The sequence below is a fragment of the Colletes latitarsis genome, chromosome 4, assembly GCF_051014445.1.
Source record: "Colletes latitarsis isolate SP2378_abdomen chromosome 4, iyColLati1, whole genome shotgun sequence".
Classification (NCBI taxonomy): Eukaryota; Metazoa; Arthropoda; class Insecta; order Hymenoptera; family Colletidae; genus Colletes; species Colletes latitarsis.
In genome coordinates this window covers 21,745,860-21,890,038 of record NC_135137.1, presented here as the reverse complement: position 1 = coordinate 21,890,038, position 144,179 = coordinate 21,745,860, and the positions used below count along the sequence as shown (strand labels likewise).

The 144,179-nt window shown below is 45.2% G+C and overlaps 1 protein-coding gene across 2 annotated transcripts; it reads right to left on the bottom strand.

The window, feature by feature from the left end:
• Window positions 1-87,318: 87,318 nt before the first annotated feature.
• LOC143341216 (uncharacterized) lies at window positions 87,319-88,894 on the bottom strand. 2 transcript variants are annotated; one of them, XM_076763949.1, is made up of 4 exons: window positions 88,728-88,894; window positions 88,320-88,491; window positions 88,176-88,257; window positions 87,319-87,495 (listed from the first exon to the last, which is right to left on the bottom strand). In XM_076763949.1, exons 2-4 carry the CDS (start codon window positions 88,386-88,388, stop codon window positions 87,371-87,373), a joined length of 276 nt encoding a protein of 91 aa, XP_076620064.1. In that variant the 5' UTR covers window positions 88,389-88,491; window positions 88,728-88,894; the 3' UTR covers window positions 87,319-87,370. The 2 variants fall into 2 exon arrangements, with proteins under 2 accessions (XP_076620064.1, XP_076620063.1); XM_076763948.1 differs by lacking the exon at window positions 88,176-88,257.
• Window positions 88,895-144,179: the final 55,285 nt, after the last annotated feature.

Sequence of the window (144,179 nt, the reverse complement as noted above, 5' to 3'; positions counted from 1 at the left end):
AGGTCTGGGTTATGCCCGCATCTGGCTCATGATTTTGCCATTGTCGCATACTTGCTGGCCAGATCCTGGGTTTTTTCAGGTTTGAATCACGTAGTAATGTGGTACCACACTGAAGCAGTCAATTAAACCTGGTTTCGATCAATATTTTATAGGGCAAAACCGGTTAGGTCTGGGTTAGGTCTGAGTTATGCCCGCATCTGGCTTATGATTTTGCCATTTTTGCATGCTTACTGGACAGATCCCGTGTTTTTTCTGGTTTGAATCACGTAGTAATGTGGTGCCACACAGTAACAGTCCATTAAACCTGGAATCGGTCAGTATTTCAGAGGATAACACCGGTTAGGTCTGGGTTATGGCCGCATCTGGCTCATGATTTTGGCTTCTTCGCATACTTGCTGGCCAGATCCTGGGTTTTTTCGGGTTTGAATCACGTAGAAATGTGGTACCACACTGAAACTGTCAATTAAACCTGGTTTCAATCAATATTCTAGAGGATATCACCGGTTAGGTATGGGTTAGGGGTGGGGTATGCCCGCTTCTGGCGCATGATTTTGTATTCTTCGCATACTTGTTGGCCAGATCCTCAATTCTTTCGGGTTTGAATCGCGTTGTAATGTGGTACCACACCGAAACAGTCAATTAAACCTGGTTCCGATCAATATTTTGTAGGATAACGCCGGTTAGGTCTGGGTTAGTTCTGGGTTATGTCCGCATCTGGCTTATGATTTTGCCATTTTCGCATGCTTCTTGGCCAGATCCCGGGTTTTTTCTGGTTTGAATCACGTATTAATGTGGTACCACACAGTAAATGTCCATTAAACCTGGTATCAGTCAGTATTTTCGAGGATAACACCGGTTAGGACTGGGTTATGCCCGCATCTGGCTAGTGATTTTGCCCTCTTCGCATACTTTGTTGGCCAGATCCTGGGATTTTTCGTGTTTGAATCACGTAGTAATGTGGTACCACACATTAACAGTCCATTAAACCTGGAATCGGTCAGTAATGTCGAGGATAACACCGGTTAGGTCTGGGTTAGGTCTGGGTTATTCCCGCATCTGGTTCATGATTTTGCCATTTCCGCATGCTGGTTGGCCAGATCCTGGGTTTCAGTGGTTTTGAATCACGCAGTAACGTGGTACCACGCTGAAACGGACAATTAAACCTGGTTTCGATAAATATTTTATAGGATAACACCGGTCAGGTCTGGGTTAGTTCTGGGTTAAGTCCGCATCTGGCTTATGATTTTGCCTTCTTCGCATGCTTGTTGCCCAGATCCTGGGTTTTTTCGGGTTTGAATCACGTAGTAATGTGGTACCACACCGTAGCAGTCCATTAAACCTGGAATTGGTCAGTATTTTAGAGGATAACACTGGTTAGGTAATGCCCGCATCTGGCTCATGATTTTGCCTTCTTCGCATACTTGATGGCCAGTCCTGTGTTTTTTCTGGTTCGTATCACATACTCATATGGTACCACGCTGAGACAGGCAATTATACCTGGTTTCGTTCAATATTTCATAGTATAACACCGGTTAGGTCTGGATTACGTCTGGGTTACGCCCGCGTCTGGCTCATGGTTTTGCCTTCTTCGCATGCTTGTTGTCCAGATCCCTAGTTTTTTCTGGTTTGAATCGCGTAGTAATGTGGTACCACACAGTAACAGTCCATGAAACCTGGTATCGGTCAGTATTTTAGAGGATAACACCGGTTAGGTCTGGGTAATGCCCGCATATGGCTCATGATTTTGCCTTCTTCGCATACTTGTTGGCCAGATCCTGGGTTTTTTCTGGTTTGAATCACGTAGTCATATGGTAGCACGCTGAAACAGACAATTATACCTGGTTTCGTTCAATATTTTATGGGATAACACAGGTTAGGTCCGGATTACGTCTGGGTTATGCCCGCATCTGGCTCATGATTTTGCCATTTTCGCATGCTTGTTGGCCAGATCCTGGGTTTCATCGGTTTTGAATCACGCAGTAACGTGGTACCACGCTGAAATAGACTATTAAACCTGGTTTCGATGAATATTTTAGAAGCTAACACCGGAGGGGTCTGGGTTATGTCAGGGTTATGCCAGCATCTGGCACATGATTTTGGCTTTTTCACATACTTGTTGGCCAGATCCTGGTTTTCTTCTGGTTTTAATCACGTAGTTATGTAGTACCACTCTGAAACAGTCAATTAAACCTGGTTTCGATGAATATTTTAGAGGATAGCACCTGTTAGGTCCGGGTTAGGTCTGGGATATGCCACTATTTGACTCATGAGTTTGACTTTTTTGGATTCTTGTTGGCCAGATCCTGGGTTTTTTCTGGTTTCAATCACGTAATAATATGGTACCACACTGAACCAGTCAGGTAAACCTGGTTCCGATGAATATTTTAGATGCTAACACCGGTTAGGTCTGGGATTGGTCACGGTTATGCCAGCATCTGGCTCATGAGTTTGCCTTTTTGGTATACTCGTTGGCCAGATCCAGGGCTTTTTCGGGTTTGAATCACGTAGCAATATGGTACCACACTGAAACAGTAAATTAAACCTGGTTTCAATGAATATTTTAGAGGCTAACACCGGTTAGGTCTGGGATAGGTCAGGGTTATGCCACCATCTGGCTCATGATTTTGCCTTTTTCGCATGCTTGCTGGCCAGATACAGGGCCTTTTCGGGTTTGAATCACGTAGTAATGTGGTACCACACTGATACAGTCAATAGAACCTGGTTTCGATGAATATTTTGGAGGATAACACCGGCTATGACGGGGATAGGTCGGGGATATGCCACAACCTGGCTCATGAGTTTGCCTTTTTCGGATTCTTGTTGGCCAGATCCTTGGTTTTTTCTGAATTGAATCACGTAGTAATGTGGTACTACACAGGAACAGTCCATTAAACCTGGAATCGGTCAGTATTTTAGTGGATAACACCGGTAAGGTCTGGGTTATGCCCGCATCTGGCTCATGATTTTGCCTCCTTCGCATACTTGTTGGCCAGATCCTCCGTTCTTTCGGGTTTGAATCACGTTGTAATGTGGCACCACACTGAAACAGTCAATTAAACCTGGTTCCGATGAATATCTTAGAGGATAGCACCTGTTAGGTCTGGTTTAGGTCTGGGATATGCCAGCATCTCGCGCATGAGTTTGACTTTTTGGCATACTCGTTGGCCAGATCCTGGGTTTCTTCTGGTTTGAATCGCGTAGTAATGTGGTACCACACTGAAACAGTCAATTAAACCTGGTTCCGATGAATATCTTAGAGGATAGCACCTGTTAGGTCTGGTTTAGGTCTGGGATATGCCAGCATCTGGCTCATGAGATTGTCTTTTTGGCATACTCGTTGGCCAGATCCTGGGTTTCTTCTGGTTTGAATCGCGTAGCAATGTGGTACCACACTGAAACAGTCAATTAAACCTGGTTCCGATGAATATCTTAGAGGATAGCACCTGTTAGGTCTGGTTTAGGTCTGGGATATGCCAGCATCTCGCGCATGAGTTTGACTTTTTGGCATACTCGTAGGACAGATCCTGGGTTTCTTCTGGTTTGAATCGCGTAGTAATGTAGTACCACACTGAAACAGTGAACTAAAACTGGTTTCGATGAATATTTTAGAGGATAGCACAGTTTAGGTCTGGGTTAGGTATGGGATATGCCACTTTCTGGCTCATGAGCTTGCCTTTTTCACATACTCGTTGGCCAGATCCGGGGATTCTCCTGGTTTGACTCACGTAGTTATGTGGTACTACACTGAAACAGTCCATTCATCTTGGTTTCGATGAATATTTTAGAGGATATCACCGGTTAGGTCTGGGTAATGCCCGCATCTGGCTCATGATTATGCCTTTTCCGCATACTTGTTGGCCAGATCCTTGTTTTTCTCTGGTTTGAATCAGATAGTACTGTGGCGCCACACTGAAACAGACAATTAAGCCTGGTTTCGATCAATATTTTTGTCGGTAACACCGGTTAGGTCTGGGTTAGGTCTGGGTTATGCCCGCAGGTGGCTCATGATATTGCCTTTTTCGCATACTTGTTGGCCAGATCCTGCGTTTTTTCGTGTTTGAATAAGATAGTAATGTGGAAAGACACTGAAACAGTCAATTAAACCTGGTTTCGATCAATATTTGGTAGGATAACACCGGTTAGGTCTGGGTTAGGTCTGGGTTATGCCCGCATCTGGCTTATGATTTTGCCATTTTTGCATGCTTGTTGGCCAGATCCCGGGTTTTTTCTGGTTTGAATCACGTAGTAATGTGGTACCACACGGTAAAAGGCAATTAAACGTGGATTCGGTCAATATTTTAGGGGATAACACCGGTTACGTCTGTGTTAGGTCTGGGTTATGCCCGCATCTGGCTTATGATTTTCCATTTTCGCATGCTTGTTGGCCAGATCCCGGGTTTTATCTGGTTTGAATCACGTAGTAATGTGGTACCACACCGTAGCAGTCCATTAAACCTGGAATTGGTCAGTATTTTAGAGGATAACACTGGTTAGGTCTGGGTTATGCCCGCATCTGGCTCATGATTTTGCCATTGTCGCATACTTGCTGGCCAGATCCTGGGTTTTTTCAGGTTTGAATCATGTAGTAATGTGGTACCACACTGAAGCAGTCAATTAAACCTGGTTTCGATCAATATTTTATAGGGCAAAACCGGTTAGGTCTGGGTTAGGTCTGAGTTATGCCCGCATCTGGCTTATGATTTTGCCATTTTTGCATGCTTACTGGACAGATCCCGGGTTTTTTCTGGTTTGAATCACGTAGTAATGTGGTGCCACACAGTAACAGTCCATTAAACCTGGAATCGGTCAGTATTTCAGAGGATAACACCGGTTAGGTCTGGGTTATGGCTGCATCTGGCTCATGATTTTGGCTTCTTCGCATACTTGTTGGCCAGATCCTCAGTTCTTTCGGGTTTGAATCGCGTTGTAATGTGGTACCACACCGAAACAGTCAATTAAACCTGGTTCCGATCAATATTTTGTAGGATAACGCCGGTTAGGTCTGGGTTAGGTCTGGGTTATGTCCGCATCTGGCTTATGATTTTGCCATTTTCGCATGCTTCTTGGCCAGATCCCGGGTTTTTTCTGGTTTGAATCACGTATTAATGTGGTACCACACAGTAAATGTCCATTAAACCTGGTATCAGTCAGTATTTTCGAGGATAACACCGGTTAGGACTGGGTTATGCCCGCATCTGGCTAGTGATTTTGCCCTCTTCGCATACTTTGTTGGCCAGATCCTGGGATTTTTCGTGTTTGAATCACGTAGTAATGTGGTACCACACATTAACAGTCCATTAAACCTGGAATCGGTCAGTAATGTCGAGGATAACACCGGTTAGGTCTGGGTTAGGTCTGGGTTATTCCCGCATCTGGTTCATGATTTTGCCATTTCCGCATGCTGGTTGGCCAGATCCTGGGTTTCAGTGGTTTTGAATCACGCAGTAACGTGGTACCACGCTGAAACGGACAATTAAACCTGGTTTCGATAAATATTTTATAGGATAACACCGGTCAGGTCTGGGTTAGTTCTGGGTTAAGTCCGCATCTGGCTTATGATTTTGCCTTCTTCGCATGCTTGTTGCCCAGATCCTGGGTTTTTTCGGGTTTGAATCACGTAGTAATGTGGTACCACACCGTAGCAGTCCATTAAACCTGGAATTGGTCAGTATTTTAGAGGATAACACTGGTTAGGTAATGCCCGCATCTGGCTCATGATTTTGCCTTCTTCGCATACTTGATGGCCAGTCCTGTGTTTTTTCTGGTTCGTATCACATACTCATATGGTACCACGCTGAGACAGGCAATTATACCTGGTTTCGTTCAATATTTCATAGTATAACACCGGTTAGGTCTGGATTACGTCTGGGTTACGCCCGCGTCTGGCTCATCGTTTTGCCTTCTTCGCATGCTTGTTGTCCAGATCCCTAGTTTTTTCTGGTTTGAATCGCGTAGTAATGTGGTACCACACAGTAACAGTCCATGAAACCTGGTATCGGTCAGTATTTTAGAGGATAACACCGGTTAGGTCTGGGTAATGCCCGCATATGGCTCATGATTTTGCCTTCTTCGCATACTTGTTGGCCAGATCCTGGGTTTTTTCTGGTTTGAATCACGTAGTCATATGGTAGCACGCTGAAACAGACAATTATACCTGGTTTCGTTCAATATTTTATGGGATAACACAGGTTAGGTCCGGATTACGTCTGGGTTATGCCCGCATCTGGCTCATGATTTTGCCATTTTCGCATGCTTGTTGGCCAGATCCTGGGTTTCATCGGTTTTGAATCACGCAGTAACGTGGTACCACGCTGAAATAGACTATTAAACCTGGTTTCGATGAATATTTTAGAAGCTAACACCGGAGGGGTCTGGGTTATGTCAGGGTTATGCCAGCATCTGGCACATGATTTTGGCTTTTTCACATACTTGTTGGCCAGATCCTGGTTTTCTTCTGGTTTTAATCACGTAGTTATGTAGTACCACACTGAAACAGTCAATTAAACCTGGTTCCGATGAATATCTTAGAGGATAGCACCTGTTAGGTCTGGTTTAGGTCTGGGATATGCCAGCATCTCGCGCATGAGTTTGACTTTTTGGCATACTCGTAGGACAGATCCTGGGTTTCTTCTGGTTTGAATCGCGTAGTAATGTAGTACCACACTGAAACAGTGAACTAAAACTGGTTTCGATGAATATTTTAGAGGATAGCACCGGTTAGCACTGGCTTATGCCCGCATCTGGCTCATGATTTTGCCTAATTCGCATACTTGTTGGCCAGATCCTCCGTTCTTTCGTGTTTGAATCACGTAGTAATGTGGAACCACACTGAAACAGTCAATTAAACCTGGAATCGGTCAGTAATTCAGAGGATAACACCGGTTAGGTCTGGGTTATGGCCGCATCTGGCTCATGATTTTGGCTTCTTCGCATACTTGCTGGCCAGATCCTGGGTTTTTTCGGGTTTGAATCACTTAGTAATGTGGTACCACACTGAAACTGTCAATTAAACCTGGTTTCGATCAATATTCTAGAGGATATCACCGGTTAGGTATGGGTTAGGGGTGGGGTATGCCCGCTTCTGGCTCATGATTTTGTCTTCTTCGCATGCTTGTTGGCCAGATCCCTGGTTTTTTCTGGTCTCAATCACGTAATAATGTGGTACCACACTGAAGCAGTCAATTAAACCTGGAATCGCTCAGTAATTTAGAGGATAACACCGGTTATGTCTGGGTTAGGTCTGGGTTATGCCCGCATCTGGCTCATGATTATGCCTATATCGCATACTTGTTGCCCAGATCCCGGGTTTTTTCGGGTTCGAATCACGTAGTAATGTGGTACCACACAGTAAAAGTCAATTAAACCTGGATTCGGTCAATATTTTAGTGGATAACTGCGGTTACGTCTGTGTTAGGTCTGGGTTATGCCTGCATCCGGCTTATGATTTTGCCATTTTCGCATGCTTGTTGGCCAGATCACGGGTTTTTTCTGGTTTGAATCACGTAGTAATGTGGTGCCTCACAGTAACAGTCCATTAAACCTGGAATCGGTCAGTATTTTAGAGGAGAACACCGGTTAGGTCTGGGTAATGCCCGCATCTGGCTCATGATTTTGCCATTTCCGCATACTTGTTGGCCAGATCCTTGTTTTTCTCTGGTTTGAATCAGGTAGTAATGTGGCGCCACACTGAAACAGTCATTTAAACCTAGTTTCAATCAATATTTTAGAGGATAACACCGATTAGGTCTGGGTTAGGTCTGGGTAATGCCCGCATCTGGCTCATGATTTTGCCTTCTTCGCATACTTGATGGCCTGATCCTGTGTTTTTTCTGGTTCGTATCACGTACTCATATGGTACCACGCTGAGACAGGCAATTATACCTGGTTTCGTTCAATATTTTATAAGATAACACCGGGTATGTCTGGGATAGGTCGGGGATATGCCACCATCTGGCTCATGATTTTGCCTTTTTCGCATGCTTGCTGGCCAGATACAGGGCCTTTTCGGGTTTGAATCACGTAGTAATGTGGTACCACACTGATACAGTTAATAGAACCTGGTTTCGATGAATATTTTAGAGGATAACACCGGCTATGACGGGGATAGGTCGGGGATATGCCACAACCTGGCTCATGAGTTTGCCTGTTTCGGATTCTTGTTGGCCGGAGGCTGGGTTTCTCCTGGTTTGTATCGCGTAGTAATGTGGTACCACACTGAAACAGTGAACTAAACCTGGTTTCAATCACACTGAAACAGTCCATTAAACCTGGTTCCGATGAATATCTTAGAGGATAGCACCTGTTAGGTCTGGGTTAGGTCTGGGATATGCCACCATCTCGCTCATGAGATTGCCTTTTTTGCATACCCGTTGGCCAGATCCTGGGTTTCTTCTGGTTTGAATCGCGTAGTAATGTGATACCGCACTGAAACAGTGAACTAAACCTGGTTTTGATCGGCATTTTTGAGGATAGCACCGGTTAGGTCTGGGATATGCCACCAGCTGGCTCATGAGCTTGCCTTTTTCACATACTTCTTGGCCTGATCCGGGGATTCTTCTGGTTTGACTCACGTAGTTATGTAGTACCACTCTGAAACAGTCAATTAAACCTGATTTCGATGAATACTTTAGAGGATAGCACCTATTAGGTCCGGGTTAGGTCTGGGATATGCCACTACCTGGATCATGAGTTTGTCTGTTTCGGATTCTAGTTGGACAGATCCTGGGTTTTTTCTGGTTTCAATCACGTAGTAATGTGGTACCCCACTGAAACAGTCGATTAAACCTGGTTTCGAACAATATTTTAGGCGCCAACACCGGGTATGCCTGGGATCGGTCGGGGATATGCCACTATCTGGCTCATGAGTTTGGCTTTTTGGCATACTCGTTGGCCAGATCCAGGGCTCTTTCGGAAGTGAATCACGTAGCAATGTGGTACCCCACTGAAACAGTCAATTAAACCTGGTTCCGATCAATATTTTGTAGGATAACGCCGGTTAGGTCTGGGTTAGGTCTGGGTTATGTCCGCATCTGGCTTATGATTTTGCCATTTTCGCATGCTTCTTGGCCAGATCCCGGGTTTTTTCTGGTTTGAATCACGTAGTAATGTGGTACCACTCTGAAGCAGTCAATTAAACCTGGTCTCGATCAATATTTTAGTAGGTAACACCGGTTTGGTCGGGGTTAGGTCTGGGTTATGCCCGCATCTGGCTTATGATTTTGCCTTCTTCGCATAATTGTTGGCCAGATCCCAGGTTTTTTCTGGTTTGGATCACGTAGTCATATGGTACCACGCTGAAACACACAATTAAACCTGGTCTCGTTCAACATTTTATAGGATAACACCGGCTAGGTCTGGGTTACGTTTGGGATATTCCTGCATCTGGCTCATGATTTTGTCTTCTTCGCATACTTGTTGGCCAGATCCTCGGTTCTTTCGGGTGTGAATCACGTTGTAATGTGGTACCACACTGACACAGTCAATTAAACCTGGTTCCGAACAATATGTTGTAGGATAACGCCGGTTAGGTCTGGGTTAGGTCTGGGTTATGTCCGCATCTGGCTTATGATTTTGCCATTTTCGCATGCTTCTTGGCCAGATCCCGGGTTTTTTCTGGTTTGAATCACGTAGTAATGTGGTAACACACGGTAAAAGGCAATTAAACCTGGATTCGGTCAATATTTTAGGGGATAACACCGGTTACGTCTGTGTTACGTCTGTGTTAGGTCTGGGTTATGCCCGCATCTGGCTTATGATTTTCCATTTTCGCATGCTTGTTGGCCAGATCCTTGTTTTTCTCTGGTTTGAATCAGGTAGTAATGTGGCGCCACACTGAAACAGTCATTTAAACCTAGTTTCAATGAATATTTTAGAGGATAACACCGATTAGGTCTGGGTAAGGTCTGGGTAATGCCCGCATCTGGCTCATGATTTTGCCTTTTTCGCATACTTGATGGCCAGATCCTGTGTTTTTTCTGGTTCGTATCACGTACTCATATGGTACCACGCTGAAACGGACAATTAAACCTGGTTTCGATAAATATTTTATAGGATAATACCGGTCAGGTCTGGGTTAGGCTTGGGTTATGCCCGCATCTGGCTCATGATTTTGCATTTTCCGCATACTTGTTGGCCAGATCCTTGTTTCTCCCTGGTTTGAATCACGTATTAATGTGGTACTACACTGAAACAGTCCATTCATCTTGGTTTCGATGAATATTTTAGAGGATATCACCGGTTAGGTCTGAGTAATGCCCGCATCTGGCTCATGATTATGCCTTTCCCGCATACTTGTTGGCCAGATCCTTGTTTTTCTCTGGTTTGAATCAGATAGTACTGTGGCGCCACACTGAAACAGACAATTAAGCCTGGTTTCGATCAATATTTTTGTCGGTAACACCGGTTAGGTCTGGGTTAGGTCTGGGTTATGCCCGCAGCTGGCTCATGATTTTGCCTTTTTCGCATACTTGTTGGCCAGATCCTGCGTTTTTTCGTGTTTGAATAAGATAGTAATGTGGAAAGACACTGAAACAGTCAATTAAACCTGGTTTCGATCAATATTTGGTAGGATAACACCGGTTAGGTCTGGGTTAGGTCTGGGTTATGCCCGCATCTGGCTTATGATTTTGCCATTTTTGCATGCTTGTTGGCCAGATCCTGTGTTTTTTCTGGTTCGTATCACGTACTCATATGGTACCACGCTGAAACGGACAATTAAACCTGGTTCCGATCAATATTTTGTAGGATAACACCGGTTAGGTCTGGGTTAGGTCTGGGTTATTCCCGCATCTGGTTCATGATTTTGCCATTTCCGCATGCTGGTTGGCCAGATCCTGGGTTTCAGTGGTTTTGAATCACGCAGTAACGTGGTACCACGCTGAAACGGACAATTAAACCTGGTTTCGATAAATATTTTATAGGATAACACCGGTCAGGTCTGGGTTAGTTCTGGGTTAAGTCCGCATCTGGCTTATGATTTTGCCTTCTTCGCATGCTTGTTGCCCAGATCCTGGGTTTTTTCGGGTTTGAATCACGTAGTAATGTGGTACCACACCGTAGCAGTCCATTAAACCTGGAATTGCTCAGTATTTTAGAGGATAACACTGGTTAGGTAATGCCCGCATCTGGCTCATGATTTTGCCTTCTTCGCATACTTGTTGGCCAGATCCCGGGTTTTTTCTGGTTTGAATCACGTAGTTATATGGTACCACGCTGAAACAGACAACTAAACCTGGTTTCGTACAACATTCTATAGGATAACACCGGCTAGGTCTGGGTTACGTTTGGGATATGCTTGCATCTGTGTCATGATTTTGCCATGTTCGCATGCTTGTTGGCCAGATCCTGGGTTTTTTCGGGTTTGAATCACGTAGTAATGTGGTACCACACAGTAACAGTCCATTAAACCTGGATTCGGCCAGTATTTTAGAGGATAACACCGGTTAGGTATGGGTTAGGTGTGGGGTATGCCCGCATCTGGCTCATGATTTTGTCTTCTTCGTATGCTTGTTGGCCAGATCCCGGGTTTTATCTGGTTTGAATCACGGTGTGGTACCACACCGTAGCAGTACATTAAGCCTGGAATTGGTCAGTATTTTAGAGGATAACACTGGTTAGGTCTGGGTTATGCCCGCATCTGGCTCATGATTTTGCCATTGTCGCATGCTTGCTGGCCAGATCCTGGGTTTTTTCGGGTTTGAATCACGTAGTAATGTGGTACCACACTGAAGCAGTCAATTAAACCTGGTTTCGATCAATATTTTATAGGACAAAACCGGTTAGGTCTGGGTTAGGTCTGAGTTATGCCCGCATCTGGCTTATGATTTTGCCATTTTTGCATGCTTACTGGCCAAATCCCGGGTTTCTTCTGGTTTGAATCACGTAGTAATGTGGTGCCGCACTGAAACTGTCAATTAAACCTGGTTTCGATCAATATTCTAGAGGATATCACCGGATAGGTATGGGTTAGGGGTGGGGTATGCCCGCTTCTGGCTCATGATTTTGTCTTCTTCGCATGCTTGTTGGCCAGATCCCGGGTTTTTTCTGGTCTCAATCACGTAATAATGTGGTACCACACTGAAGCAGTCAATTAAACCTGGTTTCGATCAATATTTTATAGGACAACACCGGTTAGGTCTGGGTTAGGTCTGGGTTGTGCCCGCATCTGGCTTATGATTTTGCCATTTTTGCATGCTTGTTGGCCAGATTCCGGGTTTTTTCTGGTTTGAATCAAGTAGTAATGTGGTGCCGCACAGTAACAGACCATTAAACCTGGAATCGGTCAGTATTTCAGAGGATAACACCGGTTAGGTCTGGGTTATGGCCGTATCTGGCTCATGATTTTGGCTTCTTCGCATACTTGTTGGCCAGATCCTGGGTTTTTTCTGGGTTGAATCACGTAGTAATGTGGTACCACACAGTAACAGTCAATAAAAGCTGGATTCGGTCAGCAATTTAGAGGATAACACCGGTTTGGTCGGGGTAGGTCTGGGTAATGCCCGCATCTGGCTTATGATTTTGCCTTCTTCGCATACTTGTTGGCCAGATCCCGGGTTTTTTCTGGTTTGAATCACGTAGTCATATGGTACCACGCTGAAACACACAATTAAACCTGGTTTCGTACAACATTTTATAGGATAACACCGGCTAGGTCTGTGTTACGTTTGGGATATGCTTGCATCTGTGTCATGATTTTGCCATGTTCGCATGCTTGTTGGCCAGATCCCGGGTTGTTTCGGGTTTGAATCACGTAGTAATGTGGTACCACACAGTAACAGTCCATTAAACCTGGATTCGGCCAGTATTTTAGAGGATAACACCGGTTAGGTATGGGTTAGGTCTGGGGTATGCCCGCATCTGGCTCATGATTTTGTCTTCTTCGCATGCTTGTTGGCCAGATCCCGGGTTTTATCTGGTTTGAATCACGTATTAATGTGGTACCACACAGTAAATGTCCATTAAACCTGGTATCAGTCAGTATTTCAGAGGATAACACCGGTTAGGTCTGGGTTATGCCCGCATCTGGCTAGTGATTTTGCCTCTTTCGCATACTTGTTGGCCAGATCCTGCGTTTTTTCGTGTTTGAATAAGATAGTAATGTGGAAAGACACTGAAACAGTCAATTAAACCTGGTTTCGATCAATATTTGGTAGGATAACACCGGTTAGGTCTGGGTTAGGTCTGGGTTATGCCCGCATCTGGCTTATGATATTGCCTTCTTCGCATACTTGATGGCCAGATCCTGTGTTTTTTCTGGTTTGAATCACGTAGTAATGTGGTACCACACAGTAAAAGGCAATTAAACCTGGATTCGGTCAATATTTTAGGGGATAACACCGGTTACGTCTGTGTTAGGTCTGGGTTATGCCCGCATCTGGCTCATGATTTTGGCTTCTTCGCATACTTGTTGGCCAGATCCTGGGTTGTTTCGGGTTTGAATCACGTAGTAATGTGGTACCACACAGTAACAGTCCATTAAACCTGGATTCGGTCAATATTTTATAGGACAAAACCGGTTAGGTCTGGGTTAGGTCTGAGTTATGCCCGCATCTGGCTTATGATTTTGCCATTTTTGCATGCTAACTGGCCAGATCCCGGGTTTTTTCTGGTTTGAATCACGTAGTAATGTGGTGCCGCACAGTAACAGACCATTAAACCTGGAATCGGTCAGTATTTCAGAGGATAACACCGGTTAGGTCTGGGTTATGTCCGTATCTGGCTCATGATTTTGGCTTCTTCGCATACTTGTTGGCCAGATCCTGGGTTGTTTCGGGTTTGAATCACGTAGTAATGTGGTACCACACAGTAACAGTCCATTAAACCTGGATGCGGCCAGTATTTTAGAGGATAACACCGGTTAGGTATGGGTTAGGTCTGGGTTATGCCCGCGTCTGGCTCATGATTTTGCCTTCTTCGCATACTTGATGGCCAGATCCTGTGTTTTTTCTGGTTCGTATCACATACTCATATGGTACCACGCTGAGACAGGCAATTATACCTGGTTTCGTTCAATATTTTATAGTATAACACCGGTTAGGTCTGGATTACGTCTGGGTTACGCCCGCGTCTGGCTCATGGTTTTGCCTTCTTCGCATGCTTGTTGGCCAAATCCCGGGTTTTATCTGGTTTGAATCACGTATTAATGTGGTACCACACAGTAAATGTCCATTAAACCTGGTATCAGTCAGTATTTCAGAGGATAACACCGGTTAGGTCTGGGTTATGCCCGCATCTGGCTAGTGATTTTGCCTCTTTCGCATACTTGTTGGCCAGATCCTGCGTTTTTTCGTGTTTGAATAAGATAGTAATGTGGAAAGACACTGAAACAGTCAATTAAACCTGGTTTCGATCAATATTTGGTAGGATAACACCGGTTAGGTCTGGGTTAGGTCTGGGTTATGCCCGCATCTGGCTTATGATATTGCCATTTTTGCATGCTTGTTGGCCAGATCCCGGGTTTTTTCTGGTTTGAATCACGTAGTAATGTGGTACCACACAGTAAAAGGCAATTAAACCTGGATTCGGTCAATATTTTAGGGGATAACACCGGTTACGTCTGTGTTAGGTCTGGGTTATGCCCGCATCTGGCTTATGATTTTCCATTTTCGCATGGTTGTTGGCCAGATCCCGGGTTTTATCTGGTTTGAATCACGTAGTAATGTGGTACCACACCGTAGCAGTCCATTAAACCTGGAATTGGTCAGTATTTTAGAGGATAACACTGGTTAGGTCTGGGTTATGCCCGCATCTGGCTCAAGATTTTGCCATTGTCGCATGCTTGCTGGCCAGATCCTGGGTTTTTTCAGGTTTGAATCACGTAGTAATGTGGTACCACACTGAAGCAGTCAATTAAACCTGGTTTCGATCAATATTTTATAGGACAAAACCGGTTAGGTCTGGGTTAGGTCTGAGTTATGCCCGCATCTGGCTTATGATTTTACCATTTTTGCATGCTTACCGGCCAGATCCCGGGTTTTTTCTGGTTTGAATCACGTAGTAATGTGGTGCCACACAGTAACAGTCCATTAAACCTGGAATCGGTCAGTATTTCAGAGGATAACACCGGTTAGGTCTGGGTTATGACCGCATCTGGCTCATGATTTTGGCTTCTTCGCATACTTGCTGGCCAGATCCTGGGTTTTTTCGGGTTTGAATCACGTAGTAATGTGGTACCACACCGAAACTGTCAATTAAACGTGGTTTCAATCAATATTCTAGAGGATATCACCGGTTAGGTATGGGTTAGGGGTGGGGTATGCCCGCTTCTGGCGCATGATTTTGTCTTCTTCGCATGCTTGTTGGCCAGATCCCGGGTTTTTTCTGGTCTCAATCACGTAATAATGTGGTACCACACTGAAGCAGTCAATTAAACCTGGAATCGGTAGAAGTAATTTAGACGATAACACCGGTTATGTCTGGGTTAGGTCTGGGTTATGCCCGCATTTGGCTCATGATTATGCCTATATCGCATAGTTGTTGCCCAGATCCCGGGTTTTTTCAGTTTCGAATCACGTAGTAATGTGGTACCACACACTAAAAGTCAATTAAACCTGGATTCGGGCAATATTTTAGTGGATAACAGCGGTTACGTCTGTGTTAGGTCTGGGTTATGCCTGCATCCGGCTTATGATCATGCCATTTCCGCATGCTTGTTGGCCAGATCACGGGTTTTTTCTGGTTTGAATCACGTTGTAATGTGGTACCACACAGTAAAAGTCAATTAAACCTGGATACGGTCAATATTTTAGAGGATAACACCGGTTACGTCTGTGTTAGGTCTAGGTAATGCCCGCATCTGGCTTATGATTTTGCCATTTTCGCATGCTTCTTGGCCAGGTCCCGTGTTTTTTCTGGTTTGAATCACGTATTAATGTGGTACCACAAAGTAAATGTCCATTAAACCTGGAATCAGTCAGTATTTTAGAGAATAACACCGTTTAGGTCTGGGTAATGCCCGCATCTGGCTCATGATTATGCCTTCATCGCATACTTGATGGCCAGATCCTGTGTTTTTTCTGGTTCGTATCAGGTACTCATATGGTACCACGCTGAGACAGGCAATTATACCTGGTTTCGTTCAATATTTTACAGCATAACACCGGTTAGGTATGGGTTAGGTGGGGGGTATGCCCGCATCTGGCTCACGATTTTGTCTTCCCCGCATGCTTGTTGGCCAGATCCTGGGATTTTTCGGGTTTGAATCACGTAGTAATGTGGTACCACACTGAAGCAGTCAATTAAACCTGGTTTCAATTGCCATTTTAGTCGGTAACACCGGTTAGGTCTGGGTTAGGTCTGGGTTATGCCCGCATCTGGCTCATGATTTTGCCTTTTTCGCATACTTGTTGGACAGATCCTGCGTTTTTTCGTGTTTGAATAAGATAGTAATGTGGAAAGACACTGAAACAGTCAATTAAACCTGGTTTCGATCAATATTTGGTAGGATAACACCGGTTAGGTCTGGGTTAGGTCTGGGTTATGCCCGCATCTGGCTTATGATTTTGCCATTTTTGCATGCTTGTTGGCCAGATCCCGGGTTTTTTCTGGTTTGAATCACGTAGTAATGTGGTACCACACGGTAAAAGGCAATTAAACCTGGATTCGGTCAATATTTTAGGGGATAACACCGGTTACGTCTGTGTTAGGTCTGGGTTATGCCCGCATCTGGCTTATGATTTTCCATTTTCGCATGGTTGTTGGCCAGATCCCGGGTTTTCTCTGGTTTGAATCACGTAGTAATGTGGTACCACACTGAAGCAGTCAATTAAACCTGGTTTCGATCAATATTTTATAGGACAAAAACGGTTAGGTCTGGGTTAGGTCTGAGTTATGCCCGCATCTGGCTTATGATTTTGCCATTTTTGCATGCTTACTGGCCAGATCCCGGGTTTTTTCTGGTTTGAATCACGTAGTAATGTGGTGCCTCACAGTAACAGTCCATTAAACCTGGAATCGGTCAGTATTTCAGAGGATAACACCGGTTAGGTCTGGGTTATGGCCGCATCTGGCTCATGATTTTGGCTTCTTCGCATACTTGCTGGCCAGATCCTCGGTTTTTTCGGGTTTGAATCACGTAGTAATGTGGTACCACACTGAAACTGTCAATTAAACCTGGTTTCAATCAATATTCTAGAGGATATCACCGGTTAGGTATGGGTTAGGGGTGGGGTATGCCCGCTTCTGGCGCATGATTTTGTCTTCTTCGCATGCTTGTTGGCCAGATCCCGGGTTTTTCCTGGTCTCAATCACGTAATAATGTGGTACCACACTGAAGCAGCCAATTAAACCTGGAATCGGTCAGTAATTTACTGGATAACAGCGGTTACGTCTGTGTTAGGTCTGGGTTATGCCTGCATCCGGCTTATGATCTTGCCATTTTCGCATGCTTGTTGGCCAGATCACGGGTTTTTTCTGGTTTGAATCACGTAGTAATGTGGTGCCTCACAGTAACAGTCCATTAAACCTGGAATCGGTCAGTATTTTAGAGGATAACACCGGTTAGGTCTGGGTAATGCCCGCATCTGGCCCATGATTTTGCCATTTCCGCATACTTGTTGGCCAGATCCTTGTTTTTCTCTGGTTTGAATCAGGTAGTAATGTGGCGCCACACTGAAACAGTCATTTAAACCTAGTTTCAATCAATATTTTAGAGGATAACACCGGTTAGGTCTGGGTTAGTTCTGGGTTAAGTCCGCATCTGGCTTATGATTTTGCCTTCTTCGCATGCTTGTTGCCCAGATCCTGGGTTTTTTCGGGTTTGAATCACGTAGTAATGTGGTGCCTCACAGTAACAGTCAATAAAAGCTGGATTCGGTCAGCAATTTAGAGGATAACACCGGTTTGGTCGGGGTTAGTCTGGGTAATGCCCGCATCTGGCTTATGATTTTACCTTCTTCGCATACTTGTTGGCCAGATCCCGGGATTTTCTGGTTTGAATCACGTAGTAATGTGGTACTACACCGAAACGGACAATTAAACCTGGTTTCGATCAATATTTTAGTCGGTGCACGTCGGTTAGGTCTGGGCTAGGTCTGGATTATGCCCGCATCTGGCTCATGATTTTGCCATTCTCGCATGCTTGCTGGCCAGATCCTGGGTTTTTTCGGGTCTGAATCACGTTGTAATGTGGCACCACACAGTAAAAGTCAATTAAACCTGGATTCGGTCAGTATTTTAGAGAATAACACCGGTTAGGTCTGGGTAATGCCCGCATCTGGCTCATGATTTTGTAGTCTTTGTATACTTGTTGGCCAGATCCTCAGTTCTTTCGGGTTTGAATCGCGTTGTAATGTGGTACCACACCGAAACAGTCAATTTAACCTGGTTCCGATCAATATTTTGTAGGATAACACCGGTTAGGTCTGGGTTATGCCCGCATCTGGCTTATGATTTTGCCATTTTTGCATGCTTGTTGGCCAGATCCCGGGTTTTTTCTGGTTTGGATCACGTAGTAATGTGGTACCACACCGTAGCAGTCCATTAAACCTGGAATTGGTCAGTATTTTAGAGGATAACACTGGTTAGGTAATGCCCGCATCTGGCTCATGATTTTGCCTTCTTCGTATACTTGTTGGCCAGATCCCGGGTTTTTTCTGGGTTGAATCACGTAGTAATGTGGTACCACACCGTAGCAGTCCATTAAACCTGGAATTGGTCAGTATTTTAGAGGATAACACTGGTTAGGTAATGCCCGCATCTGGCTCATGATTTTGCCTTCTTCGCATACTTGATGGCCTGATCCTGCGTTTTTTCGTGGTTGAATATGATAGTAATGTGGAAAGACACTGAAACAGTCAATTAAACCTGGTTTCGATCAATATTTGGTAGGATAACAGCGGTTAGGTCTGGGTTATGCCCGCATCTGGCTTATGATTTTGCCATTTTTGCATGCTTGTTGGCCAGATCCCGGGTTTTTTCTGGTTTGGATCACGTAGTAATGTGGTACCACACCGTAGCAGTCCATTAAACCTGGAATTGGTCAGTATTTTAGAGGATAACACTGGTTAGGTAATGCCCGCATCTGGCTCATGATTTTGCCTTCTTCGCATACTTGATGGCCAGTCCTGTGTTTTTTCTGGTTCGTATCACATACTCATATGGTACCACGCTGAGACAGGCAATTATACCTGGTTTCGTTCAATATTTTATAGTATAACACCGGTTAGGTCTGGATTACGTCTGGGTTACGCCCGCGTCTGGCTCATGGTTTTGCCTTCTTCGCATACTTGTTGGCCAGATCCCGGGTTTTTTCTGGGTTGAATCACGTAGTAATGTGGTACCACACAGTAACAGTCAATAAAAGCTGGATTCGGTCAGCAATTTAGAGGATAACACCGGTTTGGTTGGGGTTAGGTCTGGGTAATGCCCGCATCTGGCTTATGATTTTACCTTCTTCGCATACTTGTTGGCCAGATCCCGGGTTTTTTCTGGTCTGAATCACGTAGTCATATGGTACCACGCTGAAACAGACAATTAAACCTGGTTTCGTACAACATTTTATAGGATAACACCGGCTAGGTCTGGGTTACGTTTGGGATATGCTTGCATCTGTGTCATGATTTTGCCATGTTCGCATGCTTGTTGGCCAGATCCTGGGTTTTTTCGGGTTTGAATCACGTAGTAATGTGGTACCACACAGTAACAGTCCATTAAACCTGGATTCGGCCAGTATTTTAGAGGATAACACCGGTTAGGTATGGGTTAGGTGTGGGGTATGCCCGCATCTGGCTCATGATTTTGTCTTCTTCGCATGCTTGTTGGCCAGATCCCGGGTTTTATCTGGTTTGAATCACGGTGTGGTACCACACCGTAGCAGTACATTAAGCCTGGAATTTGTCAGTATTTTAGAGGATAACACTGGTTAGGTCTGGGTTATGCCCGCATCTGGCTCATGATTTTGACATTGTCGCATGCTTGCTGGCCAGATCCTGGGGTTTTTCGGGTTTGAATCACGTAGTAATGTGGTACCACACTGAAGCAGTCAATTAAACCTGGTTTCGATCAATATTTTATAGGACAAAACCGGTTAGGTCTGGGTTAGGTCTGAGTTATGCCCGCATCTGGCTTATGATTTTGCCATTTTTGCATGCTAACTGGCCAGATCCCGGGTTTTTTCTGGTTTGAATCACGTAGTAATGTGGTGCCGCACAGTAACAGACCATTAAACCTGGAATCGGTCAGTATTTCAGAGGATAACACCGGTTAGGTCTGGGTTATGGCCGTATCTGGCTCATGATTTTGGCTTCTTCGCATACTTGCTGGCCAGATCCTGGGTTTTTTCGGGTTTGAATCACGTAGTAATGTGGTACCACACTGAAACTTTCAATTAAACCTGGTTTCGATCAATATTCTAGAGGATATCACCGGATAGGTATGGGTTAGGGGTGGGGTATGCCCGCTTCTGGCTCATGATTTTGTCTTCTTCGCATGCTTGTTGGCCAGATCCCGGGTTTTTTCTGGTCTCAATCACGTAATAATGTGGTACCACACTGAAGCAGTCAATTAAACCTGGTTTCGATCAATATTTTATAGGACAACACCGGTTAGGTCTGGGTTAGGTCTGGGTTGTGCCCGCATCTGGCTTATGATTTTGCCATTTTTGCATGCTTGTTGGCCAGATTCCGGGTTTTTTCTGGTTTGAATCACGTAGTAATGTGGTGCCGCACAGTAACAGACCATTAAACCTGGAATCGGTCAGTATTTCAGAGGATAACACCGGTTAGGTCTGGGTTATGGCCGTATCTGGCTCATGATTTTGGCTTCTTCGCATACTTGTTGGCCAGATCCTGGGTTTTTTCTGGGTTGAATCACGTAGTAATGTGGTACCACACAGTAACAGTCAATAAAAGCTGGATTCGGTCAGCAATTTAGAGGATAACACCGGTTTGGTCGGGGTTAGGTCTGGGTAATGCCCGCATCTGGCTTATGATTTTGCCTTCTTCGCATACTTGTTGGCCAGATCCCGGGTTTTTTCTGGTTTGAATCACGTAGTCATATGGTACCACGCTGAAACACACAATTAAACCTGGTTTCGTACAACATTTTATAGGATAACACCGGCTAGGTCTGGGTTACGTTTGGGATATGCTTGCATCTGTGTCATGATTTTGCCATGTTCGCATGCTTGTTGGCCAGATCCTGGGTTGTTTCGGGTTTGACTCACGTAGTAATGTGGTACCGCACAGTAACAGTCCATTAAACCTGGATTCGGCCAGTATTTTAGAGGATAACACCGGTTAGGTATGGGTTAGGTGTGGGGTATGCCCGCATCTGGCTCATGATTTTGTCTTCTTCGCATGCTTGTTGGCCAGATCCCGGGTTTTTTCTGGTTTGAATCACGTAGTAATGTGGTACCACACTGAAACAGACAATTAAACCTGGTTTCGATCAATATTTTAGTCGGTAACGTCGGTTAGGTCTGGGTTAGGTCTGGGTTATGCCCGCGTCTGGCTCATGACTTTGCCTTCTTCGCATACTTGATGGCCAGATCCTGTGTTTTTTCTGGTTCGTATCACGTACTCATATGGTACCACGCTGAGACAGGCAATAATACCTGGTTTCGTTCAATATTTTATAGTATAACACCGGTTAGGTCTGGATTACGTCTGGGTTACGCCCGCGTCTGGCTCATGGTTTTGCCTTCTTCGCATGCTTGTTGGCCAAATCCCGGGTTTTATCTGGTTTGAATCACGTAGTAATGTGATACCACACCGTAGCAGTCCATTAAGCCTGGAATTGGTCAGTATTTTAGAGGATAACACTGGTTAGGTCTGCGTTATGCCCGCATCTGGCTCATGATTTTGCCATTGTCGCATGCTTGCTGGCCAGATCCTGGGTTTTCTCGGGTTTGAATCACGTAGCAACGTGGTACCACACTGAAGCAGTCAATTAAACCTGGTTTCGATCAATATTTTATAGGACAAAACCGGTTAGGTCTGGGTTAGGTCTGAGTTATGCCCGCATCTGGCTTATGATTTTGCCATTTTTGCATGCTTACTGCCCAAATCCCGGGTTTTTTCTGGTTTGAATCACGTAGTAATGTGGTGCCGCACAGTAGCAGACCATTAAACCTGGAATCGGTCAGCATTTCAGAGGATAACACCGGTTAGTTCTGGGTTATGGCCGTATCTGGCTCATGATTTTGGCTTCTTCGCATACTTGCTGGCCAGATCCTGGGTTTTTTCTGGTCTCAATCACGTAATAATGTGGTACCACACTGAAGCAGTCAATTAAACCTGGTTTCGATCAATATTTTATAGGACAACACCGGTTAGGTCTGGGTTAGGTCTGGGTTGTGCCCGCATCTGGCTTATGATTTTGCCATTTTTGCATGCTTGTTGGCCAGATTCCGGGTTTTTTCTGGTTTGAATCACGTAGTAATGTGGTGCCACACAGTAACAGTCCATTAAACCTGGAATCGGTCAGTATTTCAGAGGATATCACCGGTTAGGCATTGTTATGGCCGCATCTGGCTCATGATTTTGCCTTCTTCGCATACTTGTTGGCCATATCCTGGGTTTTGTCGGGTTTGAATCACGTAGTAATGTGGTACCACACAGTAACGGTCCATTAAACCTGGAATCAGTCAGTATTTTAGAGAATAACACCGGTTAGGTCTGGGTAGTGCCCGCATCTGGCTCATGATTTTGCCTTCTTCGCATACTCATGCCCAGATCCTGTGTTTTTTCTGGTTCGTATCACATACTCATATGGTACCACGCTGAGACAGGCAATTATACCTGGTTTCGTTCAATATTTTATAGTATAACACCGGTTAGGTCTGGATTACGTCTGGGTTACGCCCGCGTCTGGCTCATGGTTTTGCCTTCTTCGCATACTTGTTGGCCAGATCCTGGGTTTTTTCTGGGTTGAATCACGTAGTAATGTGGTACCACACAGTAACAGTCCATTAAACCTGGATTCGGCCAGTATTTTAGAGGATAACACCGGTTAGGTATGGGTTAGGTGTGGGGTATGCCCGCATCTGGCTCATGATTTTGTCTCCATCGCATGCTTGTTGGCTAGATCCCGGGTTTTTTCTGGTTTGAATAACGTAGTAATGTGATACCACACTGAAACAGACAATTAAACCTGGTTTCGATCAATATTTTAGTCGGTAACGTTGGTTAGGTCTGGGTTAGGTCTGGGTTATGCCCGCGTCTGGCTCATGATTTTGCCTTCTTCGCATACTTGTTGGCCAGATCCTGGGGTTTTTCGTGGTTGAATCACGTAGTAATGTGGTACCACACAGTAACAGTCAATAAAACCTTGATTCGGCCAGTATTTTAGAGGATAACACCGGTTAGGTATGGGTTAGGTGTGGGGTATGCCCGCATCTGGCTCATGATTTTGTCTTCTTCGCATGCTTGTTGGCCAGATCCCGAGCTTTTCTCGTTTGAATCACGTAGTAATGTGGTACCACACTGAAACAGACAATTAAACCTGGTTTGGATCAATATTTTAGTCGGTAACGTCGGTTAGGTCTGGGTTAGGTCTGGATTATGCCCGCATCTGGCTCATGATTTTGCCATTGTCGCATGCTTGCTGGCCAGATCCTGGGTTTTTTCTGGTTCGTATCACATACTCATATGGTACCACGCTGAGACAGGCAATTATACCTGGTTTCGTTCAATATTTTATAGTATAACACCGGTTAGGTCAGGATTAAGTCTGGGTTACGCCCGCGTCTGGCTCATGGTTTTGCCTTCTTCGCATACTTGTTGGCCAGATCCCGGGTTTTTTCTGGTTTGAATCACGTAGTCATATGGTACCACGCTGAAACACACAATTAAACCTGGTTTCGTACAACATTTTATAGGATAACACCGGCTAGGTCTGGGTTACGTTTGGGATATGCTTGCATCTGTGTCATGATTTTGCCATGTTCGCATGCTTGTTGGCCAGATCCTGGGTTTTTTCGGGTTTGAATCACGTAGTAATGTGGTACCACACAGTAACAGTCCATTAAACCTGGATTCGGCCAGTATTTTAGAGGGTAACACCGGTTAGGTCTGGGTTAGGTCTGGGTTATGCCCGCGTCTGGCTCATGATTTTGCCTTCTTCGCATACTTGTTGGCCAGATCCTGGGTTTTTTCGTGGTTGAATCACGTAGTAATGTGGTACCACACAGTAAGAGTCAATAAAACCTTGATTCGGCCAGTATTTTAGAGGATAACACCGGTTAGGTATGGGTTAGGTGTGGGGTATGCCCGCATCTGGCTCATGATTTTGTCTTCTTCGCATGCTTGTTGGCCAGATCCCGAGTTTTTTCTCGTTTGAATCACGTAGTAATGTGGTACCACACTGAAACAGACAATTAAACCTGGTTTCGATCAATATTTTAGTCGATAACGTCGGTTAGGTCTGGGTTAGGTCTGGATTATGCCCGCATCTGCCTCATGATTTTGTCATTGTCGCATGCTTGCTGGCCAGATCCTGGGTTTTTTCTGGTTCGTATCACATACTCATATGGTACCACGCTGAGACAGGCAATTATACCTGGTTTCGTTCAATATTTTATAGTATAACACCGGTTAGGTCTGGATTACGTCTGGGTTACGCCCGCGTCTGGCTCATGGTTTTGCCTTCTTCGCATGCTTGTTGGCCAGATCGCGGGTTTTATCTGGTTTGAATCACGTAGTAATGTGGTACCACACCGTAGCAGTCCATTAAGCCTGGAATTGGTCAGTATTTTAGAGGATAACACTGGTTAGGTCTGGGTTATGCCCGCATCTGGCTCATGATTTTGCCATTGTCGCATGCTTGCTGGCCAGATCCTGGGTTTTTTCGGGTTTGAATCACGTAGTAACGTGGTACCACACTGAAGCAGTCAATTAAACCTGGTTTCGATCAATATTTTGTAGGACAAAACCGGTTAGGTCTGGGTTAGGTCTGAGTTATGCCCGCATCTGGCTTATGATTTTGCCATTTTTGCATGCTTACTGGCCAGACCCCTGGTTTTTTCTGGTTTGAATCACGTAGTAATGTGGTGCCGCACAGTAACAGACCATTAAACCTGGAATCGGTCAGTATTTCAGAGGATAACACCGGTTAGGTCTGGGTTATGGCCGTATCTGGCTCATGATTTTGGCTTCTTCGCATACTTGCTGGCCAGATCCTGGGTTTTTTCGGGTTTGAATCACGTAGTAATGTGGTACCACACTGAAACTGTCAATTAAACCTGGTTTCGATCAATATTCTAGAGGATATCACCGGATAGGTATGGGTTAGGGGTGGGGTATGCCCGCTTCTGGCTCATGATTTTGTCTTCTTCGCATGCTTGTTGGCCAGATCCCGGGTTTTTTCTGGTCTCAATCACGTAATAATGTGGTACCACACAGAAGCAGTCAATTAAACCTTGTTTCGATCAATATTTTATAGAAGAACACCGGTTAGGTCTGGGTTAGGTCTGGGTTGTGCCCGCATCTGGCTTATGATTTTGCCATTTTTGCATGCTTTTTGGCCAGATTCCGGGTTTTTTCTGGTTTGAATCACGTAGTAATGTGGTGCCACACAGTAACAGTCCATTGATCCTGGAATCGGTCAGTATTTCAGAGGATATCACCGGTTAGGCATTGTTATGGCCGCATCTGGCTCATGATTTTGCCTTCTTCGCATACTTGTTGGCCATATCCTGGGTTTTGTCGGGTTTGAATCACGTAGTAATGTGGTACCACACAGTAACAGTCCATTAAACCTGGTTTCGTACAACATTTTATAGGATAACACCGGCTAGGTCTGGGTTACGTTTGGGATATACTTGCATCTGTGTCATGATTTTGCCATGTTCGCATGCTTGTTGGCCAGATCCTGGGTTGTTTCGGGTTTGAATCACGTAGTAATGTGGTACCACACAGTAACAGTCCATTAAACCTGGATTCGGCCAGTATTTTAGAGGATAACACCGGTTAGGTATGGGTTAGGTGTGGGGTATGCCCGCATCTGGCTCATGATTTTGTCTTCTTCGCATGCTTGTTGGCCAGATCCCGAGTTTTTTCTGGTTTGAATCACGTAGTAATGTGGTACCACACTGAAACAGACAATTAAACCTGGTTTCGATCAATATTTTAGTCGGTAACGTCGGTTAGGTCTGGGTTAGGCATTGTTATGGCCGCATCTGGCTCATGATTTTGCCTTCTTCGCATACTTGCTGGCCAGGTCCTGGGTTTTTTCGGGTTTGAATCACGTAGTAATGTGGTACCACACTGAAACTGTCAATTAAACCTGGTTTCGATCAATATTCTAGAGGATATCACCGGATAGGTATGGGTTAGGGGTGGGGTATGCCCGCTTCTGGCTCATGATTTTGTCTTCTTCGCATGCTTGTTGGCCAGATCCCGGGTTTTTTCTGGTCTCAATCACGTAATAATGTGGTACCACACTGAAGTAGTCAATTAAACCTGGTTTCGATCAATATTTTATAGGACAATACCGGTTAGGTCTGGGTTAGGTCTGGGTTGTGCCCGCATCTGGCGTATGATTTTGCCATTTTTGCATGCTTGTTGGCCAGATTCCGGGTTTTTTCTGGTTTGAATCACGTAGTAATGTGGTGCCACACAGTAACAGTCCATTAAACCTGGAATCGGTCAGTATTTCAGAGGATATCACCGGTTAGGCATTGGTATGGCCGCATCTGGCTCATGATTTTGCCTTCTTCGCATACTTGTTGGCCATATCCTGGGTTTTTTCTGGTTCGTATCACATACTCATATGGTACCACGCTGAGACAGGCAATTATACCTGGTTTCGTTCAATATTTTATAGTATAACACCGGTTAGGTCTGGATTACGTCTGGGTTACGCCCGCGTCTGGCTCATGGTTTTGCCTTCTTCGCATACTTGTTGGCCAGATCCTGGGTTTTTTCTGGGTTGAATCACGTAGTAATGTGGTACCACACAGTAACAGTCAATAAAAGCTGGATTCGGTCAGCAATTTAGAGGATAACACCGGTTTGGTCGGGGTTAGTTCTGGGTAATGCCCGCATCTGGCTTATGTTTTTGCCTTCTTCGCATACTTGTTGGCCAGATCCCGGGTTTTTTCTGGTTTGAATCACGTAGTCATATGGTACCACGCTGAAACACACAATTAAACCTGGTTTCGTACAACATTTTATAGGATAGCACCGGCTAGGTCTGGGTTACGTTTGGGATATGCTTGCATCTGTGTCATGATTTTGCCATGTTCGCATGCTTGTTGGCCAGATCCTGGGTTTTTTCGGACTTGAATCACGTAGTAATGTGGTACCACACTGAAACAGACAATTAAACCTGGTTTCGATCAATATTTTAGTCGGTAACGTCGGTTAGGTCTGGGTTAGGTCTGGATTATGCCCGCATCTGGCTCATGATTTTGCCATTGTCGCATGCTTGCTGGCCAGATCTTGGGTTTTTTCTGGTTCGTATCACATACTCATATGGTACCACGCTGAGACAGGCAATTATACCTGGTTTCGTTCAATATTTTATAGTATAACACCGGTTAGGTCTGGATTACGTCTGGGTTACGCCCGCGTCTGGCTCATGGTTTTGTCTTCTTCGCATGCTTGTTGGCCAGATCCAGGGTTTTTTCTGGGTTGAATCACGTAGTAATGTGGTACCACACAGTAACAGTCAATAAAAGCTGGATTCGGTCAGCAATTTAGAGGATAACACCGGTTTGGTCGGGGTTAGGTCTGGGTAATGCCCGCATCTGGCTTATGATTTTGCCTTCTTCGCATACTTGTTGGCCAGATCCCGGGTTTTTTCTGGTTTGAATCACGTAGTCATATGGTACCACGCTGAAACACACAATTAAACCTGGTTACGTACAACATTTTATAGGATAACACCGGCTAGGTCTGGGTTAGGTCTGGGTTATGCCCGCGTCTGGCTCATGATTTTGCCTTCTTCGCATACTTGTTGGCCAGATCCTGGGTTTTTTCGTGGTTGAATCACGTAGTAATGTGGTACCACACAGTAACAGTCAATAAAACCTTGATTCGGCCAGTATTTTAGAGGATAACACCGGTTAGGTATGGGTTAGGTGTGGGGTATGCCCGCATCTGGCTCATGATTTTGTCTTCTTTGCATGCTTGTTGGCCAGATCCCGAGTTTTTTCTGGTTTGAATCACGTAGTAATGTGGTACCACACTGAAACAGACAATTAAACCTGGTTTCGATCAATATTTTAGTCGGTAACACCGGTTAGGTCTGGGTTAGGTCTGGGTTATGTCCCCCTCCCGTGGCTGCTTCCTTGGCGTGGTAGGGGGGCTTGTGTGTCCTGATGATCTCCGGAGCTATGCCGGCTGGGTTCAATGACCCCTGGCAGGTTCTACCATGCCGGACAGGTTCGGGATGAAGGGTCAGACAAAAGTAGCCAACACTACACTACACACACACACATTCGCACGGACATACACTCTCACAGATATACGCACGCTCATACAGGCACATACACTCAGCCACACGAGTACACTACACTCCGTATTTACCTCGGACACATACAGTATACTTACCTACGGAGATATACATAGCCATACACACCACTGGGCCTGGCCGACCCAGTGGGTTAGGTGGCCAAACTGAACCAACATGGACATGGACAATAGAAAGGACAAAGTTACTGGACCAGGGGTGCTCGGAGCCCCAGGTCCCGGCTCGAGTGTTGGTGCGCGGGCAGGCCACACCGGGTCGTCAACCGACGACTGTCTAGCGTCCCTGGCGGATACCGGGTCAGGGCGCGGAAGGAAGCTACCGGAGGATACATGGATAGAGAAAGGGAATGACAGGCGACGTACTCTAGACACGGAAAGGGAAAAGGATAAGAGCGGATATACAAGTGGTAGGGAAGGTAGTGACTCTGTGGAAGAGCGGGATATATTCGTCACCCCACAGAGTAGGAGGCGTAAAAGTGTGGAGGTAATGGATCCCTTTGTAGTTCGTAGTAGGGTGACGAGGTCACCGGCACGCAAAAGTAGTGGAACGGGCCACCCTGTACAGATGACGGCGACGTCTAAACTAACCCGGGGACTTGCATATGACACGGAAACCAAGGGGGAGTCGGAAGTGGAGGATTACAGGGAGGATTCTGGAGGGAAGAAAATTAAAAGAACAGTATCCAAAGTATACGCAGGGGTTAAAAGGGTCGGTAAGTACATGGCAATGGGAGAGAACATCAGACCCGAGATGCAACAGGCAATCCTAGATACTTACCTGGAACTGAAGAACCTGGAAACATACCTAGAGGAGAACACTAACAGGAAGAATAGGATGAGAGAGGAGATAACGGAGATGAGAGAGGAACTAGGAAGGATGAGACGAAGAGAGATAGAAAGAGAAAAGGAAATAGGCGAGATTAAGAAAAGAGAGGAAGATAGGGAAAAGGAACTTGAGGGGATGAAGAAGAGAGAGAAGGAACAGGAAAAGGAAAAGATAGAAATGAAGAGGAGTGAGGGGGAAAGGGAAAAGGAACTTGAATCTAGGATGGAGGAAGATAAGAAGAGAGAAAGGGAAAATAGGGAGGAAATGGAGAAAATAATGGAGAGAGAGCGAGACAGGGACAGGGAGATCCAGGAGTTGAGAGGAATACTGGGGGCGGGACCCAGGGGGATACGGGTACACCGGCACCCAGCAAGCGGAAAATACGGTCACCTCCGGTGGACAGCGACATGCAGGATGCGGAAAGAAGAGTTAGACGGAAGGGAATGGAAAAGGTGGGGCTCAGGGAAGGAGAAAGAGGGGACAACGGTCCCAGGGAAGATGGAAAGGAACAAGAAGGAACAGCCAAGGTCAAGGAGGCACCGGGGAGGAATGAAGGGGCTTCCACTGGCAATGAGGGCGAGTGGGTCTCTGTAACGAGGAGGGGGAGGACGAGGATAGGAAGCACAGGAGTGGGGGTGGCACGGAAGGAGGCAGTGGTCCAAGGAGGAGATTGGACCAAGCCGACAACAGAGACGGGGGCAAGGAAGAGGCCCGGAGGGAAAGCGGATGCACCGAGGATCACGGGACCAAGGACGGAGGCAATCTGTGTGACTGCGGGGGCGAAGACGTACGCCGAAGTCTTCAAGGAAATAGCGGGGAAGGCCAAAACGTGTTTGGAAAATATTAAAGGAGTGAGGAAATCGAGAAAGGGGGAATTAATAGTAGAGTTTACGAAGGCTGGGTCGGCGGCAAGAAGTAAGGACGTGATTCTGCGGAACCTAGGGGAGGAGTACTCGGTGAGGGCGATGGTCCCGAGAACAGAAGTGGAGATTAGGGACTTGGATCCGATCTGTGAAGCCACCGAAGTGTTGGAGGGATTTTGTAGTGTCTTCGGGATTGAGGAGAAGGCCGGAGTAAGGGTCAAGACACTCCGATATACCTACCTGGGGACCCAAATTGCCGTGTTGGAGTTGCCCACGGCGCTCGCCGCCAAGGTGGACAACAGGAAGGTTAAAATCGGCTATACGGTGGTAAGGATTAGCGTAGTACCAAGGGTCCTGAGGTGTTGCAGGTGCCACGCTTTTGGACATATAAGCTATGGGTGCGGAAGGAAGGATATCGGAAGATGTAGGAAATGTGGTGAGGAGGGGCTCGAAATGCGGGACTGCACAAAGGATCCTAGCTGTGTATTGTGCAGAGAAAAGGGGATGCCAGCAGATAGGACTCGGCATGTGGCAGGGGCAGTTAGCTGCCCGCAATTTCGGGAAGCCCTAAGCAGGAATAGGGCAGCCTGCAGTGGTTGATACTTACCTTCTTGCGGATCCTGAAAATCAACTCAAACCATTGCAGGTTGGCCCAAGACCTGCTTCTGAGGGCAGCGGAGGTACTGCGAGTTGATCTCGTCGCCATCGCAGAACCCTACCTAGTAAGGGCCGACTGGGTAGCGGATATCTCAGGAAGGGCGGCGATATGAGACACAGGGTTCAACGGAAGAAGGTGCAAGGAAGAGAAGATGGACAAAGGGAACGGATACGTCGCTGTTGAGGTGGAAGCGGTGACGGTGGCTAGTTGCTACTACCCACCTCGCCTCAGCGGTGACGAGTTTGCGGAGATGCTAGGGGAGCTTGAGGAGAGTAGGGGGAACTGGAAGAGGGACCTCGTGGTGGCGGGTGATTTCAATGCGAAATCTCCGGCCTGGGGGTCAAGGACATTGGACGTGAAGGGAGGAATTTTAATGGAGGTGCTGGCCAGGATGGGTCTGGAGGTCGCGGACACACGAGGAGAGTACACCTACGAGAAGGCTGGAAGGACGTCCAAAATAGATGTGATGGCCTGTAACAAAGAAAAGCTAGAAATACTTACCTCCAGTGATGTTCTTGCAAGATACACGGCGTCCGATCACCTGTACCTACTGCACGTGTTCGCGGGCCGTTGCCGGGTACAACCTGCAGACCCTGGTGGGTGGAGGGTGGACACACTGGATGCCCCTCGGATGTTACAAGTGTTGGATGACGAAACAACGGAATTGGACATCACGCGACCGATGGATCTTAGGACTATCGAAAGGGCCCTTGACGTCCTAGTTACTGCCTGCAATGCCAGTATGGAGCCTAGAAGGGCAGCTCCCTTCTATAGGGCCACCAAAATATGGTGGACGAGGGAGATCGCGGAACTAAGGGCAAGTACAAACAAGTGTAGGAGAAGGTACCAACGGGCTGCGAGGAGGGGGCGTCCCGATACACCAGACCTCGCAGCAGCTTACAAGGAACATAGGAAACTGCTCAATAAGGAGATAGTTAGGAGCAAAATTAGGGCATGGCGGGAGCTTTGCGGAGCTGTGGAGGGCGACGTATGGGGATGCCCATATAAAGCAGTTGTTACGAACCAGGGCCGTGCAGCGCGCGTGGCCTGCGAGTGCGAGAGAGAGTATGGAATATGGTATCAATTTGTTAGTTAGGTACACGGACGAACCCGATGCGAAATCGGGGAGCCGCTAGGATAGTTGATAACGAGGACGAACCTGGTGCGAAATCAGGGAGCCTCTGGGATGGAGTCACGTACGGACGAACCTGGTGCGAAACCAGGGAGCCGTAGGAGGGTGAAACGTCGTGAACGAACCCGATGCGAAATCGGGGAGTCACTAGGATTGTTGATAACGACGCAGACGAACCCAATGCGAAATCGGGGAGCTGCTAGGAGGTTGGAAGAAACGCAGACGAACTCGATGCGTAATCGAGGAGCTGCTGGGAGGTTGGATAAATCACAGACGAACCTGATGCGAAGTCAGGGAGCTGTAGGATGCGGACGAACCTGATGCGTAATCAGGGAGCCGCTAGGATGGTAATAGATTGCGTGGACGAACTCGATGCGTAATCGAGGAGCCACTAGGTTGTAAGCGGTTGTATTTGGATTTGGGGATGTGTTGATTGAACTCGTAACTATGAATTATTAAATATAATATAACCCGAGCGGTAAGGTTATATTATTATGGGAACGTTTAACTAATGATAACCGCTTTATATAATTATGGGTTAAAGAAGTTGGGTAACTCTGATTTGATAATAAAAGTAGATATATTCTTAAATCAACAAATAAAATACAATTGTTTCGTGTATCTTGTGTCGCGATCAAAGAATGATTATATTTACCTAAAAAGATCTTGCGCGGTGTTGACGCACTGGCGATGCGGGGGTATGTCAGTTGAAAGTAATGGTCGCAATAGAATTTATGCCGGTTCACGGATTCTATATGGTATAATATTGATACGACAGGGAACTGTAGCCCGATCTCACAAATACAACTGACTAACAAAAATCGTATACGCGTAACGAGAGTCGTAGAGTTGACACTAAGCGTGACGGTACGATTATGATCCCACGAGTAATGAAATCACGGGGTTTATATACCAAAAAATCTGAGTGGGGCGGATTAAAAAGTACGTTAGAAATCACCGTGTGCACTATTCTCCGAATTGTATTAATTAACGGGCTGCTGCATCGCGACGGAAGTGACCCCCATTTCAAAGGTTAGATAAGTAGCAGGGCGATTTCATAATGCACGCAAGTGGCAAGAAAAATTTGAGGAACGAAACGTTCGACATACGTAACGCAGTCATGAAGGCTGTCAGGCCCAGGAAGACCCCTCTTGAACTGACCGAGGAGAAGATCCACCAAATTCTAGAAGAACTGTTCCCTGCGGGGTGGGGGGGGGGCCCTAGGACACGAGGGATTAACTTAGCATTGATGCTAAGGGCTGGCATGAGGATGGTGTCAGAGGAGGAGATCCGAGATGCTGCTAAGAACGTAAAGTTCCATAAGGCACCCGGCCGTGACCTTATCCCGGGGGTGACGGTTAGGGTGGTGGTGGAAAACAGGATAAGGCTAGTCAAAAGCATATTTGACGGGTGCATCCAGCAGGGGAAGATTCCAGGAAGATGGAAGGAACAAAGGTTGGTATTGCTCCATAAGGAGGGCAGGGACCCGAACCTGGCCTCGGCATATAGGCCGTTATGCCTGATTAGTCACTGGGCAAAGCTCTTTGAATGCGTGTTGAGAGGGCGTATTCAAGAGGCCCTAGGCCCTACAGGGTTGTGCTGCAGACAATTTGGGTTCCACAAGGGATGCAGCACCCTGGAGGCACTTACTGAGGTCCATAAGATGGCGGAAGAAGCTAAGAAGAAACGAAAGTACTGTGTTTTACTTACCTTTGACGTGAAAAATGCCTTTAATTCGGTGCCCTTTAAGGTAATAATTGCGGAAATGACCAGGAGGGGATTCCTACCCTACCTGGTCAACTTAATTGACGAATATCTGAAGGAAAGGAGGATTTTCTATAAAATTAACAACAACTGGCGATGGAAAGACATGAATAGGGGTGTCCTGCAAGGCTCTGTCATTGGACCACTCCTATGGAATATAGCCTACGACGGTGTCCTCAGGGTGAAGCTCCCTAGGGGCTGCGAAAGCTTTGGTTTCGCCGATGAACTGGCGTTGGTAGCCACAAGTACGGAAGAGTCCAACCTGAAAGAAAGAATAGAAAAAAGTACAAAAGAAATACTTACCTGGTTGGATCGAAACGGGCTGCGGATAGCGCCTGAGAAGACGTAGTTAATCTTCCTGAATAAGAAGAGACTCAGAGATCCGGAGTTCGGTGTCGATGTCCTGCAACAAAGGATCCGTGCAGGTACGGAGATTAAATATTTGGGCCTCACGTTCGACAAGAGTCAAATTTTTAAGAGGCATATCGAGAAGGTAACCTGCAAGGGAATCAAGGTTATGTCGGCACTGGGAAGGATCATGCCGAACGTGGGAGGACCTGGCCGTAAGACCAGTCTCCTGTATTATCATGTCTTGGAGTCGATTCTCTTGTATGCTGCACTGATTTGGGCACGCTGGGTTGGTGTGGAAGCCAACATGAGAAGATTGGAAAAGGCGCAGAGTTTAGTCTTGATAAGAGTGACCAAGGCGTACTGCACGGTGGCACGAATAGTACTTCCTGTAATTGCGGGTACCGTTCCGATAACGCTCAAGGTCAAGGAAAGGGAACGGATTCAGAGGGCAGAGGAAGAGGTGAAGGAGCTACTGGGGGTGGATCACCTGGACCTACGGGCCACCATATTGGCGGAAAGGAAAAGGATAAGGGAGGAAATCATAGAGGAATGGCAAAGGAATTGGGACCATGACGGGAGTGACAAGTTCACTCATAGATGGATTCCGAGTATAGTAGGATGGATGAAAAGACCTGGTGGACAGGTCAATTATCATATAACGCAGGCTCTAACCGGACATGGTTCGTTCGCTGTATTTAGGAAGAGGATAGGAAAATCGCGAAGCGACTTATGCTGGTATGGATGTGAGGTGCCGGACACTGCAGAACACACTCTTATCAGCTGCAAGAAATGGGCGGACCTGCGACATAGACTGCGGGAAGAATTACATTTGGAAGAGGAAGAGGACATTAGCATCGAGGGATTGGGCACGCGGATGATCCTTGGCCATGACCATTGGAATGTGATTCAAACTTATATTACGGAGGTCATGGTCGGGAAGGCTGCAACTGAGAGAAATATGGATAGAGAGGCCAGAAGCAGGCGAGCTAGGAATTAGGAATCAATATATACAGCGAGTGAACATTACAAGTGTTCATTTTATCAAGCCAGAATTTACTTACGTATTTACCTGACCTTTTTATTTATTTAATTTATTTATTTATTTATTTATTTATTTACTTATTTATTTATTGCTTTTTTGTTACACACTTAGTATGTATCTGTAATCATTTTTTGTTATTTTATTCATTGTTATTTTACTGATGGGATGGTGACTTTACACGCCTCTCATATTTTATTTTATTTTATTAGTTTGATAGTTATGTTATCTTAGTTTGAATATTTTATACTACTTTGTTTTATCTTATTTTACCTCATCTGACCGCGCCACATATTATTATCATTATTACTATTTTTATACACTGTTTTATGTTATTCTATCATCACATATTTCTTTTCTTTCCATCATCTATATTGGCCTATATAATAGCACCTTTACTTTTATTATGTTCATTGTACTACAATACTAAGTACACTTTCATTATTTTCATTGCTTAGTATTAGTATTATTTATTTATTATTGTTTATTTATTATTATTTATTTACTATACTTATTTCTAGAATTATTTCCTATTATTATTAATTTGTATTATTATTATTTCTTTCTTTATTTTTATTCTTTCTTTATGTTAACGTTTACGTCACGGTACGTCTTATCCTAGAAGTTCGGTTATACTTTGTGTATATATATGTACAAGTGTTAGGGTAATTGTGATTCCCCACCCTCGGGCTTCTCCTGACGGTGGGAAGTTTGTGTGCCCATTTGTCACCAGGACTGTCCTGGTGACCTCCGCGGGGCGAAGTAATGCGGAAAGCAATTCTGCCCTGCGGTATGGGGGTCACTGGAGGGTTCAAAAAAAAAAAAAAAAAAAAAAAAGGTCTGGGTTATGCCCGCATCTGGCTCATGATTTTGCCTTGTTCGCATACTTGTTGGCCAGATCATGGTTTCCTTCGGGTTTGAATCACGTTGTAGTGTGGTACCACACTGAAACAGTCCATTAAACTTGGATGCGATCAATATTTTAGAAGATAACGCCCGTTAGGTATGGGTTCGGTCTGAATTATGCCCCCATTTGGCTTATGATTTTGCCATTTTCGCATACTTGTTGGCCAGATCCTGGGTTTTTTCAGGTTTGAATCACGTAGTAATGTGACACCACACTGAAACAGTCATTTAAACCTGGTTTCGATCAATATTTTATAGGATAACACCGGATAGGTCTGGGTTAGGCCTGGGTTATGCCGACTCTGGCTCATGAATTTGTCTTCTTCGCATACATGTTGGCCAGATCCTGGATTTTTTCGGGTTCGAATCACGTAGTAATGTGGTACCACACCGAAGCAGTCAATTAAAATTGGTTTCGATCAATATTTTAGCCGGTAACGTCGGTTAGGTCTGGGTTATGCCCGCTGAAACAGACAACTAAAACCTGGCTTCGATCAATATTTTATAGGATAACACCCGTCAGGACTGGGTTAGGTCTGGGATATGCCCGCATCTGGCTCATGATTTTGCCTTTTTCGCATACTTGTTGGCCAGATCCTGGGTTTTTTCGGGTTTGAATCACGTAGTAATGTGACACCACACTGAAACAGTCATTTAAACCTGGTTTCGATCAATATTTTATAGGATAACACCGGATAGGTCTGGGTTAGGCCTGGGTTATGCCGACTCTGGCTCATGATTTTGTCTTCTTCGCATACTTGTTGGCCAGATCCTGGGTATTTTCGGGTTTGAATCACGTAGTAATTTGGTACCACACTGATACAGTCAATTAAATCTGGTTTCGATCACTATTTTATAGGATAACACCGGTTAGGTCTGGGATATGCCCGCATCTGGCTCATGATTTTGCCCTCTTCGCATACTTGTTGGCCAGATCCTGGGTTTTTTCTGGTTTGGATCACGTAGTAATGTGGCACCACACTGAACCAGTCATTTAAACCTGGTTTCGATCAATATCTTGGAGGATAATACCGGTTAGGTCTGGGATAGGTCTCGGTTATGCCAGCATCTGGCTCATGATTTTGCGTTCTTCGCATGCTTGTTGGCCAGATCCTGGATTTTTTCTGGTTTGGATCACGTACTAATGTGGCACCATACTGAAACAGTCATTTAAACCTGGTTTCGATCAATATTTTGGAGGATAACACCGGTTAGGTCTGGGTTAGGTCTGGGTTATGTGTGCATCTGGCCCATGATTTTGCCATTTACGCATGCTTGTTGGCCAGATCCCGGGTTTTTTCTGGTTAGAATCACGTAGTAATTCGGTAACACACTGAAGCATTCAATTAAAACTGGTTTTGATCAATATTTTAGTCGGTAACACCGGTTAGGTATAGGTTAGGTCTGGGTTATGCCCGCATCTGCCTCATGATTTTGCCTTCTTCGCATGCTTGTTGGCCAGAGCCTGGTTTTTTTCTGGTTTGAATCACGCAGTAATGTGGTACCACACTGATACAGTCAATTAAACCTGGTTTCGATCAATATTCTAGTCGGTAACACCGGTTAGGTCTGGGGTATACCCGCATCTGGCTTATGATTTCGCCATTTTCGCATGCTTGTTGGCCAGATTCTGGGTTTTTTCGGGTTTGAATCACGTAGTAATGTGGTACCACACAGTAACAGTCAATTAAACCTGGATTCGGACAGTATTTTAGAGGATAACACCGGTTAGGTCTAGGTTATGTCTGCGATATGCCCGCATCTCGCTCATGATTTTGCCTTCTTCGCATACTTGTTGGCCAGAACCTGGGTTCTTTCTGGTTTGAATCACGCAGAAGTGTGGCACCACACAGAAACAGTCCGTTAAACCTGGATTCGGTCAGTATTTTAGAGGAAATCACCGGTTAGGTCTGGGTTAGGTCTGGGTTATGCCCGCATCTGGCTCATGATTTTGCCTTCTTCGCATACTTGTTGGCCAGATCCCGGGTTTTTTTCTGGTTTTAATCTCGTAGTCATATGGTACCACGCTGAGACAGACAATTATACCTGGTTCCGATCAATATTTTATAGGATAACACCGGTTAGGCCTGGGTTAGGCCTGGGATATGCCCGCACCGGGCTCATGATTTTGCCTTCTTCGCATACTTGTTGGCCAGAGCCTGGTTTTTTTCTGGTTTGAATCACGTAGTAATGTGGCACCACACTGAAGCATTCAATTAAACCTGGTTTCGATCACTATTTTATAGGATAACACCGGTTAGGTCTGGGATATGCCCGCATCTGGCTCATGATTTTGCCTTCTTCGCATACTTGTTGGCCAGATCCTGGGTTTTTTCTGGTTTGGATCACTTAGTAATGTGGCACCACACTGAAACAGTCATTTAAACCTGGTTCCGATCAATATTTTGGAGGATAACACCGGTTAGGTCTGGGTTAGGTCTGGGTTATGCCCGCATCTGGCTCATGATTTTGCATTCATCGCATGCTTGTTGGCCAGACCCTGGGTTTATTTCCGGTTTGAATCACGTAGTAATGTGGTACCACACTGAAACAGACCATTTGTCTTGGTTTCGATGAATATTTTAGAGGATAACACCGGTTAAAACTGGGATATGCCCGCACCTGGCTCATGATTTTGCCTTCTTCGCATACTTGTTGGCCAGATCCTGGGTTTTTTCTGGTTTGGATCACGTAGTAATATGGCACCATACTGAAACAGTCATTTAATCCTGGTTTCGATCAATATTTTGGGGGATAACACCGGTTAGGTCTGGGTTATGCTTGCATCTGGCACATGATTTTGCCATTTACGCATGCTTGTTGGCCAGATCCCGGGTTTTTTCTGGTTTGAATCACGTAGTAATGCGGTAACACACTGAAGCATTCAATTAAAACTGGTTTCGATCAATATTTTAGTCGGTAACACCGGTTAGGTCTGCGTTAGGTCTGGGTTATGCCCGCATCTGGTCATGAGTTTGCCTTCTTCGCATCCTTGTTGGCCAGATCCTGGTTTTTTTCCTGGTTTGAATCACGTAGTAATGTGGTACCACACTGAAGCAGACAATTAAACCTGGTTTCGATCATTATTTTAGTCGGTGACACCGGTTAGGTCTGCGTTAGGTCTGGGTTATGCACGCATCTGGCTCATGATTTTGACTTCTTCGCATGCTTGTTGGCCAGAGCCTGGGTTTTTTCTGGTTTGGATCACGTAGTAATATGGCACCAAACAGTCATTTAAACCTGGTTCCGCTCAATATTTTGGAGGGTAACCCCGGTTAGGTCTGCGTTAGGTCTGGGTTATGCCCGCATCTGGCTCATGATTTTGCATTCATCGCATGCTTGTTGGCCAGATCCTGGGTTTTTCTCCGGTTTGAATCACGTAGTAATTTGGTACCACACTGATACAGTCAATTAAATCAGGTTTCGATCAATATTTTAGTCGGTAACACCGGATAGGTCTGGGTTAGGTCTGCGTTATGCCCGCATCTGGCTCATGATTTTGCCTTCTTCGCATGCTTGTTGACCAGAGCCTGGTTTTTTTCGTGTTTGAATAATGTAGTAATGTGGTACCACACTGAAACATTCAATTAAAACTGGTTTCGATCAATATTTTATAGGGTAACATCGGTTAGGTCCGGGATATACCCGCATCTGGCTCATGATTTTGCCTTCTTCGCATACTTGTTGGCCAGATCCTGGGTTTTTTCGGGTTTTAATAACGTAGTAATGTGGTACCACAAAGAAACAGACAATTATACCTGGTTTCGTTCAATATTTTACAGGATAACACCGGATAGGTCTGGGTTAGGTCTGGGTTATGGCCGCATCAGGCTCATGATTTTGCCTTCTTCGCATGCTTGTTGGCCAGAGCCCGGGTTTTTTCTGGTTTGGAACACGTAGTAATATGGCACCATACTGAAACAGTCATTTAAACCTGGTTTCGATCAATATTTTGGAGGATAACACCGGTTAGGTCTGGGTTAGGTTTGGGTTATGCTTGCATCTAGCACATGATTTTGCCATTTACGCATGCTTGTTGGCCAGATTCTGGGTTTTTTCGGGTTTGAATCACGTAGTAACGTGGTACCACACAGTAACAGTCAATTAAACCTGGATTCGGACAGTATTTTAGAGGATAACACCGGTTAGGCCTGGGTTAGGCCTGGGATATGCCCGCACCGGGCTCATGATTTTGCCTTCTTCGCATACTTGTTGGCCAGAGCCTGGTTTTTTTCTGGTTTGAATCACGTAGTAATGTGGCACCACACTGAAGCATTCAATTAAACCTGGTTTCGATCACTATTTTATAGGATAACACCGGTTAGGTCTGGGATATGCCCGCATCTGGCTCATGATTTTGCCTTCTTCGCATACTTGTTGGCCAGATCCTGGGATTTTTCTGGTTTGGATCACTTAGTAATGTGGCACCACACTGAAACAGTCATTTAAACCTGGTTCCGATCAATATTTTGGAGGATAACACCGGTTAGGTCTGGGTTAGGTCTGGGTTATGCCCGCATCTGGCTCATGATTTTGCATTCATCGCATGCTTGTTGGCCAGACCCTGGGTTTTTTTTCCGGTTTGAATCACGTAGTAATGTGGTACCATACTGAAACAGTCATTTAATCCTGGTTTCGATCAATATTTTGGGGGATAACACCGGTTAGGTCTGGGTTATGCTTGCATCTGGCACATGATTTTGCCATTTACGCATGCTTGTTGGCCAGATCCCGGGTTTTTTCTGGTTTGAATCACGTAGTAATGCGGTAACACACTGAAGCATTCAATTAAAACTGGTTTCGATCAATATTTTAGTCGGTAACACCGGTTAGGTCTAGGTTAGGTCTGGGTTATGCCCGCATCTGGCACATGATTTTGCCATTTATGCATGCTTGTTGGCCAGATCCCGGGTTTTTTCTGGTTTGAATCACGTAGTAATGCGGTAACACACTGAAACTGACAATTAAACCTGGTTTCGATCAATATTTTAGTCGGTAACACCGGTTAGGTCTAGGTTATGTCTGCGATATGCCCGCATCTCGCTCATGATTTTGCCTTCTTCGCATACTTGTTGGCCAGAACCTGGGTTCTTTCTGGTTTGAATCACGCAGAAATGTGGCACCACACAGAAACAGTCCGTTAAACCTGGATTCGGTCAGTATTTTAGAGGAAATCACCGGTTAGGTCTGGGTTAGGTCTGGGTTATGCCCGCATCTGGCTCATGATTTTGCCTTCTTCGCATACTTGTTGGCCAGATCCCGGGTTTTTTTCTGGTGTTAATCACGTAGTCATATGGTACCACGCTGAAACAGACAATTATACCTGGTTCCGTTCAATATTTTATAGGATAACACCGGTTAGGCCTGGGTTAGGTCTGGGATATGCCCGCACCTGGCTCATGATTTTGCCTTCTTCGCATACTTGTGGCCGGATCCTGGGTTTTTTTTGGTTTGGATCACGTAGTAATATGGCACCATACTGAAACAGTCATTTAAACCTGGTTTCGATCAATATTTTGGGGGATAACACCGGTTAGGTCTGGGTTATGCTTGCATCTGGCACATGATTTTGCCATTTACGCATGCTTGTTGGCCAGATCCCGGGTTTTTTCTGGTTTGAATCACGTAGTAATGCGGTAACACACTGAAGCATCCAATTAAAACTGGTTTCGATCAATATTATAGTCGGTAACACCGGTTAGGTCTAGGTTAGGTCTGGGTTATGCCCGCATCTGGCACATGATTTTGCCATTTATGCATGCTTGTTGGCCAGATCCCGGGTTTTTTCTGGTTTGAATCACGTAGTAATGCGGTAACACACTGAAACTGACAATTACACCTGGTTTCGATCAATATTTCAGAGGATAACACCGGTTAGGTCTGGGTTGGGTCTGCGTTATGCCCGCATCTGGCTCATGATTTTGCGTTCTTCGCATGCTTGTTGGCCAGATCCTGGGTTTTTTCGTGTTTGAATCATGTAGTAAAGTGGTACCACACTGAAGCATTCAATCAAAATTGGTTTCGATCAATATTTTAGTCGGTAACATCGGTTAGGTCTGCGTTAGGTCTGGGTTATGCCCGCATCTGGGCATGAGTTTGCCTTCTTCGCATCCTTGTTGGCCAGATCCTGGTTTTTTTTCTGGTTTGAATCACGTAGTAATGTGGTACCACACTGAAACAGACAATTAAACCTGGTTTCGATCAATATTCTAGTCGGTAACACCGGTTAGGTCTGGGGTATACCCGCATCTGGCTTATGATTTCGCCATTTTCGCATGCTTGATGGCCAGATTCTGGGTTTTTTCGGGTTTGAATCACGTAGTAATGTGATACCACACAGTAACAGTCAATTAAACCTGGATTCGGACAGTATTTTAGAGGATAACACCGGTTAGGTCTGGGTTATGTCTGCGATATGCCCGCAACTCGCTCATGATTTTGCCTTCTTCGCATACTTGTTGGCCAGAACCAGGGTTCTTTCTGGTTTGAATCACGCAGAAGTGTGGCACCACACAGAAACAGTCCGTTAAACCTGGATTCGGTCAGTATTTTAGAGGAAATCACCGGTTAGGTCTGGGTTAGGTCTGGGTTATGCCCGCATCTGGCTCATGATCTTGCCTTCTTCGCATACTTGTTGACCAGATCCCGGGTTTTTTTCTGGTTTTAATCTCGTAGTCATATGGTACCACGCTGAAACAGACAATTATACCTGGTTCCGATCAATATTTTATAGGATAACACCGGTTAGGTCTGGGTTAGGTCTGGGTTATGCCCGCATCTGGCTCATGATTTTGCATTCATCGCATGCTTGTTGGCCAGACCCTGGGTTTTTTTCCGGTTTGAATCACGTAGTAATGTGGTACCACACTGAAACAGACCATTTGTCTTGGTTTCGATGTTCTTTTTTTTAAGGATAACACCGGTTAAAACTGGGATATGCCCGCACCTGGCTCATGATTTTGCCTTCTTCGCATACTTGTTGGCCAGATCCTGGGTTTTTTCTGGTTTGGATCACGTAGTAATATGGCACCATACTGAAACAGTCATTTAATCCTGGTTTCGATCAATATTTTGGGGGATAACACCGGTTAGGTCTGGGTTATGCTTGCATCTGGCACATGATTTTGCCATTTACGCATGCTTGTTGGCCAGATCCCGGGTTTTTTCTGGTTTGAATCACGTAGTAATGCCGTAACACACTGAAGCATTCAATTAAAACTGGTTTCGATCACTATTTTATAGGATAACACCGGTTAGGTCTGGGATATGCCCGCATCTGGCTCATGATTTTGCCTTCTTCGCATACTTGTTGGCCAGATCCTGGGTTTTTTCTGGTTTGGATCACTTAGTAATGTGGCACCACACTGAAACAGTCATTTAAACCTGGTTCCGATCAATATTTTGGAGGATAACACCGGTTAGGTCTGGGTTAGGTCTGGGTTATGCCCGCATCTGGCTCATGATTTTGCATTCATCGCATGCTTGTTGGCCAGACCCTGGGTTTTTTTCCGGTTTGAATCACGTAGTAATGTGGTACCACACTGAAACAGACCATTTGTCTTGGTTTCGATGAATATTTTAGAGGATAACACCGGTTAAAACTGGGATATGCCCGCACCTGGCTCATGATTTTGCCTTCTTCGCATACTTGTTGGCCAGAGCCTGGTTTTTTTCTGGTTTGAATCACGTAGTAATGTGGCACCACACTGAAGCATTCAATTAAACCTGGTTTCGATCACTATTTTATAGGATAACACCGGTTAGGTCTGGGATATGCCCGCATCTGGCTCATGATTTTGCCTTCCTCGCATACTTGTTGGCCAGATCCTGGGTTTTTTCTGGTTTGGATCACTTAGTAATGTGGCACCACACTGAAACAGTCATTTAAACCTGGTTCCGATCAATATTTTGGAGGATAACACCGGTTAGGTCTGGGTTAGGTCTGGGTTATGCCCGCATCTGGCTCATGATTTTGCATTCATCGCATGCTTGTTGGCCAGACCCTGGTTTTTTTCCGGTTTGAATCACGTAGTAATGTGGTACCACACTGAAACAGACCATTTGTCTTGGTTTCGATGAATATTTTAGAGGATAACACCGGTTAAAACTGGGATATGCCCGCACCTGGCTCATGATTTTGCCTTCTTCGCATACTTGTTGGCCAGATCCTGGGTTTTTTCTGGTTTGGATCACGTAGTAATATGGCACCATACTGAAACAGTCATTTAATCCTGGTTTCGATCAATATTTTGGGGGATAACACCGGTTAGGTCTGGGTTATGCTTGCATCTGGCACATGATTTTGCCATTTACGCATGCTTGTTGGCCAGATCCCGGGTTTTTTCTGGTTTGAATCACGTAGTAATGCCGTAACACACTGAAGCATTCAATTAAAACTGGTTTCGATCAATATTTTAGTCGGTAACACCGGTTAGGTCTAGGTTAGGTCTGGGTTATGCCCGCATCTGGCACATGATTTTGCCATTTATGCATGCTTGTTGGCCAGATCCCGGGTTTTTTCTGGTTTGAATCACGTAGTAATGCGGTAACACACTGAAACTGACAATTAAACCTGGTTTCGATCAATATTTTAGTCGGTAACACCGGTTAGGTCTGCGTTAGGTCTGGGTTATGCCCGCATCTGGTCATGAGTTTGCCTTCTTCGCATCCTTGTTGGCCAGATCCTGGTTTTTTTCCTGGTTTGAATCACGTAGTAATGTGGTACCACACTGAAGCAGACAATTAAACCTGGTTTCGATCATTATTTTAGTCGGTGACACCGGTTAGGTCTGCGTTAGGTCTGGGTTATGCACGCATCTGGCTCATGATTTTGACTTCTTCGCATGCTTGTTGGCCAGAGCCTGGGTTTTTTCTGGTTTGGATCACGTAGTAATATGGCACCAAACAGTCATTTAAACCTGGTTCCGCTCAATATTTTGGAGGGTAACCCCGGTTAGGTCTGCGTTAGGTCTGGGTTATGCCCGCATCTGGCTCATGATTTTGCATTCATCGCATGCTTGTTGGCCAGATCCTGGGTTATTCTCCGGTTTGAATCACGTAGTAATTTGGTACCACACTGATACAGTCAATTAAATCAGGTTTCGATCAATATTTTAGTCGGTAACACCGGATAGGTCTGGGTTAGGTCTGCGTTATGCCCGCATCTGGCTCATGATTTTGCCTTCTTCGCATGCTTGTTGACCAGAGCCTGGTTTTTTTCGTGTTTGAATCATGTAGTAATGTGGTACCACACTGAAACATTCAATTAAAACTGGTTTCGATCAATATTTTATAGGGTAACATCGGTTAGGTCCGGGATATGCCCGCATCTGGCTCATGATTTTGCCTTCTTCGCATACTTGTTGGCCAGATCCTGGGTTTTTTCGGGTTTTAATAACGTAGTAATGTGGTACCACAAAGAAACAGACAATTATACCTGGTTTCGTTCAATATTTTACAGGATAACACCGGATAGGTCTGGGTTAGGTCTGGGTTATGGCCGCATCAGGCTCATGATTTTGCCTTCTTCGCATGCTTGTTGGCCAGAGCCCGGGTTTTTTCTGGTTTGGATCACGTAGTAATATGGCACCATACTGAAACAGTCATTTAAACCTGGTTTCGATCAATATTTTGGAGGATAACACCGGTTAGGTCTGGGTTAGGTCTGGGTTATGCTTGCATCTAGCACATGATTTTGCCATTTACGCATGCTTGTTGGCCAGATTCTGGGTTTTTTCGGGTTTGAATCACGTAGTAATGTGGTACCACACAGTAACAGTCAATTAAACCTGGATTCGGACAGTATTTTAGAGGATAACACCGGTTAGGTCTAGGTTATGTCTGCGATATGCCCGCATCTCGCTCATGATTTTGCCTTCTTCGCATACTTGTTGGCCAGAATCTGGGTTCTTTCTGGTTTGAATCACGCAGAAATGTGGCACCACACAGAAACAGTCCGTTAAACCTGGATTCGGTCAGTATTTTAGAGGAAATCACCGGTTAGGTCTGGGTTAGGTCTGGGTCATGCCCGCATCTGGCTCATGATTTTGCCTTCTTCGCATACTTGTTGGCCAGATCCCGGGTTTTTTTCTGGTTTTAATCACGTAGTCATATGGTACCACGCTGAAACAGACAATTATACCTGGTTCCGTTCAATATTTTATAGGATAACACCGGTTAGGCCTGGGTTAGGTCTGGGATATGCCCGCACCTGGCTCATGATTTTGCCTTCTTCGCATACTTGTGGCCGGATCCTGGGTTTTTTCTGGTTTGGATCACGTAGTAATATGGCACCATACTGAAACAGTCATTTAAACCTGGTTTCGATCAATATTTTGGGGGATAACACCGGTTAGGTCTGGGTTATGCTTGCATCTGGCACATGATTTTGCCATTTACGCATGCTTGTTGGCCAGATCCCGGGTTTTTCCTGGTTTGAATCACGTAGTAATGCGGTAACACACTGAAGCATTCAATTAAAACTGGTTTCGATCAATATTTTAGTCGGTAACACCGGTTAGGTCTAGGTTAGGTCTGGGTTATGCCCGCATCTGGCACATGATTTTGCCATTTATGCATGCTTGTTGGCCAGATCCCGGGTTTTTTCTGGTTTGAATCACGTAGTAATGCGGTAACACACTGAAACTGACAATTACACCTGGTTTCGATCAATATTTCAGAGGATAACACCGGTTAGGTCTGGGTTGGGTCTGCGTTATGCCCGCATCTGGCTCATGATTTTGCGTTCTTCGCATGCTTGTTGGCCAGATCCTGGGTTTTTTCGTGTTTGAATCATGTAGTAAAGTGGTACCACACTGAAGCATTCAATCAAAATTGGTTTCGATCAATATTTTAGTCGGTAACATCGGTTAGGTCTGCGTTAGGTCTGGGTTATGCCCGCATCTGGGCATGAGTTTGCCTTCTTCGCATCCTTGTTGGCCAGATCCTGGTTTTTTTTCTGGTTTGAATCACGTAGTAATGTGGTACCACACTGAAACAGACAACTAAACCTGGTTTCGATCAATATTCTAGTCGGTAACACCGGTTAGGTCTGGGGTATACCCGCATCTGGCTTATGATTTCGCCATTTTCGCATGCTTGATGGCCAGATTCTGGGTTTTTTCGGGTTTGAATCACGTAGTAATGTGATACCACACAGTAACAGTCAATTAAACCTGGATTCGGACAGTATTTTAGAGGATAACACCGGTTAGGTCTGGGTTATGCCTGCGATATGCCCGCAACTCGCTCATGATTTTGCCTTCTTCGCATACTTGTTGGCCAGAACCAGGGTTCTTTCTGGTTTGAATCACGCAGAAATGTGGCACCACACAGAAACAGTCCGTTAAACCTGGATTCGGTCAGTATTTTAGAGGATATCACCGGTTAGGTCTGGGTTAGGTCTGGGCTATGCCCGCATCTGGCTCATGATTTTGCCTTCTTCGCATACTTGTTGGCCAGATCCCGGGTTTTTTCTGGTTTTAATCACGTAGTCTTTTGGTACCACACTGAAACAGACAATTGTACCTGGTTTCGTTCAATATTTTATAGGATAACACCGGTTAGGCCTGGGTTAGGTCTGGGATATGCCCGCACCTGGCTCGTGATTTTGCCGTCTTCGCATGCTTGTTGGCCAGAGCCTGGTTTTTTTCGTGTTTGAATCATGTAGTAATGTGGTACCACACTGAAACATTCAATTAAAACTGGTTTCGATCAATATTTTAGTCAGTAACACCGGTTAGGTCTGGGTTAGGTCTGGGTTATGCCCACATCTGGCACATGATTTTGCCATTTATGCATGCTTGTTGGCCAGATCCCGGGTTTTTTCTGTTTTGAATCACGTAGTAATGCGGTAACACACTGAAGCATTCAATTAAAACTGGTTTCGATCAATATTTTAGTCAGTAACACCGGTTAGGTCTAGGTTAGGTCTGGGTTATGCCCGCATCTGGCACATGATTTTGCCATTTATGCATGCTTGTTGGCCAGATCCCGGGTTTTTTCTGGCTTGAATCACGCAGTAATGCGGTGACACACTGAAGCATTCAATTAAACATGGTTTCGATCAATATTTTATAGGATGACACCGGTTAGGTCTGGGTTAGGTCTGGGTTATGCCCGCATCTGGCTCATGATTATGCCTTTTTCGCATACTTGTTGGCCAGATCCTGGGTTTTTTCCTGTTTGAATCGTGTAGTAATGTGGTACCACTCTGAAGCATTCAATTAAAACTGGTTTCGATCAATATTTTATAGGATAACACCGGTTAGGTCTGGGATATGCCGGCATCTGGCTCATGATTTTGCCTTCTACGCATACTTGTTGGCCAGAACCTGGGTCCTTTCTGGCTTGAATCACGTAGAAATGTGGCTCCACACAGAAACAGTCCGTTAAACCTTGATTCGGTCAGTATTTTAGAGGATATCACCGGTGAGGTCTGGGTTAGGTCTGGGTTATGCCCGCATCTGGCTCATGATTTTGCCTACATCGCAAACTTGTTGGCCAGATCCCGGGTTCTTTCTGGTTTTAATCACGTAGTAATGTGGTACCACAAAGAAACAGACAATTATACCTGGTGTCGTTCAATATTTTACAGGATAACACCGGATAGGTCTGGGTTAGGTCTGGGTTATGGCCGCATCAGGCTCATGATTTTGCCTTCTTCGCATGCTTGTTGGCCAGAGCCCGGGTGTTTTCTGGTTTGGATCACTTAGTAATGTGGCACCACTCTGAAACTGTCATTTAAACCTGGTTTCGATCAATATTTTGGAGGATAACACCGGTTAGGTCTGGGTTAGGTCTGGGTTATGCTTGCATCTGGCACATGATTTTGCATTCATCGCATGCTTGTTGGCCAGATCCTGGGTTTTTTCGGGTTTTAATAACGTAGTAATCTGGTACCACGAAGAAACAGACAATTATACCTGGTTTCGTTCAATATTTTATAGCATAACACCGGTTAGGTCTGGGTTAGGTCTGGGTTATGCCCGCATCTGACTCATGATTTTGCCTTCTTCGCATACTTGTTGGCCAGATCCCGGGTTTTTTCTGGTTTGAATCAAGTAGTAATGCGGTAACACACTGAAACTGACTATTAAACCTGGTTTCGATCAATATTTTAGACGGTAACACCGGTTAGGTCTAGGTTAGGTCTGGGTTATGCCCGCATCTGGCTCATGATTTCGTCATTTTCGCATGCATGTTGGCCAGATTCTGGGTTTTTTCGGGTTTGAATCACGTAGTAATGTGGTACCACACAGTAACAGTCAATTAAACCTGGATTCGGACAGTATTTTAGAGGATAACACCGGTTAGGTCTGGGTTAGGTCTGGGTTATGCCCGCATCTGGCACATGATTTTGCCATTTTCGCATGCTTGTTGGCCAGATCCTGGGTTTTTTCGTGTTTGAATCAGGTAGTAATGTGGTACCACACTGATACAGTCCATTAAACTTGGTTTCCATCAATATTTTAGAAGGTAACACCGGTTAGGAATGGGTTAGGTGTGGGGTATTCCCGCATCTGGCTCATGATTTTGCCTTCTACGCATGCTTGTTGGCCAGATCCCGGGTTTTCTTTGGTTTGAATCACGTAGTAATGCGGTAACACACTGAAACACTCTATCAAACCTGGTTTCGATCAATATTTTATAGGATAACATAGGTTAGGTCTGGGTGAGGTCTGGGTTATGCCCGCATCTGGCTCATGATTTTGCCCTTTTCGCATACATGTTGGCCAGATCCTGGGTTTTTTCCGGTTTGAATCACGTAGGAATGTGGTACCACACTGAAACAGTCATTTAAACCTGGTTTCGATCAATATTTTACAGGATAACACCGGTTAGGTCTGGGTTAGGTCCGGGTTATGTCTGCATCGGGCTCATGATTTTGCCTTTTTCGCATACTTGTTGGCCAGATCCTGGGTGTTCTCGTGTTTGAATCACGTGGTAATGTGGCACCACTCTGAAGTATTCAATTAAACCTGGTTTCGATCAATAATTTATAGGATAACACCGGTTAGGTCTGGGTTATGCCCTCATCTGGCTCATGATTTTGCTTTCTTCGCGTGCTTGTTGGCCAGATCCTGGTTTTTTTTCTGGTTTGAATCACGTAGTAATGTGGTACCACACTGAAACAGTCCATTTGTCTTGGTTTCGATGAATATTTTAGAGGATAACACCGGTTAAAACTGGGATATGCCCGCACCTGGCTCATGATTTTGCCTTCTTCGCATACTTGTTGGCCAGATCCTGGGTTTTTTCTGGTTTGCATCAGGTAGTAATGTGGCACCACACTGAAACAGTCATTTAAACTTGGTTTCGATCAATATTTTAGAGGATAACACCGGTTAGGTCTGGGTTAGGTCTGCGTTATACCCGCATCTGGCTCATGATTTCGCGTTCTTCGCATGCTTGTTGGCCAGATCCTGGGTTTTTTCGTGTTTGAATCATGTAGTAAAGTGGTACCACACTGAAGCATTCAATTAAAATTGGTTTCGATCAATATTTTAGTCGGTATCATCGGTTAGGTCTGCGTTAGGTCTGGGTTATGCCCGCATCTGGTCATGAGTTTGCCTTCTTCGCATCCTTGTTGGCCAGATCCTGGTTTTTTTCCTGGTTTGAATCGCGTAGTAATGTGGTACCACAATGATGCAGACAATTAAACCTGGTTTCGATCATTATTTTAGTCGGTGACACCGGTTAGGTCTGCGTTAGGTCTGGGTTATGCACGCATCTGGCTCATTATTTTGCCTTCTTCGCATACTTGTTGGCCAGATCCCGGGTTTTTTCTGGTTTTAATCACGTAGTCAAATGGTACCACACTGAAACAGACAATTATACCTGGTTTCGTTCAATATTTTATAGGATAACACCGGTTAGGCCTGGGTTAGGTCTGGGATATGCCCGCACCTGGCTCATGATTTTGCCGTCTTCGCATGCTTGTTGGCCAGAGCCTGGTTTTTTTCGTGTTTGAATCATGTAGTAATGTGGTACCACACTGAAGCATTCAATTAAAACTGGTTTCGATCAATATTTTATAGGATAACACCGGTTAGGTGTGGGATATGCCCGCATCTGGCTCATGATTTTGCCTTCTTCGCATACTTGTGGCCAGATCCTGGGTTTTTTCTGGTTTGGATCACGTAGTAATATGGCACCAAACAGTCATTTAAACCTGGTTCCGCTCAATATTTTGGAGGGTAAGCCCGGTTAGGTCTGCGTTAGGTCTGGGTTATGCCCGCATCTGGCTCATGATTTTGCATTCATCGCATGCTTGTTGGCCAGATCCTGGGTTTTTCTCCGGTTTGAATCACGTAGTAATTTGGTACCACACTGATACAGTCAATTAAATCAGGTTTCGATCAATATTTTAGTCGGTAACACCGGATAGGTCTGGGTTAGGTCTGCGTTATGCCCGCATCTGGCTCATGATTTTGCCTTCTTCGCATGCTTGTTGACCAGAGCCTGGTTTTTTTCGTGTTTGAATCATGTAGTAATGTGGTACCACACTGAAGCATTCAATTAAAACTGGTTTCGATCAATATTTTATAGGGTAACATCGGTTAGGTCCGGGATATGCCCGCATCTGGCTCATGATTTTGCCTTCTTCGCATACTTGTTGGCCAGATCCTGGGTTTTTTCGGGTTTTAATAACGTAGTAATGTGATACCACAAAGAAACAGACAATTATACCTGGTTTCGTTCAATATTTTACAGGATAACACCGGATAGGTCTGGGTTAGGTCTGGGTTATGGCCGCATCAGGCTCATGATTTTGCCTTCTTCGCATGCTTGTTGGCCAGAGCCCGGGTTTTTTCTGGTTTGGATCACGTAGTAATATGGCACCATACTGAAACAGTCATTTAAACCTGGTTTCGATCAATATTTTGGAGGATAACACCGGTTAGGTCTGGGTTAGGTCTGGGTTATGCTTGCATCTAGCACATGATTTTGCCATTTACGCATGCTTGTTGGCCAGATTCTGGGTTTTTTCTGGTTTGAATCACGTAGTAATGCGGTAACACACTGAAACTGACAATTACACCTGGTTTCGATCAATATTTCAGAGGATAACACCGGTTAGGTCTGGGTTGGGTCTGCGTTATGCCCGCATCTGGCTCATGATTTTGCGTTCTTCGCATGCTTGTTGGCCAGATCCTGGGTTTTTTCGTGTTTGAATCATGTAGTAAAGTGGTACCACACTGAAGCATTCAATCAAAATTGGTTTCGATCAATATTTTAGTCGGTAACATCGGTTAGGTCTGCGTTAGGTCTGGGTTATGCCCGCATCTGGGCATGAGTTTGCTTTCTTCGCATCCTTGTTGGCCAGATCCTGGTTTTTTTTCTGATTTGAATCACGTAGTAATGTGGTACCACACTGAAACAGACAATTAAACCTGGTTTCGATCAATATTCTAGTCGGTAACACCGGTTAGGTCTGGGGTATACCCGCATCTGGCTTATGATTTCGCCATTTTCGCATGCTTGATGGCCAGATTCTGGGTTTTTTCGGGTTTGAATCACGTAGTAATGTGATACCACACAGTAACAGTCAATTAAACCTGGATTCGGACAGTATTTTAGAGGATAACACCGGTTAGGTCTGGGTTATGCCTGCGATATGCCCGCAACTCGCTCATGATTTTGCCTTCTTCGCATACTTGTTGGCCAGAACCAGGGTTCTTTCTGGTTTGAATCACGCAGAAATGTGGCACCACACAGAAACAGTCCGTTAAACCTGGATTCGGTCAGTATTTTAGAGGATATCACCGGTTAGGTCTGGGTTAGGTCTGGGCTATGCCCGCATCTGGCTCATGATTTTGCCTTCTTCGCATACTTGTTGGCCAGATCCCGGGTTTTTTCTGGTTTTAATCACGTAGTCTTTTGGTACCACACTGAAACAGACAATTGTACCTGGTTTCGTTCAATATTTTATAGGATAACACCGGTTAGGCCTGGGTTAGGTCTGGGATATGCCCGCACCTGGCTCGTGATTTTGCCGTCTTCGCATGCTTGTTGGCCAGAGCCTGGTTTTTTTCGTGTTTGAATCATGTAGTAATGTGGTACCACACTGAAGCATTCAATTAAAATTGGTTTCGATCAATATTTTAGTCAGTAACACCGGTTAGGTCTGGGTTAGGTCTGGGTTATGCCCGCATCTGGCACATGATTATGCCATTTATGCATGCTTGTTGGCCAGATCCCGGGTTTTTTCTGTTTTGAATCACGTAGTAATGCGGTAACACACTGAAGCATTCAATTAAAACTGGTTTCGATCAATATTTTAGTCAGTAACACCGGTTAGGTCTAGGTTAGATCTGGGTTATGCCCGCATCTGGCACATGATTTTGCCATTTATGCATGCTTGTTGGCCAGATCCCGAGTTTTTTCTGGCTTGAATCACGCAGTAATGCGGTGACACACTGAAGCATTCAATTAAACATGGATTCGGTCAATATTTTATAGGATGACACCGGTTAGGTCTGGGTTAGGTCTGGGATATGCCGGCATCTGGCTCATGATTTTGCCTTCTACGCATACTTGTTGGCCAGAACCTGGGTCCTTTCTGGCTTGAATCACGTAGAAATGTGGCTCCACACAGAAACAGTCCGTTAAACCTTGATTCGGTCAGTATTTTAGAGGATATCACCGGTGAGGTCTGGGTTAGGTCTGGGTTATGCCCGCATCTGGCTCATGATTTTGCCTACATCGCAAACTTGTTGGCCAGATCCCGGGTTCTTTCTGGTTTTAATCACGTAGTAATGTGGTACCACAAAGAAACAGACAATTATACCTGGTGTCGTTCAATATTTTACAGGATAACACCGGATAGGTCTGGGTTAGGTCTGGGTTATGGCCGCATCAGGCTCATGATTTTGCCTTCTTCGCATGCTTGTTGGCCAGAGCCCGGGTGTTTTCTGGTTTGGATCACTTAGTAATGTGGCACCACACTGAAACTGTCATTTAAACCTGGTTTCGATCAATATTTTGGAGGATAACACCGGTTAGGTCTGGGTTAGGTCTGGGTTATGCTTGCATCTGGCACATGATTTTGCATTCATCGCATGCTTGTTGGCCAGATCCTGGGTTTTTTCGGGTTTTAATAACGTAGTAATGTGGTACCACGAAGAAACAGACAATTATACCTGGTTTCGTTCAATATTTTATAGCATAACACCGGTTAGGTCTGGGTTAGGTCTGGGTTATGCCCGCATCTGACTCATAATTTTGCCTTCTTCGCATACTTGTTGGCCAGATCCCGGGTTTTTTCTGGTTTGAATCACGTAGTCATATGGTACCACGCTGAAACAGACAATTATACCTGGTTTCGTTCAATATTTTATAGGATAACACCGTTTAGGTCTGACTTAGGTCTGGTTTATGCCCGCATCTGGCTTATGATTTTGCCTTTTTCGCATGCTTGTTGGCCAGATCCTGGTTTTATTTCTGGTTTGAATCACGTAGTAAAGTGGTACCACACTGAAACAGTCAATTAAATCTGGTTTCGATCAATATTTTAGTCGGTAACACCGGTTAGGTCTGGGTTATGCCCGCATCTGGCTCATGATTTTGCCTTCTTCGCATACTTGTTGGCCAGATCCCGGGTTTTTTCTGGTTTGAATCAAGTAGTAATGCGGTAACACACTGAAACTGACTATTAAACCTGGTTTCGATCAATATTTTAGACGGTAACACCGGTTAGGTCTAGGTTAGGTCTGGGTTATGCCCGCATCTGGCTCATGATTTCGTCATTTTCGCATGCATGTTGGCCAGATTCTGGGTTTTTTCGGGTTTGAATCACGTAGTAATGTGGTACCACACAGTAACAGTCAATTAAACCTGGATTCGGACAGTATTTTAGAGGATAACACCGGTTAGGTCTGGGTTAGGTCTGGGTTATGCCCGCATCTGGCACATGATTTTGCCATTTTCGCATGCTTGTTGGCCAGATCCTGGGTTTTTTCGTGTTTGAATCAGGTAGTAATGTGGTACCACACTGAAACAGTCATTTAAACCTGGTTTCGATCAATATTTTACAGGATAACACCGGTTAGGTCTGGGTTAGGTCCGGGTTATGTCTGCATCGGGCTCATGGTTTTGCCTTTTTCGCATACTTGTTGGCCAGATCCTGGGTGTTCTCGTGTTTGAATCACGTGGTAATGTGGCACCACTCTGAAGCATTCAATTAAACCTGGTTTCGATCAATAATTTATAGGATAACACCGGTTAGGTCTGGGTTATGCCCTCATCTGGCTCATGATTTTGCCTTCTTCGCGTGCTTGTTGGCCAGATCCTGGTTTTTTTTCTGGTTTGAATCACGTAGTAATGTGGTACCACACTGAAACAGTCCATTTGTCTTGGTTTCGATGAATATTTTAGCGGATAACACCGGTTAAAACTGGGATATGCCCGCACCTGGCTCATGATTTTGCCTTCTTCGCATACTTGTTGGCCAGATCCTGGGTTTTTTCTGGTTTGCATCAGGTAGTAATGTGGCACCACACTGAAACAGTCATTTAAACTTGGTTTCGATCAATATTTTAGAGGATAACACCGGTTAGGTCTGGGTTAGGTCTGCGTTATACCCGCATCTGGCTCATGATTTTGCGTTCTTCGCATGCTTGTTGGCCAGATCCTGGGTTTTTTCGTGTTTGAATCATGTAGTAAAGTGGTACCACACTGAAGCATTCAATTAAAATTGGTTTCGATCAATATTTTAGTCGGTATCATCGGTTAGGTCTGCGTTAGGTCTGGGTTATGCCCGCATCTGGTCATGAGTTTGCCTTCTTCGCATCCTTGTTGGCCAGATCCTGGTTTTTTTCCTGGTTTGAATCACGTAGTAATGTGGTACCACAATGAAGCAGACAATTAAACCTGGTTTCGATCATTATTTTAGTCGGTGACACCGGTTAGGTCTGCGTTAGGTCTGGGTTATGCACGCATCTGGCTCATTATTTTGCCTTCTTCGCATACTTGTTGGCCAGATCCCGGGTTTTTTCTGGTTTTAATCACGTAGTCAAATGGTACCACACTGAAACAGACAATTATACCTGGTTTCGTTCAATATTTTATAGGATAACACCGGTTAGGCCTGGGTTAGGTCTGGGATATGCCCGCACCTGGCTCATGATTTTGCCGTCTTCGCATGCTTGTTGGCCAGAGCCTGGTTTTTTTCGTGTTTGAATCATGTAGTAATGTGGTACCACACTGAAGCATTCAATTAAAACTGGTTTCGATCAATATTTTATGGGATAACACCGGTTAGGTGTGGGATATGCCCGCATCTGGCTCATGATTTTGCCTTCTTCGCATACTTGTGGCCAGATCCTGGGTTTTTTCTGGTTTGGATCACGTAGTAATATGGCACCAAACAGTCATTTAAACCTGGTTCCGCTCAATATTTTGGAGGGTAAGCCCGGTTAGGTCTGCGTTAGGTCTGGGTTATGCCCGCATCTGGCTCATGATTTTGCATTCATCGCATGCTTGTTGGCCAGATCCTGGGTTTTTCTCCGGTTTGAATCACGTAGTAATTTGGTACCACACTGATACAGTCAATTAAATCAGGTTTCGATCAATATTTTAGTCGGTAACACCGGATAGGTCTGGGTTAGGTCTGCGTTATGCCCGCATCTGGCTCATGATTTTGCCTTCTTCGCATGCTTGTTGACCAGAGCCTGGTTTTTTTCGTGTTTGAATCATGTAGTAATGTGGTACCACACTGAAGCATTCAATTAAAACTGGTTTCGATCAATATTTTATAGGGTAACATCGGTTAGGTCCGGGATATGCCCGCATCTGGCTCATGATTTTGCCTTCTTCGCATACTTGTTGGCCAGATCCTGGGTTTTTTCGGGTTTTAATAACGTAGTAATGTGATACCACAAAGAAACAGACAATTATACCTGGTTTCGTTCAATATTTTACAGGATAACACCGGATAGGTCTGGGTTATGTCTGGGTTATGGCCGCATCAGGCTCATGATTTTGCCTTCTTCGCATGCTTGTTGGCCAGAGCCCGGGTTTTTTCTGGTTTGGATCACGTAGTAATATGGCACCATACTGAAACAGTCATTTAAACCTGGTTTCGATCAATATCTTGGAGGATAACACCGGTTAGGTCTGGGTTAGGTCTGGGTTATGCTTGCATCTAGCACATGATTTTGCCATTTACGCATGCTTGTTGGCCAGATTCTGGGTTTTTTCGGGTTTGAATCACGTAGTAATGTGGTACCACACAGAAACAGTCCGTTAAACCTGAATTCGGTCAGTATTTTAGAGGAAATCACCGGTTAGGTCTGGGTTAGGTCTGGGTTATGCCCGCATCTGGCTCATGATTTTGCCTTCTTCGCATACTTGTTGGCCAGATCCTGGGTTTTTTCGGGTTTTAATAACGTAGTAATGTGGTACCACAAAGAAACAGACAATTATACCTGGTTTCGTTCAATATTTTACAGGATAACACCGGATAGGTCTGGGTTAGGTCCGGGATATGCCCGCATCTGGCTCATGATTTTGCCTTCTTCGCATACTTGTTGGCCAGATCCTGGGTTTTTTCGGGTTTTAATAACGTAGTAATGTGGTACCACAAAGAAACAGACAATTATACCTGGTTTCGTTCAATATTTTACAGGATAACACCGGATAGGTCTGGGTTAGGTCTGCGTTATGCCCGCATCTGGCTCATGATTTTGCCTTCTTCGCATGCTTGTTGACCAGAGCCTGGTTTTTTTCGTGTTTGAATCATGTAGTAATGTGGTACCACACTGAAGCATTCAATTAAAACTGGTTTCGATCAATATTTTATAGGGTAACATCGGTTAGGTCCGGGATATGCCCGCATCTGGCTCATGATTTTGCCTTCTTCGCATACTTGTTGGCCAGAACCTGGGTTTTTTCGGGTTTTAATAACGTAGTAATGTGGTACCACAAAGAAACAGACAATTATACCTGGTTTCGTTCAATATTTTACAGGATAACACCGGATAGGTCTGGGTTAGGTCTGGGTTATGGCCGCATCAGGCTCATGATTTTGCCTTCTTCGCATACTTGTTGGCCAGATCCCGGGTTTTTTTCTGGTTTTAATCACGTAGTCATATGGTACCACGCTGAAACAGACAATTATACCTGGTTCCGTTCAATATTTTATAGGATAACACCGGTTAGGTCTGGGTTGGGTCTGGATTATGCCCGCATCTGGCTCATGATTTTGCCTTCTTCGCATACTTGTTGGCCAGATCCTGGGTTTTTTCGTGTGTGAATCAGGTAGTAATGTGGTACCACACCGAAGCAGTCAATTAAACCTGGTTTCGATGAATATTTTAGTCGGTAACACCGATTAGATCTGGGTTAGCTCTGGGTTATGCCCGCATCTGTCTCATGATTTTGCCTTCTTCGCATAATTGTTGGCCAGATCCTGGGTTTTTTCTGGTTTGAATCACGTTGTAATGTGGTACCACACTGAAACAGTCCATTAAACTTGGTTTCCATCAATATTTTAGAAGGTAACACCGGTTAGGAATGGGTTAGGTGTGGGGTATTCCCGCATCTGGCTCATGATTTTGCCTTCTACGGATGCTTGTTGGCCAGATCCCGGATTTTTTCTGGTTTCAATCACGTAGTCATATGGTACCACGCTGAAACAGACAATTATACCTAGTTTCGTTCAATATTTTATAGGATAACACCGGTAAGGTCTGGGTTAGGTCTGGGTTATACCCTCATCTGGCACGTGATTTTGCCATTTTCGCATGCTTGTTGGCCAGATCCTGGTTTTATTTCTGGTTTGAATCACGTAGTAAAGTGGTACCACACTGAAACAGTCAATTAAATCTGGTTTCGATCAATATTTTAGTCGGTAACACCGGTTAGGTCTGGGTTATGCCCGCATCCGGCTCATGATTTTGCCCTTTTCGCATACTTGTTGGCCAGATCCCGGTTTTTTCTGGTTTGAGTCACGTAGTCATATGGTACCACGCTGAAACAGACAATTACACCTAGTTTCGTTCAATATTTTATAGCATAACACCGGTTAGGTCTGGGTTAGGTCTGGGTTATTATTTATTATTTATTTAAACAGTCAATTAAATCTGGTTTCGATCAATATTTTAGTCGGTAACACCGGTTAGGTCTGGGTTATGCCCGCATCCGGCTCATGATTTTGCCCTTTTCGCATACTTGTTGGCCAGATCCCGGTTTTTTCTGGTTTGAGTCACGTAGTCATATGGTACCACGCTGAAACAGACAATTACACCTAGTTTCGTTCAATATTTTATAGCATAACACCGGTTAGGTCTGGGTTAGGTCTGGGTTATGCCCGCATCTGGCTCATGGTTTTGGCTTCTTCGTATACCTGTTAGCCAGAACCTGGGTTTTTTCGGGTTTGAATCACGTAGTAATGTGGTACCACACTGAGGCAGTCAATTAAACCTGGTACCGATCAATATTTTAGACGGTAACACCGGATTGGTCTGGGATATGCCCGCATCTGGCTCATGATTTTGCCTTCTTCGCATGCTTGTTGACCAGAGCCCGGGTGTTTTCTGGTTTGGATCACTTGGTAATGTGGCACCACACTGAAACTGTCATTTAAACCTGATTCCGCTCAATATTTTGGAGGATAACACTGGTTAGGTCTGGGTTAGGTCTGGGTTATGCTTGCACCTGGCACATGATTTTGCCATTTACGCATGCTTGTTGGCCAGATCCTGGGTTTTTTCGGGTTTTAATAACGTAGTAATGTGGTACCACAAAGAAACAGACAATTATACCTGGTTTCGTTCAATATTTTATAGCATAACACCGGTTAGGTCTGGGTGAGGTCTGGGTTATGCCCGCATCTGGCTCATGATTTTGCCTTCTTCGCATAATTGTTGGCCAGATCCTGGGTGTTTTCTGGTTTGAATCACGTTGTAAAGTGGTACCACACTGAAACAGTCCATTAAACTTGGTTTCCATCAATATTTTAGAAGGTAACACCGGTTAGGAATGGGTTAGGTGTGGGGTATTCCCGCATCTGGCTCATGATTTTGCCTTCTACGGATGCTTGTTGGCCAGATCCCGGATTTTTTTTGGTTTGAATCACGTAGTCATATGGTACCACGCTGAAACAGACAATTATACCTAGTTTCGTTCAATATTTTATAGGATAACACCGGTTAGGTCTGGGTTATGCCCGCATCTGGCTCATGATTTTGGCTTCTTCGTATACTTGTTAGCCAGAACCTGGGTTTTTTCTGGTTTGAATCACGTAGTAATGTGGCACCACACTGAAACAGTCATTCAAACCTGGTTTCGATCTATATTTTATAGGATAACACCGGTAAGGTCTGGGTTAGGTCTGGGTTATACCCTCATCTGGCACATGATTTTGCCATTTTCGCGTGCTTGTTGGCCAGATCCTGGTTTTATTTCTGGTCTGAATCACGTGGTAAAGTGGTACCACACTGAAACAGTCAATTAAATCTGGTTTCGATCAATATTTTAGTCGGTAACACCGGTTAGGTCTGGGTTATGCCCGCATCGGGCTCATGATTTTGCCCTTTTCGCATACTTGTTGGCCAGATCCCGGGTTTTTTCTGGTTTGAATCACGTAGTAATGTGGCACCACACTGAAGCATTCAATTAAACCTGGTTTCGATCAATAAATTATAGGATAACACCGGTTAGGTCTGGGATATGCTCGCATCTGGCTCATGATGTTGCCTTCTTCGCATACTTGTTGTCCAGATCCTGGGTTTTTTCTGGTTTCGATCACGTAGTAATGTGGCACCACACTGAGGCAGTCAATTAAACCTGGTACCGATCAATATTTTAGACGGTAACACCGGATTGGCCTGGGTTAGGTCTGGGTTATGCCCGCATCCGGCTTATGATTTTGCCTTTTTCGCATACTTGTTGGCCAGATCCTGGGTTTTTTCGGGTTTGAATCACGTAGTAATGTGGTACCACACTGAGGCAGTCAATTAAACCTGGTTCCGATCAATATTTTAGACGGTAACACCGGATTGGCCTGGGTTAGGTCTGGGCTATGCCCGCATCCGGCTTATGATTTTGCCTTTTTCGCATACTTGTTGACCAGATCCTGTGTTTTTTCGTGTTTGAATCACGTGGTAAAGTGGTACCGCACTGAAACAGTCAATTAAATCTGGTTTCGATCAATATTTTAGTCGGTAACACCGGTTAGGTCTGGGTTATGCCCGCATCTGGCTCATGATTTTGCCTTCTTCGCATACTTGTTGGCCAGATCCCGGGTTTTTTCTGGTTTGAATCACGTAGTAATGCGGTAACACACTGAAACTGACTATTAAACCTGGTTTCGATCAATATTTTAGACGGTAACACCGGTTAGGTCTAGGTTAGGTCTGGGTTATGCCCGCATCTGGCTCATGATTTCGTCATTTTCGCATGCTTGTTGGCCAGATTCTGTGTTTTTTCGGGTTTGAATCACGTAGTAATGTGGTACCACACAGTAACAGTCAATTAAACCTGGATTCGGACAGTATTTTAGAGGATAACACCGGTTAGGTCTGGGTTAGGTCTGGGTCATGCCCGCATCTGGCTCATGATTTTGCCTTCTTCGCATAATTGTTGGCCAGATCCTGGGTGTTTTCTGGTTTGAATCACGTTGTAAAGTGGTACCACACCGAAACAGTCCATTAAACTTGGTTTCCATCAATATTTTAGAAGGTAACACCGGTTAGGAATGGGTTAGGTGTGGGGTATTCCCGCATCTGGCTCATGATTTTGCCTTCTACGGATGCTTGTTGGCCAGATCCCGGATTTTTTTTGGTTTGAATCACGTAGTCATATGGTACCACGCTGAAACAGACAATTATACCTAGTTTCGTTCAATATTTTATAGGATAACACCGGTTAGGTCTGGGTTATGCCCGCATCTGGCTCATGATTTTGGCTTCTTCGTATACTTGATAGCCAGAACCTGGGTTTTTTCTGGTTTGAATCACGTAGTAATGTGGCACCACACTGAAACAGTCATTTAGACCTGGTTTCGATCAATATTTTATAGGATAACACCGGTAAGGTCTGGGTTAGGTCTGGGTTATACCCTCATCTGGCACATGATTTTGCCATTTTCGCGTGCTTGTTGGCCAGATCCTGGTTTTATTTCTGGTCTGAATCACGTGGTAAAGTGGTACCACACTGAAACAGTCAATTAAATCTGGTTTCGATCAATATTTTAGTCGGTAACACCGGTTAGGTCTGGGGTATGCCCACATCTGGCTTATGATTTCGCCATTATCGCATGCTTGTTGGCCAGTTCCTGGGTTTTTTTCTGGTTTGAATCACGTTGTAATGTGGTACCACACTGAAACAGTCCATTAAACCTGGTTTCGATCAATATTTTAGACGGTAACACCGGATTGGCCTGGGTTAGGTCTGGGTTATGCCCGCATCTGGCTTATGATTTCGCCTTTTTCGCATACTTGTTGGCCAGATCCTGGGTTTTTTCGGGTTTGAATCACGTAGTAATGCGGTACCACACTGAGGCAGTCAATTAAACCTGGTTCCGATCAATATTTTAGACGGTAACACCGGATTGGCCTGGGTTAGGTCTGGGCTATGCCCGCATCCGGCTTATGATTTTGCCTTTTTCGCATACTTGTTGACCAGATCCTGTGTTTTTTCGAGTTTGAATCACGTGGTAATGTGGCACCACACTGAAGCATTCAATTAAACCTGGTTTCGATCAATATTATATAGGATAACAGCGGTTAGGTCTGGGATATGCTCGCATCTGGCTCATGATGTTGCCTTCTTCGCATACTTGTTGTCCAGATCCTGGGTTTTTTCTGGTTTCGATCACGTAGTAATGTGGCACCACACTGAGGCAGTCAATTAAACCTGGTACCGATCAATATTTTAGACGGTAACACCGGATTGGCCTGGGTTAGGTCTGGGTTATGCCCGCATCTGGCTTATGATTTCGCCTTTTTCGCATACTTGTTGGCCAGATCCTGGGTTTTTTCGGGTTTGAATCACGTAGTAATGTGGTACCACACTGAGGCAGTCAATTAAACCTGGTTCCGATCAATATTATATAGGATAACAGCGGTTAGGTCAGGGTTAGGTCTGGGTTATGCCCACATCTGGCACATGATTTTGCCTTCTTCGCATGCTTGTTGGCCAGATCCTGGTTTTATTTCTGGTTTGAATCACGTAGTAATGTGGTACCGCACTGAAACAGTCAATTGAATCTGGTTTCGATCAATATCTTAGTCGGTAACACCGGTTAGGTCTGGGGTATGCCCACATCTGGCTTATGATTTCGCCATTATCGCATGCTTGTTGGCCAGTTCCTGGGTTTTTTTCTGGTTTGAATCACGTTGTAATGTGGTACCACACTGAAACAGTCCATTAAACGTGGTTTCCATCAATATTTAAGAAGGTAACACCGGTTAGGAATGGGTTAGGTGTGGGGCATTCCCGCATCTGGCTCATGATTTTACCTTCTACGCATGCTTGTTGGCCAGATCCCAGGTTTTTTCTGGTTTGCATCACGTAGTAATGCGGTAACACACTAAAACAGACTACTAAACCTGGTTTCGATCAATATTTTACAGGATAACACCGGTTAGGTCTGGGTTATGCTCGCATCTGGCTAATGGTTTTGCCGTTTTCGCATGCTTGTTGGCCAGTACCTCGGTTTTTTCGGGTTTTAATAACGTAGTAATGTGGTACCACAAAGAAACAGTCCATTAAACCTGGATTCGATCAGTATTTTAGAGGATAACGCCGGTTAGGTCTGGGTTAGGTCTGAGTTTTGCTTGCATCTGGCTCATGATTTTGCCTTTCTCGCATACTTGGTGGCCAGATCCTGGGTTTTTTTCTGGTTTGAATCACGTTGTAATGTGGCTCCACACTGAAACAGATTATTAAACCTGGTTTCGATCAATATTTTATAGGATAACACCGGTTAGGTCTGGGTTATGTCTGGGTTATGCCCGCATCTGGCTAATGGTTTTGCCGTTTTCGCATGCTTGTTGGCCAGTACCTGGTTTTATTTCTGGTTTGAATCACGTAGTAATGTGGTACCACACTGAGGCAGTCAATTAAACCTGGTTCCGATCAATATTTTAGACGGTAACACCGGATTGGCCTGGGTTAGGTCTGGGTTATGCCCGCATCCGGCTTATGATTTTGCCTTTTTCGCATACTTGTTGACCAGATCCTGGGTTTTTTCGTGTTTGAATCACGTGGTAATGTGGCACCACACTGAAGCTTTCAATTAAACCTGGTTTCGATCAATATTTTATAGGATAACGCCGGTTAGGTCTGGGTTAGGTCTGGGTTATACCCGCATCTGGCACATGATTTTGCAATTTTCGCATGCTTGTTGGCCAGATCCTGGTTTTATTTCTGGTTTGAATCACGTAGTAATGTGGTACCACACTGAAACAGTCAATTAAATCTGGTTTCGATCAATATTTTAGTTGGTAACACCGGTTAGGTCTGGGGTATGCCCGCATCTGACTTATGATTTTGCCTTCTACGCATGCTTGTTGGCCAGATCCTGGGTTTTTTCCGGTTTGAATCACGTAGTAATGTGGTACCACACCGAAGCTGTCAATTAAACCTGATTTCGATGAATGTTTTAGTCGGTAACACCGGTTAGATCTGGGTTTGCTCTGGGTTATGCCCGCATCTGGGGAATGATTTTGCCATTTTCGGATGCTTGTTGGCCAGTACCTGGGTTTTTTCGGGTTTTAATAACGTAGTAATGTGGTACCACAAAGAAACAGTCCATTAAACCAGGAATCGGTCAGTATTTTAGAGGATATCACCGGTTAGGTCTGTGTTAGGTCTGGGTTATGCCCGCATCTGGGTCATGATCTTGCCTTCTTCGCATACTTGTTGGCCAGATCCCGGTTTTTTCTGATTTGAGTCACGTAGTCATATGGTACCACGCTGAAACAGACAATTACACCTGGTTTCGTTCAATATTTTATAGCATAACACCGGTTAGGTCTGGGTTAGGTCTGGATTATGCCCGCATCTGGCTCATGATTTTGCCTTCTTCGCATACTTGTTGGCCAGATCCTGGGTTTTTTCGTGTGTGAATCAGGTAGTAATGTGGTACCACACCGAAGCAGTCAATTAAACCTGGTTTCGATGAATATTTTAGTCGGTAACACCGATTAGATCTGGGTTAGCTCTGGGTTATGCCCGCATTTGTCTCATGATTTTGCCTTCTTCGCATAATTGTTGGCCAGATACTGGGTTTTTTCTGGTTTGAATCACGTTGAAATGTGGTACCACACTGAAACAGTCCATTAAACTTGGTTTCCATCAATATTTTAGAAGGTAACACCGGTTAGGAATGGGTTAGGTGTGGGGTATTCCCGCATCTGGCTCATGATTTTGCCTTCTACGGATGCTTGTTGGCCAGATCCCGGATTTTTTCTGGTTTCAATCACGTAGTCATATGGTACCACGCTGAAACAGACAATTATACCTAGTTTCGTTCAATATTTTATAGGATAACACAGGTTAGGTCTGGGTTATGCCCGCATCTGGCTCATGATTTTGGCTTCTTCGTATACTTGTTAGCCAGAACCTGGGTTTTTTCTGGTTTGAATCACGTAGTAATGCGGTAACACACTGAAACTGACTATTAAACCTGGTTTCGATTAATATTTTATAGGATAACACCGGTTAGGTCTGGAATATGGTCGCATCAAGCTCATGATGTTGCCTTCTTCGCATACTTGTTGTCCAGATCCTGGGTTTTTTCTGGTTTCGATCACGTAGTAATGTGGCACCACACTGAGGCAGTCAATTAAACCTGGTTCCGATCAATATTTTAGACGGTAACACCGGATTGGCCTGGGTTAGGTCTGGGTTATGCCCGCATCCGGCTTATGATTTTGCCCTTTTCGCATACTTGTTGGCCAGATCCTGGGTTTTTTCGGGTTTGAATCACGTAGTAATGTGGTACCACACTGAGGCAGTCAATTAAACCTGGTTCCGATCAATATTTTAGACGGTAACACCGGATTGGCCTGGGTTAGGTCTGGGTTATGCCCGCATCCGGCTTATGATTTTGCCTTTTTCGCATACTTGTTGACCAGATCCTGTGTTTTTTCGTGTTTGAATCACGTGGTAATGTGGCACCACACTGAAGCATTCAATTAAACCTGGTTTCGATCAATATTATATAGGATAACACCGGTTAGGTCAGGGTTAGGTCTGGGTTATGCCCACATCTGGCTCATGATTTTGCCTTCTTCGCATGCTTGTTGGCCAGATCCTGGTTTTATTTCTGGTTTGAATCACGTAGTAATGTGGTACCGCACTGAAACAGTCAATTAAATCTGGTTTCGATCAATGTCTTAGTCGGTAACACCGGTTAGGTCTGGGGTATGCCCACATCTGGCTTATGATTTCGCCATTATCGCATGCTTGTTGGCCAGTTCCTGGGTTTTTTTCTGGTTTGAATCACGTTGTAATGTGGTACCACACTGAAACAGTCCATTAAACGTGGGTTCCATCAATATTTAAGAAGGTAACACCGGTTAGGAATGGGTTAGGTGTAGGGCATTCCCGCATCTGGCTCATGATTTTGCCTCCTACGCATGCTTGTTGGCCAGATCCCAGGTTTTTTCTGGTTTGCATCACGTAGTAATGCGGTAACACACTGAAACAGACTACTAAACCTGGTTTCGATCAATATTTTATAGGATAACACCGGTTAGGTCTGGGTTATGTCTGGGTTATGCCCGCATCTGGCTAATGGTTTTGCCGTTTTCGCATGCTTGTTGGCCAGTACCTGGGTTTTTTCGGGTTTTAATAACGTAGTAATGTGGTACCACAAAGAAACAGTCTATTAAACCTGGATTCGGTCAGTATTTTAGAGGATAACGCCGGTTAGGTCTGGGTTAGGTCTGAGTTTTGCTTGCATCTGGCTCATGATTTTGCCTTTTTCGCATACTTGTTGGCCAGATCCTGGGTTTTTTCGTGAGTGTATCACGTAATAATGTGGTACCACACCGAAGCAGTCAATTAAACCTAGTTTGGATGAGTATTTTAGTCGGTAACACCGGTTAGATCTGGGTTAGCTCTGGGTTATGCCCGCATCTCGCTCATGATTTTGCCTTCTTCGCATACATGTTGGCCAGAACCTGGGTTCTTTCTGGTTTGAATCACGCAGAAATGTGGCACCACACAGAAACAGTCCGTTAAACCTGGATTCTGTCGGTATTTTAGAGGAAATCACCGGTTAGGTCTGCGTTATTTCTGGGTTATGCCCGCATCTGGCTCATGATTTTGCCTTCTTCGCATACTTGTTGGCCAGATCCTGGGTTTTTTCTGGTTTGAATCACGTAGTAATGTGGCACCACACTGAAACAGTCATTTAAACCTGGTTTCGATCAATATTTTACAGGATAACACCGGTTAGGTCTGGGTTAGGTCTGGGTTATGTCTGCATCTGGTTCATGATTTTGCCTTTTTCGCATACTTGTTGACCAGATCCTCTGTTTTTTCGTGTTTGAATCACGTGGAAATGTGGCACCACACTGAAGCATTCAATTAAACCTAGTTTCGATCAATCTTATATAGGATAACACGGGTTAGGTCTGGGTTAGGTCTGGGTTATACCCGCATCTGGCACATGATTTTGCCATTTTCGCATACTTGTTGGCCAGATTCTGGGTTTTTTCTGGCTTGAATCACGTAGTAATGCGGTAACACACTGAAACAGTCAATTGAATCTGGTTTCGATCAATATTTTAGTCGGTAACACCGGTTAGGTCTGGGGTACGCCCGCATCTGGCTCATGATTTCGCCTTCTTCGCATACTTGTTGGCCAGATCCTGGGTTTTTTCTGGTTTGGATCATGTAGTAATGTGGCACCACACTGAAACAGTCATTTAAACCTGGTTTCGATCAATATCTTGGAGGATAACACCGGTTAGGTCTGGGTTAGGTCTGGGTTATGTGTGCATCTGGCACATGATTTTGCCATTTACGCATGCTTGTTGACCAGATCCCGGGTTTTTTCTGGTTTGAATCACGCAGTAATGCGGTAGCACACTGAAGCATTCAATTAAAACTGGTTTCGATCAATATTTTAGTCGGTAACACCGGTTAGGTCTAGGTTAGGTCTGGGTTATGCCCGCATCTGGCTCATGATTTTGCCTTCTTCGCATAGTTGTTGGCCAGATCCCGGGTTTTTTCTGGTTTGAATCACGTAGTAATGCGGTAACACACTGAAACTGACTATTAAACCTGGTTTCGATTAATATTTTATAGGATAACACCGGTTAGGTCTGGGTTATGCCCGCATCTGGCTCATGATTTTGCCCTTTTCGCATACATGTTGGCCAGATCCTGGGTTTTTTCGTGTTTGAACCACGTGGTAATGTGGCACCACACTGAAGCATTCAATTAAACCTGGTTTCGATCAATAAATTATAGGATAACACCGGTTAGGTCTGGAATATGGTCGCATCAAGCTCATGATGTTGCCTTCTTCGCATACTTGTTGTCCAGATCCTGGGTTTTTTCTGGTTTCGATCACGTAGTAATGTGGCACCACACTGAGGCAGTCAATTAAACCTGGTTCCGATCAATATTTTAGACGGTAACACCGGATTGGCCTGGGTTAGGTCTGGGTTATGCCCGCATCCGGCTTATGATTTTGCCCTTTTCGCATACTTGTTGGCCAGATCCTGGGTTTTTTCGGGTTTGAATCACGTAGTAATGTGGTACCACACTGAGGCAGTCAATTAAACCTGGTTCCGATCAATATTTTAGACGGTAACACCGGATTGGCCTGGGTTAGGTCTGGGTTATGCCCGCATCCGGCTTATGATTTTGCCTTTTTCGCATACTTGTTGACCAGATCCTGTGTTTTTTCGTGTTTGAATCACGTGGTAATGTGGCACCACACTGAAGCATTCAATTAAACCTGGTTTCGATCAATATTATATAGGATAACACCGGTTAGGTCAGGGTTAGGTCTGGGTTATGCCCACATCTGGCTCATGATTTTGCCTTCTTCGCATGCTTGTTGGCCAGATCCTGGTTTTATTTCTGGTTTGAATCACGTAGTAATGTGGTACCGCACTGAAACAGTCAATTAAATCTGGTTTCGATCAATATCTTAGTCGGTAACACCGGTTAGGTCTGGGGTATGCCCACATCTGGCTTATGATTTCGCCATTATCGCATGCTTGTTGGCCAGTTCCTGGGTTTTTTTCTGGTTTGAATCACGTTGTAATGTGGTACCACACTGAAACAGTCCATTAAACGTGGGTTCCATCAATATTTAAGAAGGTAACACCGGTTAGGAATGGGTTAGGTGTAGGGCATTCCCGCATCTGGCTCATGATTTTGCCTTCTACGCATGCTTGTTGGCCAGATCCCAGGTTTTTTCTGGTTTGCATCACGTAGTAATGCGGTAACACACTGAAACAGACTACTAAACCTGGTTTCGATCAATATTTTATAGGATAACACCGGTTAGGTCTGGGTTATGTCTGGGTTATGCCCGCATCTGGCTAATGGTTTTGCCGTTTTCGCATGCTTGTTGGCCAGTACCTGGGTTTTTTCGGGTTTTAATAACGTAGTAATGTGGTACCACAAAGAAACAGTCTATTAAACCTGGATTCGGTCAGTATTTTAGAGGATAACGCCGGTTAGGTCTGGGTTAGGTCTGAGTTTTGCTTGCATCTGGCTCATGATTTTGCCTTTTTCGCATACTTGTTGGCCAGATCCTGGGTTTTTTCGTGAGTGTATCACGTAATAATGTGGTACCACACCGAAGCAGTCAATTAAACCTAGTTTCGATGCGTATTTTAGTCGGTAACACCGGCTAGATCTGGGTTAGCTCTGGGTTATGCCCGCATCTCGCTCATGATTTTGCCTTCTTCGCATACATGTTGGCCAGAACCTGGGTTCTTTCTGGTTTGAATCACGCAGAAATGTGGCACCACACAGAAACAGTCCGTTAAACCTGGATTCTGTCAGTATTTTAGAGGAAATCACCGGTTAGGTCTGGGTTATTTCTGGGTTATGCCCGCATCTGGCTCATGATTTTGCCTTCTTCGCATACTTGTTGGCCAGATCCTGGGTTTTTTCTGGCTTGAATCACGTAGTAATGCGGTAACACACTGAAACAGTCAATTGAATCTGGTTTCGATCAATATTTTAGTCGGTAACACCGGTTAGGTCTGGGGTACGCCCGCATCTGGCTCATGATTTCGCCTTCTTCGCATACTTGTTGGCCAGATCCTGGGTTTTTTCTGGTTTGGATCATGTAGTAATGTGGCACCACACTGAAACAGACAATTATACTTGGTTTCGATCAATATTTTAGAGGATAACACCGGTTAGGTCTGGGTTATGTCTGCGATATGCCCGCATCTCGCTCATGATTTTGCCTTCTTCGCATACTTGTTGGCCAGAACCTGGGTTCTTTCTGGTTTTAATCACGTAGTCATATGGTACCACGCTGAAACAGACAATTATACCTGGTTTCGTTCAATATTTTATAGCATAACACCGGTTAGGTCTGGGTTAGGTCTGGGTTATGCCCGCATCTGGCACATGATTTTGCCATTTTCGCATACTTGATGGCCAGATCCCGGGCTTTTTCTGGTTTGAATCACGTAGTAATGCGGCAACACACTGAAACTGACTATTAAACCTGGTTTCGATCAATATTTTAGTGGATAACACCGGTTAGGTTTGGGTTATCCTTGAGTCTGGCTCATGATTTTGCCATTTACGTATGCTTGTTGGCCAGATCCTGGGTTTCTCGGGTGTGAAACACGTAGTAATGTGGTACCACCCAGTAACAGTTCACTATACCTGGATCCGGTCAGTATTTTAGAGGATGACACAGGTTAGGTCTAGGTTTGGTCTGGTTTATGCCCGCATCTGACTCATGATTTTGCCCTTTTCGCATACTTGTTGGCCAGATCCCGGGTTTTTTCTGGTTTGAATCACGTAGTAATGCGGTAACACACTGAAACTGACTATTAAACCTGGTTTCGATCAATATTTTAGTCGGTAACACCGGTTAGGTCTAGGTTAGGTCTGGGTTGTGCCCGCATCTGGCTCATGATTTCGCCATTTTCGCATGCTTGTTGGCCAGATTCTGGGTTTTTTCGGGTTTGAATCACGTAGTAATGTGGTACCACACAGTAACAGTCAATTAAACCTGGATTCGGACAGTATTTTAGAGGATAACACCGGTTAGGTCTGGGTTATGTCTGCGATATGCCCGCATCTCGCTCATGATTTTGCCTTCTTCGCATACTTGTTGGCCAGAACCTGGGTTCTTTCTGGTTTTAATCACGTAGTCATATGGTACCACGCTGAAACAGACAATTATACCTGGTTTCGTTCAATATTTTATAGCATAACACCGGTTAGGTCTGGGTTAGGTCTGGGTTATGCCCGCATCTGGCACATGATTTTGCCATTTTCGCATACTTGATGTCCAGATCCCGGGCTTTTTCTGGTTTGAATCAAGTAGTAATGCGGCAACACACTGAAACTGACTATTAAACCTGGTTTCGATTAATATTTTAGTCGGTAACATCGGTTAGGTCTAGGTAAGGTCTGGGTTATGCCCGCGTCTGGCTCATGATTTTGCCTTCTTCGCATGCTTGTTGGCCAGATCCTGGGTTTTTTCGTGTTTGAATCAGGTAGTAATGTGGTACCACACCGAAGCAGTCAATTAAACCTGGTTTCGATGAATATTTTAGTCGGTAACACCGATTAGATCTGGGTTAGCTCAGGGTTATGCCCGCATCTGTCTCATGATTTTGCCTTCTTCGCATACTTGTTGGCCAGCTCCTGGGTTTTTTCTGGTTTGAATCACGTTGTAATGTGATACCAAACTGAAACAGTCCATTAAACGTGGTTTCCATCAATATTTTAGAAGGTAACACCGGTTAGGAATGGGTTAGGTGTGGGGCACTCCCGCATCTGGCTCATGATTTTGCCTTCTACGCATGCTTGTTGGCCAGATCCCGGGTTTTCTCTGGTTTGAATCACGTAGTAATGCGGTAACACACTGAAACAGACTATCAAACCTGGTTTCGATCAATATTTTATAGGATAACATCGGTTAGGTCTGGGTTAGGTCTGGGTTATGCCCGCATCTGGCTCATGATTTTGCCCTTTTCGCATACATGTTGGCCAGATCCTGGTTTTTTTACGGTCTGAATCACGTAGGAATGTGGTACCACACTGAAACAGTCATTTAAACCTGGTTTCGATGAATATTTTACAGGATAACACCGGTTAGTTCTGGGTTAGATCCGGGTTACGTCTGCATCGGGCTCATGATTTTGCATTTTTCGCATACTTGTTGGCCAGATCCTGGGTGTTCTCGTGTTTGAATCACGTGGTAATGTGGCACCACTCTGAAGCATTCAATTAAAACTGGTTTCGATCAATATTTTATAGCGTAACATCGGTTAGGTCTGGGATATGCCCGCATCTGGCTCATGATTTTGCCTTCTTCGCATACTTGTTGGCCAGATCCTGGGTTTTTTCGGGTTTTAATAACTTAGTAATGTGGTACCACAAAGAAACAGACAATTATACCTGATTCGTTTAATATTTTATAGCATAACACCGGTTAGGTCTGGGTTATGCCCGCATCTGGCTCATGATTTTGCCTTCTACGCATACTTGTTGGCCAGATCCTGGGTTTTTTCGTGTGTAAATCACGTAGCAATGTGGCACCACAATGAAACAGATTATTAAACCTGATTTCGATCAATATTTTAGTCGGTAACACCGGTTAGGACTGGGTTATGCCCGCATCTCGCTCATGATTTTGCCTTCTTCGCATACTTGTTGGCCAGAGCCCGGGTTTTTTTCTGGTTTGAATCACGTAATAATGCGGTAACACACTGAAACAGACTATTAAACCTGGTTTCGATCAATATTTTAGTGGATAACACCGGTTAGGTCTGGGTTATCCTTGAGTCTGGCTCATGATTTTGCCCTTTTCGCATACATGTTGGCCAGATCCTGGGTTTTTTCGTGTTTGAACCACGTGGTAATGTGGCACCACACTGAAGCATTCAATTAAACCTGGTTTCGATCAATAAATTATAGGATAACACAGGTTAGGTCTAGGTTTGGTCTGGTTTATGCCCGCATGTGACTCATGATTTTGCCCTTAACGCATACTTGTTGGCCAGATCCCGGGTTTTTTCTGGTTTGAATCACGTAGTAATGCGGTAACACACTGAAACTGACTATTAAACCTGGTTTCGATCAATATTTTAGTCGGTAACACCGGTTAGGTCTAGGTTAGGTCTGGGTTATGCCCGCATCTGGCTCATGATTTCGCCATTTTCGCATGCTTGTTGGCCAGATTCTGGGTTTTTTCGGGTTTGAATCACGTAGTAATGTGGCACCACACTGAAGCATTCAATTAAACCTGGTTTCGATCAATAAATTATAGGATAACACAGGTTAGGTCTAGGTTTGGTCTGGTTTATGCCCGCATGTGACTCATGATTTTGCCCTTAACGCATACTTGTTGGCCAGATCCCGGGTTTTTTCTGGTTTGAATCACGTAGTAATGCGGTAACACACTGAAACTGACTATTAAACCTGGTTTCGATCAATATTTTAGTCGGTAACACCGGTTAGGTCTAGGTTAGGTGTGGGTTATGCCCGCATCTGGCTCATGATTTCGCCATTTTCGCATGCTTGTTGGCCAGATTCTGGGTTTTTTCGGGTTTGAATCACGTAGTAATGTGGTACCACACAGTAACAGTCAATTAAACCTGGATTCGGACAGTATTTTAGAGGATAACACCGGTTAGGTCTGGGTTATGTCTGCGATATGCCCGCATCTCGCTCATGATTTTGCCTTCTTCGCATACTTGTTGGCCAGAACCTGGGTTCTTTCTGGTTTGAATCACGCAGAAATGTGGCACCCCACAGAAACGGTCCGTTAAACCTGGATTCGGTCAGTATTTTAGAGGATATCACCGGTTAGGTCTGGGTTAGGTCTGGGTTATGCCCGCATCTGGCTCATGATTTTGCCTTCTTCGCATACTTGTTGGCCAGATCCCGGGTTTTTTCTGGTTTTAATCACGTAGTCATATGGTACCACGCTGAAACAGACAATTATACCTGGTTTCGTTCAATATTTTATAGCATAACACCGGTTAGGTCTGGGTTAGGTCTGGGTTATGCCCGCATCTGGCACATGATTTTGCCATTTTCGCATACTTGTTGGCCAGATCCCGGGTTTTTTCTGGTTTGAATCACGTAGTAATGCGGCAACACACTGAAACTGACTATTAAACCCGGTTTCGATCAATATTTTAGTCGGTAACATCGGTTAGGTCTAGGTTAGGTCTGGGTTATGCCCGCGTCTGGCTCATGATTTTGCCTTCTTCGCATGCTTGTTGGCCAGATCCTGGGTTTTTTCGTGTTTGAATCAGGTAGTAATGTGGTACCACACCGAAGCAGTCAATTAAACCTGGTTTCGATGAATATTTTAGTCGGTAACACCGATTAGATCTGGGTTAGCTCAGGGTTATGCCCGCATCTGTCTCATGATTTTGCCTTCTTCGCATACTTGTTGGCCAGCTCCTGGGTTTTTTCTGGTTTGAATCACGTTGTAATGTGATACCAAACTGAAACAGTCCATTAAACGTGGTTTCCATCAATATTTTAGAAGGTAACACCGGTTAGGAATGGGTTAGGTGTGGGGCACTCCCGCATCTGGCTCATGATTTTGCCTTCTACGCATGCTTGTTGGCCAGATCCCGGGTTTTCTCTGGTTTGAATCACGTAGTAATGCGGTAACACACTGAAACAGACTATCAAACCTGGTTTCGATCAATATTTTATAGGATAACATCGGTTAGGTCTGGGTTAGGTCTGGGTTATGCCCGCATCTGGCTCATGATTTTGCCCTTTTCGCATACATGTTGGCCAGATCCTGGTTTTTTTACGGTCTGAATCACGTAGGAATGTGGTACCACACTGAAACAGTCATTTAAACCTGGTTTCGATGAATATTTTACAGGATAACACCGGTTAGTTCTGGGTTAGATCCGGGTTACGTCTGCATCGGGCTCATGATTTTGCCTTTTTCGCATACTTGTTGGCCAGATTTTGGGAGTTCTCGTGTTTGAATCACGTGGTAATGTGGCACCACTCTGAAGCATTCAATTAAAACTGGTTTCGATCAATATTTTATAGCGTAACATCGGTTAGGTCTGGGATATGCCCGCATCTGGCTCATGATTTTGCCTTCTTCGCATACTTGTGGCCAGATCCTGGGTTTTTTCTGGTTTGGATCACGTAGTAATATGGCACCATACTGAAACAGTCATTAAACCTGGTTTCGATCAATATTTTGGAGGATAACACCGGTTAGGTCTGGGTTAGGTCTGGGTAATGCTTGCATCTGGCACATGATTTTGCCATTTACGCATGCTTGTTGGCCAGATCCCGGGTTTTCTCTGGCTTGAATCACGTAGTAATGCGGTAACACACTGAAGCATTCAATTAAAACTGGTTTCGATCAATATTTTAGTCGGTAGCACCGGTTAGGTCTAGGTTAGGTCTGGGTTATGTCTGCATCTGGCTCATGATTTTGCCATTTACGCATGCTTGTTGGCCAGATCCCGGGTTATTTCTGGTTTGAATCACGTAGTAATGCGGTAACACACTGAAGCATTCAATTAAACCTGGTTTCGATCAATAATTTATAGGATAACACCGGTTAGGTCTGGGATATGCCCGCATCTGGCTCATGATTTTGCCTTCTTCGCATACCTGTTGGCCAGAGCCCGGGTTTTTTTCTGGTTTGAATCACGTAATAATGCGGTAACACACTGAAACAGACTATTAAACCTGGTTTCGATCAATATTTTAGTGGATAACACCGGTTAGGTCTGGGTTATCCTTGAGTCTGGCTCATGATTTTGCCCTTTTCGCATACTTGTTGGCCAGATCCCGGGTTTTTTCTGGTTTGAATCACGTAGTAATGCGGTAACACACTGAAACTGACTATTAAACCTGGTTTCGATCAATATTTTAGTCGGTAACACCGGTTAGGTCTAGGTTAGGTCTGGGTTATGCCCGCATCTGGCTCATGATTTCGCCATTTTCGCATGCTTGATGGCCAGATTCTGGGTTTTTTCGGGTTTGAATCACGTAGTAATGTGGTACCACACAGTAACAGTCAATTAAACCTGGATTCGGACAGTATTTTAGAGGATAACACCGGTTAGGTCTGGGTTATGTCTGCGATATGCCCGCATCTCGCTCATGATTTTGCCTTCTTCGCATACTTGTTGGCCAGAACCTGGGTTCTTTCTGGTTTGAATCACGCAGAAATGTGGCACCCCACAGAAACAGTCCGTTAAACCTGGATTCGGTCAGTATTTTAGAGGATATCACCGGTTAGGTCTGGGTTAGGTCTGGGTTATGCCCGCATCTGGCTCATGATTTTGCCTTCTTCGCATACTTGTTGGCCAGATCCCGGGTTTTTTCTGGTTTAATCACGTAGTCATATGGTACCACGCTGAAACAGACAATTATACCTGGTTTCGTTCAATATTTTATAGCATAACACCGGTTAGGTCTGGGTTAGGTCTGGGTTATGCCCGCATCTGGCACATGATTTTGCCATTTTCGCATACTTGTTGGCCAGATCCCGGGTTTTTTCTGGTTTGAATCACGTAGTAATGCGGCAACACACTGAAACTGACTATTAAACCCGGTTTCGATCAATATTTTAGTCGGTAACATCGGTTAGGTCTAGGTTAGGTCTGGGTTATGCCCGCGTCTGGCTCATGATTTTGCCTTCTTCGCATGCTTGTTGGCCAGATCCTGGGTTTTTTCGTGTTTGAATCAGGTAGTAATGTGGTACCACACCGAAGCAGTCAATTAAACCTGGTTTCGATGAATATTTTAGTCGGTAACACCGATTAGATCTGGGTTAGCTCTGGGTTATGCCCGCATCTGTCTCATGATTTTGCCTTCTTCGCATACTTGTTGGCCAGCTCCTGGGTTTTTTCTGGTTTGAATCACGTTGTAATGTGATACCAAACAGAAACAGTCCATTAAACGTGGATTCCATCAATATTTTAGAAGGTAACACCGGTTAGGAATGGGTTAGGTGTGGGGTATTCCCGCATCTGGCTCATGATTTTGCCTTCTACGCATGCTTGTTGGCCAGATCCCGGGTTTTTTCTGGTTTGAATCACGTAGTCATACGGTACCACGCTGAAACAGACAATTATACCTGGTTTCGTTCAATATATTATAGGATAACACCGGTTAGGTCTGGGTTATGCCCGCATCTGGCTCATGATATTGGCTTCTTCGAATACTTGTTAGCCAGAACCTGGGTTTTTTCTGGTTTGAATCACGTAGTAATGCGGTAACACACTGAAACAGACTATCAAACCTGGTTTCGATCAATATTTTATAGGATAACATCGGTTAGGTCTGGGTTAGGTCTGGGTTATGCCCGCATCTGGCTCATGATTTTGCCCTTTTCGCATACATGTTGGCCAGATCCTGGTTTTTTTCCGGTCTGAATCACGTAGGAATGTGGTACCACACTGAAACAGTCATTTAAACCTGGTTTCGATCAATATTTTACAGGATAACACCGGTTAGTTCTGGGTTAGGTCCGGATTACGTCTGCATCGGGCTCATGATTTTGCCTTTTTCGCATACTTGTTGGCCAGATCCTGGGTGTTCTCGTGTTTGAATCACGTGGTAATGTGGCACCACTCTGAAGCATTCAATTAAACCTGGTTTCGATCAATAATTTATAGGATAACACCGGTTAGGTCTGGGTTATGCCCTCATCTGGCTCATGATTTTGCCTTCTTCGCATACTTGTTGGCCAGATCCTGGGTTTTTTCGTGTGTGAATCAGGTAGTAATGTGGTACCACACCGAAGCAGTCAATTAAACCTGGTTTCGATGAATATTTTAGTCGGTAACACCGATTAGATCTGGGTTAGCTCTGGGTTATGCCCGCATCTGTCTCATGATTTTGCCTTCTTCGCATACTTGTTGGCCAGCTCCTGGGTTTTTTCTGGTTTGAATCACGTTGTAATGTGATACCAAACAGAAACAGTCCATTAAACGTGGATTCCATCAATATTTTAGAAGGTAACACCGGTTAGGAATGGGTTAGGTGTGGGGTATTCCCGCATCTGGCTCATGATTTTGCCTTCTACGCATGCTTGTTGGCCAGATCCCGGGTTTTTTCTGGTTTGAATCACGTAGTCATACGGTACCACGCTGAAACAGACAATTATACCTGGTTTCGTTCAATATATTATAGGATAACACCGGTTAGGTCTGGGTTATGCCCGCATCTGGCTCATGATATTGGCTTCTTCGAATACTTGTTAGCCAGAACCTGGGTTTTTTCTGGTTTGAATCACGTAGTAATGCGGTAACACACTGAAACAGACTATCAAACCTGGTTTCGATCAATATTTTATAGGATAACATCGGTTAGGTCTGGGTTAGGTCTGGGTTATGCCCGCATCTGGCTCATGATTTTGCCCTTTTCGCATACATGTTGGCCAGATCCTGGTTTTTTTCCGGTCTGAATCACGTAGGAATGTGGTACCACACTGAAACAGTCATTTAAACCTGGTTTCGTTCAATATTTTATAGCATAACACCGGTTAGGTCTGGGTTAGATCTGGGTTATGCCCGCATCTGGCTCATGATTTTGCCTTCTTCGCATACTTGTTGGCCAGATCCTGGGTTTTTTCGTGTGTGAATCAGGTAGTAATGTGGTACCACACCGAAGCAGTCAATTAAACCTGGTTTCGATGAACATTTTAGTCGGTAACACCGATTAGATCTGGGTTAGCTCTGGGATATGCCCGCATCTGTCTCATGATTTTGCCTTCTTCGCATACTTGTTGGCCAGATCCTGGGACTTTTCGTGTTTGAATCACGTGGTAATGTGGCACCACTGTGAAGCATTCAATTAAACCTGGTTTCGATCAATAATTTATAGGATAACACCGGTTTGGTCTGGGTTATGCCCGCATCTGGCTAATGATTTTGCCATTTTCGGATGCTTGTTGGCCAGTACCTGGGTTTTTTCGGGTTTTAATAACGTAGTAATGTGGTACCACAAAGAAACAGTCCATTAAACCTGGAATCGGTCAGTATTTTAGAGGATATCACCGGTTAGGTCTGTGTTAGGTCTGGGTTATGCCCGCATCTGGCTCATGATCTTGCCTTCTTCGCATACTTGTTGGCCAGATCCCGGGTTTTTTCTGGTTTGAGTCACGTAGTCATATGGTACCACGCTGAAACAGACAATTACACCTGGTTTCGTTCAATATTTTATAGCATAACACCGGTTAGGTCTGGGTTAGCTCTGGGTTATGCCCGCATCTGTCTCATGATTTTGCCTTCTTCGCATACTTGTTAGCCAGAACCTGGGTTTTTTCTGGTTTGAATCACGTAGTAATGTGGCACAACACTGAAACAGTCATTTAATCCTGGTTTCGATCAATATTTTATAGGATAACACCGGTTAGGTCTGGGTTAGGTCTGGGTTATACCCTCAGCTGGCACATGATTCTGCCATTTTCGCGTGCCTGTTGGCCAGATCCTGGTTTTATTTCTGATTTGAATCACGTAGTAAAGTGGTACCACACTGAAACAGTCAATTAAATCTGGTTTCGATTAATATTTTAGTCGGTAACACCGGTTAGGTCTGGGTTATGCCCGCATCTGGCTCATGATTTAGCCCTTTTCGCATACTTGTTGGCCAGATCCCGGGTTTTTGCTTGTTTGAATCACGTTGTAATGCGGTAACACACTGAAACTGACTATTCAACCTGGTTTCGAATAATATTTTATAGGATAACACCGGTTAGGTCTGGGTTATGCCCGTATCTGGCTCATGATTTTGCCCTTTTCGCATACTTGTTGGCCAGATCCTGGGTTTTTTCGTGTTTGAACCACGTGGTAATGTGGCACCACACTGAAGCATTCAATTAAACCTGGTTTCGATCAATAAATTATAGGATAACACCGGTTAGGTCTGGGATATGCTCGCATCTGGCTCATGATTTTGCCTTCATCGCATACTTGTTGTCCAGATCCTGGGTTTTTTCTGGTTTCGATCACGTAGTAATGTGGCACCACACTGAGGCAGTCAATTAAACCTGGTTCCGATCAATATTTTAGACGGTAACACGGGATTGGCCTGGGTTAGGTCTGGGTTATGCCCGCATCCTGCTTATGATTTTGCCTTTTTCGCATACTTGTTGACCAGATCCTGTGTTTTTTCGTGTTTGAATCACGTGGTAATGTGGTACCACAAAGTAACAGATTATTAAACCTGATTTCGATCAATATTATATAGGATAACACCGGTTAGGTCTGGGTTATGCCCGTATCTGGCTCATGATTTTGCCCTTTTCGCATACTTGTTGGCCAGATCCTGGGTTTTTTCGTGTTTGAACCACGTGGTAATGTGGCACCACACTGAAGCATTCAATTAAACCTGGTTTCGATCAATAAATTATAGGATAACACCGGTTAGGTCTGGGATATGCTCGCATCCGGCTCATGATTTTGTCTTCATCGCATACTTGTTGTCCAGATCCTGGGTTTTTTCTGGTTTCGATCACGTAGTAATGTGGCACCACACTGAGGCAGTCAATTAAACCTGGTTCCGATCAATATTTTAGACGGTAACACGGGATTGGCCTGGGTTAGGTCTGGGTTATGCCCGCATCCGGCTTATGATTTTGCCTTTTTCGCATACTTGTTGACCAGATCCTGTGTTTTTTCGTGTTTGAATCACGTGGTAATGTGGTTCCACAAAGAAACAGACAATTATACCTGGTTTCGTTTAATATTTTATAGCATAACACCGGTTAGGTCTGGGTTAGATCTGGGTTATGCCCGCATCTGGCTCATGATTTTGCGTTCTTCGCATACTTGTTGGCCAGATCCTGGGTTTTTTCGTGTGTGAATCAGGTAGTAATGTGGTACCACACCGAAGCAGTCAATTAAACCTGGTTTCGATGAATATTTTAGTCGGTAACACCGATTAGATCTGGGTTAGCTCTGGGTTATGCCCGCATCTGTCTCATGATTTTGCCTTCTTCGCATACTTGTTGGCCAGATCCTGGGTTTTTTCTGGTTTGAATCACGTTGTAATGTGGTACCACACTGAAACAGTCCATTAAACTTGGTTTCAATCAATATTTTAGATGGTAACACCGGTTAGGAATGGGTAAGGTGTGGGGTATTTCCGCATCTGGCTCATGATTTTGCCTTCTACGGATGCTTGTTGGCCTGATCCCGGGTTTTTTCTGGTTTGAATCACGTAGTCATACGGTACCACGCTGAAACAGACAATTATACCTGGTTTCGTTCAATATATTATAGGATAACACCGGTTAGGTCTGGGTTATGCCCGCATCTGGCTCATGATATTGGCTTCTTCGTATACTTGTTAGCCAGAACCTGGGTTTTTTCTGGTTTGAATCACGTAGTAATGTGGCACCACACTGAAACAGTCAACTAAACCTGGTTTCGATGAATGTTTTAGTCGGTAACACCGGTTAGATCTGGGTTAGCTCTGGGTTATGCCCGCATCTGGCTCATGATTTTGCCTTCTTCGCATACTTGTTGGCCAGATCCTGGGTTTTACTGGTTTTAATAACGTAGTAATGTGGTACCACAAAGAAGCGGGCCATAAAACTTGGATTCGGACAGTATTTTGGAGGATATCACCGGTTAGGTCTGGGTTATGTCTGGGTTATGCCCGCATCTGGCTAATGGTTTTGCCGTTTTCGCATGCTTGTTGGCCAGTACCTTGGTTTTTTCGGGTTTTAATGACGTAGTAATGTGGTACCACTTAGAAACAGTCCATTAAACCTGGATTCGGTCAGTATTTTAGAGGATAACGCCGGTTAGGTCTGGGTTAGGTCTGGGTTTTGCTTGCATCTGGCTCATGATTTTGCCTTTTTCGCATACTTGTTGGCCAGATCCTGGGTTTTTTCGGGTTTGAATCACGTAGTAATGTGGTACTACACTGAGGCAGTCAATTAGACCTGGTTCCGATCAATATTTTAGACGGTAACACCGGATTGGCCTGGGTTAGGTCTGGGTTATGCCCGCATCCGGCTTATGATTTTGCATTTTTCGCATACTTGTTGACCTGATCCTGGGTTTTTTCGTGTTTGAATCACGTGGTAATGTGGCACCACACTGAAGCATTCAATTAAACCTGGTTTCGATCAATATTTTATAGGATAACACCGGTTAGGTCTGGGTTAGGTCTGGGTTATACCCGCATCTGGCACATGATTTTGCAATTTTCGCATGCTTGTTGGCCAGATCCTGGTTTTATTTCTGGTTTGAATCACGTAGTAATGTGGTACCACACTGAATCAGTCAATTAAATCTGGTTTCGATCAATATTTTAGTCGGTAACACCGGTTAGGTCTGGGGTATGCCCGCATCTGGCTTATGATTTTGCCTTCTACGCATGCTTGTTGGCCAGATCCTAGGTTTTTTCCGGTTTGAATCACGTAGTAATGTGGTACCACACCGAAGCAGTCAATTAAACCTGATTTCGATGAATGTTTTAGTCGGTAACACCGGTTAGATCTGGGTTATGTCTGCATCTGGCTCATGATTTTGCCTTTTTCGCATACTTGTTGGCCAGATCCTGGGTTTTTTCGTGTTTGAATCACGTGGTAATGTGGCACCACTCCGAAGCATTCAATTAAACCTGGTTTCGATCAATAATTTATAGGATAACACCGGTTTGGTCTGGGTTATGCCCGCATCTGGCTAATGATTTTGCCATTTTCGGATGCTTGTTGGCCAGTACCTGGGTTTTTTCGGGTTTTAATAACGTAGTAATGTGGTACCACAAAGAAACAGTCCATTAAACCTGGAATCGGTCAGTATTTTAGAGGATATCACCGGTTAGGTCTGTGTTAGGTCTCGGTTATGCCCACATCTGGCTCATGATTTTGCCTTCTTCGCATGCTTGTTGGCCAGATCCTGGTTTTATTTCTGGTTTGAATCACGTAGTAATGTGGTACCGCACTGAAACAGTCAATTAAATCTGGTTTCGATCAATATTATAGAAGGTAACACCGGTTAGGAATGGGTTAGGTGTGGGGCATTCCCGCATCTGGCTCATGATTTTGCCTTCTACGCATGCTTGTTGGCCAGATCCCAGGTTTTTTCTGGTTTGAATCACGTAGTAATGCGGTAACACACTGAAACAGACTACTAAACCTGGTTTCGATCAATATTTTATAGGATAACACCGGTTAGGTCTGGGTTATGTCTGGGTTATGCCCGCATCTGGCTAATGGTTTTGCCGTTTTCGCGTGCTGGTTGGCCAGATCCTGGTTTTATTTCTGGTTTGAATCACGTAGTAAAGTGGTACCACACTGAAACAGTCAATTAAATCTGGTTTCGATCAATATTTTAGTCGGTAACACCGGTTAGGTCTGGGTTATGCCCGCATCTGGCTCATGATTTTGCCCTTTTCGCATACATGATGGCCAGATCCTGGGTTTTTTCGTGTTTGAACCACGTGGTAATGTGGCACCACACTGAAGCATTCAATTAAACCTGGTTTCGATCAATAAATTATAGGATAACACCGGTTAGGTCTGGGATATGCCCGCATCTGGCTCATCATTTTGCCTTCTTCGCATACTTGTTGTCCAGATCCTGGGTTTTTTCTGGTTTCGATCACGTAGTAATGTGGCACCACACTGAGGCAGTCAATTAAACCTGGTTCCGATCAATATTTTAGACGGTAACACCGGATTGGCCTGGGTTAGGTCTGGGTTATGCCCGCATCCGGCTTATGATTTTGCCTTTTTCGCATACTTGTTGGCCAGATCCTGGGTTTTTCCTGGTTTGAATCACGTAGTAATGTGGCACCACACTGAAACAGTCAATTAAATCTGGTTTCGATCAATATTTTAGTCGGTAACACCGGTTAGGTCTGGGTTATGTCTGGGTTATGCCCGCATCTGGCTAATGGTTTTGCCGTTTTCGCATGCTTGTTGGCCAGTACCTGGGTTTTTTCGGGTTTTAATATCGTAGTAATGTGGTACCACATAGAAACAGTCCATTAAACCTGGATTCGGTCAGTATTTTGGAGGATATCACCGGTTCGCTCTGGGTTAGGTCTGTGTTATGCTCCCCCCCGTGGCTGCTACCTTGGTGTGGTGGGGGGGCTTGTGTGCCCTGATGATCTCTGGAGCTATGCCGGCTGGGGTCATTGACCCCTGGCAGGTTCTACCATGCCGGACAGGTTCGGGGTGAAGGGTCAGACAAAAGTAGCCGACACTAGACACATACACACCTCGACGGACATATACATGCACATATACGCACGCTCATGCAGACATATACAGCCAGTCGCGCAAGTACACTACACTTCATAGTTACCTGAGACACATACATTATACTTACCTACACCGATGCACACAGACATACACACCCACTGGACTTGGCCGACCCAGTGGGCTAGGTGGCCAAGCCAAATAAACATGGATATGGACAACAAAAGGGATAAAGTTACCGGACCAGGGGTGCTCGGAACCCCAGGTCCCGGCCCGAGTGTTGGTGCGCGGACAGGCCGCACCGGGTCGTTATCCGAATACTGCCTAGCGTCTCTGGCGGATGCCGGGCCAGGACGCGGACTTAAGCTACCGGAGGATTGTAGGACAGGAAAGGGAAACGACAGGCGACTGACACTGGACATAGAAAGGAAGAATAACAGGAACGAGGACGAAGAACGCAAGGACACCAGCGACTCTGTGGAAGAGGTGTAGATTTTTGCTACCCCACAAAGCAGGGTACCCAAAAAAGAGGGAACAATGGACCCCTTCGTTGTCCGCAGCAGGGTGGTAAGGTCTCCAGTACGTAAGGGCTCTGGATCTGGTCACACTGCGCAGAAACCAAGGGACACCAAGTCGGCTAGGGGTCTGGTATACGAAACGGAATCCGAGGGGGAATCGGAGGCGGAAGGAATTCGAGAAGACTCAGGGGGCGGCAGGATTAAGTTGGCCATGGCCAATGTATACGCTGGCGTTAAAAAGGTTGGAAAATACATGGCGAATGTAGAAAACATAAGACCCGACATACAGCAATCCATCCTGGATACTTACCTGGAGCTTAAAAATTTAAGAAAGCATCTGAAAGAAAACAGTAATATGAGGAACAGGATGGTGGAGGAGATAGCTGAGATGAGGGAGGAAATAGGAAGGATGAGGAGAAGAGAGATAGAGAGGGAAAAGGAAATGGACGAAATGAAGAAAAGGCAGGAGGACCGTGAAAAGGAATTAGAAGGAATGAAGAGGAGAGAGAAGGATCGAGAAAAGAAGTTGGAAGAAATAAAGAGGACAGAGAAGGAAAGAGAAAGGGAGCTGGATGCCAGGGTGGAAAGAGAAAAGAAGAGGGAGAGGGAGAATAGAGAGGAGATGGAAAAAATGAGAGAGAGGGAGCGAGATAGAGATAGGGAAATACAGGAACTGAGAGGAATTGTGGGAGCAGGATTCCGGGGGGAAGCGGTCACACCGAATGTGCCTAGTAAAAGGAAGATCCGATCGCCCCCGGTGGACGGTGCTGCACAGGAGGCAGTCAGAAAGGTCAGACGGAAGGGGATGGACAAGGAAGGGTCCAAGGATAAGGAAGGGACAGACACGAGTGCTTTGGAGATTAGGAGGGATCAGGATGAAACCCCTAAGGACAAGGAGGCAACGATGGGGAAGAATGGGGCCACCAACGACAAAGGAAACGATTGGGGCGCGGTCACGAGGGGTGGAAGGGTAAGAAAAGGAAGTATTGGAGCAGAGGCAGTACGGCAGGAGACACAGGTCCAGGGAGGAAAGGGTGCCAAGGAAGCAGCAGAGAGGGGGGAAAGGAAGAGGCCCATCGGGAAATCTGAGGTCCCAAGGATTTTAGGTCCGAAAACGGAGGCGATCTGTGTAACCGCAGGAACGAAGACCTACGCGGAGGTCTTCAGGGACATCGCAGGAAAGGCCAGGACGTGCTTGGAGGATATAAGAGGGGTCAGGAGATCCAGGAAAGGAGAGTTAATCGTCGAATTTTCGAAGACGGGGTCTGCGGTAAAGAGTAAAGAGACGATATTAGGAAAACTGGGAGCAGAATACGTAGTAAGGGCCATGGTCCCAAGGGTGGAAGTTGAGATTAGGGACCTTGACCTTATATGTGAGGCTCCGGAAGTGATCGAAGGGTTTTGCAATTCTTACGGGATCGTGGAGAAGAGCGGGATAAGGGTAAAGGCACTCAGTCCTAAGGTGCTTTAGGTGCCACGCCTTTGGGCACATGAGTTACGGCTGCACGAAGAAAGACGCGGAAAGGTGTCGGAAATGCGGTGAGGATGGACATGGGATGCGGGATTGCGCGAAGGACCTCTGCTGCGTATTGTGCAGGGAAAAGGGGATCCCGGCAGACAGGAGTCGCCATGTAGCAGGGGCGGTTAGCTGCCCACAATTTAGGGAGGCCTTAAGGAGGAATAGGGCAACCGGGGGTAGTTAATACTTACCTTCTTGCGGCTACTTCAGATTAACTTAAACCACTGCAGGCTGGCACAGGACCTGCTCTTAAGGACGGCGGAGGAGCTGAGGGCAGACGTTGTCGCCATAGCGGAACCCTATAGGGTAAGGGCAAACTGGGTCACCGATACCTCCAGCAGGGCGGCGATATGGATCACAGGATTCAATGGAAGGATACACAAACAGGACAGGATCGACAGAGGGAACGGATTCGTCGCTGTTGAGGTGGAGGGGGAGACGATAGCCAGTTGCTACTACTCCCCCCGCCTCAGCAGCAGCGAATTTGCGGCAGTTCTAGGGGAGCTGGAGGAGGCCAGGAGGATTTGGAACAGGAATCTCGTGGTGATGGGGGACTTTAATGCGAAGTCCCCTGCCTGGGGTGCAAGGACGTTGGATGCTAAGGGCGGCATCCTACTGGCTGTGCTCACCAGGATGGGCCTGGAGGTTGCGGACACGTGTGGCACGCATACATTCAAGAAAGCGGGAAGGATGTCTAAAATAGATATCATTGCCTGTAACAAAAACAAGTTAGAAATACTTACATCGAGCGAAGTCCTCTCAAGATACACGGCGTCAGACCATTTGTACCTGCTACACGTGTTCGCGGGCCGTCGCCGGGTGCGACCGGCGGATCCTGGTGGGTGGAAGGTGTGCACGCTGGACGCACCCAGGATGTTACAGGTGCTGGACATGGAGACCGCGGATCTGGATTTCACGCGGCCGATGGACAGTAGGTCCATCGAAAGGGTTCTCGATGCATTCATTGTAGCATGCGATGCCAGCATGGAGCCCAGAAGGGCGGCCCCCTTTTACAGGGCCACGAAAATCTGGTGGTCTAACGAGATCGCCGAGCTGAGGACGCAAGTAAACGCGTGCCGCAGGCGGTATCAACGGGCGGCGAAGAGGAGGAGCCCTGAGACACCAGCACTCGCTGCGGCCTATAAAAACTGCAGGAAACTGCTGAATAAGGAGATCATTAAAAGCAAGATCAGGGCGTGGCGAGAGCTGTGCAGTTCGGTTGAGAGCGATGTATGGGGACGGCCCTATAAGGCAGTCATGAAGACGGTAAGGCCTAGGAAGGACCCCCCGGAGCTGACCAAAGACAAGATCAGTCAGGTACTGGAAGAGCTGTTCCCAACTGCGGCCGGTCCCAGGGAACAGGGCGTTAACCTAGCCTGGCTCGTAGGGGTCGGTAGGAGGTTGGCAACAGATGAAGAGATTCTGGAGGCAGCTAAAAACGTAAAGTTCGCGAAGGCACCCGGACGAGACCTAATACCTGGGGAGACAGTAAAAATAAGAGTAGAAAATAGACTGGAACTAGTTAAGAGCCTCCTCAATGGATGTATTGTGCAAGGGACGGTACCAGCGAGATGGAAAGAGCAGAGGTTAGTACTACTGCACAAGGATGGCAGGGACCCCAACCTTGCGTCGGCATATAGGCCCCTATGCCTAATTAGCCACTGGGCTAAATTGTTTGAATGCGTCCTTAGGCAGCGCATATTGAAAGCCCTGGGCCCTGAGGGGTTGTCCAGACGACAGTTTGGGTTCCGTAAGGGATATAGCACCCTGCAGGCGCTGTCAGAAGTACAGAAAATGGATGAAGAGGCTAAGAAAAAACGAAATTATTGCTTGTTACTCACCTTTGATGTGAAGAATGCATTTAACACGGTCCCATTCCGCTTGATAATAGAGGAAATGACTAGGAGGGGGTTCCCACCCTACCTTGTCAAGATAATCGACGAGTACCTGAAAGGAAGAAAAATTTATTATAAAGTAGATGATACCTGGTGCTGGAGATGGATGGATATGGGTGTTCCGCAGGGATCCGTCATCGGACCGCTTCTTTGGAACATCGCCTATGACGGAGTCCTGAGGGTGAAGCTTCCGAAGGGCTGTGAGAGCATCGGCTTCGCTGACGATCTGGCGTTGGTAGCCATGAGCCCTGACGAGCTGAACCTGAAAAAGAAAACGGAGGTTAGTACAAAAGGGATACTCAAATGGTTTGAGGAGAACGGGCTTAAAATCGCGCCCGAGAAGACGGAACTGATGTTCCTCAACAAGAAGAGGCATAGGGGCCCCGAGTTCGTGATCGACGTCTTACACCAGAGGATCCGTGCAGGGACGGAGGTTAATTATTTGGGTCTCACGTTCGATAAGAGCCAAATATTCAAGAAGCACATTGAGAACGTGACCAGCAAGGGCATCAAGACGATGGCAGCGCTCGGTAGGATTATGCCGAATGTTGGAGGACCGGGGCATAAGACGAGCCTTCTTTTTTATTACGTCCTGGAATCCATCCTGCTGTACGCGGCGCCAATTTGGGCACGATGGACTAGCGTCGGGGCCAACCTGAAAAGGCTTGAAAGCGCGCAGAGTCTAGGATTGATTAGGGTTACCAAGGCGTACCGCACGGTTGCGCGAATCGTCTTACCGGTGATAGCGGGCGTCATTCCGATTGCGCTGAAGATCAAGGAGAGAGGTCGGATCCAGCAGGCAGAAGAGGAGGTAAGGGAGATGCTGGGGGCGGACCATCAGGATCTTCATGCCACCATCCTCGCGGAAAGAAAGAGGGTAAGAGAGGAGACCCTAGAGGAATGGCAGGATGCATGGAATCAGGAAGGAAGGGAGAAACTAACCTATCGTTGGATCCCGAATATTGAGGCATGGCTCAAAAGACCTGTAGGACAGGTGAATTATTATTTGACACAGGCGCTTACAGGACATGGATCCTTTGCCACGTTTAGAAAAAGGATTGGAAAAGCGCAGAGTGAGTTATGCTGGTACAGGTGCGCGGTCGCGGACACGGCAGAGCACACCATCACTCGATGTAAGAAGTGGATGGGACAACGTGAGAGACTCCGTGAAGAACTACAATTAGAAGAGGAAATTAGTATTGAAGATCTGGGTACCAGGATGATTCAAGGACACGATCAATGGAGTGCGATACTGTCGTTCATTACGGAGATCATGATTGGGAAGGCCGGAACGGAAAGAGAGATGGATAGAGAGGCTAGACGTAGACGTACTAGAACATAGAAACAGAGATAGTAGCAAGAATGCCGGAATGATTTATTTCATTACTGACTGGACACACCCATGTGTACAACTTATCGAATTTATTTAACTGTTTATTATTTATGTATTTAATTATTTATTAGTGGCTTTCTTAAACATTTACTTATTACTTTAATAACTTATTCGTCACTTACTTATTTATTTACTGCGTTTTGCCTCAATATTTATTTACTTATTTACTTATTTATTTATTTACTTATTTATTTATTTATTTATTTACTCACTGTTATTTTATTTATTGATATTTTACTGACGGGATGATGACTTTACACGCCTCCCCTATTTATTTTATTTTATTAGTTTGACAGTTATGTTAAAGTAAAAATGTTAAAGTACTAAGGGACTTTAACGTGGGTCCGGATGAGGGAACAGACAGGTAGAGAAACAGTTACAACTTTTACAAAAAAAGTTAAATTTATTTTACAAAATATAATTTATTACAAAACTAAAATGTGAAAATAAATATAAAGGAAAACAAAAAATTGCGGAAAACACGGCTCATTTTTCCGGCCGGTCTCCTCTTTGCTTTCTCCTAATTCATTTACCTTGGTGGAGGCCTTCTGTAACACAATTGTACAGCAAAGTATGAATATTTTGCGGACAGCTTACACGTTAACGCGCGCGTCAGCTGCTTATCTCGCGCTCCAGCGACAGTCTAGTGTGTTTGGAGGGGAGAGCTGCCTGGCAATTTAGCGCTCTAACCAGTGGACTGTATATTCTTTCTGGTCGATGAGATTCGTTTCTTACGATCTCACCGACGTGCACAACCGGGTAGATGAAGATCTCCTCCTATCTACCGGGTTCGCTCTCGCAATGCCACGGACGGGAAACCAAATGGAGGTTGTAAGGCTCCAAGAGGCTATATCCCGCGAGCACGCTCACCGTGCGAGTGGCGTCTGGACACCACCTATGCAAGAGGACGTCTTGTCCTGGTTCGGCTCCCTCGTCAGCTGCTCCTCAGGAGGGACCTGCGGCCTGCCTACGCAGCTGCCTAGCCAGCGATTCCTTTCAGCCAGGAATGCCCGACAGCCAGCCGTAGCGGCCTCGACGGCGGCTCCTTTAGTTCGAGGAACTGGCCTGCGGCTCGCCAGATTAGGACGAAATTCCCCTGCTAACCTATCCACCCTACTTTTACAGCCCAGTGTGGTCGACTCACAGCTGGTAGTAGGTGTAGAGGTGGGAGGAAGGCTCTTCGAACCCTTTGCTCCACCGTACGCTTAGGCTCTACTTATTGTCCCCTCACGACGGTATATTGGAACGGGTTCTCCGAAGCCCGATGCACAGAGAGCACCACGAGGTGATATCCTTCCTGAATATCTACCTTCCGGTTGCTCCTACGCCGTATAGCTCCAGACTGGTCGGTGAAACTTTCCACCCCACCGGTCGGTGTACTCTCTACGGTACACAGGACGGGTGGCTTCAGTGGGTTTCCTACGACTTCTACAAACGGTGAACTACCACCAGGCGATACTAGTATATCAGTATCAGCCTTCCAGTAGCTCTAACCGGATAATTGGAAGAAGACTCAAGGCGATCGAAACCGAGTCTTCAACGTCGCAGTCGCATCCACGACCGGCAACGTTCAATCACACTCCTGCGTCTACGATCGCTTCACACCCGGCGTGCCGTGCGATCGCTACAACAACAGGCAGATTGTCCTATCTCTGGGAAAATCTCAAGTCACGATGACGAGATTTTCCACTAAATTATTACGCTGTCCACTTGCTGTTTCTATTTAAGAGCGAGCTTAGCTCACACTCTTCTGAGCTTCGATTGAAAACCGGAGCGAGATCGTAAATAGGTCTGCTCTGGATCACCGACGGCTCAGTACTGAAGCGTGACGATCTGCAAGCAGCCACGGCCCCGGCTGGCTCCGTCGCGCAGGCGCAGTACTGGTTAGCGACGCATCGCGCTGCTGGGCCCCGGGCAGCTCCTCGCTGCGTGGCCACGGCGCGGCGCTGCCGCGTTTCGTCTATCGACCTTTCTTCGATAGATCTCGTTTCTCTCTCTTTCTCATCGCTAGCAACACAATTCCTAGAATTTCTCTCAAAACTCGAGAATTCCCGTGAAGCTAACTGGAAAAAACACGTAAATAGCCGCGGTATACAAAACTGAACGATGGAAAATTTCCACGTCAGCACAACCATCTAGAATTCCGCGAATTCAATATAGATACGGGCATCGCGCCCGAGTTTCTCCGTCTCGGACTCACGCGATATTTAAACAACTTTTAATATTTTATACTACTTTGTTTTATTTTATTTTATCTTATTTGACAGCGCCTTATATTATTATTGTTATTATTTTTATACACTGTTTTATTCTATCATTACATATTTATTTCTATCATCTTCATTGTGCTACAATACTACCTAGACTTTCATTATTTTCATTGCGCTATTATTTGTATTATTATTATTCCTTTCTTTATTATTATTTCCTTTTTATGTTTATGTTTATGTCACGGTAGGTCTTATCCTAGATGTTCGGTTATACTTTGTATATATATATGTATAAGTATTAGGATAATAAAGACAAGCGGGGAACTAACCCCGATCTATTGTGATACCCCACCCTCGGGCTTCTCCCGACTGTGGGAAGTTTGTGTGCCCATTTGTCACCAGGCCTTCCCTGGTGACCTCCCCGGGGCGAAGTAATGCGGAAAGCAGTTCCGCCCTGCGGTGTGGGGGTCAGTGGAGGGTCTTTAAAAAATAAAAAAAAAAAAAAAGGTCTGGGTTATGCCCGCATCTGGATCATGAATTTGCCTTCCTCGCATACTTGTTGACCAGATCCTGTGTTTTTTCTGGCTTGAATCACGTAGTAATGTGGCACCACACTGAAAAAGTAATTTAAACTTGGTTTCGATGAATATTTTAGAGGATAACACCGGTTAGGTCTGGGTTAGGTCTGGGTTATGCTTGCATCTGGCTCATGATTTTGCCATTTACGCATGCTTGTTGCCCAGATCCTGGGTTTCTCGGGTTTGAATCACGTAGTAATGTGGTACCACACACTAACAGTCCCATAAACCTGGACTCGGTCAGTATTTTAGAGGATAACACCGGTTAGGTCTGGGTTAGGTCTGGGTTATTGCCGCATCTGGCTCATGATTTTGCCTTTTCCGCATACTTGTTGGCCAGATCTATGTTTCTCTCTGGTTTGAAACACGTAGTAATGTGGTACCACACTGAAGCAGTCAATTAACCCTGGTTTCGATCAATATTTTGTAGGAAAACACCGACTAGTTCTGGGTTAGGTCTGGGTTATGCCCGCATCTGGCTTATGATTTCACCATTTTTGCATGCATGCTGGCCAGATCCCGGGTTTTTTCGGGCTTGGATCACGTAGTAATGTGGTACCACGCCGAAGCAGTCAATTAAACCTGGTTTCGATCAATATTTTAGTCGGTAACACCGGTTAGGTCTGGGTTATGCCCGCATCTGTCACATGATATTGCTTTTTGCGCATGCTTGCTGGCCAGATCCTGGCTTTTTTCGGGCTTGAATCACGTAGTAATGTGGTACCACACTGAAGCATTCAATTAAAACTGGTTTCGATCAATATTTTAGTCGGTAACTCCGGTTAGATCTGGGTTATGTCTGGGTTATGCCCGCATCTGGCTCATGATTTTGCCTTCTTCGCATGCTTGTTGGCCAGATCCTGGTTTTTTTTCTGGTTTGAATCACGTAGTAATGTGGTACCACACTGCAACAGTCAATTAAACCTGGTTTCGATCAATATTTTAGTCGGTAACACAGGTTAGGTCTGGGGTATACCCACATCTGGCTTATGATTTCGCAATTTTCGCATGCTTGTTGGCCAGATCCTGGGTTTTTTCGGGTTTGAAGCACGTAGTAATGTGGTACCACACCGAAGCATTCAAGTAAAACTGGTTCCGATCAATATTTTAGTCGGTAACACCGGTTAAGTCTGGGTTAGGTCTGGGTTATGCCCGCATCTGGCTCATGATTTAGCCTTCTTCGCATGCTTGTTGGCCAGAGCCCGTGTTTTTTCTCGTTTCAATCACGTAGTAATGCGGTAACACACTGAAACAGACTATTAAACCTGGTTTCGATCAATATTTTATAGGATAACACCGGTTAGGTCTGGGTTAGGTCTGGGTTATGCCCGCATCTGTCTCATGATATTGCATTTTTCGCATGCTTGTTGTCCAGATCCAGGGTTTTTTCTGGTTTGAATCACGTAGTAATGTGGTACCACACTGCAACAGTCAATTAAACCTGGTTTCGATCAATATTTTAGTCGGTAACACAGGTTAGGTCTGGGGTATACCCACATCTGGCTTATGATTTCGCAATTTTCGCATGCTTGTTGGCCAGATCCTGGGTTTTTTCTGGATTGAATCACGTAGTAATGTGGTACCACACTGAAACTGACAAATAAACCTGATTTCGCTCAATATTTTAGAGGATAACACCGGTTAGGTCTGGGTTATGCCCGCATCTGTCTCATGATATTGCATTTTTCGCATGCTTGTTGTCCAGATCCTGGGGTTTTCGGGTTTGAAGCACGTAGTAATGTGGTACCACACAGAAACAGTCCATTAAACCTGGATTCGGTCAGTAGTTTAAAGGATATCACCGGTTAGGTCTGGGGTATACCCATTTCTGGCTTATGATTTCGCCATTTTCGTATGCTTGTTGGCCGGATTCTGGGCTTTTTCGGGTTTGAATCACGTAGTAATGTGGTACCACACCGAAGTAGTCAATTAAACCTGGTTTCGATCAATATTTTATAGGATAACACCGGATAGGTCTGGGTTAGGTCTGGGTTATACCCGCATCTGGCACATGATTTTGCCTTCTTCGCATGCTTGTTGGCCAGATCCTGGGTTTTTTCCGGTTTGAATCATGTAGTAATGTGGTACCACACTGAAACAGCCAACTAAACCTTGTTACAATCATAATTTTAGTCGGTAACTCCGGTTAGATTTGGGTTAGGTCTGGGTTATGCCCGCATCTGGCTCATGATTTTGCCTTCTTCGCATACTTGTTGGCCAGATCCCGGGTTTTTTCGGGTTTTAATCACGTAGAAATGTAGTACCACACAGAAACAGTCCACAAAACCTGGATTCGGTCAGTATTTTAAAGGATATCACCGGTTAGGTCTGGGTTAGGTCTGGGTTATGCCCTCATCTGGCTTATGATTTTGCCTTTTTCGCATACTTGTTGGCCAGATCCTGGGTTTTTTCGTGTTTGAATCACGTGGTAATTGTGGCACCACACTGAAGCATTCAATTGAACCTGGATTCGATCAACATTTTATAGGATAACACCGGATAGAACTGGGTTAGGTCTGGGTTATACCCGCATCTGGCACATGATTTCGCAATTTTCACATGCTTGTTGGCCAGATCCTGGGTTTTTTCTGGATTGAATCACGTAGTAATGCGCTAACACACTGAAACAGGCCACTAAAACCTGGTTTCGATGAATATTTTATGGGGTAACGCCGGTTAGGACTGGCTTAGGTCTGGGTTATGCCCGCATCTGGCTCATGATTTTGCCTTTTTCGCATACTTGTTGCCAGATCCTGAGTTTTTTGGTGTTTAAAACACGTAGTAATGTGGTACCACACTGAAGCATTCAATTAAAACTGGTTTCGATCAATATTTTAGTCGGTAACACCGGTTAGGACTGGGTTAGGTCTGAGTTATGCCCGCATCTGGCTCATGATTTTGCCTTCTTCGCATGCTTGTTGGCCAGAGCCCGTGTTTTTTCTCGTTTCAATCACGTAGTAATGCGGTAACACACTGAAACAGACTATTAAACCTGGTTTCGATCAATATTTTATAGGATAACACCGGTTAGGTCTGGGTTAGGTCTGGGTTATGCCCGCATCTGGCTTATGATTATGCCTTCTTCGCATGCATGTAGGCCAGAGCCCGGGTTTCTTCAGGTTAGAATCACGTAGCCATATGGTAACACACTGAAACAGACTATTAAACCTGGTTTCGATCAATATTTTATAGGATAACACCGGTTAGGTCTGGATTAGGTCTGGGTTATGCCCGCATCTGGCTCATGATATTGCTTTTCTCGCATACTTGTTGGCCAGATCCCGGGTATTTTCGGGTTTGAATCACGTAGTAATGTGGTACCACACAGAAACAGACAATTAAACCTTGCTTCGATCACAATTTTAGTCGGTAACTCCGGTTACGTCTCGATTAGGTCTGGGTTATGCCCGCATCTGGCTCATGATTTTGCCTTCCTCGCATACTTGTTGGCCAGATCCTGGGTTTTTTCGTGTTAAATCACGTGGTAACTGTGGCACCACACTGAAGCATTCAAATAAACCTGGTTTCGATCCACATTTTATAGGATAACACCGGATAGGTCTGGGTTAGGTCTGGGTTATACCTGCATCTGGCACAAGATTTTGCCATCTTCGCATGCTTTTTGGCCAGATCCTGGGTTTTTTCGTGTTTGAAACACGTAGTAATGTGGTACCACACTGAAGCATTCAATTAAAACTGGTTTCGATCAATATTTTAGTCGGTAACACCGGTTAGGACTGGGTTAGGTCTGAGTTATGCCCGCATCTGGCTCATGATTTTGCCTTCTTCGCATGCTTGGTGGCCAGAGCCCGGGTTTTTTCGGGTTCGAATCACGTAGTAATGTGGTAACACACTGAAACAGACTATTAAACCTGGTTTCGATCAATATTTTATAGGATAACACCGGTTAGGTCTGGGTTAGGTCTGGGTTATGCCCGCATCTGGCTCATGATTTTGCCTTTTTCGCATACTTGTTGGCCAGACACCCGGGTTTTTTCGGGTTTTAATCACGTAGAAGTGTAGTGCCACACAGAAACAGTCCACAAAACCTGGATTCGGTCAGTATTTTAGAGGATATCACCGGTTAGGTCTAGATTAGGTCTGGGTTATGCCCGCATCTGGCTCATGATTTTGCCTTCCTCGCATACTTGTTGGCCAGATCCTGGGTTTTTTCGTGTTAAATCACGTGGTAACTGTGGCACCACACTGAAGCATTCAATTAAACCTGGTTTCGATCCACATTTTATAGGATAACACCGGATAGGACTGGCTTAGGTCTGGGTTATGCCCGCATTTGGCTTATGATTTTGCCTTTTTCGCATACTTGTTGGCCAGATCCTGGGTATTTTCGGGTTTGAATCACGTATTAATGTGGTACCACACTGAAGCATTCAATTAAAACTGGTTTCGATCACAATTTTAGTCGGTAACTCCGGTTACGTCTGGATTAGGTCTGGGTTATGCCCGCATCTGGCTCATGATTTTGCCTTCCTCGCATACTTGTTGGCCAGATCCTGGGTTTTTTCGTGTTAAATCACGTGGTGACTGTGGCACCACACTGAAGCATTCAAATAAACCTGGTTTCGATCCACATTTTATAGGATAACACCGGATAGGTCTGGGTTAGGTCTGGGTTATACCTGCATCTGGCACAAGATTTTGCCATCTTCGCATGCTTGTTGGCCAGATCCTGGGTTTTTTCGTGTTTGAAACACGTAGTAATGTGGTACCACACTGAAGCATTCAATTAAAACTGGTTTCGATCAATATTTTAGTCGGTAACACCGGTTAGGACTGGGTTAGGTCTGAGTTATGCCCGCATCTGGCTCATGATTTTGCCTTCTTCGCATGCTTGTTGGCCAGAGCCCGGGTTTTTTCGGGTTCGAATCACGTAGTAATGTGGTAACACACTGAAACAGACTATTAAACCTGGTTGCGACCAATATTTTATAGGATAACACCGGTTAGGTCTGGGTTAGGTCTGGGTTATGCCCGCATCTGGCTCATGATTTTGCCTACTTCGCATGCTTGTTGGCCAGATCCTGGGCTTTTTCCCGTTTGAATCACATAGTAACGCGCTAACACACTGAAACAGGCAACTAAAACCTGGTTTCGATGAATATTTTATAGGGTAACATCGGTTAGGTCTGGGTTAGGTCTCGGTTATGCCCGCTTCTGGCTCATGATTTTGCCTACTTCGTATGCTTGTTGGCCAGATCCTGGGTTTTTTCCGGTTTGAATCATGTAGTAATGTGGTACCACACTGAAACACACAATTAAACCTTGTTTCGATCACAATTTTAGTCGGTAACTCCGGTTACGTCTCGATTAGGTCTGGGTTATGCCCGCATCTGGCTCATGATTTTGCCTTCCTCGCATACTTGTTGGCCAGATCCTGGGTTTTTTCGTGTTAAATCACGTGGTAACTGTGGCACCACACTGAAGCATTCAAATAAACCTGGTTTCGATCCACATTTTATAGGATAACACCGGATAGGTCTGGGTTAGGTCTGGGTTATACCTGCATCTGGCACAAGATTTTGCCATCTTCGCATGCTTTTTGGCCAGATCCTGGGTTTTTTCGTGTTTGAAACACGTAGTAATGTGGTACCACACTGAAGCATTCAATTAAAACTGGTTTCGATCAATATTTTAGTCGGTAACACCGGTTAGGACTGGGTTAGGTCTGAGTTATGCCCGCATCTGGCTCATGATTTTGCCTTCTTCGCATGCTTGGTGGCCAGAGCCCGGGTTTTTTCGGGTTCGAATCACGTAGTAATGTGGTAACACACTGAAACAGACTATTAAACCTGGTTTCGATCAATATTTTATAGGATAACACCGGTTAGGTCTGGGTTAGGTCTGGGTTATGCCCGCATCTGGCTCATGATTTTGCCTTTTTCGCATACTTGTTGGCCAGACACCCGGGTTTTTTCGGGTTTTAATCACGTAGAAGTGTAGTGCCACACAGAAACAGTCCACAAAACCTGGATTCGGTCAGTATTTTAGAGGATATCACCGGTTAGGTCTAGATTAGGTCTGGGTTATGCCCGCATCTGGCTCATGATTTTGCCTTCCTCGCATACTTGTTGGCCAGATCCTGGGTTTTTTCGTGTTAAATCACGTGGTAACTGTGGCACCACACTGAAGCATTCAATTAAACCTGGTTTCGATCCACATTTTATAGGATAACACCGGATAGGACTGGCTTAGGTCTGGGTTATGCCCGCATTTGGCTTATGATTTTGCCTTTTTCGCATACTTGTTGGCCAGATCCTGGGTATTTTCGGGTTTGAATCACGTATTAATGTGGTACCACACTGAAGCATTCAATTAAAACTGGTTTCGATCACAATTTTAGTCGGTAACTCCGGTTACGTCTGGATTAGGTCTGGGTTATGCCCGCATCTGGCTCATGATTTTGCCTTCCTCGCATACTTGTTGGCCAGATCCTGGGTTTTTTCGTGTTAAATCACGTGGTGACTGTGGCACCACACTGAAGCATTCAAATAAACCTGGTTTCGATCCACATTTTATAGGATAACACCGGATAGGTCTGGGTTAGGTCTGGGTTATACCTGCATCTGGCACAAGATTTTGCCATCTTCGCATGCTTGTTGGCCAGATCCTGGGTTTTTTCGTGTTTGAAACACGTAGTAATGTGGTACCACACTGAAGCATTCAATTAAAACTGGTTTCGATCAATATTTTAGTCGGTAACACCGGTTAGGACTGGGTTAGGTCTGAGTTATGCCCGCATCTGGCTCATGATTTTGCCTTCTTCGCATGCTTGTTGGCCAGAGCCCGGGTTTTTTCGGGTTCGAATCACGTAGTAATGTGGTAACACACTGAAACAGACTATTAAACCTGGTTGCGACCAATATTTTATAGGATAACACCGGTTAGGTCTGGGTTAGGTCTGGGTTATGCCCGCATCTGGCTCATGATTTTGCCTACTTCGCATGCTTGTTGGCCAGATCCTGGGCTTTTTCCCGTTTGAATCACATAGTAACGCGCTAACACACTGAAACAGGCAACTAAAACCTGGTTTCGATGAATATTTTATAGGGTAACATCGGTTAGGTCTGGGTTAGGTCTCGGTTATGCCCGCTTCTGGCTCATGATTTTGCCTACTTCGTATGCTTGTTGGCCAGATCCTGGGTTTTTTCCGGTTTGAATCATGTAGTAATGTGGTACCACACTGAAACACACAATTAAACCTTGTTTCGATCATAATTTTAGTCGGTAACTCCGGTTAGATTTGGGTTAGGTCTGGGTTATGCCCGCATCTGGCTCATGATTTTGCCTTCTTCGCATACTTGTTGGCCAGACACCCGGGTTTTTTCGGGTTTTAATCACGTAGAAGTGTAGTACCACACAGAAACAGTCCACAAAACCTGGATTCGGTCAGTATTTTAGAGGATATCACCGGTTAGGTCTGGGTTAGGTCTGGGTAATGCCCGCATCTGGCTCATGATTATGCCTTCTTCGCATGCTTGTTGGCCAGAGCCCGGGTTTTTTCGTGTTTGAATCACGTAGTACTGCGCTAACACACTGAATCAGGCAACTAACCCCTGGTTTCGATCAATATTTTATAGGATAATACCGGTTAGGACTGGCTTAGGTCTGGGTTATGCCCGTATCTGGCTCATGATTTTGCCTCTTTCGCATACTTGTTGGCCAGATCCTGGGTTTTTTCGTGTTTGAAACACGTAGTAATGTGGTACCACACTGAAGCATTCAATTAAAACTAGTTTCGATCAATTTTTTAATCGGTAACACCGGTTAGGTCTGGGTTAGGTCTGAGTTATGCCCGCATCTGGCTCATGATTATGCCTTCTTCGCATGCTTGTAGGCCAGAGCCCGGGTTTCTTCAGGTTTGAATCACGTAGCCATATGGCAACACACTGAAACAGACTATTAAACCTGGTTTCGATCAATATTTTATAGGATAACACCGGTTAGGTCTGGATTAGGTCTGGGTTATGCCCGCATCTGGCTCATGATATTGCTTTTTTCGCATACTTGTTGCCCAGATCCTGGGTATTTTCGGGTTTGAATCACGTAGTAATGTGGTACCACACAGAAACAGACAATTAAACCTTGTTTCGATCATAATTTTAGTCGGTAACTCCGGTTAGGTAGGGATTAGGTCTGGGTTATGCCCGCATCTGGCTCATGATTTTGCCTTCTTCGCATACTTGTTGGCCAGAGCCCGGGTTTTTTCGGGTTTGAATCACGTAGTAATGTGGTAACACACTGAAACAGACTATTAAACCTGGTTTCGATCAATATTTTAGTCGGTAACACCGGTTAGGACTGGGTAAGGTCTGAGTTATGCCCCCATCTGGCTCATGATTTTGCCTTCTCCGCATGCTTGTTGGCCAGATCCTGGGGTTTTTCCCGTTTGAATCACGTAGTAATGCGCTAACACACTGAAACAGGCAACTAAAACCTGGTTTCGATGATTATTTTATAGGGTAACACCGGTTAGGAATGGCTTAGGTCTGGGTTATGCCCGCATCTGGCTCATGATTTTGCCTTTTTCGCATACTTGTTGGCCAGATCCTGGGTTTTTTCGTGTTTGAAACACGTAGTAATGTGGTACCACACTGAAGCATTCAATTAAAACTGGTTTCGATCAATATTTTAGTCGGTAACACCGGTTAGGTCTGGGTTAGGTCTGGGTTATGCCCGCATCTGGCTCATGATTTTGCCTTCTTCGCATGCTTGTTGGCCAGATCCTGGGTATTTTCGGGTTTGAATCGCGTTTTAATGTGGTACCACACTGAAGCATTCAATTAAAACTGGTTTCGATCAATATTTTAGTCGGTAACGCCGGTTTGGTCTGGGTTAGGTCTGGGTTATACCCGCATCTGGCTCATGATTTTGCCATCTACGCATGCTTGTTGGCCAGAGCCCGGGTTTCTTCAGGTTTGAATCACGTAGCCATATGGCAACACACTGAAACAGACTATGAAACCTGGTTTCGATCAATATTTTATAGGATAACACCGGTTAGGTCTGGATTAGGTCTGGGTTATGCCCGCATCTGGCTCATGATTTTGCCTACTTCGTATGCTTGTCGGCCAGATCCTGGGTTTTTCCGGTTTGAATCATGTAGTAATGTGGTACCACACTGAAACAGACAATTAAACCTTGTTTCGATCATAATTTTAGTCGGTAACACCGGTTAGGTCTGGGTTAGGTCTGGGTTATGCCCGCATCTGGCTCATGATTTTGCCTTCTTCGCATGCTTGTTGGCCATATCCCAGGTTTTTTCTGGTTTGAATCACGTACTAATGCGCTAACATACTGAAACAGGCAACTAAAACCTGGTTTCGATCAATATTTTAGTCGGTAACACCGGTTAGGTCTGGGTTAGGTCTGGGTAATGCCCGCATCTGGCTCATGATTATGCTTTCTTCGCATGCATGTTGGCCAGATCCTGGGTTTTTTCGGGTTTGAATGACGTAGTAATGTGGTAACACACTGAAACAGACTATTAAACCTGGTTTCGATCATAATTTTAGTCGGTAACACCGGTTAGGTCTGGGTTAGGTCTGGGTTATGCCCGCATCTGGCTCATGATTTTGCCTTCTTCGCATGCTTGTTGGCCAGAGCCCGGGTTTTTTCTGGTTTGAATCACGCAGTAATGCGGTAACACACTGAAACAGACTATTAAACCATGTTTCGATCAATATTTTATAGGATAACATCGGTTAGGTCTGGGTTAGGTCTCGGTTATGCCCGCATCTGGCTCATGATTTTGCCTTCTTCGCATGCTTGTTGGCCAGAGCCCGGGTTTTTTCTGGTTTGAATCACGCAGTAATGCGGTAACACACTGAAACAGACTATTAAACCTTGTTTCGATCAATATTTTATAGGATAACATCGGTTAGATTTGGGTTAGGTCTGGGTTATGCCCGCATCTGGCTCATGATTTTGCCTTCTTCGCATACTTGTTGGCCAGACACCCGGGTTTTTGCGGGTTTTAATCACGTAGAAGTGTAGTACCACACAGAAACAGTCCACAAAACCTGGATTCGGTCAGTATTTTAGAGGATATCACCAGTTAGGTCAGGGTTAGGTCTGGGTTACGCCCGCATCTGGCTTATGATTTTGCCTTTTTCGCATACTTGTTGGCCAGATCCTGGGTTTTTTCATGTTTGAGTCATGTGGTAATTGTGGCACCACACTGAAGCATTCAATTGAACCTGGTTTCGATCAACATTTCATAGGATAACACCGGATAGGTCTGGGTTAGGTCTGGGTTATACCCGCATCTGGCTCATGATTTTGCCATCTACGCATGCTTGTTGGCCAGATCCTGGGTTTTTTCGGGTTTGAATGACGTAGTAATGTGGTAACACACTGAAACAGACTATTAAACCTGGTTTCGATCAATATTTTGTAGGATATCACCGGTTAGGTCTGGGTTAGGTCTGGGTTATGCCCGCATCTGGCTTATGAATTTGCCTTTTTCGCATACTTGTTGGCCAGATCCTGGGTATTTTCGGGTTTGAATCACGTATTAATGTGGTACCACACTGAAGCATTCAATTAAAACTGGTTTCGATCAATATTTTAGTCGGTAACACCGGTTAGGTCTGGGTTAGGTCTGGGTAATGCCCGCATCTGGCTCATGATTATGCCTTCTTCGCATGCTTGTTGGCCAGAGCCCGTGTTTTTTCGTGTTTGAATCACGTAGTACTGCGCTAACACACTGAAACAGGCAACTAAAACCTGGTTTCGATCAATATTTTATAGGATAATACCGGTTAGGACTGGCTTAGGTCTGGGTTATGCCCGCATCTGGCTCATGATTTTGCCTTTTTCGCATACTTGTTGGCCAGATCCTGGGTTTTTTCGTGTTTGAAACACGTAGTAATGTGGTACCACACTGAAGCATTCAATTAAAACTAGTTTCGATCAATATTTTAATCGGTAACACCGGTTAGGTCTGGGTTAGGTCTAGGTAATGCCCGCATCTGGCTCATGATTATGCCTTCTTCGCATGCTTGTAGGCCAGAGCCCGGGTTTCTTCAGGTTTGAATCACGTAGCCATATGGTAACACACAGAAACAGACTATTAAACCGGGTTTCGATCCACATTTTATAGGATAACACCGGATAGGACTGGCTTAGGTCTGGGTTATGCCCGCATCTGGCTCATGATTATGCCTTCTTCGCATGCTTGTTGGCCATATCCCAGGTTTTTTCTGGTTTGAATCACGTACTAATGCGCTAACATACTGAAACAGGCAACTAAAACCTGGTTTCGATCAATATTTTAGTCGGTAACACCGGTTAGGTCTGGGTTAGGTCTGGGTAATGCCCGCATCTGGCTCATGATTATGCTTTCTTCGCATGCATGTTGGCCAGAGCCCGGGTTGTTTCGGGTTTGAATCACGTAGTAATGTGGTACCACACTGAAGCATTCAATTAAAACTGGTTTCGATCAATATTTTAATCGGTAACACCGGTTAGGACTGGGTTAGGTCTGAGTTATGCCCGCATCTGGCTCATGATTTTGCTTTCTTCGCATGCTTGTTGGCCAGAGCCCGGGTTGTTTCGGGTTTTAATCACGTAGAAATGTAGTACCACACAGAAACAGTCCACAAAACCTGGATTCGGTCAGTATTTTAGAGGATATCACCGGTTAGGTCTGGGTTAGGTCTGGGTTATGCCCGCATCTGGCTTATGATTTTGCCTTTTTCGCATACTTGTTGGCCATATCCTGGGTTTTTTCGTGTTAAATCACGTGGTAATTGTGGCACCACACTGAAGCATTCAAATAAACCTGGTTTCGATCCACATTTTATAGGATAACACCGGATAGGTCTGGGTTAGGTCTGGGTTATACCTGCATCTGGCACAAGATTTTGCCATCTTCGCATGCTTGTTGGCCAGATCCTGGGTTTTTTCGTGTTTGAAACACGTAGTAATGTGGTACCACACTGAAGCATTCAATTAAAACTGGTTTCAATCAATATTTTAGTCGGTAACACCGGTTAGGACTGGGTTAGGTCTGAGTTATGCCCGCATCTGGCTCATGATTTTGCTTTCTTCGCATGCTTGTTGGCCAGAGCCCGGGTTGTTTCGGGTTTGAATCACGTAGTAATGTGGTAACACACTGAAACAGACTATTAAACCTGGTTTCGATCAATATTTTATAGGATAACACCGGTTAGGTCTGGGTAAGGTCTGGGTTATGCCCGCATCTGGCTTATGATTTTGCCTTTTTCGCATACTTGTTTGCCAGATCCAGGGTTTTATCGTGTTTGGATCACGTGGTAATTGTGGCACCACACTGAAGCATTCAATTAAACCTGGTTTCGATCAATATTTTATAGGATAACACCGGATAGGTCTGGGTTAGGTCTGGATTATACACGCATCTGGCACATGATTTTGACATTTTCGCATGCTTGTTGGCCAGATCCTGGGTTTTTTCGGGTTTGAATCACGTAGTAATGTGGTACCACACAGCAGCAGTCAATTAAACCTGGTTTCGGACAGTATTTTAGAGGATATCACCGGTTAGGTCTGGGTTAGGTCTGGGTTATGCCCGCATCTGGCTTATGATTTTGCCTTTTTCGCATACTTGCTGGCCAGATTCTGGGTTTTTTCGGGTTTTAATCACGTAGTACTGTGGTACCACACAGAAACAGTCCATTAAACCTGGATTCGGTCAGTATTTTAGAGGATATCACCGGTTAGGTCTGGGTTAGGTCTGGGTAATGCTCGCATCAGGCTCATGATTTTGCCTTCTTCGCATACTTCTTGGCCAGATCCCGGGTTTTTTCTGGTTTGAATCACGTAGTCATATGGTACCACGCTGAAACAGATAATTATTCCTGGTTTCGTTCAATATTTTAGAGGATAACACCGTTTAGGCCTGGGTTAGGTCTGGGTTATGCTCGCATCAGGCTCATGATTTTGCCTTCTTCGCATACTTGTTGGCCAGATTCCTGGTTTTTTCTGGTTTGAATCACGTAGTCATATGGTACCACGCTGAAACAGATAATTATTCCTGGTTTCGTTCAATATTTTATAGGATAACACCGGTTAGGTCTGGGTTAGGTGTGGGTTATGCCCGCATCCTGCTCATGAATTTGCCCTCTTCGCATACTTGTTGGCCAGATCCTGGGTTTTCCTGGTTTGAATCACGTAGTAATATGGTACCAGACTGAAACGGACAATTAAACCTGGTTTCGATCAATATTTTAGTCGGTGACACGGGGTAGGTTTGGGGTATACCAGCATCTGGCTTATGATTTCGCCATTTTCGCATGCTGGTTGGCCAGATCCTGGCGTTTTTCTGGATTGATACACGTTGTAATGTGGTACCACACTGAAACAGTCAATTAAACCTGGTTTCGATCAATATTTTAGTCGGTAACACCGGGTAGGTCTGGGGTATACCAGCATCTGGCTTATGATATCGCCATTTTCGCATGCTTGTTGGCCAGATCCTGGGATTTTTCTGGATTGAATCACGTTGTAATGTGGTGCCACACTGAAACTGACAATTAAATCTGGTTTTGGTCAGTATTTTAGAGGATATCACCGGTTAGGTCTGGGTTAGGTCTGGGTTAAGCCCCACATCTAGCTCATGATTTTGCCTTCTTCGCATACTTGATGGCCAGATCCCGGGTTTTTTCGGGCTTGAATCACGTAGTAATGTGGTACCACACTGAAGCATTCATTTAAAACTGGTTTCGATCAATATTTTAGGCGGTAACACCGGTCAGGTCTGGGTTATGTCTGGGTGATCCCCGCATCTGGCTTATGATTTCGCCATTTTCGCATACTTGTTGGCCAGATCCTGGGTTTTTTCGTGTTTGAATCACGTAGTAATGTGGCACCACAGTGAAACAGTCATTTAATCCTGTTATCGATCAATATTTTAGAGGATAACAACGGATAGGTCTGGGTTAGGTCTGGGTTATGCTTGCATCTGGCTCATGATTTTGCCATTTTCGCATGCTTGTTGGCCAGATCCTGTGTTTTTTCGGGTTTTAATCATGTAGTAATGTGGTACCACACAGAAACAGTCCATTATACCTGGACTCGGTCAGTATTTTAGCGGATATCACCGGTTAGGTCTGGGTTAGGTGTGGGTTATGCCCGCATCTGGCTCATGATTTCGCCTTCTTCGCATGCTTGTTGGCCAGAGCCCAGGTTTTTCCCCGTTTTTATCACGTAGAAATGCGGTACCACACAGAAACAGTCCATAAAACCTGGATTCGGTCAGTATTTTAGAGGATATCACCGGTTAGGTCTGGGTTAGGTCTGGGTTATGCTCGCATCAGGCTCATGATTTTGCCTTTTTCGCATACTTGTTGGCCAGATCCCTGGTTTTTTCTGGTTTGAATCACGTAGTCATATGGTACCACGCTGAAACAGATAATTATTCCTGGTTTCGAACAATATTTTGTAGGATAACACCGGCTAGGTCTGTGTTAGGTCTGGGTTATGCTTGCATCTGGCTCATGATTTTGCATTTTTCGCATGCTTGTTGGCCAGATCCTGTGTTTTTTCTGGTTTGAATCACGTACCAATGTGGCACCACACTGAAACAGACAATTAAACCAGGTTTCGATCAATATTTTAGTCGGTAACACCGGTTAGGTCTGGGGTATACCTGCATCTGGCTTATGATTTCGCCATTTTCGCATGCTTGTTTGCCAGATGCGGGGTCTTTTCTGGATTGAATCACGTAGTAATGTGGTACCACACTGGAACTGACAATTAAATCTGGTTTCGCTCAATATTTTAGAGGATAACACCGGTTAGGTCTGGGTTAGGTCTGGATTATGCACGCATCTGGCTCATGATTTTGCCTCTTCCGCATACTTGTTGGCCAGATCCTGGGTTTTTTCAGGTTTTAATCATGTAGTAACGTGGTACCACACAGAAGCAGTCCATTAAACCTGGTTTCGGCCAGTATTTTAGAGGGTATCACCGGTTAGGTCTGGGTTAAGTCTGGGCTATGCCCGCATCCTGCTGATGATTTTGCCTTCTTCGCATACTTGTTGGCCATATCCCGGGTTCTTTCTGGTTTGAATCACGTAGTCATATGGTACCACGCTGAAACAGACAATTATACCTGGTTTCGTTCAATATTTTAGAGGATATCACCGGTTACGCCTGGGTTAGGTCTGGGTTATGCTCGCATCAGGCTCATGATTTTGCCTTCTTCGCATACTTGTTGGCCAGATCCCTGGTTTTTTCTGGTTTGAATCACGTAGTCATATGGTACCACGCTGAAACAGATAATTATTCCTGGTTTCGAACAATATTTTGTAGGATAACACCGGCTAGGTCTGTGTTAGGTCTGGGTTATGCCCGCATCTGGCTTATGATTTCGCCATTTTCACATGTATGCTGGCCTGATCCTGGGGTTTTTCGGGCTTGAATCACGTTGTAATGTGGTACCACGCCGAAGCAGTCAATTAAACCTGGTTTCGATCAATATTTTAGAGGATAACACCGGTTAGGTCTGGGTTAGGTGTGGGTTATGCTTGCATCTGGCTCATGATTTTGCCTTTTTCGCATACTTGTTGGCGAGATCCTGGGTTTCTTCGTGTTTGAATCACGTAGTAATGTGGCACCACACTGAAACAGTCATTTAAACCTGGTTTCGATCAATATTTTAGAGGATAGCACCGGTTAGATCTGGGTTAGGTCTGGGTTATGCTTGCATCTGGCTCATGATTTTGCCATTTTCGCATTCTAGTTGGCCTGATCCTGGGTTTTTTCAGGTTTTAATCATGTAGTAACGTGGTACCACGCCAAAGCAGTCAAATAAACCTGGTTTCGATCAATATTTTAGGCGGTAACACCGGTTAGGTCTGGGTTAGGTCTGGCTAATGACCGCATCTTGCTCATGATTTTGGCATTTTCGCATGCTAGTTGGCCAGATCCCGGGTATTTTCTGGTTTGAATCACGTAGTCATATGGTACCACGCTGAAGCAGACAATTATTCCTGGTTTCGTTCAATATTTTATAGGATAGCACCGGTTAGGTCTGGGTTAGGTCTGGGTTATGCTTGCATCTGTCTCATGATTTTGCCATTTACGCATGCTTGTTGGCCAGATCCTGGGATTCTCGGGTTTGAATCACGTAGTAATATGGTACCACACAGTAACAGCCCACTAATCCTGGATTCGGTCTGTATTTTAGAGGATAACACCGGTTAGGTCTGGGTTTGGTCTGGTTTATGCTCGCATCTGGCTCATGATTTTGACTTGATCGCATGCTTGTTGGCCAGATCCCGGGTTTTTTCTGGTTTGAATCACGTAGTAATGCGGTAACACACTGAAACAGACAACTAAAACCTGGTTTCGACCAATATTTTATAGGATGACACCGGTTAGGTCTGGGTTAGGTCTGGGTTATCGCCGCATCTGGCTCATGATTTTGCCTTCTTCGCATACTAGATGCCCAGATCCTGGGTTTTTTCGGGTTTGAATCACGTTGTAATGTCGTACCACACTGTCGCAGTCAATTTAACCTGGTTTCGATCAATATTTTATAGGACAACACCGGTTAGGTCTGGGTTAGGTCTGGGTTATGCCCGCATCTGGCTCATGATTTTGCCATCTTCGCATGCTTGTTGGCCAGATCCACGGTTTTTCTGGTTTGAATCACGTAGTAATGTGGTACCAGACTGAAACAGTCAATTAAACCTGGTTTCGATCAATATTTTAGTCGGTAACACCGGTTAGGTCTGGGGTGTACCAGCATCTGGCTTATGATTTCGCCATTTTCGCATGCTTGTTGGCCAGATCCTGGGTTTTTTCTGGATTGAATCACGTTGTAAGGTGGTACCACACTGAAAATGACAATTAAACCTGGCTTCGCTCAATATTTCAGAGGATAGCACCGGTTAGGTCAGGTTTAGGTCTGGATTATGCCCGCATCTGGCTCATGATTTTGCCTTTTCCGCATACTTGTTGGCCAGATCTTTGTTTCTCTCTGGTTTGAAACACGTAGTATTGTGGTACCACACTGATGCAGTCAATTAACCCTGGTTTCGATCAATATTTTATAGGATACCACCGGCTAGGTCTGGGTTAGGTCTGGATTATGCCCGCATCTGGCTCATGATTTTGCCTTTTTCGCATACTTATTGGCCAGATCCTGGGTTTTTTCTTGTTTGAATCACGTAGTAATGTGGCACCACAGTGAAACAGTCATTTATACCTGGTTTCGATCAATATTTTAGAGGATAACACCGGTTAGGTCTGGGTTAGGTCTGGGTTATATCCGCATCTGGCACATGATTTTGCCATTTTCGCATGCTTGTTGGCCAGATCCTGGGTATTTTCGGGTTTGAATCACGTAGTAATGTGGTACCACACTGAAGCATTCAATTAAATCTGGTTTCGATCAATATTTTAGTCGGTAACACCTGTTAGGTCGGGGTTAGGCCTGGGTTATGCCCGCATCTAGCTCATGATTTTGCCTTCTTCGCATGCTTGTTGGCCAGAGCCCGGGTTTTTTCTGGTTTTTATCACGTAGAAATGTGGTACCACACAGAAACAGTCCATAAAACCTGGATTCGGGCAGTATTTTAGAGGATATCACCGGTTAGGTCTGGGTTAGGTCTGGGTTATGCCCGCATCTGGCTTATGATTTTGCCTTTTTCGCATACTTGTTTGCCAGATCCAGGGTTTTATCGTGTTTGGATCACGTGGTAATTGTGGCACCACACTGAAGCATTCAATTAAACCTGGTTTCGATCAATATTTTATAGGATAACACCGGATAGGTCTGGGTTAGGTCTGGATTATACACGCATCTGGCACATGATTTTGCCATTTTCGCATGCTTGTTGGCCAGATCCTGGGTATTTTCGGGTTTGAATCACGTAGTAATGTGGTACCACACAGCAGTAGTCAATTAAACCTGGTTTCGGACAGTATTTTAGAGGATATCACCGGTTAGGTCTGGGTTAGGTCTGGGTTATGCCCGCATCTGGCTTATGATTTTGCCTTTTTCGCATCCTTGCTGGCCAGATCCTGGGTTTTTTCGGGTTTTAATCACGTAGTACTGTGGTACCACACAGAAACAGTCCATTAAACCTGGATTCGGTCAGTATTTTAGAGGATATTACCGGTTAGGTCTGGGTTAGGTCTGGGTAATGCTCGCATCAGGCTCATGATTTTGCCTTCTTCGCATACTACTTGGCCAGATCCCGGGTTTTTTCTGGTTTGAATCACGTAGTCATATGGTACCACGCTGAAACAGATAATTATTCCTGGTTTCGTTCAATATTTTATAGGATAACACCGGTTAGGTCTGGGTTAGGTCAGGGTTATGCCCGCATCTGGCTCATGACTTTGCCATCTTCGCATGCTTGTTGGCCAGATCCTGGGTTTTCCTGGTTTGAATCACGTAGTAATATGGTACCAGACTGAAACAGACAATTAAACCTGGTTTCGATCAATATTTTAGTCGGTGACACGGGGTAGGTTTGGGGTATACCAGCATCTGGCTTATGATTTCGCCATTTTCGCATGCTGGTTGGCCAGATCCTGGCGTTTTTCTGGATTGATTCACGTTGTAATGTGGTACCACACTGAAACAGTCAATTAAACCTGGTTTCGATCAATATTTTAGTCGGTAACACCGGGTAGGTCTGGGGTATACCAGCATCTGGCTTATGATTTCGCCATTTTCGCATGCTTGTTGGCCAGATCCTGGGATTTTTCTGGATTGAATCACGTTGTAATGTGGTGCCACACTGAAACTGACAATTAAATCTGGTTTCGGTCAGTATTTTAGAGGATATCACCGGTTAGGTCTGGGTTAGGTCTGGGTTAAGCCCCACATCTGGCTCATGATTTTGCCTTCTTCGCATACTTGATGGCCAGATCCCGGGTTTTTTCTGGCTTGAATCACGTAGTAATGTGGTACCACACTGAAGCATTCATTTAAAACTGGTTTCGATCAATATTTTAGGCGGTAACACCGGTCAGGTCTGGGTTATGTCTGGGTGATCCCCGCATCTGGCTTATGATTTCGCCATTTTCGCATACTTGTTGGCCAGATCCTGGGTTTTTTCGTGTTTGAATCACGTAGTAATGTGGCACCACAGTGAAACAGTCATTTAATCCTGTTTTCGATCAATATTTTAGAGGATAACAACGGATAGGTCTGGGTTAGGTCTGGGTTATGCTTGCATCTGGCTCATGATTTTGCCATTTTCGCATGCTTGTTGGCCAGATCCTGTGTTTTTTCGGGTTTTAATCATGTAGTAATGTGGTACCACACAGAAACAGTCCATTATACCTGGACTCGGTCAGTATTTTAGCGGATATCACCGGTTAGGTCTGGGTTAGGTCTGGGTTATGCTCGCATCAGGCTCATGATTTTGCCTTTTTCGCATACTTGTTGGCCAGATCCTGGGTATTTTCGGGTTTGAATCACGTAGTAATGTGGTACCACACTGAAGCATACAATTAAATCTGGTTCGATCAATATTTTAGTCGGTAACACCGGTTAGGTCGGGGTTAGGGCTGGGTTATGCCCGCATCTGGCTCATGATTTTGCCTTCTTCGCATGCTTGTTGGCCAGAGCCCGGGTTTTTTCTGGTTTTTATCACGTAGAAATGTGGTACCACACAGAAACAGTCCATAAAACCAGGATTCGGGCAGTATTTTAGAGGATATCACCGGTTAGGTCTGGGTTAGGTCTGGGTTATGCCCGCATCTGGCTTATGATTTTGCCTTTTTCGCATACTTGTTTGCCAGATCCTGGGTTTTTTCGTGTTTGGATCACGTGGTAATTGTGGCACCACACTGAAGCATTCAATTAAACCTGGTTTCGATCAATATTTTATAGGATAACACCGTATAGGTCTGGGTTAGGTCTAGGTTATACCCGCATCTGGCTTATGATTTCGCCATTTTCGCATGCTTGTTGGCCAGATCCTGGGTTTTTCGGGTTTGAATCTCGTAGTAATGTGGTACCACACAGAAACAGTCCATTAAACCTGGATTCGGTCAGTATTTTAGAGGATATCACCGGTTAGGTCTGGGTTAGGTCTGGGTTAAGCCCCACATCTGGCTCATGATTTTGCCTTCTTCGCATACTTGATGGCCAGATCCCGGGTTTTTTAGGGCTTGAATCACGTAGTAATGTGGTACCACACTGAAGCATTCATTTAAAACTGGTTTCGATCAATATTTTAGGCGGTAACACCGGTCAGGTCTGGGTTAGGTCTGGGTTATGCCCGCATCTGGCACATGATTTTGCCATTTTCGCATTGTTGTTGGTCAGATCCTGGGTTTTTTCGGGTTTGAATCACATAGTAATGTGGTACAACACTGACACAGTCAATTAAACCTGCTTTCGATCAATATTTTAGTCGGTAACACCGGCTACGTCAGCGCTAGGTCTGGGTTATGCCCGCATCTGGCTCATGATTTTGCCTTTTCCGCATACTCGTTGGCCAGATCTTTTTTTCTCTCTGGTTTGAAACACGTAGTAATGTGACACCACACTGAAGCAGTCAATCAACCCTGGATTTGATCAATATTTTGTAGGATAACACCGGCCAGGTCTGGGTTATGTCTGGGTGATCCCCGCATCTGGCTTATGATTTCGCCATTTTCGCATACTTGTTGGCCAGATCCTGGGTTTTTTCGTGTTTGAATCACGTAGTAATGTGGCACCACAGTGAAACAGTCATTTAATCCTGTTTTCGATCAATATTTTAGAGGATAACAACGGATAGGTCTGGGTTAGGTCTGGGTTATGCTTGCATCTGGCTCATGATTTTGCCATTTTCGCATGCTTGTTGGCCAGATCCTGTGTTTTTTCGGATTTTAATCATGTAGTAATGTGGTACCACACAGAAACAGTCCATTATACCTGGACTCGGTCAGTATTTTAGCGGATATCACCGGTTAGGTCTGGGTTAGGTCTGGGTTATGCTCGCATCAGGCTCATGATTTTGCCTTTTTCGCATACTTGTTGGCCAGATCCTGGGTATTTTCGGGTTTGAATCACGTAGTAATGTGGTACCACACTGAAGCATACAATTAAATCTGGTTCGATCAATATTTTAGTCGGTAACACCGGTTAGGTCGGGGTTAGGGCTGGGTTATGCCCGCATCTGGCTCATGATTTTGCCTTCTTCGCATGCTTGTTGGCCAGAGCCCGGGATTTTTCTGGTTTTTATCACGTAGAAATGTGGTACCACACAGAAACAGTCCATAAAACCTGGATTCGGTCAGTATTTTAGAGGATATCACCGGTTAGGTCTGGGTTAGGTCTGGGTTATGCTCGCATCAGGCTCATGAATTTGCCTTCTTGGCATACTTGTTGGCCAGATCCCGGGTTTTTTCTGGTTTGAATCACGTAGTCATATGGTACCACGCTGAAACAAATAATTATTCCTGGTTTCGTTCAATATTTTAGAGGATAACACCGGTCAGATCTGGGTTAGGTCTGGGTTATGCTTGCATCTGGCTCATGATTTTGCCTTTTTCGCATGCTTGTTGGCCAGATCCTGTGTTTTTTCTGGTTTGAATCACGTACCAATGTGGCACCACACTGAAACAGACAATTAAACCAGGTTTCGATCAATATTTTAGTCGGTAACACCGGTTAGGTCTGGGGTATACCCGCATCTGGCTTATGATTTCGCCATTTTCGCATGCTTGTTTGCCAGATGCGGTGTTTTTTCTGGATTGAATCACGTAGTAATGTGGTACCACACTGGAACTGACAATTAAATCTGGTTTCGCTCAATATTTTAGAGGATAACACCGGTTAGGTCTGGGTTAGGTCTGGATTATGCACGCATCTGGCTCATGATTTTGCCTCTTCCGCATACTTGTTGGCCAGATCCTGGGTTTTTTCAGGTTTTAATCATGTAGTAACGTGGTACCACACAGAAGCAGTCCATTAAACCTGGTTTCGGCCAGTATTTTAGAGGGTATCACCGGTTAGGTCTGGGTTAAGTCTGGGCTATGCCCGCATCCTGCTGATGATTTTGCCTTCTTCGCATACTTGTTGGCCATATCCCGGGTTTTTTCTGGTTTGAATCACGTAGTAATGCGGTAACACACTGAAACAGACAATTATACCTGGTTTCGACCAATATTTTATAGGATAACACCGGTTAGGTCTGGGTTAGGTCTGGGTTATTGCCGCATCTGACTCATGATTTTGCCTTCTTCGCACCCTTGATGCCCAGATCCTGGGTTTTTTAGGGTTTGAATCACGTAGTAATGTGGTACCACACTGTCGCAGTCAATTTAACCTGGTTTCGTTCAGTATTTTAGAGGATAACACCGATTAGGTCTGGGTTAGGTCTGGGTTATTGCCGCATCTGGCTCATGATTTTGCCATTTTCGCATGCTAGTTGGCCAGATCCTGGGTTTTTTCAGGTTTTAATCATGTAGTAACGTGGTACCACACAGAAACAGTCCATTAAACCTGGACTCGGTCAGTATTTTAGCCGATATCACCGGTTAGGTCTGGGTTAGGTCTGGGTTATGCCCGCATCCTGCTCATGGTTTTGCCTTCTTCGCATACTTGTTGGCCATATTCCGGGTATTTTCTGGTTTGAATCACGTAGCAGTGTGGCACCACACTGAAACAGACAATTAAACCTGGTTTCGATCAATATTTTATAGGATACCACCTGCTAGATCTGGGTTAGGCCTGGGTTATGCCCGCATTTGGCTTATGATATCGACATTTTCGCATGCATGCTGGCCAGATCCCGGGTTTTTTCGGGCTTGTATCACGTAGTAATGTGGTACCACGCCAAAGCAGTCAAATAAACCTGGTTTCGATCAATATTTTAGGCGGTAACACCGGTTAGGTCTGGGTTAGGTCTGGGTTATGACCGCATCTGTCTCATAATTTTGCTTTTTTCGAATGCTTGTTGTCCAGATCCTGGGATTTTTCGGGTTTGAATCTCGTAGTAATGTGGTACCACACAGAAACAGTCCATTAAACCTGGGTTCGGTCTGTATTTTAGAGGATATCTCCGGTTAGGTCTGGGTTAGGTCTGGATTATGCCCGCATCTGGCTCCTGATTTTGCGTTTTCCGCATACTTGTTGGCCAGATCCTGGGTTTTTTCTTGTTTGAATCACGTAGTAATGTGGCACCACAGTGAAACAGTCCTTTAAACCTGGTTTCGATCAATAGTTTAGAGGATAACAACGGATAGGTCTGGGTTAGGTCTGGGTTATGCTTGCATGTGGCTCATGATTTTGCCATTTTCGGATGCTTGTTGGCCAGATCCTGGGTTTCTTCGGGTTTTAATCACGTAGTTATGTGGTACCACACAAAAACGGTCCATTAAACATGGATTCGGTCAGTATTTCAGAGGATTTCACCGGTTAGGTCTGGGTTAGGTCTGGGTTATGCCCGCATCTGGATCATGAATTTGCCTTCTTCGCATACTTGTTGACCAGATCATGTGTTTTTTCTGGCTTGAATCACGTAGTAATGTGGCACCACACTGAAAAAGTAGTTTAAACTTGGTTTCGATGAATATTTTAGAGGATAACACCGGTTAGGTCTGGGTCTGGTCTGGTTTATGCCCGCATCAGGCTCATGATTATGACTTGTTCGCATGCTTGATGGCCAGATCCCGGGTTTTCTCTGGTTTGAATCACGTAGCAGTGTGGCACCACACTGAAACAGACAATTAAACCTGGTTTCGATAAATATTTTAGAGGATAACACCGGTTAGGTCTGGATTAGGTCTGGGTTATGCCCGCATCTGGCACATGATTTTGCCATTTTCGCATGCTTGTTGGCCAGATCCTGGGTTTCTTCGGGTTTTAATCACGTAGTTATGTGGTACCCCACAGAAACAGTCCATTAAACATGGATTCGGTCAGTATTTCAGAGGATATCACCGGTTAGGTCTGGGTTAGGTCTGGGTTATGCCCGCATCGGCCTCATGATTTCGACTAGTTCGCATGCTTGTTGGCCAGATCCCAGGTATTTCTGGTTTCAATCACGTTGTAATGCGGTAACACACTGAAACAGACAACTAAAACCTGGTTTCGATCAATATTTTATAGGATAACACCGGTTAGGACTGGGTTAGGTCTGGTTTATGCCCGCATCTGGCTCATGATTTTGACTTGTTCGCATGCTTGTTGGCCTGATCCCGGGTTTTCTCTGGTTTGAATCACGTAGTAATGCGGTAAAACACTGAAACAGACAACTAAAACCTGGTTTCGATCAATATTTTATAGGATAACACCGGTTAGCCCTTTGTTAGGTCTGAGTTATGCCCGCATCTGGGTCATGATTTTGCCTTTTTCGCATACTTGTTGGCCAGATCCTGGGTATTTTTGGGTTTGAATCACGTAGTAATGTGGTACCACACTGAAGCATTCAATTAAATGTGGTTTCGATCAATATTTTAGTCGGTAACACCGGTTAGGTGTGGGTTAGGTCTGGGTTATGCCCGCATCTGGCTTATGATTTTGCCATTTTCGCATGCTTGTTGACTTGATCCTGGGTTTTTTCGGCTTTTAGTCACGTAGTAATTAGGTACCACACAGAGACAGTCCATTAAACATGGATTCGGTCAGTATTTCAGAGGATATCACCGGTTAGGTCTGGGTTAGGTCTGGGTTATGCCCGCATCGGCCTCATGATTTCGACTAGTTCGCATGCTTGTTGGCCAGATCCCAGGTATTTCTGGTTGCAATCACGTTGTAATGCGGTAACACACTGAAACAGGCAACTAAAACCTGGTTTCGATCAATATTTTATAGGATAACACCGGTTAGCCCTTTGTTAGGTCTGAGTTATGCCCGCATCTGGGTCATGATTTTGCCTTTTTCGCATACTTGTTGGCCAGTGGGCGCCCCCCGTCACCGAGGGTCTTGACCCCCGGCTGCTGGAGGACGTGGTCAATACACTCTTCCCAATTGGGGAGAGGGGACCGCGTCCTCCGGCGGCGGCGGCTGTCCCAGTGGAGTGGACGGCCGAGCTGGGGGTCACGCAGGAGGAGCTGGCAGCGGCCATCAGACGGCTCGGGGTTCGTAACACGGCCCCGGGTCCGGATGGTGTGCCCGGCCGGGTTTGGGTCTTGACCCAGGGCGTCCTTGGGGCCGACCTCAGGCGGTTGTTCGACCGCTGCCTGAGGGACGGGCGATTCCCCCCCAGTTGGAAGGTGGCGAGGATGGTCCTCCTCCGGAAGGAGGGTCGGCCCGCGGAGTCTCCCTCCGCATACCGGCCCATTTGTCTCCTCGACGAGGTGGGCAAGCTCTTCGAGCGTGTGATTGCTGCCCGCCTCGTCGAGCACCTGTCGCGGGGTGATCCCGGTCTGGCCGACTGCCAGTTCGGTTTCCGGGGGGGCCGATCGACTATCGACGCGATAGGTCGTGTGAGGGCCCTCTCGGAGGCGGCCGTCTCCCGGGGAGGGGTGGCATTGGCAATATCCTTGGATATTGCCAATGCCTTTAACACCCTCCCCTGGGAAGAGATAAGGAGGGGACTCGAATATCATCGAGTCCCCCCTTGTCTCAGGGCGGTCGTCGGGGATTATCTCCGCGGCAGGTGGATCGAGTATCCGGGCCGGGATGGTGATATGCGGAGGAAGGTGTACTGCGGTGTTCCGCAGGGGTCGGTCCTCGGGCCACTCCTGTGGAACATCGCGTACGACTCGGTGTTGCGGGCCGGCCTCCCCGACGGCGTCAGCACGGTGTGTTATGCGGATGACACCCTGGTGCTGGCCGTCGGGGCGCACTGGGGGAGGGCCATGCGTCGCGCGGAGGAGGGGTCGCAACGCGTCGTCGACCGGATCAGGGGGATGGGGATGACGGTGGCGGTCCATAAGCACCGAGGTGATTGCGTTTCATTCACCTCGGCAGGATCCGCCACCCCCTCTGATTCGGGTGGGTGGGGCTGACATCGAGGTGAAGCCCCAGATCAGGTATCTAGGGCTGATCCTCGATAGCCACTGGCGTTTCGAGAAGCATTTCCGCTGCCTGGTCCCCCGGTTGGAAAGGATGGTTGCGGCTCTGGGCCGGATCCTGCCCAACCTGGGGGGCCCGGCGGGCCGAGTTCGTCGCCTCTATGTGGCAATGGTCCAGTCGGTGGCCCTATACGGGGCCCCCGTCTGGGCGGACGACCTGGCTGCCTCCCGGCGCAGCATGACTATGCTGCGTCGGGTGCAGAGGCGCATGGCGCTCAGGGTCGTCCGCGGGTATCGGACCATGTCACATGAGGCGGCGACGGTTCTAGCGGGGATGCCGCCCATGGACCTGCTCGCGCGGTCGCACGCGGTGATGTACCGGCACCGCGTCGACCGTCGCGCGGGGGTGGGGGCGGTCCCGGGCGGGCAGGAACCTGCTTGGGGCGATTTGAAGCGCCAGGCCCGGCAGTCCGTGTTGCTCGCGTGGCAGGAGCGGCTGGCTCTGCCAACCGCGGGGCACCGGACTGTCGGGGCTGTTCGGCCACTCCTGAAGGAGTGGCTGGACAGAGGCCATGGCAGCCTCACCTACCGGCTGGCACAGGTATTTTCCGGGCATGGCAGCTTCGGAAGATACCTGTGCCGGATAGGGAAGGAGCCGACGGCGCGTTGCTGCCACTGCGACGCTGAGCAGGACACGGCGGATCATACCCTGGAGGTATGCCCCGCGTGGGAGGGGGAGCGCCGTGTCCTGGTCGGCGTCGTCGGGCGGGATGTCTCGCTGCCGGGCGTGGTGCGCGCCATGCTCGGCAGCGAGGAGAAGTGGAGGGCCGTGGCCTCCTTCTGCGAGAACGTAATGTTGCAGAAGGAGGCCGCGGGGAGGGAGCGCGAGCTTCAGCGGCGTGCTGAAGCGCGCGCTCGTGCGGTGGCCTGAGGTCGTCGCCCGGTCGCGAGGCGTCGCGGGCGGCCGCCTCGGCGTGGCGGATGACCTAGGCTGGGAGGGGGGTCCTGAGGGGACCCTCCTCCCGCCAGGCGGCGCCGGGTCGGACCGGTTGGGGGTAGGAGTGCCTTCCCCTACCGGTCCGACGCAAGGGGAGGCACCCTCGGCGGTCTGGTGCGGCCATGAACGCCCGGTCGCCGAGGGATGGAAACGGGGTCGCGGGCGGTTGCGAGTTGGGGCTCGCAGCCGCCACTAAACGCGGCCCCGGGACGGATAGCGGCGGGATGGAGTGGCCCCGTCCCGCCGCTATGAGGCAGTGTGTCTACTGGGGGGACCGATTGTCCCCCCGGGGGATGGGCGCGAAAGCGCGGGCACGGGGAGGATACCGGAAGAATGCTTCGAGCGATTCCCGGTATCCTCCCAAAGCGTGCCGAAGGGTCACCGTGGGGTTTTTAGTGGGTAGGTCCCGCGCCTGTCGTTGTACGGGCGCGGGGAATCCCACACACGCCTCCCACCTCTCCCCAAGGAGGTGGGAGGGAGTCTTTCGAAGATTTTCCCCACGACAAAAAAAAAAAAAAAAAAAAAAAAATACTTGTTGGCCAGATCCTGGGTATTTTTGGGTTTGAATCACGTTAGCAGTGTGGCACCACACTGAAACAGACAATTAAACCTGGTTTCGATAAATATTTCAGAGGATAACACCGGTTAGGTCTGGGTTCGGTCTGGGGTATACCCGCATCTGGCTATGATTTCGCCATTTTCGCATGCTTGTTGGCCAGATTCTGGGTTTTTTCGGGTTTGAATCACGTAGTAATGTGGTACTACACTGAAGCAATCAATTAAAACTGGTTTCGATCAATATTTTAGTCGGTAACACCGGTTAGGTCTGGGTTAGGTCTGGATTATGCCCGTATCTGGCTCATGATTTTGCCTTTTCCGAATACTTGTTGGCCAGATCTTTGTTTCTCTCTGGTTTGAAACACGTAGTAATGTGGTACCACACTGAAACAGTCAATTAACCCAGGTTTCGATCAATATTTTGAAGGATAACACCGGCTAGGTCTGGGTTAGGTCTGGGTTATGCCCGCATCTGGCTTATGATTTCGCCATTTTCGCATGCATGTTGGCCTGATCCCGGGTTTTTTCGGGCTTGAATCACGTAGCTACCACGCCGAAGCAGTCAATTAAACTTGGTTTCGATCAATATTTTAGAGGATAACACCGGTTAGGTCTGCGTTAGGTCTGGGTTATGCTTGCATCTGGCTTATGATTTTGCCTTTTTCGCATACTTGTTGGCCAGATCCTGGGTTTTTTGTGGCTTGAATCACGTAGTAATGTGGCACCACACTGAAACTGTAATTTAAACCAGGTTTCGATGAATATTTTAGAGGATAACACCGGTTAGGTCTGGGTTAGGTCTGGGTTATGCTTGCATCTGGCTCATGATTTTGCCATTTACGCATGCTTGTTGGCCAGATCCTGGGTTTCTCGGGTTTGAATCACGTAGTAATGTGGTACCACACAGTAACAGTCCACTAAACCTGGATTCGGTCTGTATTTTAGAGGATAACACCGGTTAGGTCTGGGTTTGGTCTGGTTTATGCACGCATCTGGCTCATGATTATGACTTGTTCGCATGCTTGTTGGCCAGATCCCCGCTTTTTCTGGTTTGAATCACGTAGTAATGCGGTAAGACACTGAAACAGATAACTAAAACCTGTTTTCGATGAATATTTTATAGGATAACACCGCTTAGGTCTGGGTTAGGTCTGGGTTATGCCCGCATCTGGCTCATGATTTTGAGTTCTTCGCATGCTTGTTGGCCAGATCCTGGGTATTTTCGCGTTTGAATCACGTAGTAATGTGGTACCACACTGAAGCATTCAATTAAAACTGGTGTCGATCACTATTTTAGTCGGTAACACTGGTTAGGCCTGGGTTATGCCCGCATCTGGCACATGATTTTGCCACTTTCGCATGCTTGTTGGCCAGATCCTGGGTTATTTCGGGTTTGAATCACGTAGTAATGTGGTACCACACTGAAACAGTTAATTAAACCTGGTTTCGATAAATATTTTAGAGGATAACACCGGTTAGGTCTGCGTTAGGTCTGGGTTATGCCCGCATCTGGCTCGTGATTTTGCCTTCTTCGCATGGTTGTTGGCCAGATCCTGGGTTTTTTCTGGATTGAATAACGCAGTAATGTGGTACCACACTGAAACTGACAATTAAACCTGGTTTCGCTCAATATTTTAGAGGATAACAACGGTTAGGTCTGGGTTAGGTCTGGATTATGCCCGTATCTGGCTCATGATTTTGCCTTTTCCGAATACTTGTTGGCCAGATCTTTGTTTCTCTCTGGTTTGAAACACGTAGTAATGTGGTACCACACTGAAACAGTCAATTAACCCAGGTTTCGATCAATATTTTGAAGGATAACACCGGCTAGGTCTGGGTTAGGTCTGGGTTATGCCCGCATCTGGCTTATGATTTCGCCATTTTCGCATGCATGTTGGCCTGATCCCGGGTTTTTTCGGGCTTGAATCACGTAGCTACCACGCCGAAGCAGTCAATTAAACTTGGTTTCGATCAATATTTTAGAGGATAACACCGGTTAGGTCTGCGTTAGGTCTGGGTTATGCTTGCATCTGGCTTATGATTTTGCCTTTTTCGCATACTTGTTGGCCAGATCCTGGGTTTTTTGTGGCTTGAATCACGTAGTAATGTGGCACCACACTGAAACTGTAATTTAAACCAGGTTTCGATGAATATTTTAGAGGATAACACCGGTTAGGTCTGTGTTAGGTCTGGGTTATGCTTGCATCTGGCTCATGATTTTGCCATTTACGCATGCTTGTTGGCCAGATCCTGGGTTTCTCGGGTTTGAATCACGTAGTAATGTGGTACCACACAGTAACAGTCCACTAAACCTGGATTCGGTCTGTATTTTAGAGGATAACACCGGTTAGGTCTGGGTTTGGTCTGGTTTATGCACGCATCTGGCTCATGAATATGACTTGTTCGCATGCTTGTTGGCCAGATCCCCGCTTTTTCTGGTTTGAATCACGTAGTAATGCGGTAACACACTGAAACAGATAACTAAAACCTGTTTTCGATGAATATTTTATAGGATAACACCGCTTAGGTCTGGGTTAGGTCTGGGTTATGCCCGCATCTGGCTCATGATTTTGAGTTCTTCGCATGCTTGTTGGCCAGATCCTGGGTATTTTCGGGTTTGAATCACGTAGTAATGTGGTACCACACTGAAGCATTCAATTAAAACTGGTGTCGATCAATATTTTAGTCGGTAACACTGGTTAGGTCTGGGTTAGGCCTGGGTTATGCCCGCATCTGGCACATGATTTTGCCACTTTCGCATGCTTGTTGGCCAGATCCTGGGTTATTTCGGGTTTGAATCACGTAGTAATGTGGTACCACACTGAAACAGTTAATTAAACCTGGTTTCGATCAATATTTTAGTCGGTAACACCGGTTAGGTCTGGGTTATGCCCGCATCTGGCTCATGATTTTGCCCTCTTCGAATACTTGTTGGCCAGATCCCGGGTTTTTTCTGGTTTGAATCACGTAGTAATGCGGTAACACACTGAAACTGACTATTAAACCTGGTTTCGATTAATATTTTATAGGATAACACCGGTTAGGTCTGGGTTATGCCCGCATCTGGCTCATGATTTTGCCCTTTTCGCATACATGTTGGCCAGATCCTGGGTTTTTTCCGGTTTGAATCACATAGTAATGTGGCACCACACTGAAACAGGCAATTAAACCTGGTGTCGATCAATATTTTAGTCGGTAACACTGGTTAGGTCTGGGTTAGGCCTGGGTAATGCCCGTATCTGGCACATGATTTTGCCATTTTCGCATGCTTGTTGGCCAGATCCTGGGTTTTTTCGGGTTTGAATCACGTAGTAATGTGGTACCACACTGAAACAGTTAATTAAACCTGGTTTCGATCAATATTTTAGTCGGTAACACCGGTTAGGTCTGGGTTATGCCCGCATCTGGCTCATGATTTTGGCGTCTTCGCGTACTTGTTGGCTGGACCCCCTGGGTTTTTTCTGTTTTGAATCACGTAGTAATGTGGCACCACAGTGAAACAGTCATTTAAACCAGGTTTCGATCAATATTTTAGAGGATAACACCGGTTAGGTCTGGGTTAGGTCTGGGTTATGCTTCCATCTGGCTCATGATTTTGCCATTTTCGCATGCCTGTTGGCCAGATCCTGGGTTGTTTCTGGTTTGAATCACGTAGTAATGTGGCACCGCACTGAAACAGACAATTAAACCTGGTTTAGATCAATATTTTAGTCGCTAACACCGGTTAGGTCTGGGTTAGGTCTGGGTTATGCCCGCATCTGGCTCATGATTTTGCCTTCTTCGCATACTTGTTGGCCAGATCCCGGGTTTTTTCTGGTTTGAATCACGTAGTCATATGGTACCATGCTGAAACAGATAATTATTCCTGGTTTCGTTCAATATTTTATAGGATAACACCGGTTAGGTCTGGGTTAGGTCTGGGTTATGCTTGCATCTGGCTCATGATTTTGCCATTTTCGCATGCTTGTTGGCCAGATCCTGGGTTTTTTCTGGTTTGAATCACGTAGTCATATGGTACCACACTGAAGCAGACATCTAAAACCTGGTTTCGATCAATATTATAGAGGATAACACCGGTTAGGACTGGGTTAGATCTGGGTTGTGCCCGCAACTGGCTCATGATTTTGCCTTCTTCGCATACTTGTTGGCCAGATCCCGGGTTTTTTCTGGTTTGAATCACGTAGTAATGTGTTTCCACACTGAAACAGACAATTAAACCTGGTTTCGATCATTATTTTAGTCGGTAACACCGGTTAGGTCTGGGTTATGCCCGAATCTGGCTCATTATTTTGCCTTCTTCGCATACTTGTTGGCCAGATCCCGGGTTTTTTCTGGTTTGAATCACGTAGTCATATGGTACCATGCTGAAACAGATAATTATTCCTGGTTTCGTTCAATATTTTATAGGATAACACCGGTTAGGTCTGGGTTAGGTCTGGGTTATGCCCGTATCTGACTCATGATTTTGAGTTCTTCGCATGCTTGTTGGCCAGATCCTGGGTATTTTCGGGTTTAAATCACGTAGTAATATGGTACCACACTGAAGCATTCAATTAAAACTGGTGTCGATCAATATTTTAGGCGGTAACACTGGTTAGGTCTGGGTTAGGCCTGGGTTATGCCCGCATCTGGCACATGATTTTGCCATTTTCGCATGCTTGTTGGCCAGATCCTGGGTTTTTTCGGGTTTGAATCACGTAGTAATGTGGTACCACACTGAAACAGTTAATTAATCCTGGTTTCGATCAATATTTTAGTCGGTAACACCGGTTAGGTCTGGGTTATGCCCGAATCTGGCTCATTATTTTGCCCTTTTCGCATACATGTTGGCCAGATCCCGGGTTTTTTCTGGTTTGAATCACGTAGTAATGCGGTAACACACTGAAACTGACTATTAAACCTGGTTTCGATTAATATTTTATAGGATAACACGGGTTAGGTCCGGGTTATGCCCGCAACTGGCTCATGATTTTGGCGTCTTCGCGTACTTGTTGGCCAGATCCTGGGTTTTTTCTGGTTTGAATCACGTAGTAATGTGGCACCGCACTGAAACAGACAATTAAACCTGGTTTCGATCAATATTTTAGAGGATAACACCGGTTAGGTCTGGGTTAGGTCTGGGTTATGCCCGTATCTGGCTCATGATTTTGCCTTCTTCGCATACTTGTTGGCCAGATCCCGGGTTTTTTCGGGCTTGAATCACGTAGTAATGTGGTACCACACTGAAGCAGACAACTAAAACCAGGTTTCGATGAATATTTTAGAGGATAACACCGGTTAGGTCTGGGTTAGGTCTGAGTTATACCCGCATCCGGCACATGATTTTGCCGTTTTCGCATGCTTGTTGGCCAGATCCTGGGTTCTTTCTGGTTTGAATCACGTAGTAATGCGGTAACACACTGAAACAGACTATTAAACCTGGTTTCGTTCAATATTTTATAGGATAACATCGGTTAGGTCTGGGTTAGGTCTGGGTTATGCTTGCATCTGGCTCATGATTTTGCCATTTTCGCATGCTTGTTGGCCAGATCCTGGGTTTTTTCTGGTTTGAATCACGTAGTCATATGGTACCACACTGAAGCAGACATCTAAAACCTGGTTTCGATCAATATTATAGAGGATAACACCGGTTAGGACTGGGTTAGATCTGGGTTGTGCCCGCAACTGCCTCATGATTTTGAGTTCTTCGCATGCTTGTTGGCCAGATCCTGGTTTTTTTTCTAGTTTGAATCACGTAGTAATGTGTTTCCACACTGAAACAGACAATTAAACCTGGTTTCGATCATTATTTTAGTCGGTAACACCGGTTAGGTCTGCGTTAGGTCTGGGTTATGCCCGCATCTGGCTCATTATTTTGCCTTTTCCGCATACTTGTTGGCCAGATCTTTGTTTCTCACTGGTTTGAAACACGTAGTAATGTGGTACCACACTGAAGCAGTCAATTAACCCTGGTTTCGATCAATATTTTAGTCGGTAACACCGGTTCGGTCTGGGGTATAGCCGCATCTGGCTTATGATTTCGCCATTTTCGCATGCTTGTTGGCCAGATTCTGGGTTTTTTCGGGTTTGAATCACGTAGTAATGTGGTACAACACTGAAGCATTCAATTAAAACTGGTTTCGATCAATATTTTAGAGGATAACACCGGTTAGGTCTGGGTTAGGTCTGGGTTATACACGCATCTGGCACATGATTTAGCCATTTTCGCATGCTTGTTGGCCAGATCCTGGGTTTTTTCAAGTTTGAATCACGTAGTAATGTGGTACCACACTGAAACAGCTAATTAAACCTGGTTTCGATCAATATTTTAGTCGGTAACACCGGTTAGGTCTGCGTTAGATCTGGGTTATGCCCGCATCTGGCTCGTGATTTTGCCTTCTTCGCATGCTTGTTGGTCAGATCCTGGTTTTTTTTCTGGATTAAATCACGTAGTAATGTGGTACCACACTGAAACAGTCAATTAAACCTGGTTTCGATCAATATTTTAGTCGGTAACACCGGTTCGGTCTGGGGTATACCCGCATCTGGCTTATGATTTCGCCATTTTCGCATGCTTGTTGGCCAGATTCTGGGTTTTTTCGGGTTTGAATCACGTAGTAATGTGGTACGACACTGAAGCATTCAATTAAAACTGGTTTCGATCAATATTTTAGTCGGTAACACCGGTTAGGTCTGCGTTAGGTCTGGGTTATGCCCGCATCTGGCTCGTGATTTTGCCTTCTTCGCATGCTTGTTGGCCAGATCCTGGGTTTTTTCTGGATTGAATCACGTAGTAATGTGGTACCACACTGAAAATGACAATTAAACCTGGTTTCGCTCAATATTTTAGAGGATAACTCCGGTTAGGCCTGGGTTAGGTCTGGATTATGCCCGTATCTGGCTCATGATTTTGCCTTTTCCGAATACTTGTTGGCCAGATCTTTGTTTCTCTCTGGTTTGAAACACGTAGTAATGTGGTACCACACTGAAGCAGTCAATTAACCCAGGTTTCGATCAATATTTTGTAGGATAACACCGGCTAGGTCTGGGCTAGGTCTGGGTTATGCCCGCATTTGGCTTATGATTTCGCCATTTTCGCATGCATGTTGACCTGATCCCGGGTTTTTTCGGGCTTGAATCACGTAGCTACCACGCCGAAGCAGTCAATTAAACTTGGTTTCGATCAATATTTTAGAGGATAACACCGGTTAGGTCTGCGTTAGGTCTGGGTTATGCTTGCATCTGGCTTATGATTTTGCCTTTTTCGCATACTTGTTGGCCAGATCCTGGGTTTTTTCTGGCTTGAATCACGTAGTAATGTGGCACCACACTGAAACTGTAATTTAAACCAGGTTTCGATGAATATTTTTGAGGATAACACCGGTTAGGTCTGGGTTAGGTCTGGGTTATGCTTGCATCTGGCTCAAGATTTTGCCATTTACGCATGCTTGTTGGCCAGATCCTGGGTTTCTCGGGTTTGAATCACGTAGTAATGTGGTACCACACAGTAACAGTCCACTAAACCTGGATTCGGTCTGTATTTTAGAGGATAACACCGGTTTGGTCTGGGTTTGGTCTGGTTTATGCACGCATCTGGCTCATGATTATGACTTGTTCGCATGCTTGTTGGCCAGATCCCGTGTTTTTTCTGGTTTGAATCCCGTAGTAATGTGGTACCACACTGAAGCATTCAATTAAAACTGGTGTCGATCAATATTTTAGTCGGTAACACTGGTTAGGTCTGGGTTAGGCCTGGGTTATGCCCGCATCTGGCACATGATTTTGCCATTTTCGCATGCTTGTTGGCCAGATCCTGGCTTTTTCGGGTTTGAAACACGTAGTAATGTGGTACCACAACGAAACAGTTAATTAAACCTGGTTTCGATCAATATTTTAGTCGGTAACACCGGTTAGGTCTGGGTTATGCCCGCATCTGGCTCATGATTTTGCCCTTTTCGCATACTTGTTGGCCAGATCCCGGGTTTTTTCTGGTTTGAATCACGTTGTCATATGGTACCATGCTGAAACAGATAATAATTCCTGGTTTCGTTCAATATTTTATAGGATAACAACGGTTACGTCTGGGTTAGGTCTGCGTTAGGTCTGGGTTATGCCCGCATCTGGCTCATGATTTTGCCTTCTTCGCATACTTGTTGGCCAGATCCCGGGTTTTTTCTGGTTTGAATCACGTAGTCATATGGTACCATGCTGAAACAGATAATTATTCCTGGTTTCGTTCAATATTTTATAGGATAACACCGGTTAGGTCTGGGTTAGGTGTGGGTTAGGTCTGGGTTATGCCCGCATCTGGCTCATGATTTTGCCCTTTTCGCATACATGTTGGCCAGATCCTGGGTTTTTTCCGGTTTGAATCACGTAGTAATGTGGCACCACACTGAAACAGGCAATTAAACCTGGTTTCGATCAATATTTTCGAGGATAACGCCGGTTATGTCTGGGTTAGGTCTGGGTTATACCCGCATCTGGCACATGATTTTGCCATTTTCGCATGCTTGTTGGCCAGATCCTGGGTTTTTTCGGGTTTGAATCACGTAGTAATGTGGTAGCACACTGAAACAGTCCATTAAACCTGGATTCGTTCAGTATTTTGGAGGATATCGCCGGTTAGGTCTGGGTTACGTCTGGGTTATGCCCGCATCTGACTCATGATTTTGCCTTCTTCGCATACTTGTTGGCCAGATCCTGGGTTTTTTCTGGTTTGAATCACGTAGTCATATGGTACCATGCTGAAACAGATAATTATTCCTGGTTTCGTTCAATATTTTATAGGATAACATCGTTTAGGTCTGGGTTAGGTCTGGGTTATGCCCGCATCTGGCTCATGAGTTTGGCGTCTTCGCGTACTTGTTGGCCAGATCCTGGGTTTTTTATAGTTTGAATCACGTATTAATGTGGCACCACACTGAAACAGTCATTTAAACCTGGTTTCGATCAATATTTTGTAGGAAAACACCGGCTGGGTCTGGGTTAGGCCTGGGTTATGCCCGCATCTGGCTCATGATTTTGCCTTCTACGCATACTTGTTGGCCAGATCCGGGGGTTTTTCGGGATTGAATCACGTAGTAATGTGGTACCACACTGAAGCATTCAATTAAAACTGGTTTCGATCAATATTTTAGTCGGTAACACCGGTTAGGTATGGGTTAGGCCTGGGTTATACCCACATCTGGCTCATGATTTTGCCTTCTTCGCATACTTGTTGGCCATATCCTGTGTTTTTTCGGGTTTGAATCACGTAGTAATGTGGTAACACACTGAAACAGACTATTATACCTGGTTTCGATCAATATTCTATAGGATATCACCGGTTAGGTCTGGGTTAGGTCTGGGTTATGCCCGCATCTGCCTCATGATTTCGGCGTCTTCGCGTACTTGTTGGCCAGATCCTGGGTTTTTTCGGGTTTGAATCACGTAGTAATGTGGTAGCACACTGAAACAGTCCATTAAACCTGGATTCGTTCAGTATTTTGGAGGATATCGCCGGTTAGGTCTGGGTTACGTCTGGGTTATGCCCGCATCTGACTCATGATTTTGCCTTCTTCGCATACTTGTTGGCCAGATCCCGAGTTTTTTTCTGGTTTGAATCACGTAGTCATATGGTCCCATGCTGAAACAGATAATTATTCCTGGTTTCGTTCAATATTTTATAGGATAACACCGGTTAGGTCTGGGTTAGGTCTGGGTTATGCCCGCATCTAGCACATGATTTTGCCATTTTCGCATGCTTGTTAGCCAGATCCTGGGTTTTTTATGGTTTGAATCACGTATTAATGTGGCACCACACTGAAACAGTCATTTAAACCTGGTTTCGATCAATATTTTGTAGGAAAACACCGGCTGGGTCTGGGTTAGGCCTGGGTTATGCCCGCATCTGGCTCATGATTTTGCCTTCTTCGCATACTTGTTGGCCAGATCCCGGGTTTTTTCTGGTTTGAATCACGTAGTAATGTGGTACGACACTGAAGCATTCAATTAAAACTGGTTTCGATCAATATTTTAGTCGGTAACACCGGTTAGGTCTGTGTTAGGCCTGGGTTATACCCGCATCTGGCTCATGATTTTGCCTTCTTCGCATACTTGTTGGCCAGATCCCGGGTTTTTTCGGGTTTGAATCACGTAGTAATGTGGTAACACACTGAAACAGACTATTATACCTGGTTTCGATCAATATTCTATAGGATATCACCGGTTAGGTCTGGGTTAGGTCTGGGTTATGCCCGCATCTGGCTCATGATTTCGGCGTCTTCGCGTACTTGTTGGCCAGATCCTGGGTTTTTCTGGTTTGAATCACGTATTAATGTGGCACCACACTGAAGCAGTCATTTAAACTTGGTTTCGATCAATATTTTGAAGGATAACACCGGTTAGGTCTGGGTTAGGTCTGGGTTATGCTTGCATCTGGCTCATGATTTTGCCATTTTCGCATGCTTGCTGGCCAGATCCAAGGTTTTTTCGGGTTTTTATCACGTAGTAATGTGGTACCACACAGAAACAGTCCATTAAACTTGGATGCGGTCAGTATTTTAGAGGATATCGCGGGTTAGGTCTGGGTTAGGTCTGGGTTATGGCCGCATCTGGCTCATGATTTTGCCTTCTTCGCATACTTGTTGGCCAGATCCCGGGTTTTTTCTGGTTTGAATCACGTAGTCATATGGTACCACGCTGAAACAGATAATTATTCCTGGTTACGTTCAATATTTTATAGGATAACACCGGTTCGGTCTGCGTTGGGCCTGGGTTATACCCGCATCTGGCTCATTATTTTGACTTGTTCGCATGCTTGTTGGCCAGGTCCCGGGTTTTTGCGGGTTTTTAGCACGTAGAAATGTGGTACCACACAGAAATAGTCCATAAAACCTATATTCGGTCAGTATTTTAGAGGATATCACCGGTTAAGTCTGGGTTAGGTCTGTGTTATGCCCGCATCTGGCTCATGATTTTGCCTTCTTCGCATACTTGTTAGCCAGATCCCGGGTTTTTTCTGGTTTGAATCACGTAGTCATATGGTACCACGCTGAAACAGATAATTATTCCTGGTTACGTTCAATATTTTATAGGATAACACCGGTTAGGACTGGGTTAGGTCTGGGTTATGCCCGCATCTGGCTCATGATTTTGCCTTCTTCGCATGCTTGTTGGCCAGATCCTGGTTTTTTTTCTGGTTTGAATCACGTAGTAATATTGTACAACACTGAAACAGACAATTAAACCTGGTTTCAATCATTATTTTAGTCGGTAACACCGGTTCGGTCTGCGTTGGGCCTGGGTTATACCCGCATCTGGCTCATTATTTTGACTTGTTCGCATGCTTGTTGGCCAGATCCCGGGTTTTTGCGGGTTTTTAGCACGTAGAAATGTGGTACCACACAGAAATAGTCCATAAAACCTGTATTCGGTCATATTTTAAAGGATATCACCGGTTAAGTCTGGGTTAGGTCTGTGTTATGCCCGCATCTGGCTCATGATTTTGCCTTCTTCGCATATTTTTGGCCAGATCCCGGGTTTTTTCGGGTTTTTATCACGTAGAAATGTGGTACCACACAGAAACAGTCCATAAACCCTGGATTCGGTCAGTATTTTAGAGGATATCACCGGTTAGGTGTGGGTTAGGTCTGGGTTATGCCCGCATCAGGCTTATGATTTTGCCATTTTCGCATGCTTGTTGACCAGATCCTGGGTTTTTTCGTGTTTGAATCACGTAGTAATGTGGTACCACACTGAAACAGTCCATAAAACCTGGATTCGGTCAGTATTTTAGAGGATATCGCCGGTTAGGTCTGGGTTAGGTCTGGGTTATGGCCGCATCTGGCTTATGATTTCGCCATTTTCGCATGCATGCTGGCCAGATCCCGGGTTTTTTCGGGCTTGAATCACGTAGTAATGTGGTACCACGCCGATTGCAGTCAATTAAACCTGGTTTCGATCAATATTTTTGTCGGTAACACCGGTTAGGTCTGGGTTATGCCCGCATCATGTCGCATGATTTTGCTCTTTTCGAATGCTTGTTGTCCAGATCCTGGGTTTTTTCGGGTTTGAATCACGTAGTAATGTGGTACAACACTGAAACAGTCAATTAAACCTGGTTTCGATCAATATTTTAGTCGGTAACACCGGTTAGGTCTGGGTTAGGTCTGGGTTATGCCCGCATCCTGCTCATGATTTTGCCTTCTTCGCATACTTGTTGTCCAGATCCTGGGATTTTTCGTGTTTGAATCACGTAGTAATGTGGTACCACACTGAAGCATTCAATTAATACAGGTTTCGATCAATATTTTAGTCGGTAACACCGGTTAGGTCTGGGTTAGGTCTGGGTTATGCCCGCATCTGGCACATAATTTTGCAATTTTCGCATGCTTGTTGGCCAGACTCTGGGTTTTTTCATGTTTGAATCACGTAGTAATGTGGTACCACACCGGAGCAGTCAATTAACCCTGGTTTCGATCAATATTTTGTAGGATAACACAGGCTAGGTCTGGGTTAGGTCTGGGTTATGCCCCATCTGGCTTATGATTTCGCCATTTTTGCATGCATGCTGGCCTGATCCCGGGTTTTTTCGGGCCTGAATCACGTAGTAATGTGGTACCACGCCGAAGCAGTCAATTAAACCTGGTTTCGATCAATATTTTAGAGGATAACACCGGTTAGGTCTGGGTTAGATCTAGGTTATGCCCGCATCCTGCTCATGATTTTGCCTTCTTCGCATACTTGTTGGCCATATCCCGGGTTTTTTCTGGTTTGAATCACGTAGTAATGCGGTAACACACTGAAACAGACAACTAGATCTGGTGTCGATCAATATTTTAGTCGGTAACACTGGTTAGGTCGGGGTTAGGTCTGGGTTATTCCCGCATCTGGCACATGATTTTGCCATTTTCACATGCTCGTTGGCCAGATCCTGGCTTTTTTCGGGTTTGAATCACGTCGTAATGTGGTATCGCACAGCAGCAGTCAATTAAACCTGGATTCGGACAGTATTTTAGAGGATAACACCGGTTAGGTCTGTGTTAGGTCTGCGATATGCCCGCATCTGGCTCATGGTTTTGCCTTTTTCGCATACTTGTTGGCCAGAGCCCGGTTTTTTTCTGGTTTGAATCACGTAGTAATGCGGTAACACACTGAAACAGACAACTAAAACTGGTGTCAATCAATATTTTAGTCGGTAACACCGGTTAGGTCGGGGTTAGGTCTGGGTTATTCCCGCATCTGGCTCATGATTTTGCCTTCTTCGCATGCTTGTTGGCCAGAGCCCGGGATTTTCTGGTTTGAATCACGTAGTAATACGGTAACACACTGAAACAGACTATTAAACCAGGTTCCGATCAATACTTTATAGGAGAACACCGGTTAGGTCTGGGTTAGGTCTGGGTTATGCCCGCATCTGGCACATGATTTTGCCATTTTCGCATGCTTGTTGGTCAGATCCTGGGTTTTTTCGGGTTTGAATCACGTAGTAATGTGGCACCACACAGCAGCAGTCAATTAAACCTGGATTCGGACAGTATTTTAGAGGATAACACCGGTTAGGTCTGTGTTAGGTCTGCGATATGCCCGCATCTGGCTCATGGTTTTGCCTTTTTCGCATACTTGTTGGCCAGATCCTGGGTTTTTTCTGGTTTCAATCACGTAGTAATGCGGTAACACACTGAAACAGACAACTAAAACTGGTGTCGATCAATATTTTAGTCGGTAACACCGGTTAGGTCTGGTTTAGGTCTGGGTTATGCCCGCATCTGGCACATGATTTTGCCATTTTCGCATGCTTGTTGGCCAGATCCTGGGTTTTTTCGTGTTTGAATCACGTGGAAATGTGGCACCACACTGAAGCATTCAATTACACCTGGTTTTGATCAATATTTTATAGGATAACACCGGTTAGGTCTGGGTTACGTCAGGGTTATACCCGCATCTGGCACATGATTTTGCCATTTTCGCATACTTGTTGGCCATATCCTGTGTTTTTTCTCGTTTGAATCATGTAGTAATGCGGTAACACACTGAAACTGACTATTAAACCGGGTTTCGATCAATATTTTACAGGATAACACCGGTTAGGTCTGGGTTAGGTCTGGGTGATGTATGCATCTGGCTCATGATTTTGCCTTTTTCGCATACTTGTTGGCCAGATCCTGGGTTTTTTCGTGTTTGAACCACGTGGTAATGTGGCACCAGACTGAAGCATTCAATTAAACCTGGTTTCGATCAATAATTTATAGGATAACACCGGCTAGGTCTGGGTTAGGTCTGGGTTATGCCCGCATCTGGCTTATGATTTCGCCATTTTCGCATGCATGCTGGCCAGATCCCGGGTTTTTTCGGTCTTGAATCACGTAGTAATGTGGTCCACGCCGATTGCAGTCAATTAAACCTGGTTTCGATCAATATTTTAGTCGGTAACACCGGTTAGGTCTGGGTTATGCCCGCATCTGTCTCATGATTTTGCATTTTTCGAATGCTTGTTGTCCAGATCCTGGGTTTTTTCGGGTTTGAATCACGTAGTAATGTGGTACAACACTGAAACAGTCAATTAAACCTGGTTTCGATCAATATTTTAGTCGGTAACACCGGTTAGGTCTGGGTTAGGTCTGGGTTATGCCCGCATCCTGCTCATGATTTTGCCTTCTTCGCATACTTGTTGTCCAGATCCTGGGATTTTTCGTGTTTGAATCACGTAGTAATGTGGTACCACACTGAAGCATTCAATTAAAGCTGGTTTCGATGAATATTTTAGTCGGTAACACTGGTTATGTCTGGGTTAGGTCTGGGTTATGCCCTCACCAGGCTTATGATTTCGCCATTTTCGCATGCATGCTGGCCAGATCCCGGGTTTTTTCGGGCCTGAATCACGTAGTAATGTGGTACCACGCCGAAGCAGTCAATTAAACCTGGTTTCGATCAATATTTTAGAGGATAACACCGGTTAGGTCTGGGTTAGATCTAGGTTATGCCCGCATCCTGCTCATGATTTTGCCTTCTTCGCATACTTGTTGGCCATATCCCGGGTTTTTTCTGGTTTGAATCACGTAGTAATGCGGTAACACACTGAAACAGACAACTAGATCTGGTGTCGATCAATATTTTAGTCGGTAACACCGGTTAGGTCGGGGTTAGGTCTGGGTTATTCCCGCATCTGGCTCATGATTTTGCCTTCTTCGCATGCTTGTTGGCCAGAGCCCGGGATTTTCTGGTTTGAATCACGTAGTAATACGGTAACACACTGAAACAGACTATTAAACCAGGTTCCGATCAATACTTTATAGGAGAACACCGGTTAGGTCTGGGTTAGGTCTGGGTTATGCCCGCATCTGGCACATGATTTTGCCATTTTCGCATGCTTGTTGGTCAGATCCTGGGTTTTTTCGGGTTTGAATCACGTAGTAATGTGGCACCACACAGCAGCAGTCAATTAAACCTGGATTCGGACAGTATTTTAGAGGATAACACCGGTTAGGTCTGTGTTAGGTCTGCGATATGCCCGCATCTGGCTCATGGTTTTGCCTTTTTCGCATACTTGTTGGCCAGATCCTGGGTTTTTTCTGGTTTCAATCACGTAGTAATGCGGTAACACACTGAAACAGACAACTAAAACTGGTGTCGATCAATATTTTAGTCGGTAACACCGGTTAGGTCTGGTTTAGGTCTGGGTTATGCCCGCATCTGGCACATGATTTTGCCATTTTCGCATGCTTGTTGGCCAGATCCTGGGTTTTTTCGTGTTTGAATCACGTGGAAATGTGGCACCACACTGAAGCATTCAATTAAACCTGGTTTTGATCAATATTTTATAGGATAACACCGGTTAGGTCTGGGTTACGTCAGGGTTATACCCGCATCTGGCACATGATTTTGCCATTTTCGCATACTTGTTGGCCAGAACCTGGGTTTTTTCTCGTTTGAATCATGTAGTAATGCGGTAACACACTGAAACTGACTATTAAACCGGGTTTCGATCAATATTTTACAGGATAACACCGGTTAGGTCTGGGTTAGGTCTGGGTGATGTATGCATCTGGCTCATGATTTTGCCTTTTTCGCATACTTGTTGGCCAGATCCTGGGTTTTTTCGTGTTTGAACCACGTGGTAATGTGGCACCAGACTGAAGCATTCAATTAAACCTGGTTTCGATCAATAATTTATAGGATAACACCGGCTAGGTCTGGGTTAGGTCTGGGTTATGCCCGCATCTGGCTTATGATTTCGCCATTTTCGCATGCATGCTGGCCAGATCCCGGGTTTTTTCGGTCTTGAATCACGTAGTAATGTGGTCCACGCCGATTGCAGTCAATTAAACCTGGTTTCGATCAATATTTTAGTCGGTAACACCGGTTAGGTCTGGGTTATGCCCGCATCTGTCTCATGATTTTGCATTTTTCGAATGCTTGTTGTCCAGATCCTGGGTTTTTTCGGGTTTGAATCACGTAGTAATGTGGTACAACACTGAAACAGTCAATTAAACCTGGTTTCGATCAATATTTTAGTCGGTAACACCGGTTAGGTCTGGGTTATGCCCGCATCTGTCGCATGATTTTGCTTTTTTCGAATGCTTGTTGTCCAGATCCTGGGATTTTTCGGGTTTGGATCACGTAGAAATGTGATACCACACAGAAGCAGTCCATTAAACCTGAATTCGGTTAGTATTTTAGAGGATATCACCGGTTAGGTCTGGGTTAGGTCTGGGTTATGCCCGCATCCTGCTCATGATTTTGCCTTCTTCGCATACTTGTTAGCCAGATCCCGGGTTTTTTCGGGCTTGAATCACATAGTAATGTGGTACCACACTGAAGCGTTCAATTAATACAGGATTCGATCAATATTTTAGTCGGTAACACCGGTTAGGTCTGGGTTAGGTCTGGGTTATGCCCGCATCTGGCACATAATTTTGCCATTTTCGCATGCTTGTTGGCCAGACCCTCGGTTTTTTCGTGTTTGAATCACGTAGTAATGTGGTACCACACCGAAGCAGTCAATTAAACCTGGTTTCGATCAATATTTTAGTGGATAATACCGGTTAGGTCTGGGTTAGGTTTTCGGTTGTGCGCTCATCTGGCTCATGATTTTGCATTATTCGCATGCATGTTGATCAGATCGTGGATTTTTTCTAGTTTGAATCACTTAGTAATGTGGTACCACACTGAAACAGTCAGTTAAACCTGGTTTCGATCAATATTTTAGAGGATAACTCCGGTTAGGTCTGGGATAGGTCAGGGTTATGGTTTCTCATTTTTCCCATTTTTCTTGGTCAGAACCTGGGTTTTTTCTGGTTTGAATCACGTAGTAGTGTGGTACCACACTGAAACAGTCAGTTATTCCTGGTTTCGATCAATATTTTAGAGGATAATACCGGTTAGGTCTGGGTTAGGTTTTGGGTTGTGCGTGCATCTGGCTCATGATTTTGCATTTTTCGCATGGTTCTTGACCAGATCCTGGGTTTTTTCTAGTTTGAATCACGTAGTAATGTGGTACCACACTGAAACAGTCAATTAAACCTGGTTTCGATCAATATTTTAGAGGATAATACCGGTTAGGTCTGGGTTAGGTTTTGGGTTGTGCGTGCATCTGGCTCATGATTTTGCATTTTTCCCATGCTTGATGGCCAGATCCTGGGTTCTTTCTGGTTTGAATCCCGTAGTAATGTGGTACCACACTGAAACAGTCAATTAAACCTGGTTTCGATCAATATTTTAGAAGATAATACCGGTTAGGTCTGGGTTAGGTCTGGGTTGTGCGCGCATCTGGCTCATGAGTTTGCATTTTTCGCATGCTTGCTGACCAGATCCTGGGTTTTTTGTGGTTTGAATCACGTAGTAGTGTGGTACCACACTGAAACAGTCAGTTATTCCTGGTTTCGATCAATATTTTAGAGGATAATACCGGTTAGGTCTGGGTTAGGTTTTGGGTTGTGCGCTCATCTGGCTCATGATTTTGCATTATTCGCATGCATGTTGATCAGATCGTGGATTTTTTCTAGTTTGAATCACTTAGTAATGTGGTACCACACTGAAACAGTCAGTTATTCCTGGTTTCGATCAATATTTTAGAGGATAATACCGGTTAGGTCTGGGTTAGGTTTTGGGTTGTGCGTGCATCTGGCTCATGATTTTGCATTTTTCCCATGCTTGATGGCCAGATCCTGGGTTCTTTCTGGTTTGAATCCCGTAGTAATGTGGTACCACACTGAAACAGTCAATTAAACCTGGTTTCGATCAATATTTTAGAAGATAATACCGGTTAGGTCTGGGTTAGGTCTGGGTTGTGCGCGCATCTGGCTCATGAGTTTGCATTTTTCGCATGCTTGCTGACCAGATCCTGGGTTTTTTGTGGTTTGAAGTACGTAGTAATGTGGTACCACACTGAAACAGTCAGTTATTCCTGGTTTCGATCAATATTTCACAGGATAATACCGGTTAGGTCTGGGTTATGCGCGCATCTGGCCCATGAGTTTGCATTTTTCGCATGCTTGTTGACCAGAACCTGGGTTTTTTCTAGTTTGAATCACTTAGTAATGTGGTACCACACTGAAACAGTCAATTAAACCTGGTATCGATCAACATTTTAGTGGATAACACTGGTTAGGGCTAGATAAGGTCTCGGTTATGCCAGCATCTGGCTCATGATTCTGCATTTTTTAATGCTTGTTGGCTAGATCCGGGGTTTTTTCGGGTTTGAATCACGTAGTAATGTGGTACTACACTGAGACAGTCAATTATACCTGGTTTCGATCAATATTTTAGAGGATAACATTGGTTAGTGCTGGGTTAGGTCTGGGTTATGCCAGCATCTGGCTCATGATTCTGCATTTTTTAATGCTTGTTGGCTAGATCCGGGGTTTTTTCGGGTTTGAATCACGTAGTAATGTGGTACTACACTGAGACAGTCAATTATACCTGGTTTCGATCAATATTTTAGAGGATAACATTGGTTAGGGCTGGGTTAGGTCTGGGTTATGCCAGCATCTGGCTCATGATTCTGCATTTTTCGCATGCTTGTTGGCTAGATCCGGGGTTTTTTCGGGTTTGAATCACGTAGTAATGTGGTACTACACTGAGACAGTCTATTATACCTGGTTTCGATCAATATTTTAGAGGATAATACCGGTTACGACTGGGATACGTGTGGGATATGCCACCATCTGGCTCATGAGTTTGCCTTTTTGCCATACACGTTGGCCAGATCCAGGGTTTTTTCGGGATTGAACCACGTTGTAATGTATCACCACACTGAAGCAGTCAATTAAACCTGGTTTCGACCAATATTTTAGAGACTAACACCGGTATGGTCTGGGTTATGCCCGCATCTGGCTCAGGATTTTGCATTTTTCGCATCCTTGTTGCCCTGATCCTGGGATTTTACTGGATTCAAACACGTAGTAATGTGGTACCACACTGAAACAGACAATTAAACCTGGTTTCGATCAATATTTTAGAGGATAATACCGGTTAGGTCTGGGTTAGGTCTGGCTGTTGCGCTCATCTGGCTTATTATTGTGCATTTTTCGCATGCTTGTTGACCAGATCCTGGGCATTTTCTGGTTTGAATCACGTAGTAATGTGGTACCACACTGAAACAGTCAATTAAACCTGGTTTCGATCAATATTTTAGAAGATAATACCGGTTACGTCTGGGTTAGGTCTGGGTTGTGCGCTCATCTGTCTCATGATTTCTCATTTTTCCAATTTTTGTTGGTCAGATCCTGGGTTTTCTCTGGTTTGAATCACTTAGTAATGTGGTACCTCACTGAAACAGTCAGTTAAAACTGGTTTCGATGAATATTTTAGAGGATAATACCGGTTAGGTCTGGGTTAGGTCAGGGTTATGCCACCATATGGCTTATGAGTTTGCCTTTTTGCCATACTCGTTGGCCAGATCCAGGGGTTCTTCTGGTTTGAATCACGTAGTAATGTCGTACCACACTGAAACAGTCAATTAAACCTGGTTTCGATCAATATTTTAGAAGATAATGCCGGTTAGGTCTGGGTTAGGTTTTGGGTTGTGCGCTCATCTGGCTCATGATTTTGCATTATTCGCATGCATGTTGATCAGATCGTGGATTTTTTCTAGTTTGAATCACTTAGTAATGTGGTACCACACTGAAACAGTCAGTTAAACCTGGTTTCGATCAATATTTTAGAGGATAACACCGGTTAGGCCTGGGATAGGTCTGGGATGTGCCACCATCTGTCACATGAGTTTGCCTTTTTGGCATACTCGTAAGACAGATCCAGGGCTTTTTCTGGTTTGAATCACGTAGTAATGTGGTACCACACTGGAATAGTCAATTGAACCTGGTTTCGATGAATATTTTGGAGGCTAACACCGGTTAGGTCTGGTTTAGGTCAGGGTTATGCCCGCATCTGGCTCATGATATCTCATTTTTCCCATTTTTGTTGGTCAGAACCTGGGTTTTCTCTGGTTTGAATCACGTAGTAATGTGGTACCACACTGAAACAGTCAGTTAAACCTGGTTTCGGTCCATATTCCACAGGATAATACCGGTTAAGTCTGGGTTGTGCGCGCATCTGGCTCATGAGTTTGCATTTTTCGCATGCTTGTTCGCCAGATCCTGCGTTTTTTCTAGTTTGTATCACGTAGTAATGTGGCACCACGCTGAAACAGTCAGTTAAACCTGGTTTCGATCTATATTTTACAGGATAATACCGGTTAGGTCTGGGTTAGGTCTGGGTTATGCCCGCATCTGGCTCAGGAGTTTGCATTTTTCCCATTCTTGTTGGCCAGATCCTGCGTTTTTTCTAGTTTGAATTACGCAGTAATGTGGTAGCACACTAAAACAGTCACTTAAGCCTGGTTTCGATCAATATTTTAGAGGATAATACCGGTTAGGTCTGGGTTAGGTCTGGGTTGTGCGCGCATCTGGCTCATGAGTTTGCATTTTTCGCATGCTTGCTGACCAGATCCTGGGTTTTTTCTGGTTTGAAGCACGTAGTAATGTGATTCCAAACTGAAACAGTCAATTAAACCTGGTTTCGATCAATATTTTAGAAGATAATGCCGGTTAGGTCTGGGTTAGGTTTTGGGTTGTGCGCCCATCTGGCTCATGATTTTGCATTATTCGCATGCATGTTGATCAGATCGTGGATTTTTTCCAGTTTGAATCACTTAGTAATGTGGTACCACACTGAAACAGTCAGTTAAATCTGGTTTCGATCAATATTTTAGTGGATAACTCCGGTTAGGTCTGGGATAGGTCAGGGTTATGCCCGCATCTGGCTCATGGTTTCTCATTTTTCCCATTTTCCTTGGTCAGAACCTGGGTTTTTTTCTGGTTTGAAACACGTAGTAATGTGGTTCCACACTGAAACAGTCAATTAAACCTGGTTCCGAGCAATATTTTACAGGATAACACTGGTTACGGCTGGGTTAGGTCAGGTTTATGCCCGCATCTGGCTGATGAATTTGCCTTCTTCGCATGCTTCTTGACCAGATCCTGGGTTTTCTCTGGTTTGAATCACATAGTAATGTGGTACCACACTGAAACAGTCAATTAAACCTGGTTTCGATCAATATTTTAGAGTATAACACCGGTTAGGCCTGGGATAGGTCTGGGATGTGCCACCATCTGTCTCATGATTCTGCATTTTTCGCATTCTTGTTGGCCAGATCCTGCGTTTTTTCTAGTTTGAATTACGTAGTAATGTGGTACCACACTGAAACAGTCAGTTAAACCTGGTTTCGATCAATATTTTAGAGGATAATACCGGTTAGGTCTGGGTTATGCGTGCATCTGGCTCATGATTTCTCATTCTTCCCATATTTGTTGGTCAGATCCTGGGTTTTCTCTGGTTTGAATCACTTAGTAATGTGGCACCACACTGAAACAGTCAGTTAGAACTGGTTTCGATCAATATTTTAGAGGATAATACCGGTTAGGTCTGGGTTAGGTCTGGGTTGTGCGCTCATCTGGCTCATGATTTCTCATTCTTCCCATTTTTGTTGGTCAGATCCTGGGTTTTCTCTGGTTTGAATCACTTAGTAATGTGGTACCACACTGAAACAGTCAGTTAAAACTGGTTTCGATCAATATTTTAGAGGATAATACCGGTAAGGTCTGTGTCAGGTCTGGCTTATGCCCGCATCTGACTCATGATTTTGCCTTCTCCGCATGCTTGTTGGCCAGATCCTAGGTTTTTTCGTGTTTGAATCACGTAGTAATGTGGTACCACACTGAAACAGTCAATTAAACCTGGTTTCGATCAATATTTTAGTCGGTGACACCGGTTAGGTCTTGGGTATACCCGCATCTGGCTTATGATTTCGCCATTTTCGCATCCTTGTTGGCCAGATTCTGGGTTTTTTCGGGTTTGAATCACGTAGTAATGTGGTACCACACCGGAGCAGTCAATTAACCCTGGTTTCGATCAATATTTTGTAGGATAACACAGGCTAGGTCTGGGTTAGGTCTGGGTTATGTCCCATCTGGCTCATGATTTCGCCATTTTTGCATGCATGCTGGCCTGATCCCGGGTTTTTTCGGGCCTGAATCACGTAGTAATGTGGTACCACGCCGAAGCAGTCAATTAAACCTGGTTTCGATCAATATTTTAGAGGATAACACCGGTTAGGTCTGGGTTAGATCTGGGTTATGCCCGCATCCTGCTCATGATTTTGCCTTCTTCGCATACTTGTTGGCCATATCCCGGGTTTTTTCTGGTTTGAATCACGTAGTAATGCGGTAACACACTGAAACAGACAACTAGATCTGGTGTCGATCAATATTTTAGTCGGTAACACTGGTTAGGTCGGGGTTAGGTCTGGGTTATTCCCGCATCTGGCTCATGATTTTGCCTTCTTCGCATGCTTGTTGGCCAGGGCCCGGGTTTTTTCTGGTTCGAATCACGTAGTAATGCGGTAACACACTGAAACAGACTATTCAACCTGGTTTCGATCAATATTTTATAGGAGAACACCGGTTAGGTCTGGGTTAGGTCTGGGTTATGCCCGCATCTGGCACATGATTTTGCCATTTTCACATGCTCGTTGGCCAGATCCTGGGTTTTTTCGGGTTTGAATCACGTCGTAATGTGGTATCGCACAGCAGCAGTCAATTAAACCTGGATTCGGACAGTATTTTAGAGGATAACACCGGTTAGGTCTGTGTTAGGTCTGCGATATGCCCGCATCTGGCTCATGGTTTTGCCTTTTTCGCATACTTGTTGGCCTGATCCTGGGTTTTTTCGGGTTTCAATCACGTAGTAATGCGGTTACACACTGAAACAGACAACTAAAACTAGGTGTCGATCAATATTTTAGTCGGTAACACCGGTTAGGTCGGGGTTAGGTCTGGGTTATGCCCGCATCTGGCTCATGATTTTGCCTTCCGCACATGCTTGTTGGCCAGAGCCCGGTTTTTTTCTGGTTTGAATCACGTAGTAATGCGGTAACACACTGAAACAGACAACTAAAACTGGTGTCAATCAATATTTTAGTCGGTAACACCGGTTAGGTCGGGGTTAGGTATGGGTTATTCCCGCATCTGGCTCATGATTTTGCCTTCTTCGCATGCTTGTTGGCCAGAGCCCGGGATTTTCTGGTTTGAATCACGTAGTAATACGGTAACACACTGAAACTGACTATTAAACCGGGTTTCGATCAATATTTTACAGGATAACACCGGTTAGGTCTGGGTTAGGTCTGGGTTATGTATGCATCTGGCTCATGATTTTGCCTTTTTCGCATACCTGTTGGCCAGATCCTGGGTTTTTTCGGGTTTGAACCACGTGGTAATGTGGCACCAGACTGAAGCATTCAATTAAACCTGGTTTCGATCAATAATTTATAGGATAACACCGGTTAGGTCTGTGTTAGGTCTGGGTTATGCCCGCATCTGGCTTATGATTTCGCCATTTTCGCATGCATGCTGGCCAGATCCCGGGTTTTTTCGGTCTTGAATCACGTAGTAATGTGGTCCACGCCGATTGCAGTCAATTAAACCTGGTTTCGATCAATATTTTAGTCGGTAACAACGGTTAGGTCTGGGTTATGCCCGCATCTGTCTCATGATTTTGCTTTTTTCGAATGCTTGTTGTCCAGATCCTGGGTTTTTTCGGGTTTGAATCACGTAGTAATGTGGTACAACACTGAAACAGTCAATTAAACCTGGTTTCGATCAATATTTTAGTCGCTAACACCGGTTAGGTCTGGGTTAGGTCTGGGTTATGCCCGCATCCTGCTCATGATTTTGCCTTCTTCGCATACTTCTTGTCCATATCCTGGGATTTTTCGTGTTTGAATCACGTAGTAATGTGGTACCACACTGAAGCATTCAATTAAAGCTGGTTTCG

Coding starts and splice junctions, on each gene's coding strand:
- LOC143341216 (XM_076763948.1), bottom strand. Junction 87,496..88,319: donor CCATCCATCTCCAGCACCAG/GTATCATCTACT, acceptor CTCCTTATTCAG/CAGTTTCCTGCAGTTTTTAT.